The 143,493-nt window shown below is 47.3% G+C and overlaps 2 protein-coding genes and 1 long non-coding RNA gene across 4 annotated transcripts; 2 read left to right on the top strand and 1 right to left on the bottom strand.

Annotated features, from left to right (window-relative positions):
• Positions 1 to 43,528: 43,528 nt before the first annotated feature.
• On the bottom strand, positions 43,529 to 82,213 carry LOC125639128 (acyl-CoA 6-desaturase). The gene is made up of 12 exons (XM_048855669.2): positions 81,992 to 82,213; positions 69,666 to 69,776; positions 67,935 to 68,132; positions 67,407 to 67,508; positions 64,353 to 64,478; positions 58,352 to 58,412; positions 57,762 to 57,838; positions 57,471 to 57,568; positions 54,195 to 54,291; positions 51,725 to 51,804; positions 50,123 to 50,248; positions 43,529 to 48,725 (listed from the first exon to the last, which is right to left on the bottom strand). Exons 1-12 carry the CDS (start codon positions 82,196 to 82,198, stop codon positions 48,674 to 48,676), a joined length of 1,335 nt encoding a protein of 444 aa, XP_048711626.2. The 5' UTR covers positions 82,199 to 82,213; the 3' UTR covers positions 43,529 to 48,673.
• A 13,994-nt stretch (positions 82,214 to 96,207) lies between these two features.
• On the top strand, positions 96,208 to 102,804 carry LOC142072320 (uncharacterized). The gene is made up of 3 exons (XR_012668713.1): positions 96,208 to 96,333; positions 99,397 to 99,627; positions 102,473 to 102,804. It is a non-coding gene; the product is annotated as an uncharacterized LOC142072320 (long non-coding RNA).
• Positions 102,805 to 110,532: 7,728 nt separating this feature from the next.
• Positions 110,533 to 131,762, top strand: LOC125639127 (acyl-CoA (8-3)-desaturase). 2 transcript variants are annotated; one of them, XM_048855667.2, is made up of 12 exons: positions 110,536 to 110,811; positions 118,448 to 118,558; positions 119,145 to 119,342; positions 120,446 to 120,547; positions 120,760 to 120,888; positions 124,376 to 124,436; positions 125,138 to 125,214; positions 126,643 to 126,740; positions 127,087 to 127,183; positions 127,754 to 127,833; positions 128,474 to 128,599; positions 129,330 to 131,762. In XM_048855667.2, exons 1-12 carry the CDS (start codon positions 110,602 to 110,604, stop codon positions 129,379 to 129,381), a joined length of 1,341 nt encoding a protein of 446 aa, XP_048711624.1. In that variant the 5' UTR covers positions 110,536 to 110,601; the 3' UTR covers positions 129,382 to 131,762. The 2 variants fall into 2 exon arrangements, with proteins under 2 accessions (XP_048711625.1, XP_048711624.1); XM_048855668.2 differs by lacking the exon at positions 127,754 to 127,833 and having other exon boundaries at positions 110,533 to 110,811.
• Positions 131,763 to 143,493: the final 11,731 nt, after the last annotated feature.

Here is a 143,493-nt window from a genome sequence, read left to right as displayed (position 1 = left end):
ACTGGAACTGCAGAATTGCAGTAGGAACAGGGGATACCATGGTAGTGTTACATGAAGAGTGGAATGGCAGTGATTGTATAGCCAGTTTAGGAGAATGTGGGTCTTTGCCTCCCTCTAGCGGCATAGGATTCTTATGTGTCTGCTACCCTTCTGACCAGGAGAGTTAACTCTTTAGCTCAAGGAGTAGATGCTGGAGCTGAAGGTTGCTGCGTTCAAACCCCACTGTTGTAGATGGGGGTAGATTGGTTATAATCGTTTTACTGGTCAGGCAAATGCTGAGTTTTAAGGGGGTTTGCAGCACCACATCTTCACTTCTGCCATGTGGGACCTGGTGACTGGGAAAGAAACTCAGCAAATCAAAGGTGAACAAGGTGCAGGGTGAGATCAGAGCAGAAAAGTGTCCAGAAATGTGCTACATTAGAGTCTAAATCATTTGCTGCATCAGGTCACCCTCAGCCTTCAGTGGGCTCCAGCTGCAAGAGGTCACCTCAGATGAGTTTACACAGCAGCCAAATGCCATTCCCCATCGCTGCTGGGGTTGAAGATGCCCTGGAGGTCAGTTCTCACTTAAATATAAAAGAATCCTGGGAAGTTTTCAGCTCTACACGTGATTTGGCAATACATGTGTCCTAAGGCCGTGGTTTTATAGCAACTCATTCACTTCCAACAGACCTGGAGCATGCCCCTAAGACTCAACAGCCAAACTCCCACTGACTTCAGTAGGGGCAGGGGAGGCCAATACCAGGCAATTCCCATTCATTTCTGCACTGGAGCTTTGGCAGGCGTGGGACTGAGGTGTGGAACAGCACGGCCTCCACTGCTGGTTCGAGCAGGCACAGCTGAATGAGAGCTCATTCTCATGCAGAATTAGTGCGGCTAACAGGGGTGGCTGGGAGTCAGAGTCATTTGTGCGGATCTGGACAGCTAAGTCTCTCTGTGTATTCCACTGAATGAAGAGTCTCTCCTGCACTGTGATCTGGCCTGCTTCTCCTTGGTCTGGCAGGAACCAAGCAAGGGACACTACCTGGTGTTACAGCCTGACAGTGGATAGTGCTCTTCATTTTGTGGAGGCAGCATAACCACCAGGAATCCCTCTCCTATGGGACTGTCTATTTGTAGGATAGACACCTACTGTCTATTTGTAGGATCGCCACCTACAGGACTCCACAGGATGGACTGTCTGTCCCAGAAACCCACCTATTCAATGATCCTCTTTTCGTAATTACACCGTTTCCCCAGGACCAATACTCCTAGCATTCTACCTTCAGTAGGTGGGTGTGGGACCAGCATTGGGGCCCGGATATATCAGAGATTACCTTTGAAAATGGGGCCCCAGTGTTGGGGGGTGTGGGTTCCCCAGCATTTAGCCTCCTTTCTCCTGTGTCATTACAGCACATTAGACTCTCCTGCACTAAAACAGTGGGTGATCCCAGCCCATGACTTTGGGATCCAGTGGGATTCTAGGAAATCAATCTGGCAGGGCCTGACTCGACTTTTAGCAGCCCACTGGAAGGGGTAGATGTGACTGGTCTCTTGGGTGCATCATTATCTCCTTACCGGTATTGTCCTGTTTAAATAGCCTCTCTTCCTGAGAGCGGAGTGGCCTTTTTCGCCTCAGCACTGTTTTATTCCTCCGAAGCCTGTCTCCCCTCCAGCTGCAAAAGAAACATTACCTTTTCAAGGTGGAGCTTCCATGCTTTTGCCTTCCCCACGGGAGAGGGTTAGCCCTAATGCGGAGGCAATTTAGCTTCCTACAGGCCTTGGGGAAGTGCCAAGAGTGAACCGGCCTGCTGAGTGCATCTAGATCCCTGCTGGGGTCAGACTTACCCAGCAGCTGGGGCTTGATTTGATTAGGGAGGATAATTATCTGGAGAAAGAGACCACACACACTCACGCTGGGAACATAGGGGCAGACTCGACACCATGCCAGCACAGGAACAGAGGGAAATCATTCAGAGACTGTGGGCAATGGTTCAGTCCCCAGGCATGGTGCTCAGGCCTGCCTTAAACTGTGCCCCAGCATCTGGCTGCTGTGAGCCATTGCAGGGGCACAGTGGATCTGCCATGGGCTGTCCCTCCAGCCTGCCTGTGCTCTGCCTCACCATGCCCTCTGTGCCTGGTGCTCATGCGGAGGCAGGGTAGAGTGGCACAGCTGGAGTATGGGCCTTCCCTGCCAGGTTTATTCTTTGGGAGGGGAAGCAATCTCAGGGTGGTCCTATGGCCTTTTTTGCCAGCTGGGCTAGTGCAAAGGGGCCCTGAGCAAGGATGAATTAAGCCTTTATTCCACCAAGAGGGAACTGAGGCTAAGCTCTGAGGCGTTTCAGAAACAGAGGGGCTGTGCCTGCTCCTTCCATCCCAGAGTATCCCTCTGATTTCAAATGAAGCTTGTCTGAAAGATGCTTCTTTTCTCCCGAGCAGAAATGAAATCGGATGCAGCCCCCTTGGGCCACTTTCATGATGGTTCCTCCTAGAAGAGCGAGGAACGTCGGCTGGTGTATCTGTTGTCCTCCCCACAGAGCGCCTGCGTGTTACTGGAGAGAGTATGGCAGCTCCCTGCCAGCGGGTGTCGATCTCACACTGGGCACATTGCCTATTGTAATGCCAATAATGTACCGTGCGTGCCTCTGCAGAGCCTGGCTGGAAAAGCAGATGTAAGTCACAGCCAGCAGATGTGTTAGATTGTCAGTTCATGTCCCTGGGCCCAGCGCGTGGCTATTCCCTACAGCATATCACGTGGTGTTTGGGCCTCGTGTGAGACGTCCCAAGTGCTGAGTCTCCGTTCATTTCCCTCAGGGCTCTCACAGCTTAATCTGCTATCCCAAACTTGTACATCTTCGCAGGCCTTGAGTTTCACCTGGGCTCAGACTGGCACAAAACAACCACTCAGAAGGAAAATCCCACCTAAACTGGTTGCTCTTCAGCCTTTCCTTCCTCCTCCTCTGGCACTGTCCCACAGGGAAGGCTCAGGAGGGTTGTGCTTCCCTCCCTCCCTCCCCCCCAATCTTGCTTCACACCGTGCACAGTGTTTACATGGGAAAGTTAATGGTGTACCTTAGAATGCTTTTAATCAGTCAAAATACAGTTCACAGCCAGGAGCAGCACGAAGATTGAACTGTCAGGATTCCCCTTGGGGAAAGGAAATAAAAACAGGGATTTAAGTAAACACTGGCTTAGAAGGGTTTGGGTGTGAAGGCTTATACTGATCCTAAAGCAGGGTTGATAGAGGGTCCAATACCCACCTTGGGCTTAACTGTTCCCACAGTCACACCTACATCTATGGACTTGCATGGGGCGTAGGTCAGGGCAGAATTTGGTCCTGAGCCCGTAAAGGTCCAGTTCTACCCTCAAATACATGGGTGAAGCACCCTTGTAATCCCATTGATTCCTAGCTCCCTTGCTGTGTCTCTCTCCCTGTAGTCCCCTCTCGCCTGTCTGTGGCAGTTGTTATGTTCACAGCACACTTGAAGGGGAATCAAATGGCATCAAATTCATGAATTTCTTCCCCTATTCAAAATGGCCACCATTTCCCCTGCCTTTCCATAGGACTGAAGAAATAGCCTGCCTTGGGTCAAGCTGGCTGCCATTTCCCTCAAGCTGTTGGATGTGGAGGCTGGGCTACAGTAAAGATGGCTACCAGCCAGTGCCGGTGTCTTTCAGTCATTGTCCTTTTCCCTTGTGACCTGCCTGAGTTCCTCAGGCTTTATTCGTTCTTATTGCCACCAAGGTGACTAGTAGTTACTGAGTAAGAAGGGATGGTGCAGGGCAGCTGGGGAGTTACTCCAGCAGTTTGGGCTCTGGCAGAGCTCTGCTGTTAGACAACTCTGGGGCGAATTGGTGGGTGAACTCCCAGAGTGTACGACACCTGCTGGGTCTGTGCCACAGCACTCGGTCACCCTAGAGGTATGTGTGGGGCTAAAGGAAATCTGGCTTCCACTCTTGCACGGTTCTTTTGTCCAGGATGCTTTGGAAATTCTGTGATCAGGGCTGGTGCCAGTGTGGCTGCTGGGATTCCTGAGATGAGAGCTGGAGGGGATGGTTAGAGTTGGCAGCTCTCTAACTTCTGAGCTTGCTGGGGCTGCCCTGGGGGACAGTTGGTACTTTCAGACACAGCCAAGTCCTTCCCTCTCTGGAATATCTGGGAAGGAAATCAGAAGGAAAACTGCCTATGGCTGTGCAGGAGCAAACAGGCAGGAAGGCTGCCAGGGCCATTCTGATTCCTGTGACAACAGTAAGACAGCGAGGACCTGGTGCTGATCTCACATCAGCCTTACAGCTGTCTCTCTCTCGGTGGATTTATACCAGCATAAACGGGAGGAGAATCAGCCCTTGGGACTCTTCTGTGTCTGAAGGGGTCTAAAACGAGCTGCTGTACCTCCCTTGTTTCATTCCCTTGCCTGGGCACAGGCTATGAAGAAAGCACAGGGGCGAGGTTAAGCTAAGCCGCAAACTTATTTTCTGTATAGTGTCACAGTTGCAGTGAATAGGGAAATTGCTCCAACCCCAGCAGCTGCAGGAAGGTCTGCGTCTCCAGATCAGAGAACAGAAATGGTGTTAGAATGGATCGAACAGACTTTTTTTAGTCACAGAGAGCAGGAATGCCAGGGTGTCCTCACTACAGGCCTAACACCAAGCTCAGTGTACATCTGGAGTCACTCCACTGAAAGTCATGGAGTTACTCTAGATTTACACCTGTGTGGGTGAGATCAGAAATGGGCCCTTTGGCCTGTAATGTGTAGTTGAGAATCAGTCATTCATGCCTCCCAGCACAGAGGGCTGAGTCTAGAAATATCACCTTCCCCCCTAACTGATGTATCCACGCAGAGGCAGGCATTGGGACCGGTGTCCTCTTTGGTTTTGTTTTCCTCAGGGTGCTCTCCACATGGGGTCCATCATCCCTATGCTTTGTACTCACTCCTCAGATGAGCTGTGTGAGTGGCATTCTCCTTGCAGCCGGTCATAAGCAATTGAGTGATGTGTGGATCTCCTTCAGTGGGAACAGAGGCCACCACACTCCCAGAGCCTGCCAGCATGGGGCCTGGGCACCAGACCAGTACTTGGACATGCATCTGCTGCAGAGGTGGCAGCATTTCAGTGGTAAACCAACTGGCCGCCCCATTCGTAGAATGCTTGGAGATCCTTCAGGTGCTGTGTACGTGGAAAGTGATTTATTAGTCTGAGTTGTTTGTGATAGATCGTAACGTCTCCTGGGCAAGGACGGTCGCTCATGCTCTGTACAGCACCTAGCACAATGGGGCCTCTTAGTAAAATAGTAGTAATAATAGCTCTGTTATTTTCCATTCCCCCACTAGGTGGCACTATAGATGAGGCATACACTGCTACCACAAGCAGCTTGATTACAGGTTAGGGTGTGATACAGAATGATCCTATAAGCAGCTTGTTATAAATTTCAGGAAGTTGTAAATTAAGTCCCTTAACTCCATTTCTCTCTCTCTGAAAATGCAGTGTCCAATGTTAGGGAACTGTCTGGTTCAGGTCCTGGCTACCCAAGAAGCAGCCTCTCCTCCTGCTCCATCCTGATAACCCGCTTTACCCACTTATAGGGGTTTTTCACCCAGTTCTTTAGCACAGTACAGAGAATGGTTCCTGCTGCTGGCTCTCTGGATGCCTGACCTTGGAACATGGACAGTGGGGTCTGCACTCTGCTAGCATGGCTGCAGAGTAGGGACAAAGGCCCCTCTGGGCTGTAGCCAGACTGGTACTCAAAGAACACAGGATTTACAGGGAACAAAGTAGGCTCCTTCCGCATCAGGGACTGGGGAGAGGGACAGAGAGACAGTGAAGGGAGTTGGCCACTGACTCTATAGCAAAGGAAATTGGGTTGTAGACTTTATAGAGTATGGACAAACTTCCAGATATGGTCATTGGAATGTGCAAAATGCCATGAAATCTGGGTTGGGGCAGCCTGGATTTTAACCCTCCTAAAGGCAGGAGATTGCCACCGCAGCCTTAACTCTGACCCCCTCATGCATCTGCATTACAGCAAGGTCTTTTGTTCTATGGTCGCACAACGCACAGGCCTGAGTCTCTGCTCCCCAGCCCTGCGTCAGCCAGAGGTAACCACTGAAGTCCATGGTTTTACACCTGTGTGGTGCTGATGTAAATGAAAAACTAATCAGGCTCCCAGCATGGTCAGTGTCACAGGAGTGCTTTGTAAAAGAGGCAGTGGTTATTAACAGAGAAAGTGGCAGTAGATGGCACTCAGGAATGCACCACATAGTTCTTGGGCTTTGTAGGACCAATAAAACTACTTACTGGTGAGCGCAGGGCTGCTTTACATGCATCTCTAGTTAACAGTCCCTAGTTCTTGCCAGTTACCACACACTGGTACCGAAGACAGCATATTTTCCTAGGCCTAGAGTACAAAATAGCCTTGCTGTCTCAGACACGGTGCAATGGCCTGTATTGATAAATGTGGGCTGTCCCTAGCTAATCATGGTTTTCCAGGCACAAAGGGAATGCATGGAGAGTGACCAAACAAGAAAGGACACAGTGTGCGTGTGTGTGATCTGAAATTGTGCACTGAGCTGAATGCCACGTGGCTGCTAATCTCTGCAGATTTAGAAATGTAAAGGTCATCCCAGGTACACAGCTACAATATATGCACCTTATTTGCAATATGGTTGTTGGATGAACATTTTTGAGCAGTTGCCTTGCCTGGGGGCTTTCCTTATCCGACAGCCAGATGCTCCAGGTTTTACCTGTCGGGTCCTGTCTCTAGGCAGCCAGATCCACCCTGGGAATGAGGAGACTGTTGCAGGGGGACAAAGTGGTCCAGGAAGTGGCTGCTGGACAAGACGTCTGTGGGGAGTTGGCGGATGTGGGCGTTCTTGCACAGGATCCAGACGAGAGTTACCTTTGCCAGCTCTTCTCTCTGCTGGGAGGTGTAGCTAATGTGTAATGCCCAGCTATGTAATGCAGACATAAGCATCCCTTCCCTGTGATAAATCCTGGGTGGCCTGAGGAAACTGAGGAAGCTAATGCTGTGATCACCCAGTGCTGGAATTCAGAGCCGGCATTTGGGGACTGAATGACAAAGTGCTGCTTTGTCACAGGACTCCTCACCTGTCTCCATCAAACAGAGTCTAGAACGGCTTCCCTCGCAAGCAGGCCAGGAGCTCACTCACCTCTATTACACTAGGGATGGGTGGATGGCTGTGCCATTGCTCCTGCCCTGGGCCAGGATTAAAGGTTTGATTTTCAGAGGTGCTGAGCCACCTGCCACTGAAGTGAGACAGAGTTCTGGGAGCCCCGTGATTTCCAGGCAAAGGGCCATTCCCTGCCCCTGCCAGCTGCAGTTTGATCCTAGCATTAGTTTCTGTTTGCTGTATAGCTTTACCAAGGTTTCCCAAGGTCAGGGCTGCTCTTATATAAATCTACGTGTGCATTAACTTGGCTTAGTGTGTAGCAGTCTCAGCCCTTCTCTGAAAAGAGCAGGGTCTGCCGAGCAGCGAGGTATAAGAGAACAGCTGAGAAATACGTGGTGGCAACTATGATGCAACACTCACTGAAGTCTCAGCAAATCTGTCCCATGGCTTCAGTAGGAGTTGGGTGTGGTCCTGTGTGAGGGATGCCATGCCACGGGTTGGGCAGCTCCAAGCTGATGCCCTGACCGATGATCTTGCAGGTCTCCTGGTAGCAGCTCTCCTCACGCCCGGAGAGGCTGAGCTGGTGGACGCTGCAGTGACTCTCTTGTTCTTCCTCAGGAACACCCCCGCCAGGACCTGTATTCCTAAATGCTCATCAGATCTCGAGTGCCCTGGGGAGGGAAGAGGCCATTAAAGCAGGAACTCTAATATCACTTCAGTGAAATGCTCAGTGCTGAAAGCCAGCTCCTCCCATGTGCTGCTGACCTGACAGGAGCAGCTAGACCAAGACTGCACTCTGCAGGCCATTGCACAGATAGAATAAATCACCCATTTTGGGGGCAGAAACAAAACATGCTGTGGAGGGACACCTAGCCAGGGCTAGCTAGAGGAGATGGAACCCAGCAGAAAACCCAAACTGGAAAGGAGAAAGCAGGTCGGAGCATTGGCTCTTAGAGGACAGAAGGCAGCCCAAAAACAGGATAGAAAGTCTTCCATGGGGCACCCATGTTACAGACTCAGAATGTGCTCTGAGAGGTCCCTTAGAACCGCCATGGGGTGGAGCATGCAAAGCAGGCCATGTACGGGGCAGCCATTGTATTAGAGAGGCCATTTGAGAGTCATAGAATCATAGAATATCAGGGTTGGAAGGGACCTCAGGAGCTCATCTAGTCCAACCCCCTGCTCAAAGCAGGACCAATTTGCAACTAAATCAGCCCAGCCAGGGCTTTGTCAAGCCTGATCTTAAAAACTTCTAAGGAAGGAGATTCCACCACCCCCTAGTTAACACATTCCAGTGCTTCACCACCCTCCTAGTTGAAAAAGTTTTTCCTAATATCCAACCTAAACCTCCCCCACTGCAACTTGAGACCATTACTCCTCATTCTGTCATCTGCTACCACTGAGAATAGTCTAAATCCATCCTTTTTGGAATCCCTTCAGGTAGTTGAAAGCAGCTATCAAACCCTCATTCTTCTCTTCTGCAGACTAAACAATCCCAGTTCCCTCAGCCTCTCCTCATAAGTCATGTGTTCCAGTCCCCTAATCATTTTTGTTGCCGTCGACTGGATGCATTCCAATTTTTTCACACCTTCTTGTAGTGTGGGGCCCAAAACTGGACACAGTACTCCAGATGAGGTCTCACCAATGTCAAATAGAGGGTAACGATCACATCCCTCGATCTGCTGGCAATGCCCCTACTTATACAGCCCAAAATGCCATTGGCTTTCTTGGCAACAAGGGCACACTGTTGACTCATATCCAGCTTCTCATCCACTGTAACCCCTAGGTCCTTTTCTGCAGAACTGCTGCCGAGCCATTCGGTCCCTAGTCTGTAGCGGATGCATAGGATTCTTCCGTCCTAAGTGCAGGACTCTGCACTTGTCCTTGTTGAATCCCATCAGATTTCTTTTGGCCCGATCCTCTAATTTGTCTAGGTCCCTCTGTAGCCTATCCCTCCCCTCCAGCGTATCTACCTCTCCTCCCAGTTTAGTGTCACCTGCAAACTTGCTGAGGGTGCAATCCACGCCATCCTCCAGACCATTAATGAAGATATTGAACAAAACCAGCCCCAGGACCGACCCTTGGGACACTCCGCTTGATACCGGCTGCCAACTAGACATGGAGCCATTGATCACTACCCATTGAGCCCGACAATCTAGCCAGCTTTCTAGCCACCTTATAGACCATTCATCCAGCCCATACTTCTTAACTTGCTGGCAAGAATACTGTGGGAGACCGTGTCAAAAGCTTTGCTAAAGTCAAGGAATAACACGTCCACCACTTTCCCCTCATCCACAGAGCCAGTTATCGCATCATAGAAGGCAATTAGATTAGTGAGGCATGACTTGCCCTTGGGGAATCCATGCTGACTGTTCCTCATCATTTTCCTCTCGTCTAAGTCCCAATGAGAAGCACAAATGGAGCACGTGGGAGAGGGACATTGCTGGGAAGAGAAGGAGAAACTCCAGAATCAGGGAGAATTTGGGGAATTTTCATTCAGAAAGGGACTGTAGTTTTTTAAAGTGTGTGTTGGAACAACAGCTTAAATGGACATATACTGCTATCCTGCCATGCTGACCTGAGCGTCTCCTACCTGCTACAAAGCAGGAAACAGACATGCTAGTGGGAGGACAGAGGTTCCTAATCAAGATGCAGGAAATGGGGGATTTCTTCTCCGTGGAGGGCAGGAGGGGGGACTGCCCCCCATCAGAGCACTCCAGGTTCCCAGCCAGCAGCCCAGCTCGCGGGTGAAGTTGCAGAGTTTCTTGGCCAGTCGCGAGGCCGTGCTGCCATACGCCGTGCTGCCATCCACAAAGGAGGTGATGCTGTTCAGCTGCTCCTGAGGCTGCAGCTGTCCTAGGAGGAAGCTAGATCCACCAGCACTGCAGGCAGGTGAGGAGCAGATTAAGGGTGGGCACTCCATCCTGTCCCCACACGGATGGTGATCATCTGACGGGAAACATGGCAGTGAATACCCTATGGCTCAGAGACACAGTGACAGCAGTGGAGAGAGATCCGTGCCAGGGGTGTATTCCCTATGGTCATTCCAGGGGAGAGAGCAGAGACCCCTTTTCACAGAGTCACAAAACCTAGATGTGGCACTGGGCCCATTTGCATTATTACTACGGTTAACATACTGTTCTTCCTGTTGTTCCTGAGACCCAGACCTCCGGCTATTTGCCTGAGTACAGGGCCTGTACAGGTGAAGGTACAGTGTGCCTGGATAGGGAAGCACTGGCTAGAGTTGGTGGAGCCTTGGGAACAGTCTGTTCCATCCACAAAACAGGTGGTGCTGATGCTCTGAGGAGTCAGGTCCATGTCACGGTCAATCCACTGGCCCCACTCCACAAGCCTGTGAGTGTAGCTGCTGTCCAGAGAGACGTTCTCATTCGGCGTATGCAGGACACCATGGGAGACCCAGTGCCCCTGGAGGAGCAGAGAGATGGGTATATGTGTGTGTGTGTCAAGTTACTAATGGACAGCAAGGGGCTTGGCGATCAGATACCTGACTCCAAATTTGGAGCAATTTTAATTCCATCTGAAACAGGGTGGCTTGCAGTGGGCTGGAGAGCCTAGGGCTTCATTGGGTCTGATCGCAAGATGAGCACCACCTGAGAAGAATCCTGTGATTCCAATATAAAAGGCTGCAGGAAGCTGCAGGTAGGGGTGTGATTGAGAGAGTGCAGTGGAGAGCATTAGTGGTGGGAAGTCTGGCACTGAACTGGGGAGTTCAGGAGAGTGTGTGAAACTGAAGCTGGTGGAAACAGCGGCTGCTAGGAGCAAGTGTGGCCCCTGCAGAGCCCTAACTAGGTAAGGCCTGTGAGGGGAAGTTAAAGAAGGGAAGAGGAACTGAAAAGCTTTTGAGTTCTATTTGATAAGTTCTGTTGCCAGCCTGAGGAGAACTGGGGAAGAGTGAATGGAAGGATTTAAGCTAAGAAGGTCACTGGTGACTGTGTTCTTAAAGGGGCCTGGATGAAGGGAAAGTAGAGATGGGATGGCTACAGAGGCACTCAGGAATCAGTAAGCAGCCACTGTGCTACGTAACTCAACACAGCCGTCAGTAGTCCCCTGGCTTGGCTCGGCTCGCTTCAGTCAGATAAGACCACAGGAGGAGATGCAATCTAATGATGCTGTTCAGAATAGTACTGGCATTTAATCACGTTGATTACAGTAGTGCCTCAGGGCCACCCAAGAATGGGGCTCTGTTGTGCTAGGCATTCCCTAGAGCTGGGTGATACCTTCTCAGCCAGGCACTGATGTGACACATGTTGCCTCTTTTCCTGTGTGTCTTGTCTGTGAGCCACTTCAGATTGTCTTGGATGTATTTGTTATGTGAAATCACTCCCCAGATGATTTCAGACAGTCACCGGTAGGTCTCTGTGAGCCATTCATTGTGCGTATTCAACAATTTGAGATTCAAGTTATGCTCATTTGATTGGACAAGGGGGGTGGGGGTGTCACGTGTTATATTTCCATTTCCCTGACTGAATCAGTGTGATTGTAAGATTTGCTTTCGTGAGCTTTCTCCAGCGTTCAGTTAAAGCTCGCTAGGCCCAGCTTGATGCTGGAAAAGGCACAGGAAGCAAACACAAAGGCACAAAGATATCTGAAGCGGTCATTTAAATGTTCAAATGAGGCTTTTTTATGCTATTTGCCCAGCTCTAATAGAACTTCAGTGACCTGCCCAGACATGAACAAGCCTATTCACCCCCCCAACAGCCAGATGTACACACTGCTCCTCTCTATACCTGTATACACAACACAATATGCACTAACAATATACACAAACACACCCGCTGAGGTGCTTTTACATAGAAACACAACCACTCCCCACTGAAACATACAGAGTCTCACCCCATCATACATACTCCTACTTGTAGACAACGCTTTCTCATTCTTGCACATCCACCCATAACTTCATATAGTAGCTACACAGTCACGCACACCCATATAAACTCTAGTATGAATGAACCCCTTCCCCCATCTCTATACAATACAAAGCCTGTCTGTGTGGGGTAAATACAGAGGAGAGGTACTAAGGGGATGGGTCTCAGGAAGCATGTGGTTACATGACCAGTAAGTCTTCCTTGCCCTCACAGTTGGCTCTCTGTGAGATGCCTCTGCCCATTCCCACCCAGAGGTGTCTCTCTCCCCTCCCACTTTCATATACAATGGCAACCTGCTTCCACTAGTGTGTCTGGGTTTCATTCCAGCTTTAGGCACGTTTTCAGAGCCTGCAGGGAGCCAGCAGGCACAGGCGGTGTTTGCTGCACCCCAGAGAGGATTCTTCCTGCCAGGGGGGCCATAAGTAACCTTGGAATGTGAATGAACCGTAGTGACCAGTGTAAAGAAGCAGGTGTTTATGTGCAGAAGAGAAGAAAGCCTGTCTCCAGATGTGGCCCGGGCCTATGGATTAGTGCACTGGAATGGGCTGGAGACCCCAGTTCTAGTCTTGGCCACTGATCTGCTGTGCGACTTTGGGCTTGTCACGTCCCCTCTCTGTGCCTCCGTTCCTCTTTGTCTCTTTAGGGTGTATGCTCTTTGGGGCAGGGGCTGTCTCTTATGTGTACATTCGGTGCCTAACACAATGGGACCCCAGTGTTTGTGTCACAAGGTAGCTGGTCCCTTAGGGGAGATGGGCCCAGTCCCCTGTGACACAGCCTGTTTGCCTCCCCAAGTGGAGAGAGTGAATTAAGTCATTGGGGGCGATAGAAAAAGCGAGGCCTGGAGAGAGAGCTGGAGCAGAGAATAGATCTCTTGGGAAGGAGGGGCTGGGCCCAGCTGGAAACTGATGTGACAATGCAGTCAAGAGGGGCAGGGACCTGGAGAGGGCGGGGTTGGCCTGCTGGCTCGTGGGGCCAGAGAGAGTTGGACATGGCAGGCAGAGGCCTGCGGAGGGACTCGGCAGAGGCCTAGGAGGGGCTGCTCTTTATGCCGCAGGGTGCTGCTATTCTGCTGCTGCTCTGCAGTGTTTGGAGCTCCAGCGTATTGCCCGTTAGCAGATTCTGCAGCGTGTTGATTCAGCAGACCTCAATGCGAGTCATAAAGACTGCAGACTCGGTTTGGTGGCAAGGCCCCGGCCAGGTTTATTGTCAACAAAGCACAGTATTAGTGCCCCATAGGAGCTACAGGTACACTAACAAATTTATGCCTGCCTCGAGGTGCCAGTTCAATCAACATAGCAGGATGCTGTCCCCTAGGCCAGTACAAAGGTGCCCTTTCCTTCCATGCTCCTTTTATACATTGATACAAACAAATCACGTATTACACTTCCTATGTTTTTGGTTATTATCCTGTACCTTGTACCTGCTAGTTGGAACAAAACATCCTCCTCCATTAACCTGGTATCATTCCATCCTTATCTTACGAGAGGTCCGTGGTCCCTGGACCATCTCTTGCTATTTGTGTAGTTACTTGAGAACTCTGGGTGCTCTTGTTCCATCCTCAGGTCAGGACTGTGCTTACTTGGTTAGCGAATACCCAGTGTGTGACAATTCTGCTAAGGTCAGGCCTACTTTGGTTCACCCTGTCAGCTATGCCTAGGATTCCAGCACAGCCTACAGCAGCTCGAATTATTTGGGGACTTTGAGGACAGCATGAATTGTTTTGAACTTTATATTAACACATTAGATTCTAAGAAGGGTGGCTGCTGTTAGACTTGTGAAAGCCTTTTGAGTTACTGAGGAGTCTGAGAAGGGAAACTGAGGCAGGATGCTGCAGAGCCATCCCTGGCCGTGAGGGCGTGATTGGGAGCCAGCTGACCCTTTTACACTTTGTATCTAGGTGCTATTGCAGAACAGATGATCGTGATGTCTTCCCCAAACAGGACTAGGCTTCCCTGCCAGTGGGGACTAAAAATGGTCTTGAGGGAGTAATGTGGGAGGATTTTTGTGTCACTCCTTGCGTGTTACTAGTGTAAGTGGCCAGTTCTGTTTACTTGTTACATGTCCCATCTATGGATCTGCACTGGTCAGCCACGCAGGAGTCCAGAGCTGGGTGGCACAGTCAGGGACTTTCGTCAAGGTCGAGAGATCACAACTGCTCAGCACAGCTTGCAAAAGAAGAGCAGGCTGGGAGCCTCTGGAAACCAGCTAGAGCCCTTGGAAGAGACAACAGCTTTCGCTAGCTCTGTGCCAGCCGGTGCGGTGGGAAGGAGCTTCCCAGTACCAGCAGGGGGAGTGCTCATTTGGCTGGGATTTGAGGTGTGCTGACAGTGCAGTGGGAGACCGGAGAACGTGAAGAATGGGCATGTCTAAAAAGGAGGCCCTCCCCTCAGCCTGGGATTGGGGCTCACTGACAGCCCCGGAGGAGAGAGGCCTCCCAAGGACTGAAAGCGTGGACAGTGCAATGTCTCCTGGCTACTAGCGGGGCTGGGGCACTCATCCGGTTGGCATTGTGGGACTCTGAAAACACCCTTTGAGAGGAATTCCCAGTACCAAGACTAGAGAGTAAAATGGTCTCCCCATTACCAGCAAGGTGAGCTTTCCCCGTCTGGGTCTTGCTGTGCTGACAGCCCAGAAGAGTCTCCGGAACTTGCAGAGGAGAAAGGAAATCTCTCCCAGCAGGTACTAGGATGGCCATTGTTGCTGTACCCGAGACTGGGATGCACTGGCAGAGCAATGGGAGCGGAGCCCTGAATGCTGAGCCTGGGCGGGGGGTGGGAGTGGAAAGACCATGCTAGTGTCTCCAGGGGGTGGTCTTCTTGAGTTGAGGAGCTCTGAGGAGTCCTCAGAACTGTGCAGGGGAATGGAAATGTCCCCTAGCTACCACTGGGTGATGCTCTCACCATGATGGATTTTAATTGCCTAGCCAGAGTGAGTGGAAATGCAGATTTCTGTGCATTTTAACCCAGCAGGATCTGTGAACTGTTACATTCCACGAGCTGGAATACGTATTGCAACCCCTTAACTGCATTTTTACCCTGACTCAGCCCTATGGGTTTGCTGCAGACCCATGTTGCCGGCTCCGTACCAGAAAGTACAACTGCAGCTGGCAGACTGATTGCCAAGGGAAGGCTTCTTAATTACAGGTGACAGCTTGGTGAGTGACAGCAGGTTTGAAGAAGCAGAACATGCTGGTAAAACACTGCCTGAATACCTGGACTGAATCCAGATTAAAAGGGCAAAGGCCATTTGGCACAGGCCTTGTCCATCAAAGAGTGAGAAGATCAGGTGCTCATAACTGAAGCAGCATCAAGCCCATTGCTTGGCTGCATAAGACAAGAGTGTGGAGAAGGGAGATGTTCCTTCTGTGCCCTCTTCTCAGCGCCTGCAGGGGGCACTCTGCCTGGGTGAGGAGTCAGGTCCATTGTTGGAAGAGGAGTCCCAGGGCTGTGTGTGGAGAAAGAGATCATCGGGGGGTGTCAGGGTTCCTTCCCCACTCTGAACGCTAGGCTACAGATGTAGGGACCCACATGAAAGACCCCCTAAGCTTATTCTTACCAGCTTAGGTTAAAAACTTCCCCAAGGTACAAACTTTGCCTTGGTCTTGAACTGTATGCTGCCACCACCAAGTGTTTTAAACAAAGAACAGGGAAAGAGACCACTTGGAGACATCTTCCCCCAAAATATCTCCCCAAGCCCTACACCTCCTTTCCTGGGGAGGCTTGAGAATAATATCTTAACCAATTGGTTACAAAATCATCAAAGACCCAAACCCCTGGATCTTGGAACAATGGAAAAAGCAGTCAGGTTCTTCAAAGAAGGATTTTATTAAAAAAAAAAAAAAAAAAAAAAAGAAAGGTAAAAATCATCCCTGTGAAGTCAGGAAGGAAAATACTTTACAGGGTATTCAGATTCAAAACACAGAGGATCCCCCTCTGGGCAAAACCTTAAAGTTACAGAAAACAGGAATAAACCTCCCTCTTAACACAGGGAAAATTCACATAAAACAAAAGATAAACTAATCTATTTTGTCTGGCTTACCTATACTGGTTGCAATATTGGAGACTTGGATTAGGATGGGTTGGAGAAGATGGATTTCTGTCTGGCCTTTCTCAGTCCCAAGAGAGAACAACACATAAACAAAAAGTACAAAACAAAAGCCTTCCCCCCCCCCCCCCACAAGATTTGAAAGTATCTTGTCCCCTTATTGGTCCTTTGGGTCAGGTGCCAGCCAGGTTAGCTGAGCTTCTTAACCCTTTACGGGTAACAGGATGTTGCCTCTGGCCAGGAGGGATTTTATAGCACTGTATACAGAAAGGTGATTACCCTTCCCTTTATATTTATGACAGGAGGAAATCCCTGGGGCTGGATGTGGGGAGAATTGGCATGTCCCTCTGTGGCCTGCAAGGGGTGCTTGTTCAGGTTCATTCCCTCCCCCTGTCGTTCTGCTTCGTTCAGCATTCGCTTCATTCTATTTCTAATTGAGATGAACCAGGAAAAGCCACATTTCTATCTATCTCAGATACTTCTGTGGTTTCCATTGTCATCATATCTGAGCACCTCTCAGTCTTTAATGTATTTATCCTGCCAGCATGTGAGGTAGGGCAGTGCAGTTAGCCCCATTGTACAGATGGGGAACTGTGGCACAGAGAGGCTAACAGACTTGCTCAAAATCCCACAGGAACTCTGGCAGGGGAATGAACCCAGGTCTCTGGCGAGCTCCCTACCACTTGGCAGCTCTTCCTTATTTGTGTATTTTAGAGAATTGTAGGGCCTGAGCTCCTGTGATGCAGCTTTTGCTGGAACTCAGCACCAGTGTGCCAGAGTTCGTTGGGGGCGGGGCAGAGGTACCTTGCCCCCGCTGTTAACGAACCAGGCCCTGACCCACTGCTCCTGCTCACACTGGGAGAGTGTGTGCTCACCCCACCTCATTCTATTTACAGTTGCTGGTTCTGCTGATGCACGAGCATAGAGTTCTGCTGGCTCTGATCCATGGTGGCAGGCCCTATACAGAGGTGTAAGGGAGAGGGAAAGGTTCCCTGAATGCTCTCCTACACGTCAGTAGGGCCAGCCACAATTGGCCAACATTCTAGACCGCTCCATTCAACCAGTCTCTCTCCCTCCACCGTCCATCCAGCTCCTCTCCATCAGCCTTCCTCTCTGATTTTGATTCATGGATTGCTCTCTCCCTTTCCTCATAGTCTCCCACATTCATCCTCAGTGACTTCAGCTTCCATGTTGATGACCCATGTCATGTAACCCCTCAACTGCACATTTCCTCATCCTCACCTCTTTATTTGACCTGGTTCTACTCTTCCTGTCGTCAAAAGGGCTGTTCACTTGACTTGGTCTTCAGCTTCCCCATTCAGTGTGATATTTAGATTTAGCGGAATTCAGTTATTCTTTTGTTATAATTTTGATGGATAATATCAGTGTTTATTTTTAAGCAGATTTTTATCGATGTTTGTTTTCACAGTTGGGGGTGTGTGTCAGACAACAATTATTTAATGAGAATGGAGATTGAGATTAAAACAGTTAAAGCTTTATAAATAGTTTAAACACAAACTGTCAACATCACATGTTAAAATATACAGAGTAACTATTCTTAAATCAACAAATTAAACTGTTTTTTGCACTCATTTGTGTGCCCATTTGTAGCAACTCCGATTCAGAAGGCTGTATCACTGGATTCTGACTCGGGTAAGACCCCAAGCAGCATTTTTCATAATTTCCCAATCTGTAAATTTTGATTATTGATGGAAATGTATTGCCATTGCTTTGTGAGTGGACAGTGAAATTGACGTTTCCTGACATTTGGGAATAAAAATTGATTCCTTCCAAGCCTAGCTAGGCTAAAGCTGCCATGGGGGAACTGGTTACCTGCAACAGCACCCTCAATTCCAGCACTGTAGCCCTAATCCCAGCTGGTGCAGAGGAGAGGCCTGGGGAGGCCACAAGGGGCTGGAGAGCGAGCCTGTCCCACATTAACCCCACAGCAGTGGCTCCTGTCCTGTGGGTCTGGGCCTGGCTCCCTACTCTGGGCATTGCAGGCAACCTGGCATATGGGGTCACAGTCAGGTTTGACCCAAGTACTCCTTCCTCACTGTCCTCCTCCCTTGATTCTTTTGCCCCTCTTTCCAATCACAAGGTCCACCCTGCCAACCCCTAGCCCTAGCTCACCCTCAACATCCTCTTTCTGTACTCCTCCGCTCATGCTGCGGAGCATCTCTGCTGGAAGTAGTCCCATGATCACACTGACTTCCTCCACCAGACATTTATTCTCTACTCTTCTGCCATCATCCTAGCTAAAGAACTGTACTCTGAATCCCATGTCCTCGATTTCCAGCTGCCTTTTGGTCACCTTTGACTCACATCCCCCACAGGATCTTGCCAAGAGGAATTGGTGCTCCAGAACAGGGAGGTGGGGAGAACCTAGTGGTACTAGCTGGGCAGAGGTGGCATTAGTTGGGTTTGGTTTGTCCGGGGTTTTCTGCATTCTGTTGGAGGATGCCAGGCAAGCAGGAGTCTGGAAATACACTGCTCTGAGAGAAGAGTGGGATGCAGAGGTCTGAGCAGCAGAGGATGCTCTGTTTATTCATTAGTTTTATGGGACACTGTATGGGACAATGATACGCTGGAAGCCGTGAGACTTTAAAGTGTCCTGTCCAGCGGCCTAAGTCAAGAGAAGAAGTAGTCCACTGCTGGGCGGGAACAGCTGTTGGCAGGGGGTGCCAGATGAGAACCTGCTACACCATGCTGAGCTATATGAGGGCATGCTGGCTGGAGATTCACTCTTCAACATTTTCTCTCTGGCCTTGACAAATGTAATCTTGCCCTGCTCCTATCCATTCAGAATGGTCCTGCCAGGATAGCTTTCCTAGCCCATTGCTTTGAGCAAGTCATCCTGCTCTTGGAATCCTTCTATTGGTTCCCCCTTCTCTATAACCTCAAACGTAAGCTACTTGTCCTCACTTCCAAGCACTGTCCGGGATATCAAGATATCCGCTCCCACTTCTGATCAATCCAGGATGCCAGCCTCCATCGCCCACTTGTTGCATTTTCAAGCAAGCACTTTGGTGCTTCCCCTAATGCTATCCCTCGCACTTGGGAGACGCTCCCCATCAACATCCACAAAGCTGCCCCGTTATCCTCCTTCAAGTCTTCCTTAAAACTCGCCTTTGCTGGGATGCCTACAAAACCTTAACAAGACCTACGCTGTTGGTATGCAGAGAGCACTGTCTGTCACTCTGACCAACGTTGTCTCATTGTTCACTTCTACTCCTTCAGCTGTCTGTACCCTTCTGTTCTCTCTTGTCTTAGTGTATGTGTGAGCTCTTTGGGATGGGGCATGTGTGGTTGTGTTCAGTGTTTGTATAGCGCCCAGTGCAGTGGGGTCCCGATCCATGACTGGGCTCCTATGATAACACACATGTAACGTTTCTTCCCTTTCCCAGCATGAGTTAGAGGGGCCCTGTGGGCTGGGTTAGTCTTTAACAGACCAGATTCATTGACTGCAGTGGAGTTACACCAGGGAAGTATTTGCCTTTTCTTTGTGCCCTTCCACCCCCCCCCCCCCTCCCCGCACTGTCCTTTCCCTCTGCAGTCCATCAGGTGGCAAGGCAGCCTTCTGAGGTGGAGAAAGACAGTGGGTCAATGTACTCCTCATTCCTCCCAATCCACCTGGCTTGCATTGTGCCTGCCCCTTTGAAACTCTGGCCACGTTTCACAAGGCTAAGCACCTGCCCTTTGTGGATAAAAGCTTCCCAGCCATTTGTCCAAGATAGCTTGTTTGTTTGCATGCTTTGTGATAAAAAGTCTCGGAATGAGAGGGGGAAGGTGTCAATGTGTACAGTGTTTGGCTGCCTGCTGGTGTGGAAGGGGGAGGGTGTTGGTGTGGGTGCCTAGTTGCATATGGGGATGGATGAAGGCAAGATCCCCAGATGTAGCACAAGACTGGGAGGGGGCATTGTTGGATCATATTAAAGAAGTTCTGTATTAAAATCACAAATGAGTTTGATTCCCCATAGTGTAAATTCCAGGCTATTACTAATTAAGAGGTCTCTTGGTTTTTGGTACTGTTTCTCTCCCCCTCTGTGTGAAACTTGCAAGCTGCTAATTGTGTTAGTACCTCCTAAAACAGAGTCTGTTCTCAAAGCAATACTTTGTAACAACAGAAACAGCACACAGAGACTCCCCGCCCTTTTGTTGTATTTATCTCACTTTGTTAACAATTGTGATTAAAATAGAGATGGAGGATGTATGTGGATGGATGCTTGGTGTGGATAATAACTGAATTCTTAGGCTGGCACCTCCCTGATCATTCATTGTCCATCGGCTGAAGAAGGCGTCAAGTGGAAACAGCCAGAGGACCCCCGGAGGGCAGACTGGAATCCACCCAACAGCCTCAAGGATGGGAGAACCGAAGAACAACATGGAGCCGTTAGGAGTGTGCCATCTGCTGATTGATTCAGCAACAGTATGATGAAGCAATTCCCATAGACTGGCATAGGAATAAATTCCTATAAAAATGGACTCTAGAAACTGAGAACTTTGGGGTCTGATTCTGCAAACCAACTTCCAGGAGCGTCAGATGAGCATCTGACAAGGCCCTGCTCCCTCCTCATGTCCAGGTCACCTGGCCAGTGGCTTGGCATGAGCAACTCTAAGGCTGGTAACTATGAAAGCAACTTTGCAGAACCTGTCTGTGTGTGTGTGTGTGTGTGTGTGAATGAATGTGTGAATAAATATGAAATTGAATGGAATGTTATAGCTATAACTAACTGCTTACTGTGATTCTTTCTGTATTCACAATAAATGTGGCATTTTGCCTTTTCCCCTTTTAATAAGATCCTGCTGGTTTTTATTTTATTGGTATAACAGCATGATCCACAAAACTGGAATCTGCGGATACGTGTGGCTGAAGGCTGCTACTGGAGAGATTTAGGAACCGCTGTTGGGGCTGGAGAGCAGCAATGAGCCATGGGAATGTAGAGGGCCGCAGTTCAAAGCTGATTCCCTTTCCTGCCTCCCTGATTTTATTGCTGAATCTGGCCCCTCTGGCTCTTAGCTGGCCAGTGGCTGCTGCCCGCCCCTGAGTGCTGGCTGCAAATATGCACTTGGAGGATTCCCTAGATGTACACGTGTCTGGATGAATGAGTCCATCATTATGGGTGCAGATTCACGCGCACTAAAACGTGGCTCCTCCAGACTGCAGTTTGGCAGGATCTCTCATTACCTCATTCCAACAAATGTCTCTCCGAACCTCTTCTGTAACGGCCAGATGCACATGCGTGTGCATGCATATTCACCTGCGTGTGTGGTCATGGGCTGAGCTATGCACAGGCAGCCATGCACACTGCTTGGAGATGTTACTCAAAGCCTTTCGAGTATGTGCATGTGTATATGTCCAAGGGCTCGTGGCCATGCCTGTATACGCATATACATCTGGCCAAAGCACCACCACTGTAGAAATTCAAGAGCAGGCTAGGGAAGCCATTTGTAGGAATGAGGGACTGAGAAATCCTTCAGAATTACACGTGGGAGGACGCAAGTGGTCTGTTCTTGCCCAGCTCCCCATAATTCTGTGGCTTCGAAGATCATGACGTATTGAATCAAACCAACTTTCTCGTGTACCTGGCTGTTCTTAGCCTTGCTCTTGTTTATGGTGCTGAAACCTGCATCACATACAGTAGACACCTCAAAGTTCTTTAACGATACCCTCAGCGTAGCCTCCGCAAGATCTTCTGAATCAAGTGGGATGACTGATGCAGTGTTCTGTCCCAAGCCAAAATCTCCAGCATTGAAACTATGATCATCCACCCCCAACTCCATTAGGCTGCTCATGTTCTTTGAAAGCCAGAAAATTGACTCCCAAAGTAGGTCATGTTCTCACAACTGAGCCAGGGCCAATGGATGCAGGGCAGGCAAAAAAAGCACTTCAAAGAAACCCTGAAAGCCAACATGAAGAAGTGCAATATTGAAATAAGCTCACGGGGAAACCCAAGCCCTCAACTGACCAAAATGGAAAAGGACCTTGTGGCAAGGATCCCAGTATTCTGAGATCCAATGGAGACATGGGAAAAGAGGAAAGAATGCGCCGCAGCCTGATTCACCAATCCAGATCGGCCCTTTCCATTGGGAAATGTCCTGCCCCACTTGTGACAAGATCTGTGGGTTGGTCGCATTAGCCACCTGCGGAATCACCAGTGATAACTGTCTGGCTAGGATTTTATGGAAATCTTCCTCAAACTCCAAGGGATTGTCGGCAGTGATTCTGTGTGCATATTTTTAGGGCATGTTTGTGACCAGGTATGTTTGTGGGTGGCTCTGGGCCATGCATATTTTCATGTGTGCCTACTTGCATGTGCATGAATAATCTGGATTTGTTTACATAAACCTACCTCTCCAGGGCAGCCATTTCCCTCCCAATGCCCCATGGGCTCTCAGAGCCCTGCTGGCTTTATTAAAGTGATTAGGATGAGATCAGTGCCAACCATGTTCCCTGATGCTTGTGGGGGAACAAGTAGAGCACACTATTAATTCACCTGAATCCGCAGGCCACCTGTGATGCCCAATAACCCTAATCCCTCTGGAGAGAGGGGCTGCTGGATCCCAAGCCAGTCTGGGGCATGAGAGAACCATTAGGTCCCCAAAAGGGTTCTACCCATGAGAACATCAGACTTCATCTTCAGCAGAGGGGAGAGGTCAACTGAATGGCTTGGGGCAATGGAAAAACAAAAGAAGAAAGGCATTGGGTCAAAGGTTCAAACTAAGGGATCTGGAAGGGGACACCAAGAAGAAAAGCCCGGACAGCTCCCTTTGCTCTGAAATCAAGGGAGTTAGTGGGTGGCATCCAGAGGGATGGTGCCCAGATCCATGAATGCAGATGTGCCAGGAAATTGGGCCCATGATCACAAAGAACATCCTCAGCCAGCTTCCTCCTCCTCCTGACTGGTAGGTGGCCATTTTGGCCAGTCCCGGGGGGAGGCTGGTGATGAGATTCCTGGTCTTACTGGGGATGGGATGTGAATAAACAGAAGGATGTGAGGAAAAGTGCAGCCAGAACCCCAAGAAGATGTAGAGGAGACAGAAGAGGGGTGGTAGCCTGACTGCAGGTAGACATGCATCAGTATCTTCCTCTGAGAGGGGGCTGTTAGCAACTATAAATAAAGTCCCTTTTGGGAGCCAGCACCTGGTCACTTAGAAGACACAGGCACTGGACATAGTTAGAGTAGGAGGGAATAAGGTAGTCTGGGTTTGAAGAGTTAGAGGGAGTCATTTGCACCTGTAAGGAGTCTGATGAGCTAATGAGATAATTACCTTGCCAGCTAGAAGAAAACAAGCAGTATAAAAGGCTGGAGCAGGAAGGGGACCCCTTCTATCTGCTGCTAAATTGACTTGTAACTGGAGCATAAGGCAAAACAATAATAAAGATGCACTTGGTGACAATACGTGGTAGAGTGTGTGTGCTGTTTACACAGCAGGAGGGCTTACCAGCCAGGGTTTCCAGGGCTGAAAGGGGAATCCCTTTACACTTCCTCTCAGTGCAGAAAGGGCAGGTATCGGGTGTAGCAGTGAACCATGCCAGCAACACACCTGGGCTCGCGGCTCCATGAAGGAGCCACCAATTTATACCCTGGGTGGTTTGTTGTAATATAGGCCAGCCCACCTTACAGTCCAGGAAGCAGAAATCCTCTCTTCATCCACAGAACTGGCACAGCACAGATACTGACAAGTTTAGCCCCTCCAGTGCTCTGCCAACGTACCTCAGCCCTGACATGAAGGAGCCACTTAATACCAGTTGTGATGTGGATACTGGCCCTACTAGGAAATGGACGGAATCCCACCATCTTGCTCTGCTTAGGCCACTAAATGGCCCTCAGACGGTACCAACTTCAGTCATGAGGCTTGGATTGGATTTGAACTGTCATCCTAGCTAGTTTCAGAGTAGCAGCTGTGTTAGTCTGTATTTGCAAAAAGAAAAGGACACTCTTTGTATCCTCTTCCCAACCCCTGGAGCTCGCATTCCCTCCATAGCTTTAAATGGTAGGGTACCCTATAGATAGAGAGAACCCAAGTCTGCTCTGATTTACCTGGTTGACATGAATGGGAGTTTCACCCATGTACCTGAGGGCAGCACAGAATGTGGGGTGACTTTTGAATGGAGTCTGTGTGAGTATGTCTACACTGCTGTTGGTGTGGGGGGAGGGGAGGAAAGAGGGTGGTGATTCCCAGTCCAGGTAGGTAGGCTCTCACTAGCTCAGCTTGAGCTAACATGCTAAAAATAGCAGTGTGGACACTGCTGCTCAGGTGGTGGCTTGGGCTAGCCACCTGAGCTCGGGCCCAGGGGGTCAGGCAAGCTTGGACCTCCCAACTGCAGTACAGACATATCTTGCTGTGCTCTGGGCTATGAGCATTTCTTCCCTGTTCACACTCAACTACCCATTCGCAGATGGGTTGTATGAAAACGGGGGGCCCTTCTTGCTGGACTGTATAAAGTCTAATGAGCCCCTCAAGGATGTGAGTTCAAATATCTCTACTCCATAGATGTGTTTACCTTGTTCTAAAGCCAGCAGGCAAAATCAAGAGAACTGACTCCTTTGTTTTCCCCCTTCCCTCACTCACCAATCCTCTTTTCCTGCCATAAAGAACATTCTTATCAAGATTTTGTATTAAGTTTGGGGATATTGCTTCACAAATCAGGTTTTAGGCTACCCCCTCCGTCCCTGGGAGCCTTTTAAGCAGAAAAGCGCCCGCATGTGACTTTAACCTCTTCTTCCCAGGGCAATTCTTTCTTCCTGAACTCTTTGGCCCTGGTAGCCATTTGTATCACCCCACACTGGGGGAAAGACTGACCCATGGCTGAGGGGTGAGGAGTGGCTATGCACCCAGGTTTTCTCCTAGTGAGCTACTGGTGCTTTAGTGTGAGAGGTGACACTAGGGAGAACAGCAGTTCCGATCCCAGCTCAGCTGCTAATTTACTGCTGCGTGACCTTGAGCAGCCTTATGGTGTCTGCTGTCATAAAGAGTGTTAATACAGATATATGCACAACCACATAAGTGCCTCTATGCCCACGGCTTCATGCTGAGTCAGAACCAAGAGTGCGCATCATCTACCCAACCGCCAGCCCCTGTGTTTTCCGAAGAAGTCTGTAATGCAAGTAATAACTCCACCTAGCAGCACTGTCTGCAAGGTGAGTGATCTTGAGTGAAAAATGAGTGGTCCTGCAGTTGAGGCAGAGGGGACTAGGAATCAGTTAATCTGCATTTTACTTCCAGCCTACTACACACTTTCTTTTATGACCTTGGGCGAGTCCCTTACCTTTCTGTGCTTTGGTTTCCTTATCGGCAAAATGGAGACAGTAATACTTCCCGACCTCACGCCAGTGGGGTGAGATGCTCTGAGACTGTGACTACTGTACATTATATCAAATATGATCATTTCACTGTCCTCTGGGCCTCCCCGTGCTCTTGTTTCTTACCACCACCTGTTGTATCTCATCGTATTGTAAGGTCTTTGGGGCTGGGGCAATCTTATTAGACATGTACAATATCTAGCACAACGGGACCCTGATCTCTGACTGGGGCCTCTAGGCACTGTTGTGTTACACATAAATACTAGTACTAATAATTAATGCGCACCACAGAAATACCACTAAATCCTGTATAACTTGGCCACATTTGTAGCTGGTTGAATTACTCGTTATAATATTTATTCTGCATCTTCAAAGTGGTGGAATTAATGGTGCCATAAGGACATTAACTTCTGGCTTGCCTGACTCTCTTCATTTACATTTTCAATTTTCTGTTGCATTTGTGTATTTTATTTATTTATATTTACTTTGAAATTGAATCTGTTGGCTTGTTTTGAAACACTTGCTCCATTGCACATTGAAAGGAACCTGGAGAGCAGGGAACTAACTTTGGTCGCCAACATTATGGCGAAGCATTTTGCCCCAAGGTGGCCATCTTCTTCCTTCTCTCAGCAGGTGCCAATGCTCTGAAGCAATCCTCTCCTCTCCTCCCCCACACATGTTGCTTAATGCGCCGAGCTCACACTTGCAAGGTTGCCAGCTTTGAAAGACTTAGGTAACAGAGATCCAGGTAAGTTTCCTTAAAATAGCATTAGGATTCAAATGTGATTTTGCACACAAGTAAAATGAGTTTTGTTGTGGGGTTGGCTTATCCTAGCCTGGAAAGCTTTTGGTTCATATTAGCAATCTGTTACACAATTCATAGGGAGGTATCTGTCTAAAGAGCTCCAGGACTGGAATAAATAGGTGGTGTTGAGGCTCACATGTGAGAATGGTGAGGGATGCAGCTCAGAACTGAGATGCGTTGGCACAGCCGTGTGGGGAGCCCAGACCAGGAACATCAGGAAGGCTGTCGGTCAGGACTGAATTATTAACAGAGTTGTGTGGGAAGCCCAGAAATGGAATAACTATATTATAGTAATACTGAGTTCATTTCAACCCTAGATCTCAAAGTGCTTTACAAAGGAAGGCCGTATCATTAGCCGATTTTTACAGAAGGGGAAACTGAGGCACAGTGCAGTGACTTGCCCAAGGTCACAGAACAAGGCAGTGGTACAGCTGGGACTAGCACCCAAGTTTCCTGACCCCCAGTCTAGTGGACCTATATAGCTGGGGAGTAGGGGGACTTCAGGTTAAGACTGACGTGCACTGGCAGAGCTGGGAGGGAACTCAGGATTGGATTAGCAGGGGATGTTCACATAAGGACCGAATTTCACGGTCTCCAATGATGGAATTGCACACTCTCAAATTACCAGGTTGCTGAGGCTGCACTACATTCAAGTGCTTGAACGGGGTTCATGTACGTCTGTTAGTTTCTGTGGTGGACCCGCATGTGCACGTGTGTGTGAAATTTAACATCAGTTTTGAGTGACAGGAAGAGAGAAAGTGAGATTACAAGAGTAAAGATGCTAGCTGGCCAGTGACAGTAATTCCCCCAGGACTGTCCTTCCTGTCCATTCTCCCCCGCCCCCATCACCAAAGATTTGGACAGACTCTAAAACAGGCAGATTTAGAGACGCAGAGGAGAGATTTGTGTTACTGGGAATCAACAGATGCAAGTTTCAGTTTCAGCCACAGATAAAGAGAGGGTGAGAGGGGCAGAGCAAGAGTACAGGTAATGCTGAGTGTTTAAGAGGCAGGTACTTCACAAAGTTTCCAACATAACTGCGATGTATAAACCCCTGGAATGTGAGGAGATGACCCTCAATCTGGCTGAAATGCAGAAACAGCGGCAATCCCTGCAGAACATGGAGCAATGTATCATTATAGCATCAGGCAAAGCAGATAGCCTGGCACCAGACACTACCCACCAGGACCTGGCTCTGTTCCTTAAAAAGTCACTGTCAGGTTAGAAGTCATGGGCTAGGTTGTCTGCATTGGAAACTGGGGTTTTGGGGGGAGGGTAGGAGGGAGCACAAGGGAGTGAGAAAGGGTTCCCTCATCTGGGGGCTGGTTCTGTGTTGGTCCAATATTGATTAGAGCAGACAAGTAGGCTAGTCTGTGTTAGATCGTTATGCCTTCCCCTGCCCCCAGGGTAACTGGCTACTGCCTATGCGTCCTCTTCCCATCTTGGCTCCCCCCCAGAGTGTTGGGGGCTGCAGGGAATTATTGTCAGTTCTGCTCCCACATGGTGCATAGGATTTCCTGCATAGGAGCAATCTCGGTGGCACCATCACTCGCGCAGCTATCATCTGTTGGACAAGTGTTTCAGGGTTTGCGTGTTTCAAAGAGGGCTATTGGGCTATCAACCAGGCTGATAACAAGTTTAAACAGAGACTTCACCCCAGCTGTCAAGGCAGCCAAACTTTGTCCTGTATCACATCATAGTTGTCTGAATTATCTGGGGGTTAAAGTGAGCTGTAACATAAGTAAATGGACAATCACCCCACTGAAGTCACATAACGTCCTTGGTAGGTCAGGGCAACAGTTTGTAGCATAGATATCAAGATAACCTTCGGATCTCAGCAGTCAGTGGCGCCACATTGTTACGGGTCTGTTTGGGGAAAAAGGGAATCTGGGATCAGAAAGGGAGGGCAAGGAAGATCAGCCCATAGTTACAGATTTAGCATTGGGCTACTATTTGTGTTGCAGTACAGCCCAGTCAAGATTGGGACCTCATTTTGATGGGCATTCTATAAACACACAGGAGGACTTGGACCTTGCTCTGAAAAGTTTACAAGCCAGTAGTTAGAGGGTAATTATCTGTCAGTCACAAACAGCCTGGCACTTGACAGCAGGACAGAGGACTCATCTGCACTAGGAAATGTTTGCTAAAATCCCGGGCCACTGTTGCTACCTCTGATTTCTCTCCAGTCATGATAGTTATGGTGGAAGCCCTTGTGTAGACAACGTGCCATTGGCTTCTGGCATTTTAAGCACTGTGCCATGGAGACCTGCTCTGATCAGGCTTAGATGACACACACTAGATGCCTCAAATTGGGTCTACACTAGTGCTTCCCCTACTGGTAGTAGTGAGTAAACAAATTCCAGTATAGACACAGCCATGGAGATTGTCCCCGATTTAAGGCTAATTTTGCACTGGAACTGTGGCCTCAGCAATTTGGCCTCAATTGCAGCTAGTCTGGAACTGAGGGAGTGCAAAGGGGAAATCTTGGGAAGATTAGCTCTCAATCACAGATATCCAGAAGTGGAAAGGGTACACTCAAAAGAGAGTAGCCCTAGATCACCTAGAGAAGTGAAGGTGGCAGCTGAGTGGTGTAGCACTGGATACATTCACTTGCCTTCTCATGACCAAGGGCCTGATCTAATGCCTGATGAAGTATACGGAAAAATGCCCACTGACTATAATGAGTGTTGCATTCTGCCATCTCTACTCGTGCTGAGTAGTACCTTGTTCTGCAAGTAGTCCCAGTGATTTCATACATGGTTACAGCATGTAACATTTCATACATGGTTACAGCATGGAAAAAGACACAGAGATGAGTGGGAAAAGGAAATCAAGAGGATATTGAAGCAGGCCACACTGGCAAAGCAGACCGGGCCTGGTAAGTGATTGAGTGAGGTCACCCCATGATATGTGTAGAGGGCGAAGAGGAGGGGGACAAGAACAGTTCCCTGAGGGACTCTAACAGACCGATAGAGTAAAGTGGAGGAACTGCTAAAGGAAAGGCTGAAAGGGAAGGCAGAGAGGTCATCTATGGAGACGTACCTGATCTCTGGAGAGCTCATGAAGGTATCTACAGAGAACACTCAGTTCTTCATGAGCTCCAGAGAACACTCAGTTCTTCATGCAAAACTTCTGAGAGTTTCTGGGTATGTGCCTAATGGCTGCCAATATTTCTTGTTTGAATCTCCACTTCTTGACTAAAAAAGAAAAGGAGTACTAGTGTCACCTTAGAGACTAACCAATTTATTTGAGTCTCTAAGGTGCCACTAGTACTCCTTTTCTTTTTGCAAATACAAACTAACACGGCTGCTACTCTGAAACCTGTCACTTCTTGACTGTAAGCATTCTTCTAGCAGGAGAGACAGATGGTAATGTGATTCAGAGGCAGACTCCATCTGTCCTCAGCTCCCTTGGCTCAACGTGCTAATCTCACTATCTAATCATGTTAGGGAGTCAGTTGAGAATCCTTTCCAGTGGAAATGTCAGTCACTCTTTAGCCAAATCTGTTCTCATCCCACTGCAAAATCTGAGAAAACCCTCCAGTACCTCTAGTGACCTTCCAGGTCACCAGGCCAAGCAATTTATTAGTGCAGAAAGCCACCTGGCAAAGTGATAAGAATTAAGGTTGATCCAATTCCCAGAGCAGTCACTGACAATTCAGTGACAGTGACAGCTGATGTTGATTTTATTGAGAGTTGAATCAGATGATAAGTAACTCCAGTCTTTCACAGCAACCCTGCTAAGGGCGAATGTCAGGAGTGCTGCTAGACAGGTCTGAGGTGCATTGGCAGAGCTATGTGAGAAGCCTTACCTGTACTTTGCCTAAGCAGTCTACTTTACTTCCATGAACACTAACTGAGGGGACAATTAGTAACCTGAGGGTCAGATCTTACCTATATACACAGTTCCATTGAAATTAGTGGGAGTGACATGCATGTATCTTGAGGGCAGAATATGGTACTTGATTCTTAAACCCCTTGATTTGCCCCTCAGCTTCCTGATCTTTTGGTCAATGTATTCCTCATGTCTTGATCGCTGGCTTGGTTAGCCAAGGGGATTGATCTCGCCCAGTGCAACACATGCCAGTTACAGACTTTTATAATCCTCCTGGGTAGTCAATTCTATGAAAACTTGAGAAGTACCTAGACAATCCTGAATTGCCGACGGTCATAATTTCCTCAGGAGTAACTTGATGTTAGTTGACGCTTAAGCCAGTCTTACCCTGACTTGAGGAGCTCCATCCTTCTCAAAAACTACAGATATGCCTGGAGTAAGACCTCTCTGACTGGCTGCCTTACTCACTTCCCCACCTCCTTGGAAGGAGCAGCCAATCCGGGCTGCTGCCTGAGGCAGGCTGAGCTGTCTCCCCTCCCATAAGGAGCCAAGATTAGGTTTTGGTAGGGGAAAGGGAGCAGAGGAGGGGTTCTCACTAGCTGCGAGATGGCCTGTAGGAGGAGAGGGAGGAGAAGGTAGCTGAAAGAACCCAGTAGCTCAGGGCAACTCCCCTCCCGTGAATAATGGGTAAGTCTGCTCTGCTCCCTGGTCCTCCCCCTTCCCTCTCCATCCCTGCAACACCAGGGCTGGGAGGGGCAAGAGGGGGTCCCTGCTGCAGCTGCACCCCCTACTCCAGATCTTGAGGCTGCAGGACGAGCAGAGGTTAGGCTGGGTGGTGGGGGGCAAAACTGATGTGAGGTCAGAATTGATGTGGGGGCAAGGGGACAGGCAGATGTGATGATTGGAGGAAGAGAATTGATGTGGGGGCTGGGGGGTGGATAATTAATTGCTTGGCTGAGGAAGGGGCAGATGTGGGGCTGGGAGGGATACAGAATGCATGAATGGATTGGGAAGATGGCAGAAGCTGGAAGCTCTGCACTCTCACACAGTCAGTGAGTACTCCTGCAGTGGGGGCCAAAGTCACCTCACTCTATACATTTGGGGGAGCTGACAACACTGATTTGTTACACACACACACACACACAGAGGGTGGGCAGGGCGCTCAGAAGATAGACAATGAAACACAGTATAATTTAAAACAAAATCTCATGATTTTTGGGCCAGTCTTGTGATTTTCTTGGTGTCTGACACATGATTTCTGAGCTTTTGGTGTTGGCAATACTGTTAACACTCCTACAAGTGCCAGGTAAGTGTGCAGTTGGGGGTGTCAGTGTGAAAACACTTAGCACCAGGCTTCCTGTTTGCACAGGCTCATTTTACACACAGGTTTGTGCCCTTATGTGTTTTTAAGGAATTTGGACCCTAAGTCCACTGATGACATTTTGGAGTGAACATTACACCCATAGGGCCAGATTTTGCTTTCATTTACACCAGCATAAATCTGGAGTCATTTCACTGACATCACTGGAGTTACTCCAGATTGACATTGGTGTAAACTGAGAGATGGTACCACCCCAATCCCCCACTTTATCTTTACCCTCTGTTGGATGTGCAGTAGATTTTGCCCACCTACGTGTAACTGATTGAAAATGGAATTGGCCTCACATAGTCACAGCGACATATTTTGCATACCCAGTTTGAACAAACGAATTACAAAATGTCCTGATACTTTTGTCTATTCACTTCCTATTATAGCTGGTTACCAAGACACCTGTGGACAAAACCACCCCGAGGAGCTTTCTCCTTAATAAACATCCTCCTTCTCCCTATGTGATTCACTCACAGATGTCATCAGGAGAACTGTGCAATGTTCCCTGCTTTTGCTTTGTGAATACACCACCGTGCAAACAGAAATGTCAGCCAAATTCAAAATTTCAAAACATTGTTCTGACACCATGTCTTTCTCCCTGGCAAGCAAAGAACAACAGGAAAGAGTCTGGGCTTGTTATTCTTTATTTCTATTTCGTTAGTGCATAGGGGTGCCAACTGAACCTGGGGCCTCAATGTGTTAGGCACCCTACACGTAGACTGAGTCAGGATCTCCCACAAAGAGCTTACAGTCTAAATAAACAAGATAAAATGGGTAGAGAGGATACAGCATAGAAGCAGAAGATTGGGAATAGAGGCACACATAGATTAAGTGACTTGCCCAAGGTCACTGGGGGAGGCTGTAACACAGCCAGGAATTGAATCCACATCTCCTAAGCCCCCAGACCAGTGCCTTAACCACAAGACCATAGTTCTACCCTCTTTAGGCCTTATGGGGGCTGGTGGGGAGAATGCACCACAAACTAAACAGTGTGGCTCTACTGCAACATAACAACACTGAATTGCTGTATCACAGTCCCATCATAATATATACAGGAGAGTTTTTCCCCCATTCACACTGAATTAGAGATTTATTTGTGTTGGAAAATTGAGGGTTGCCTATAAGTTTCAGCAGGACTGAGAGACATGAATGAGAGCAAGGGATTGGAGTGCAAGGATGTCTACAAAGCAGCTACTTGTGTCAGACTAGCTTTGTTTGGGGGTGCTGGTCTAACCTCATAGCAAACATTCAGCTCCATAGAATCATTGAGAAGTAGGGCTGGGAGGGACCTTGAGAGGTCATCTGAGGCAGGACCAAGAATGGACTGTTCCTGCCAGGTGTTTGTCCAACCTGTTCTGATAAACCTCCAAAGATGTGGGAACATGTGGACCTTCATCTGGGAATATGAACGTAGACCTGGTGTTCACTACTCTGCAAAGGGTTAAGACTTGAATGCTGAATTTTGCACAGCTCTGACTGTGACATTTCTGAATGAGTCAAGCAGGAGGGGAAAGGAGGTGGTCATTGAGGAGAATACTCCTGCTGATACACAGTATACTTCTGCCTGTCTTGTAGCTTCACCAGACACATGAACTTTTTCAGAGCTCCCCAAGGATGTGGTCCCAGTGTTGCAAACCTCGATGAGAGACCACATCAAAGAATGAATCAGGGAAGAAGCATAGGATAATTCTCAGGTTTTTTTTTTCCCACGTGGATGTTCTCCCCTGGGTTGCCTTGGTGCCTACAGAATTTGCACTTTCACCTTCCAAGTTCAGGGAGACTGTTGTCAGATGTCAAATAAATTGGTTCAGCAGAGATCAAGAGAGAGAAGCCCAGGCACTGAGATCAATGGGTGCTCGCACTTTTTAAAATCAGGTCATGTTTTTTAGGCATTAACTTTAGAGTTCCATTTTTGAACTGTCTTTCCCTATATGTCTGCCTCAATCAATTTCAGTATCCTTTTATGACCAATTGAAAATTCATGTATCTTTGGTTATGTCTGAACATGCATCTGGAGTCATGCTTTGATGCCCCAGTTTCTGAAAAATGGGATTTGTACCTCTCTGAAACTCTCACATCTAGCTATGACTACAGATGGCTAAACCAATATAAACTCTCCCCCTAAAGAGGAGCATGTCTAAACATACACAGCTTTACTAACTTTTTGACGTTAATTCTTGTGGTAAAATTGTTAGAACAGATACACTGCCAAACAGAGTCTAGTGTTTCTCTTAGTACTACACAATTCCATCTTAAACACAAGTTTCCAATTGCTAATAACTGTCTCTGAAATGGTCCTTTATGTTAAAACTTCTCATGTTTTGCTTGAGCCCAAATGAACGTTTTTGGCAAGTTTTGAAGTAAAAACATCCAGATACTTTTGAGTGGCCCAGCATCAATAAATAGCAGTTTCTGCCAGCCAGAAAATTGTTCATTTGCTTTTTTATGTGCGGACTACTCAAAAAATGGTTTGGTTTAATTTGGTGGACTGGGTGACACAGGTGTATTCTCAGGTTCATAGATTTTAAAGCCAAAAAGGATTGTTATAATCATCCAGCCTGGCCTCTAATATAACCGAAGCTATAGATACGCACCCAGTAATTCATGCAGCAAGCCCAGTAATTTGTGATTGAACTATGTTGTCATATCCTTTAGAAAGACATCTATTCTTGATTTAAAGACATCCCTTGGCAATGGTTGATTGCTCTCACTTTTCAAAACGTGCATTTTATTTCTTGTTGGAATTTTTCTAGCATCAGCTTCCAGCCACTGGATCTCATTATGTCTTTGCCAGCTAGAATTAAGAGACCTCTGCTCTCAGAAATTTTCTCACTGTGTAAGTATAGACCAGGGTCAAGTCTCCTCTTAACTTTCTCTTTGATAACCTAAAAAGAGTGTTTCTCTCATTGTAAGTCATATTTTCCAGATTTTCAACCATTCTTGTAGCTCTTCTCTGAATCCTCTCCATTTTTTTTTTAAAAAATCCTCCTTAATAAAAACAACGAGGAGTCCTTGTGGCACCTTAGAGACTAACAAATTTATTTGGGCATAAGCTTTCGTAGGCTAAAACCCACTTCATCAGATGCATGGAGTGGAAAATACACAGTACATGAAAAGATGGGAATTGCCTTATCAAGTGGGGGGTGCTAATGAGATAATTCAATTAACAGTAGAATACTAAGGGAGGAAAAATCACTTTTGTAGTGGTAATGAGGGTGGCCCATTTCAAACAGTTGACAAGAAGGTGTGAGTAACAGTAGGGGGAAATTAGTATGGGGAAATTGGTTTTTGTAATGACGCATCCACTCCCAGTCTTTATTCAGGCCTAATTTGATGGTGTCCAGTTCTGCAGTTTCTTGTTAGTCTGTTTTTGAAGTTTTTTTGTTGAAGAATTGCCACTTTTAAGTCTGTTATTGAGTGACCAGGGAGATTGAAGTGTTCTCCGACTGGTTTTTGAATGTTAGAGGCTGTCCTGTTTGGCCAATGTACATGGCAGAGGGGCTTTGCTGGCACATGTTGGCATATATCACATTGGTAGATGTGCAGGTGAACAAGCTCCTGATGGTGTGGCTGATGTGGTTAGGTCCTATGATGGTGTCCCTTGAATAGATAAGTGGACAGAGTTGGCACCAGGATTTGTTGCAGGGTTTGATTCCTGAGTTAGTGTTTTTATTGTGTGGTATGTCGATGCTGGTGAGTATTTCCTTCAGGTTGGGGGGCTGCCCTCCTTAATGTGTCTACAACAGAACTGGACTGGGAAGAATTAGGTGAATTCAGTTTAAAAAAAAACAAACCAACCCAAGAATTTGCTCAAGTTTAAAAATAAATTGACTTCAGTCCAGTTCATGTTCATTTGTGATTACAAATGGATGAGCAAATACTTGCTGATTATAAGCTTACGTCCTTGATTATTCACAGATAGTGAAGTCATGCATGAGTTCTTCCACTGGAGATAAATATATTTGGTGTGGGGACGCTGTTTGGTACAGCAGGGTGACAGGATTCCTGAAGCCTCTAGCCTGAGTCCTGATGGAAAGGCAACTAAAAGATCTGAGTCCAGATAGGGTGACCAGATCGCAAGAGTGAAATATCAGGACACATTGGGTGAGCATGGGGGAAAGAGACAGACACAGGTGCACAGCCCTGACCGCAGCCAGAGGCACACTGGTCCGCCTGGCCCTGTGCTACCAGCGTGCCCCTTCCTGTTGGGGGTGGGCCCATGCTGCGCCACACAGCTCCCCTGCCCAGCGCCCCCTGGATCCACTATGCCCAGAGCCCCCCTACAACCCTTCCACCACAAATGCACAGTGCTGTGCACACACACACCCCGCCCAGCGCCCTGCCCCTGCCCACAGCCCCACCACAGCTCCCCAGCACCCCACACAGAATCTCCCCACTCCCTAGTTTCCCCCCATACACACAGATTTCCCCTCCCTCCCTTCCTCCCTCCCAGTGCCCTTCCCCACAGCCCCACCACCATAACTACACAATGCCCCACACAGACCCCCACTTCCCAGTGCCTGACACACACAGATCTCCCCCACTTCCCAGCACCCCCCAACAGGCCCCCACTGTCTAGCACCCCAAAACACACAAACCTCCCCCACTGCCCAGCACCCTCCACACCCTCACAGCCCAGCACCCCCCCCCCGCCCCCACACACCTCCCAGACACTCACCATCACATTCTGCCCCCTTCCCTGGCTGTACTCACCAGCCCTGTTGGGAGGTCTCTGGCTTCTAGGGTCAGAGCAGCGAGGGGGGTCTCCAGACTTTCCACGTGCTGCACCCGCCACAAGCTTGAACTCCGTGGCTCCCATTGGCTGGGAAAAGCACCAGTGGGAGCTGCCGGAGCCGCGGAGCAGGGCTTGCAGGCGCTGGCAGCACGCAGAGCGCCCCCCCACACCCTAAGAGCCAGAGGGACCTGCCAGGGGGTGAGGTGGGGAGTCCCAGCGGTGCTTACCTGGGGTGGCTCCCCATCCCTGGAAGCATCCGGCAGGCAGGTCCCTCTGGCTCCTAGGGTCGCGGGTTGGGGGGGGGGGGCGGCGCACCGGGAGCTGCCCCAGGAAGCGGTGAGCAGCGGCGCCGCGGCTGTGGTCTGGATGGTCCTGATATCGGGACAAAGGGCATCCCGACCGATGTAAGGTCGGGACGCGGGACAAGTCCCCTAAAATCGGGACTGTCCCGATAAAATCGGGACGTCTGATCACCCTAAGTCCAGATAAAGGGCGTGTTCCAATACCCATTGAAATCAATGAAAAGATTCTCACTAATTTCACTGGGCTTTGGGTTAGGCCCAAAGATTAGATGACACCCTTTGCAACTAGAACCATGCACATAGGTGTAATTACTTTGATAATGACAGAAAATTACAGGCTAGTAAATGAAATGCACTCGGTATGCTTTATATGGGATGATTGCTGCTTTATGTGGGATGGTCACGAAAGGGGAACAGGAATCGTGGACTCCTGACAAGAGCGCAGTGATCTGGTTCCATATTCCTTATGAAAATATGCATATGATATGAATATGACATAACTGAGATATACTTTATGCAAGATGGAAAGGTTATGATTTACTGAATGCGGTTATCCAATTTGTATGCCCATACCATTTCTGTATCTGAAGTTTGGAATATTGACTATGTATCTTTATTTCAGCTATGCTACTTTGGGTGACGCCCACTGCTAACACTTCAGGTACAACAATGGAAAAGCCAGACAGGGCGGATGGCCCATCAGCGAGGACAATAGACTGTGAAAAGCTTGGCCTTCCTGTGGATGCTCCAAACTGCCACTGACTCATGGACGCTGTGATCCTCCAGAGTCAGGTGATCTTCTCACCTGATACTAAAACATTACCTGGGACTTCTTGTAACTTTCCACTGTAAGGGAAGGGGGATCAAGTTTGGGAAACAAAGGATTCCCGCCTTCTGTAAATCCTATTTAAGGGTGGGGAAGAAGGCAAACAGGACTCCTTGTCTCCAGGGCCTGTCTGCCACAGGAGAAAAAGTGAAGGCAAGGGGGGAGTCCAGACTGAGACAGGGGTCTAGTCTGAAAAGGAATATAACTGGAACTCTGAACCACAGAAACTTTGCAAACTGTCTGCAACAATATCTACGGTGAGAACTACCATTTGTAACCAATTTCTTTAATGAAACTAGCTTAGTTTGCATGTTTGATTTCATTTGATTCGTAATCTGTTTTGTTATGTTTGTTACCCCTTTTATTACTTAAAATCTGTCTTTTATAGTTAATAAAACTTGTTTTGTTTATTATTAAACCTGGTTTCTGTAATTTCTAACTGGAGGGGCAAGAAGTGTGCACACCTCTGTCCATATTGAGGGAGAGGGCAAATTTCATAATATATCTTTGGGTCTGTACTCCAAGGGAGGTGGACATCTTAGTGCTGGAGCAAGTCCCTCAAGATGAATGTTTCCAGAGTTGATCGGCAGCTGGGTGTGGCCCTGCCTGTGTGTGTGTGTTAGAGGAGGTTTTAAGAGCCTGGCTCAGGAAGACGGGTTAAAGGGGGCCCATGTTGGCAGAACAGGTAGACATAGTGGTATTTCAGCACATCAGATGGCTTCCCAAGGGGTCCAACCCGTCACAGTTGCATCCTTTGAAACTAGGACTCCGCTCACATGCAATTACTCTAAGTGTAAGTGATTAGAGAAGATTAAGTGTTAACTCTGCGTCCAGCCAATAAATCTCACAGTGACCTACACTGTTCTGGGAAGGATGCCTCTGGCAAGGCTTGTGTGTCCCGGAAGAAAAAGGGTCAACATCCCCCAATCAAGCTTATCTGCTCCCTGCTGCCAAATGATCTGTCTCCCTGATAGACTGAAAGCCCCCATGACATCCTGAATATTTAAGGCCTTTTTTGTACTTCAGATTAAGCCAGCGGTTTTCAAACATCATTGCACTTCTGACAACAAAAATTGCTACATGACCCCCAGCAGCGGGGACTGAAGCCTGAGCCCGCCCAAGCCCTGCTGCCGCAGCCAGGGGGGCCAAAGCTCAAGCCCACCACCTGAGGTGGGGGGGCCAACTTGGGCTTCAGCCCCGGGGTGGGGAGCCTGTAACCTGAACTCTGCTGCCCAGGGCTGAAGCTGAAGCCTCAGGTCTGCTGCCCAAGATTGAAGCCCATGGGCTTCGACCCCAGGCAGTGAGACTTGGACTTTGGCCCTGGGCCCTAGTAAGTTGAATGCCAGCCCCGGTGACCCCATTAAAACGGGGTCACGACCCACTTTGGGGTCCCGACCCACAGTTTGAGAACTGCTGAATTAAGCCATTGGTGGCCAGCAATTGGCATAGCTGCATCAGAGCAAAACCCAAGCATAAACAAAGAAAGCCATGATATATATCGGTGGTGATACCAGTGCTTGAAATGAAGTAGTCTTTAGTGGTGCTGAGCAGCTTTCTTTGTGTACCATGGTTACTGGCCACGCTGTCTGAGTTAGGGATAATCCCAAGTATGGACAAACACTAAGAGCTATGTTCCTATCTCAGGCACAATACGACATGATTTATGTGGTTAATCACATATAACCAACACAGTTGCAATGATTAATCTTGAATAATGGATACTCTATAGCGAATTTATTTGTAGTAATAGGTGAAAAACCTCCCTGAAATTAATCAGCAAAATCTGAACAAATACATCTGAGGAAATTCTAATTGGTTCACAAGCACTTCTCAAGCAAAAAAAGAGGCTGGATTCTTTACCTACATTTTTGCTGTGGTTGTTTTTTCTCAGATCTACTCAAGGGATCTGGAATATGATGTTTCTGCTTCCTATTTAGGTCACCAATCTGAATTTAGCACAGACTGGTAGACATCCACATGTGATGGCTGTTAGGTGATCTAGTTAAAAGAAATTTTAGCCCAGGCCCTTTGGGCTAATCCAAAGCCCTTTGGAAAGTCCTGACTGACTTCACTGGGCTTTGGATCAGACTCCTAATGGACAAGTAACCACCCTCACAATTGATACCCTTCATGGTGATTCAAAAAGACCAAGGTGTAGTGTTTAGATGCTGCTTGTAATTATTAGAATTGGGAGCACTGGCTGTTGGGAATCTGAAAGGACAGGAAACAGGAAGGATGGGGGAAAGTTGAGGAGGCAGAGTGAGAGTTACTGAGGGTGCAGCATCAGCTTGGTAAAGAGGTTTCCACTTTAAAAATAAAGTCCTGTTGAAGTTTGTTAGTACCTTGCCTGGTTGCTACAACACAATGACTGAATGGGTTAAAGGTTGAAGCATGTTAGTGTTGTGGTTGGATCTTCCGTTATTGATGCCTATGCGGTACTTGTTCAATGAAAAATCAGAGTTCCAGACCCAGAGCCACTGGTTCAACACCAAAATAATTTGAAAAACAAACCCATTTTGTTTTAAATCATCAGATTTGGCGTGTATGATATGGAATGGAATCCCAGATATGTTGGTCTTTCTGCATTTTCTTTGCTGGCCCATTTGCTTATTTGTGTCTATTTTTGCCAGAATGCACTTATTCAATTGCTATTTTCCTTACAGCTATGCTTGATATGGGGCTTGCGTTCTCAGTTCCCATTTCCAGTAGTTATAGCTTTGGAAAACAGTTCAGGATTGAAATTTCTCATGCTTGTGCTTGGCATAGAGATGAATTCAAGTGCAAGAGTCCGGAGGAAAGTCTTTCATTTTTTTTCTGAGAACTTGGGCAATCAAATTAGCACAGATGCATTTTTGTTAACCAAAGTACTTAATTTTCAAAAATACACCCCCTCTCTCTCGCTTGTACGTAACTGACCATAGTGATTATCTATTTGTGTACAGTTGATTATTTTAGTTATCTTCTTTTTATATTAGATTTTGTATGTTACAATAACTGAATGACTTTTTTTTGTCAAACGTGATAGGGATAAACAAGATAAATGAACAGTTTTGACATTGTTTATTATTTATACCCTTGGTGATTTGTGGAGTTGTGAACAAGGCCATTTTTCTCTTCTTATAAATCTTTGAGAAATTTATAAGAACATTCCTCCCTTTTTCTCTAATCAAAATGATATATTTAATTATACATAAAGTATTTTATGAGCCAAATTCTCAGCTGGTGTAAATCAGTTTCTCTATTAACTTCAAAGGACTAAACCGAATTTATAGCCCCTGTGGAGCTGCCCATATATTTAAAAACAAAACAATATAAATTAGCAGTGCAGTTTCACTCAATACCAGTAGATTTCTCACCCTGCAGAATGCAACAAGATGGGGAATAACAGTGAATTTACCATGCAGAAATTCTCTGAGGCATTCCTTGCTGTCAACATTGGTAACATGATAACCATACTCATGATAAAAACAATGAGGAGTCCTTGTGGCACCTTAGAGACTAACAAATTTATTTGGGCATAAGCTTTCATAGTCTAGAGTCCACTTCATCAGATGCATGGAATGGAAAATACAGGAGCAGGTATAAATACACGCAAGGATGGGAGTTGCCTACCAAGTATTAAGTCAGTCTAATGAGACAATTCACTTAACAGCAGGATACCAAAGGAGGAAAAATAACTTTTGAAGTGGTAATGAGAGTGGCCCATTACAGACAGTTGACAGGAACATGTGAGTAACAGTAGGGGGAAATTAAGTTTAGGTTTTGTAATGACCCAACCACTCCCAGTCTTTATTCAGGCCTAATCTGATGGTGTTCAGTTTGCAAATTAATTCCAGTTCTGCAGTTTCACTTTGGAGTCTGTTTTTGAAGTCTTTTTGTTGAAGAATTGCCACTTTGAGGTCTGTTATTGAGTGACCAGAGAGGTTGAAGTGTTCTCCTACTGATTTTTGAATGTTATGATTCCTGATGTCAGATTTGTGTCCATTTATTCTTTTGCGTAGAGACTGTCCTGTTTGGCCAATGTACATGGCAGAGGGGCGTTGCTGGCACATGATGGCATATATCACATTGGTAGTTGTGCAGGTGAACGAGCCCCTAATGGTGTGGCTGATGTGGTTAGGTCCTATGATGGTGTCCCTTGAATAGATATGTGGACAGAGTTGGCACCAAGGTTTGTTGCAATCTACCAACCAATCATGTCTCTGGTGGATTTGTGCAAAGAGAAAATGTACAGTAAATGATGTGTGCAAACAGGAGCTTTCTCTTCAATAACCTCCTTCCTACCTGACCCGTTCATCATTGTCCTTATGGTCCCGATCCTGGTTGAGAATCTTCACTTCCCATTAATTTCAAGGGAGGGAAGCACCTCCCAGGATTGTGTCCTGTGGGAGCTGCACACAATCTCCAGTTTGCTTTGTGATGAAAGCAGAGATTTGAGCAAAAGGTTGCTTCTGTGACATCACCTCTTTGTCCACAGCCAGCCTAGAAACTATTCAAGCAAGTGCCTCAGATTGGGCCGCCTTCAGGAAGTTTACATGCAGGGACCACCTCCCCCAACCCAAAAGAAGCCCAAACATAGTGGAGCTGCATTCCAAAACAAGACTGCAGGAAGACTTCCTGAGGTTCCATGGTGAGAACTCTGAATCACCACATCATGCTGCTGTCTACAGGTGTGATCCTGCTCTTATTGAAGTGGGTGGCAAAAGTCCCATTGACTTCAGTGGTGCAGGATCAAGCTTTTGACACGGACAGAACTGTTTTCCTAGGGGGAGAGTTGACCCTGGGACCCTCTCTTTTGTAGCAAAATCTAGCAGGAGGCCAGAGCAGCCACTTGGGATGGAACAGGATCTGGTGGTGATAAAAGAGCAGGGGCTGGGCTTCCAGGAAGAGAGCCTTGCGACATGTTCAGTGGAGGAACAGAGCAAGAGGAAAAGGGGTATGAAAGGTCAAGCCTGAGGAGGGAAGACATTGGTTTAAGTTTATACTTTTGGTTTGAGGTTTATTGGGGGAGTTCAGGGAAGAGACCTTTGAGTCCTGGCCCTGAAAGAAGGGTGAACTTAGAGGGGCTGTAGGAGAGATCTGTTGGTAGGAAGAAGTCCAGGAAGGTGGCAGCAAGGAGTTTGGCAGTGAACCTTGATGGTCTGCCCTGGAACCCAGTGCAGTGGGAGGGCTGGGTTCCCCTACCAGCCACTGGTAATGCAGCATGAAGCCCCTGAGAAAGGATGACTGAGATCCCTGAGAGAAGGGTGTGAGAATTGTGGGGGCCAGAGTCAGGTCCAAAGACATTGTATAAGAACATTGGACTCAAAATGGTGGCAGTACAATGTGGCTCACCTGGAGGGCCGAATCACAGGAAGAAGAGACTGTTGCAGGGCTGGAGTGGCTGTCGACAGGGACTGTCATAGTTTCTTCTGTATTAGGAGCATAAGAATATTTTGTGGCTCCAAGTTCATTCACAGATGAAGGAACTCTCCTGCTCTTCAAGGTTTACACCCTCCAATACAAAGGCATGCTGAGATGTCTATTTTCAATGGCTTAAATAGTTGCCACACGAACCCATCCCCACAAAGTGAGAGGTTGGGGCAATCATAGAACACAGAGGGTTTCCCAGAGACATTCACAAAAGTCATGTCTGCTAAATATGGCTAGTTAGAAAGTGGTCATTTGTAATAAGCAGACAGGCCACAACTGGAACTTTAAATCCTAATCCCTCTGAGGCCCAGGCGGGTCTGGACCTCAGCTGTTCTTATGGCTTGGGGGTCTGGTGTGGGAATTCAAAATGGGAAAAAGCTTCTTCAGCTGTGTTTTGGAATTGGAAGCAGTCAACAAGAACAGCACTAACAAAACGGATCCTGAACCATATACCAGATTCAGCCTTAAATCATACAAGTCTATACAAGTTATGCTGAAAGAGCATTATGTAAAAGCACACTGGGGAAACTTTAATGTGCACCAGCAGGGTATATACAGATCAATTAACATGCAACACAGTGCTTTAGAAATCACACCCCATAGTGTGCATTACCCCCTGGGTAAACGAACCTTAAATCCCACCCCAAACCCAGCTAGTACTGGATTTAAACACACATCCTTGACCCAACTCCAGACATAAGGAATGGTGTGCTGCCCTGGTGTTCAGAAAATATAGCGATGGGTGTCCTAAAAATGCCCTAATTAGGTTAGATAGCTCCTCCTTGTTGCATGTCTTCAGTGTGTTTGTACATCTGCAGCTGCCCAAGAAGCATATACATCAACAGGTTTCGCTATGGACAGCAATGATGTTGAATGTGAGTGAATAAATCACGTTAAACGGTTTTATAGTCAACAGTTATGAATTTATTGAGAAGTAGATACACTAGAAAAAATAGTTCCTTTGATTTACTGAAATATTTACTGAAGAAGGATACAGTCAGGAGCTTTTCTATGAAGATTTTTGAATTGCTGCTTTTTTTTTTTTTAAAACTACCTCTAGACACACTCTAAATTTCAGGGCTCTGATAGGGTGGCTTTTAGAAAAGTATCTGTTGGAAGAGGCCATGACTGATGTATAGCAGCTTGTTACAGAAAGGAAGCATTTTGACATAGACTTCTATTGATGTGTGTGGATGGTGTTATGAGGCTGAGTCCCCTAATGCATGGTACACGAATCCTCAGCAGTAGGTCCCCTGACCCTTTTTTACCCCTCACCACAACTGACTATTACTGTCAGGATTTACTTGGAGGGCCAGATCCCCAGCGGGTGCAAACTGGAACAGATCTATTGACGGCAATGGAGTGAGACAGATTTACACCCCCTGAGGATCTAGCCCACAGCTTTTCAGAGATTTCCTAGCTGGCTCACCCAGCATGTCTCCCAGAGTGCTAGGGAAGCACACAGTTCAGAGAGAACTGGAACACCCCTTTAAAGGGTGCGGTGTGTGTTTTCTTTCCCTTCCCCCGCACTGGCCCTGTTCTGCTAACTAGGTGGGAGGAGGATGGGTCCAAAACCCAACTCTTTGGGTTGTCTAGTATTACTGCTTACATTACACGCGTCCAGTCTTTACTCAGGGAGATCAAGGATTGAGAGTGAGCCTTCTCCTTCCTTGTGAAAGGGAGCGCTCGTTGAGCTGGTGTCCTCCCTCCTCATGCACCCATGCAGGGCTAGCCACAATCCAGCCTTGAAGCCATTATCTGGTCAGGTAACAATGCCATGAGAGAGAAATGTGGGACAGTTGATCTCAGCCTTGTTCCTTTCTCTCCTCATCCTCTCTTTCCCCTGCTGATTCTTCTCCCTCATGCTCACATCTCTGACCCTGTTCCCCTCACATGTCCCCCAGCTCCCTACGACATGCCCCTACCCACCCATACTCCCCATCTCCCCGCCCAGGGCTCCTGCCCCCTTTCAGCAGGTCACTCCTTCCCCTTCCAACTGCCAATCCCAACTGCCAAGGAACCTTCTAACCTCAACATTCCACCCCCACCCCACTTGCGAACTGGAGGGACGCAAAGATTGTCCCCCCATGTCTACCCGTTCAATTGTCCTGTCTGAAACAAGCTGCTTATCTCCAACCCACAGCCTCTGGAAATGGCCTGTGTGCTGCCAAAAGCCAAGTCACCCGTGGTGTGGCTCAGGCTTGTTTCTTGAAAGCCCCAACAGGCTCCCTGCATGTCCGACAGTTTGTTGTGTGCTTGTATCTCATTCAAAAGCAATAAATAATCAAAAGAGAAAAAACGTTATAGATTTTTCCCTGCTCGCTCTGGGAGGGGAACTCGTTGATTGCTGTTCTCTGGGGATTTGGGCAAACTAGGTTTTAAGTTTCCACGTTTGCACCCCTGAATTTCACTTTGAGTGTCAAGTTCAAACCTACATACACAAAGTCGAATTCAGCTAAAATTGCTGAGTTTAGGCTTGTTTGGGACCAAAGCCATGCAAGGCCACTTCAGTGGTTCTTGGCTTTCATTCCAAAGCCTTCAATAAAGCCAGGATCTCTCTCTGCTGCCCTGGGTTGCAAACTGCTCTGCACCTTTCAGGCTAGCTGACTAGAATTTCAAATTTCATCATGAAAGTTTTTTCATCTCTCTGAATACAGTGAGCCTGATTCATCCCTTTACACCAGGGCTCAGTCTGACTTACTCCAATGTATGCACGGACACCTTGTCACTCTATCGAATTGCTGCATCTGGACACACCTTTGTCTGAATAAAAGACTCTCTGGAGTTGGAGGGAGGGAGAGAAGAGAGGCCTCAGTTCCAGTGAAGAGGGAAGTTTTGAGAAGAGCACTGCTCATTTGGGAAGTTGACTAAGTGGGATTGGCCCCAGAGGCAAAATACAGAGACAGCTGACATTGTTCCCAACACATACAGTTTTCATGAGAGAATTTGGTTTGCATGTTAGTGTAACACTGACAGACCCCAGTTGTCAGCATTTAACCTGGGACCTATGGAGTTAAATGCATGAACCTGTATTGCATGAGCTAAAAGCCACATGCCTCTTAGCCAATGCTGTAGCAGACTCATTAATCTCTAGGTGGTCTAGCTACCACTAGAGGGGGACAGAGCACCAGACTCAGCGGGCACGGGTTACATTACTACATAAAGTAAGATAAACACAACTGCAAGTTATGGTGGTGTCAGTGACTTGATCCTCTGTAGAGAGAGGACTTTCATCTTCCAGTAGACATAACAGTATGACACTCAAATTTCTCCCAATTATAAAATGGCATTGTTTTTATTTTGCAGGTCTTAGTGACTCAGAGTTTTCCATGAACAAGAATGTTTCTATAGTTTGATCTAAAGCACCCAGCTCGCCTGGGTGAGGGGGAAGAGCCAATATCAGGCTCTTGCCTGTCCCTACTTGTTCCCTTTATGATTTTGTTTGTGGTTGCTCAGGACAAATGAAACAATTGTTCTGCTTCAGGACTGGCCCTTCCTTCTGCATGGTGCCCTGCTCCATTGCTCTTCTAGAATGTTCTGAGGTTCTGTAGCTGTCAGTAGTGATAGCTGCCGTCTCCCAAGCATTGGCAATGCAGGGTGCCCTACCGGAATTGCATTATTCTTTTAATAAAACACAAGTCCCTCCTGTAAGATGATCAATGACAACTACAAAAGCACATGACTGGAATAAGGCTACTGGTTTGGGATGGGTCTGTTGGGCCACCCCTCTCCTGAGGTTCCTCTGGACGTTTACCATGCAAATGGACAACATTCCAACAAGACAGACAGCAAAGAGAAAGGGGCCAGAGCCCAGAGGAAGCAGCAGCCAAACTCAGAGTTTGTTTTGGAAACAAGAACTGGAGGAGCAAACAACCTGAACCTTCTCGAAAAGTGAGCTGCCTATTTGGAAGACTGCAAAGCAGGTGCTGCAGTAAGTTTGTGCTCATCCCTGCTGGAGCAGAGAATGTGAGATACATTCATTGAATCAGAAGGAGACTGAGATTAAGGCAGTTTCAATGGTGTTTTCCACAATCCCATGCTAACTCATTATTACCTTGTTCAAAAAGACTACAAAATACAGAAAGATACTATTAATTATGCTATTAGATATTGGAACCCTAGGGACTGCAATATAAAAGGTGTTCAAGGTCTGGTTGACACTGAAACACACCAGGACAATAAAACTTCATTCTAACCACCTGTGGTGATATTTAAGTATTGCAATCAACAGGGTGTGTAAAATCACCCAAATATTTAGAGTCCCCTACAAACTTCAGGCATCAGTGAATTGGTTAAATTACAATCTCCGCTATGAATTTTCTGGCTTTAGTGCAGTAAAATCTGATCTTCAGGGAGGCATTTTCTAAAGTGGGTTAAACTTTCTCAAGTGTCAAGCCCCAGTCCTGCAGTTGCCTCCAGGCAGGCAGAGCCCTGTTGATTTTAGTAGGGCACCATCTGGGTGATAGGATCTGCCTGGGGGGATGCAGTTGTGTGATTGGGACCTAATGATGTGCTTACAAACTCGCTGTTAGGTAACTGCATGACTAAATACCTATTTTGCACAAGGAAATGTGGGTTTTGAACAAGCAATGAGAGATGGGCAGAAGTTTAGAGGCCTTTTTTAGAAACCCTGGCCCTTAACGTTACTGGAATGTCACATCTATCTTGCTTTCAACTGTATTAAATTAAAGTCTCCGGGCCTAATGTAAAGCCAACTGCTGCCAATGGAAGACTTTCTATTGCTACCAATTGGCTTTGGATTGGGCCCTGTGCCATGGAACCAACTGAACCTTGCAAACTACCCTCCATTAGAGCCATTAATAGTTCTTGGGTAACTGTGTATCAGACAGAAAATAGGTCTAGACAATTTAAGACATTTCTCAGTGCTCTATGGAAAGTTTCACACCAAATGTGAAACCAGAGTAGCTTGGTTCTCTGCTGTATTTGTGTTAAGTAGCTGCAACCCCCCAAGGCAGTCTGTGAACTATAGAGGAGCACAATAAAGCATCTGCAATGGGCAGATCAATTTGTTATACATATCAATATTATCATTAGTTAGCAGACATCTTAGCAGTGTTAATGGGCCACATGGAAAGCAAACCTGATGAAGTGATTGTTAAATCCCTCTCGCTGTTTCAGCCCAGAGCTGAGTCGCAGACCCCTAAGAACAGGGGTGAGCAGTAAAAACACCCCCAGTCTGATCCAGCACAGAGGCCCATGCAGTTGGATACCTGCGCCTGTGTAGAGTCCCAGTGAAGCTAATGCGGGAGTTCAGCGTAGGACCGGTGCCATGGCCTTTACGAAAGCAGCGCTACGCTCAGAGAGAGAAAGAGGCTGAGAGAGAGACAAAGCCACAGCAGGGCTCTGAGCAAGGCAGGCAGACTAATAATGCAGCACCTGCTGCTCACAGCTGTGCCTCCCAATTCTCCAGGGAGGATGCAGCAGACAGCACAGCCAAGAGACTTTGCCGTTCCATGGGTGATCAAACAGGCTTTTGGGTTTTTTGTTTTTAAACACAATCCAATCCTGCGCTGTTGCTCCTCTGCACCGGCATCAGAAGGGGGAAAAGGGTGCAAGCTGATGGGGGTTTCTGGGATTGTAAATATTGGAACAGATGCAGAAGCTCTCTGACGCTGGCCTGATCATGTTTATGAATCTAGTGCCTGTGTGTGGGGGTTGAGGCGAGGGCTGCAGTGAATGGCTCAGGAAGAGGGAGGGGAGGGAAGAAATTGCTCTTCTGTTTATCCACCCCGCTCTCTCACCCTCCACCTCCAAAACAGAAAACCCCACTCAGCTTGGTCAATTTCCAGCCTGGTGGTATGAAATGGATCTTTTAACTCATCTTCTGAAGACTGGGCCAAACACTTTTAAAATCTCTCTGGTTTAAAAAGGTCTCTTGAACCTCCCACCCACCCCAGTAGCATTTCACAAATCAGGAAACTCCCCTCAAACTGTGCACACAGATATAGGCTGAAATCTGACAGAAAAAAAACAAAACCACACGGTCCCTCCCCCATCACTCGCACCTCCCCACTATGATCCAGTTTCATTTATGGAGGTAGGCATCCAACCAGAGATCTCCAGATTTCTTTAGGGACCTATGGAAAGAGAAGAGAGGCATTAGTGAAGCAGGACTCACAGGCCTGCCTGAACAGAGATTCTGCAAGGAGTTGCCCACTTCTGAATCCAACCATCATTCCTCAGGAGGTCAATATTCCTTCCTGAATGTTGGGTCTATAAAGCGAGATGAGCTGCCTATCTCATTCCATACACAACTTGACTTAAAACACAATGGGCACAATCTCAGGTAGTGTCCATCAGATTAACTCCACAGACTTCATGGGCATTACACTGAAAGTAGGTCAATATGTTCTGCAGCAGGAACTCCTTCTAGTTACAATTCAGGCAACACCCATGTTTCATCGTTTCAGAGAATTTGTATGTTATAGCCACGTGGCCACTGTCCTGAGAAACATCTGGCAGAATCCCCCTGTGCAGCAGAGCAGTACTTGATGCATCTGAGGGCAAGGGGGGGGAAGAGCAAAGGTGGTTTGTTGTCACTTTTCCATCCTTTTAAGGATTGCACTAACTTGTGCCAGCTTAGATTGGTTCCTTAGGGGCTGTTACTGAAGCCTGTTGTTTCCACATCTCCTCCGACCCCCAACAGGCCCCCTTTGGAGTAGGTGGTACAGAACCAGTTACGCTAACTCTTCACCAGCTGAGGATTCTGCAGTGATGGAGTAATCCACCACTGCTTCTTCAGCACATAAATCCTGAGCATATGTGTGCTTTTAAGTGCCCTCTCTACTGCTGGAGGGGCACAAACACGACTCGGTGTGGCTCAAGATCGGGGCCTTTTGTCTTAAAGTGACTTAAAGTCCACCTATTTCCCCTATCCTGAGGATGTGCCACTTCTTCGGGAATGTCAGCTGAGCAATAGGAAGTTGCTGTCTGCAATAGTCAGGTGCAAAATGGCTACTTTAGGCCTGTAGCTCCTTGCTTTAAAGGGCCAGCCACCTGAATAGCATGGTATGAAAGGTGCTAGAAAGGGGTGAACACCTCTTGGGGGAATTCAGTGGTGACTTGGTAATCATCGAGCAAGTCACTCCTGATTTCTCCTTGTTTGAGGGCCAGGGTGGAAGGAGTCTGTGGGTTAGAGAGTTGGAACCTGCTGTTTCTGAGACAGCTTTGTCCTTTTCTTCTCTATGACATTATGTCAACTGGGGATCCGGCTCAGAAATTGTTGTTGCTCCACTGAAGTCAATGGAGCGATATCATTGCTACAGTAAAAATCCAGACGCTTTTTAGATTGGTGCAAAAAGATTATCACTCCTACAGCAAACAAACAGTTTACAGGGCTGATGCCACTGCTCTCGGCACAGGTACCTATGAAGCAGAGGGTTTTTTTTCTATTAAAACGGACAAGAGGTTACTGGAAGGCAGGCACTGGCAATACAGGCTGCATCCCCCCGTGAGTAGTACTCAGGCCCCTTACCCAACGATGTCTATGAATGCCTTGCCGAGAGATTTCTCTTCATAGTGGACTCCGTACTTGGTGCACAATGACTTCACCAGTGGGGCAATCTTGCAGTAATTGTGTCGTGGCATCATGGGAAACAGGCTTGAATAAAGAAGTAGAGAGAGCCTGAGAAAAACCTAGCGACAGACCCCTGGAAACAGACACTTCTTTCTGCTTCCTCTTAGGGCTAATTACTGCCTCCTTCTCTCCAAGCAAAACAGGCAGACAGAAAAGAGCGAGAGGGAGAAATCCAGGCTTTAAAGAAATGCTCTTGAAAATTGAATGTATTGATTCCCATTCCTGCTGTCTTGCCCCAGAACAAAAACGTACTTAGAAAGAATGAAAGATCAGGTTAGAAAACAGGGAGTGTTAGAAAAATGAGGAGTGAGGAACCCTCAGTTGATCTACTGAGATTGCTGTCATAGAATCATAGAATATCAGGGTTGGAAGGGACCTCAGGAGGTCATCTAGTCCAACCCCCTGCTCAAAGCAGGATCAACACCAACTAAATCATCCCAGCCAAGGCTTTGTCAAGCCAGGCCTTAAAAACCTCTAGGGATGGCGATTCCACCATCTCCCTGGGGAACCCATTCCAGTGCTTCACCTCCCTCCTAGTGAAATAGTGTTTCCTAATATCCAACCTAGACCTCCCCCACTGCAACTTGAGTTGCATTCCCTTTGGACAACAACTAATCGTCTGTTGACAAGCTAAATTGTCTGGAAGCTCATAGACCAGACAAACAGATAAAGAATCTGTGGTCTTGTTATCCTCTAAAAGAAAAGGAGTACTTGTGGCACCTTAGAGACTAACCAATTTATTTGAGCATAAGCTTTCGTGAGCTACAGCTCACTTCATCGGATGCACTATCCGATGAAGTGAGCTGTAGCTCACGAAAGCTTATGCTCAAATAAATTGGTTAGTCTCTAAGGTGCCACAAGTACTCCTTTTCTTTTAGAGGATACAGACTAACACGGCTGTTACTCTGAAACTTGTTATCCTCTGCTGCTCTGTTGGGTTCTCTTTCATTCCCTAAGTCAACTTCCGGGTTCTTCAGTCTTACTCCATATGACCTCTCCCCTAGTTTTTGTATTGTCATAGACAGCATTTTGCATAATTGATCTTATCTTTTGACATCTTTGCTGAACTAGGGTACCTAGAACTGCAGATAGTCCTATGCAGTTGCACTAAAGCTACATAAATCAGAGGCTGGGAAGAGGCAGAGGGAATTACTGAAGTGAGTAGAAACACTCCAAACCAAATGAGCCCAAGGACCTGATTTAATGGCCATTTTAATCAATGAGTCCTGAATCAGACTCTAAATTAAGATTGTGAGGGTGAAAGGGGAATTTGCTGGTGGCAACAGGTGAAAGTTATTTGTGTTTAGTGGTGACATGAGACGATGACTGCAGTTGTTTCTTCTGATTTCATGCATGATGTTCCTGAGGTCTCGTTTCCTTCTCTGCTCACTGCCGCCCCATAATGCTTGCACCCCTTCCTAAGTCCTGCCCTGATTGGCCAGGTGGTGACCTGGTTGTGTCCATAAGATTCCTTCCCATCCCCCCTGGGCCCATACTCACTGGTGCTCGATTTGGAAGTTCAGGTGCCCTGTGAACCAGTCGTTGAAAAAGGACTGCTCGATATTACAGGTAGCTGCCAACTGCAAAGACAAGATGCCAACAGTGAATTTTAATGAAGCCTTGGCCTAAAAGCAATTGGTATAGGGCTCTTCTTCCTGCATATTACAGAAGGCAGAGGGGGTACTTCAGACCAAGCAGTCGTGTGCACCTTTACTGCACTACCAAGCTGTTGGATGAAATATTCTCTCATGCAGCTTCTCCTGCACTGGCTGTATTCCCTATACTTCTCTAGACCAGTGGTTCCCAAACTTGTTCCACCGCTTGTGCAGGGAAAGCCCCTGGTGGCCCAGGCCGGTTTGTTTACCTGCTGCGTCCGCAGGTTTGGCCGATTCCAGCAGCTCCCATTGGCCTGGAGCAGCGAACCGTGACCACTGGGACCCGGGATCGGCCGAACCTGCGGATGCGGCATGTAAACAAACCGGCCCGGCCCACCAGGGGCTTTCCCTGCACAAGCGGTGGAACAAGTTTGGGAACCACTGCTCTAGACCAATCCCATCTGGTCACTGCTGACCTACTGTATGTTCCCCTGATGCGCCCTGGGACTAGAGACCAGGAAGACCACCTCAGTAACTGGCAAAGAGGCTAATGGTGCCAGGCCAGTTAAACTACTAGGGTGTTCATAGTCTCAGCCTATCTTGGAAATGGCTCTTAGGTCCAAGGTGTGCAGAAAACCACATTGCAGGTTGTCCTGTGATCCCTCATGATAACAGGGCTGATGTCAGGGTGTTCCCACTTGTTTAGATCCCTATCTTTTAGTTATCATAATAGTCCCTCCCTATCTCCAATCGCAAGTTGCTCCTGAGACGTTCATCCCTTCTGAGCCAGAGGCAGATTGACAGAGAGGGCTGGGAGCACTAAAAGAAGAGTGACCAACTCCCCTGGGAATAACCACATCCTCTTGCATGGCTCCACTGGCCTAGGAAGGAGAGAAGGCTGCAAGGCATCAGACCCAGGTCTTTGTCACCAGAGAGGCTTGATCAGGGATTCTCTCAAGTTTCGGAAAGTGAACTGCACGTGTGAGGCAGCATAGGGGTTGCCATACTGCCTCAGGTTCATCTAGTCGGTATCCTGCCTTCAGCAGAGCCTATACCCAATGCTTCCGAGCCAGGCAAAACAAGAGGCCATTGTACATCTAGCCAGCTGTGTAATACTACGACTTTGTGGGAGGTGGGGGGTGGAAGGTTCCCTTCCCAGCTGCACACAGATCATCAGCTGAACCCTGAAGCATGAGGTTTGAACAAGCTGGGAACATTTGCTTAGCTGGCATAGCTACCATTGTTATTCATGAGCATACAATTACACAGTCTTTCTTAAAATCCTCTTACATTCTTTTCCTTGCTAAGCTGTGGCAGTGAATTCTGCATGACGACTGCATGAGCAATAGGTGTTTCCAAAGAACTCAGCTTAAAACCACATCAGTGTCAGATTTGCTCTTTCTCCAAATCCCCCCCCATCCAACAAAACAGGTAAGCATGTGCTTCACTTCATACACATGAGTAGTGGACTACAGTGGGATTATTTACATGCTTAAAGTTAAGCAAATGCTTAAGTGTTTACTGGATCAGGACCCAGTAGAGAGATGGTGACTGCCAGACTTTGAAAGCTATCCCTTGCGGGCCACAGTAGATACTGTAACCTGATGTAGGAGATGCATTCTGCACTCAACTCAGTTACTTCCTACTGATGTTATTGGAAGTATTTCTGATTTACACCAGTGTAATGGAGAGCAGACGCAGGCCACGTAAGAGCTGAATTAGTCTTAGAACACTGCAGGTAGGAGGCATGGTATGTATATATATATGGGTGTATATGTTTGGTGAGTCTGTGGAAGGCATTTTGAGCCATTGCAGCTGCTATGATTGGTTTTCACATGATGTGTTCAGAATTCGTTATTCCTGAACAGTAAAAGTTAGAAAGACATTGGGCCAGGTCCTCAGCTGGTCTTGTATATCTCCACTGAAGTCAAAGAAACTAAATTGACTTACACCTGAGGATCTGGCCCATTGACTTACATGGAGTTACTTCTGATTTGCACACCTGTGTGTCAACGCACTTTATGAAGGATGATTGTTGTGAAGCCCCTTGAGCCTTGCACTTCCCCAGACCTGAATGAGGAATGCTTTAATTAGCCCCTCAAAATGTATCAATTCAGGGGACAGATTCAGCACACAGATTTGGATTTCCATCTCCTCATAGTCAGCCTTACTCCCTATAGGAGAGAGTTGGGGGGGAGGAAGGGGGAAAGGGGGGAAAGGGTCCTAGACAGATACCCCAGGCTATTATGTTGTAAAACTGCTAAACTGGGCTCAAACTAAATGTTGGGGACAGGTAGTCAATGATAATCCAGCTGTTCTCTGAAGGGCAAGTGAATTTCTAACCTATTATGGGACATTAATATCCCAGCCATTACCTGAGAGCTGAGCCAGTCTCTGTGCTTCTCACAGTCAATTTCCATTGGAATATGGTTCATCTGTGTGACCCACACAAACCAGTGACTCTCCAGAAACCTTCAAAAGGAAGCATAAACATTCACAGCGCAGATCAGGCTATAATCTGTGCAGCTTGCCATCCTCATATAGGGTAGTGCAGGTAAGGCCAACAGTGATAACAAAGGGAGTGGGGAGAGGGGGTGTACAGGCAGCAGCCATGTTGTACACAGAGGAGGCATAGGATAATAGGGGAGTATTTCCCAAGATGAGGGAGCAGGCAGCTTTCTGATTCTGGACAATGGAAGGAATCAGTTCTGCAGTAGGTTTTTCTTGCTCTGTTGGGGCTCCATTTTAGGTCTAGGCGTTAACATGATTATTAGGATACCTAACTGTATTTCCCTTAGTGGCTATCTCCCTTGATCTCGCATTCTCACTGGGGGATTGCTCTTTCGCACTAACACTTTACAAGCTTTGATTCACCCCTTAGTTTGTGATACATACGGGGATACCAGTATGGATAAAATAAAAACTGACCTGGAAACACTCACTCAGAATGAACCTTTTTGATCTGTTCAATTTCCTGGTGGACACGTGTTCTCCTCACAACACCCTCCTCCCCCAATCATTGCTAGGTTTCTGGTTGTCAGTCTTAGCAAAGAGATCAAGAATGGAATAGACCAGTGGTCACCAACCATAGAATCATAGAAGATTAAGGTTGGAAGAGCCTCAGATCATCTAGTCCACCCCTCTGCTCAAAGCAGGACCAATCCCAACTAAATCATCCCAGCCAAGGCTTTATCAAGCCAGGCCTTAAAAACATCTAAGGATGTAGATTCCAACACTTCCCTAGGTAACCCATTCCAGTGCTTCAACACCACCCTAGTCAGATAGTGTTTCCTAATATCCAGCCTAGACCTTCTCCATTGCAACTTGAGACCATTGCTCCTTGTTCTGTCATCTGCCACCAGTAAAAACAGCCTAGCTCCATCCTCTTTGGAATCCCCCTTCAGGTAGTTGAAGGCAGCTATCAAATGCCCCCTCACTCTTCTCTTCTGCAGACTAAACAAGCCCAGTTCTGTCAGCCTCTCCTCGTAAGTCATGTGCCCCAGCCCCCTGATCATTTTCGTTGCCCTCCACTGGACTCTCTCCAATTTGTCCACATCCTTTCTGTAGTGGGGGACCCAAAACTGGATGCAATACTCCGGATGTGGCCTCACCAGTGCCGAATAGAGGGGAATAATCACTTCCCTCGATGTGCTGGCAATGCCCCTACTAATACAGCCCAGTATGCCATTAGCCTTCTTGGCAACAAGGGCACACTGCTGACTCATATCCAGCTTCTCATCCACTGTAATCCCCAAGTCCTTTTCTGCAGAACTGCTGCTTAGCCAGTCAGTCCTCAGCCTGTAGCAGTACATGGGATTCTTCCGTCCTAAATCCTAAACCAGTAGACTGCAATTGACTGGTTGATCCTGGAGCCTCTGCCAGTCGATCGTGATCTCCAGTTGCTAAAAGTCCAGCAGCACAGCAGAGCTAAGGCACGCTCCTTGCCTGCCCTGGCCCTGCGTTGCTCCTGGAAGCAGCCAACACACTCCTGGCCTGCAGCCCTTGGAGGTGGGGGTGGGCAGGGGTTTCCACGCGCTGCTTCTGCCTGCAAGCACCGCCCCCGCAGCTCCCATTGGCCGGGAACAGGGAACTGGCGCCAATGGGAGCTGTGGGGGTGGTGCCTACAGGGAGGGGCAGCACGTGGAGCTATGTCCCCCCCCCGTCCCCCCCCCGGCGTGGTGCATGTGAAGAAAGATCCAAGAATTTTTCTAAGGTTGTGATGTTGGCCTGGATGGGTTTTTATACACCATATTTGTTTCGCATGGTGTTTTAATCCAGCAACTGAAGGGTAATATGGGCCAAATAGCTTAATCAGAACAATCTGAATTTGCTGTCTTCCTCCTACTGGCTAGAAGTGCCTGGCCTCACATCAAAAGTAAATGCTTTTATCTGGCTTGCATCTGCAGCCTGAATAGAAGTGGTAACTCAGTATAAGAATTCTGGCTTCCCTGACCAATGAGAGAGCAGCTAGGGAGAGATTTCATAACGGATTAGAATGCTGGTTTGCGCTATAAAACTCCTTGGACTCTTTCCTTATTGTCTTAAATTTAAATAAGCAATTTTAAGGAAGCTTTGTGATGCTTCATTAACCACATTACTGGGAGGAAAGCTGGTCTTGTTGCATTTGTGATCCAACGGAAACAAAGTAGTACTGGAAATCTAACTACAATGTCTGTCACTGTGAGATTTTCAACTGGATTTGACACAAAAGAGGCTGGCTAAACCTTTAAACATATGGATGATTATCATGACTTCATGAAATCTTTTGAAGTTCATGCTTCTCTAAGGGCCTGAACCAAAGCCCACTGATATCAATGGGAATTTTTCCTAACTCATGATCAGAGCCATTAAAATAACATGGGAGGTGGAATTCCGATCCTACAGTTTAAAGATTTTCACACAGATTTGCAAAAATTCTTTTAAAACATTATTTTTCTAAGGACCCTAACAATGGATCTAAATGCAGGCCAGCCTTTGGGCATGAGCTAGCCATCACAGTCACTGCTTCCAGGGTGGAGATGTCAATACAATCCTATGGTCTGGAACATCAGTCCAGTCACTCATAGTACTGTCTCTGTACTGGGGTGTAAAAGTGAGTGCTTGGGTCAGGGGCCATCCAGCAAAGCATGCTACATACAGGGGATCCAAGTGGGGGACAGCATTTGACTTCTTGCTCCCTGAGCTGGCAGGAGCTGGGTATCATGTGAAGGCAGCACATTCAGTTCCTAGGGGAGGGAGCTCCCTGCCTCTTTCCTGAGTTACTTTCCAGCTGACTCGGGAGGGGCTCTGAAAGGAACCACATCCAAAATTCCTCAGGTGACTTAGACCCAGTTTGGGAGCTTTACATGGGTGGGAATGAGTGAGGAAGGAAGGAGGGAATGGTGCTTCCCATCTCCACATGCCATCACCACCACTAAGGATTTCCTGATGATGAGAGAGACTAAACACGAGAATCAAATCTTCTGGAGGAGATTGAGGCAAGAGAAGCCAGTCAAGGCAGTGGGATGTAGCACAGATTGGGGTAAATGAGTGGAGAGAATGTTGATTAATAAGGGAGAACGTCATGGCATAGATGAGTTAGCTTGACATCGCTCATCACGTGGGATGGGTGGGGCCCATGTCTGGAGGTAGAGGAGAGCAGTGTCTCCTACCTGACAAAGGTGAGGAGAAACAGGGATCCCAGAACTCCATAGAAAGGTATGTACATGATGAAATAGCGCATGTAATAACTGAAGGCCCAGGCCAGGTCCTAGGGAAAGAAAGAAGAGATTATGCATTACAAGCAACTTACCCTCCCCTCACCCCCAACAACACCCCTCCTTAAGCCAGGTCTCTTTACAGAGTGGACAGAAGCCTCGTCTCTCCCTCCCCAGATAAGGTTCTCTTCACCATCCACGTGAGACACAGTTTGACACTCAGAGCAGAGACAAGCTTTCACTTACCGCCCAGAACCTGTGTCTGATCATGGTCATGATGATTTGCATTTGGAAGTACACGGGGATGAGGAGAGGTGGGAAAACTGAAAGGCAAACAAAAGAGAGCAGATGAGGGAGACAGATGTGTAGCATGAGGTGAACAGACATGCTGGGGACCTGAAAATACGAGTTGAGGCAAGAGCTTGTGATGGGGAAACCAGAGCTCTGCTACTGTCTTTCAGCAAAGGGAGGAGGTATTTCCTCCATCTCCTGGTCACCTTCTGGTATGGAAGATTCTAGACTAACAATGAGCAAGCCCAGGACTTCTGCTGACATGTTTATCTACTGGGGGATGCCTCCTAGACTTAGTCACTTGTCTCACTTTATTTAGCCTCTTTGGTGGTGGTAAGGATCCATGGATCTCAATGATGATGTTATGGAGGAACTGAGGTGCAGGCTTCTATTGCAGTTAAGATGTGAAAGGGATAGCGGGTCCTGGATAGGGAGGGGTTAGTTAGGAAGAATCGCTCTGCTGAGGCAAAAGGGAGCCACAAGGTAAAGATGCATCCCCTCGATCTCACCATATAGGGAAGCATAGGGGGCCCGGGCATACTCACCTAGGAAGAAGTACTCATGCTGGTGGTTGTAAGGTAGGTATTTCAGCTTCTTCTTGCCATACTGGAGGGGGAGATAAATGACAGAGAACTGTCTCAGCTCGTTACACCCATGGATATGAGAAAACTCTCCACAGGAGGAGACTCTCAATGACACCTCTTTATATTTGGTTAATTCTCTTTAGTCAGAGCTGGGGATTTATGGCCTAATCCTACCCTACTGAAGGCAATGAGGGTTTTACCATTGCTTTACAGGGAGCAGGAGCAAGCCCTTAGAAAGCTGTCTTAGCATACAGTACTTCCTTCTCCAAGGCTATGTCTAGAGTAGGAGAATATGTCATGTTTTAAGATGTGTTAACTCATTGTTGTCAGGGTTGATCTTGCCCTGCTAATATGTTTAATCATGACTTCCCTGTCTACACTAGAGGCAAGTTCCCATTTAAAATCATTCAACTTGAGTACTTATTTAGCCCCTGTTACCGAAGTACCTGAGCACCTCTCAGTCTTTCATGTACCATGAGGTAGGAAATGCTATTATCCTCCTGTTACAAAGGGGGAACAGAGGGAGATATACTGAGGCCCAGAGTTTTAAAGGTGTTGCTCCACTCAGGGCTTGTCTACACTACAGCCGGGATCGATGCTGTGGCGATGACCGCCAATCGCTTGGATGTCGACTCCAGTACGCCACCAGATCGAGAAGAGGAAGGGGAGTCGATGGGAGAGCGTCTCCCGTTTATACAGCGTAGTGTGGACCCCGCAGTAAGTAGATCTAAGCTACGTCAATTTGAGTTACGCTATTCACGTAACTCAAATTGTGTAGCTTAGATCGACTTTACCCTTTAGGCCTCAGTGTTGCAATGCCTAACTGACTTAGGAGCCTAAGTTTTGTTTTCAAAAGCGACATAGGCACTTAGGAGCCTGAGTCTCATTGAAATGCAAGTTGTCTAAAAATGGCTGGGTTTTGGCTTCCAGTTTTCATGAAAGAGATGGAAAATTGTGGCCACACTGAAAAGGTACTGTGACATTTTTAGTCAAAAGCCACATTTCACCAAATAAAATATTTTGAGGAAAAAATATCAACCAGCTGTAATAAACATGCACGAGTCTCATAACCATCCTTCAGGCAAGAGAAAGGAAGGTCTAATGAGTAAGGCACTAGAGTGGGACTCAGGAGATCTCAGGCTAATTCTCAGCTCTACACAGCTTTCCTGAGTGACCTCGATCCAGTCATTTAATTTCCTTGTGCTTCAGTTCCTCATGTGAAAAACAGGGATGATAATTCTTCCTTTCTCCTCCTCCCCTTTGTCTGTCTTATCTATTTGGGTTGTATACACCTCAGGGTCGGGACAGGGCTTAGAACAATGCAGGGCTGATTTCAGTCTCTGCCTCTAGGCACTGCTCTCACATCAATGAGAGGCCAGGGTGCTGTAATTGCAACTAAAGTACTTTATCATATGTCTACACAGCAAAAAGATCCAGTGGCAGAGAGTCCCAGAGCTCAGTCAACTCACTTGGACTTGAGCAGCCTGTGCTGTGGGGCTAAATATAGCAGTGTAGATGTTTGGACTTGGGCTGAAGCCAAGACCCAGGTCTCGGAGCCTGGGCTCCAGCCCGAGCCCACGGCTCTAGCCTGAGCCTGAACATCTGCCCTACTATTTTTAGCCCCACAAGGCTGAATAGTTAACCCAAGCTCTGAGACTTGCTGTTGCAGGATTTTTCTTTTTTGTGTATCAATGTACCCTAAGGTACAATTCAAGCCATTAAAACTGCACCTCTGCAATGTTACATTTGAGATTTAAGTATACCGACATCAGGAAATTCATAATTGGTCTCCCCACAGCATCTATCACTCAGACAAACTGTGCAGAAGTAACAGCTTTTAATACTGTGTGCAGTCCTGGCTGATACGGCTTTTACTGCAGTTTTTTACTGTATCACACTGCAGGCCTGCAGCAATTAGTGGAGAAAGTTCCTCAGTGACATCAGTACAGTTATGGCAGTCCAGATCAATGACAATAATAGCCATAAAAACAGTGGGCATGCACAAGAGAGGGAGGAATCAGATCAGTGACTGTTTGGTAGTCTCCAGTATGTGAACTAAATCTAGGGTTTCCATCCAGTTTCCAGAGGACAGGTGTCCCCATCACAAAATACTGTCACCAATTGGTAGTGATGGTAGGTGGCAGTGGCAGCAGAGAGGCCAAAGATTGACTGGCCCTAAAAAGCCCTCTCCCCTCTGAGTGATCCCCCCATCTGGGTTAAGCCATAAGAATGGCCATATTGGGTCAGACCAATGGTCCATCTAGCCCAGTATCCTGCCTTCCGACAGTGGCCGATGCTATACTCTTCAGAGGGAATGAACAGAACAGAACTCAGGGAAATCACTGAGTGATCCATCCCGTCATCCACTCCCAGCATCTGGCAGTCAGAGGCTTAGGGATATCCACAGCATGGGACTGTGTCCCTGACCACCTTGACTAATAGCCATTGATGGACCTAAACTGGGAGGAGTCGTAGATATGCTGGAGGGTAGGGATAGGATACAGAGGGACCTAGACAAATTAGAGGATCAACAAAGACAAGTGGAGATGCACTTAGGACAGAAGAATTCTATGCACTTCTATAGACTAAGGACAAAGTGGCTAGGCAGCAGTTCTGCAGAAAAGGACCTAGGGGTTACAATGGACGAGAAGCTGGATAGGAGTCAAGAGTGTGCCCTTGTTGCCAAGAAGGCTAACAGCATTTTGGGTTGTATAAGTAGGCGCATTGCCAGCAGATCGAGGGACGTGATCATTCCCCTCTATTTGGCATTGGTGAGGCCTCATCTGGAGAACTGTGTCCAGTTTTGGGCCCCACACTACAAGAAGGATGTGGACAAATTGGAAAATGTCCAGCGGAGGGCAACAAAAATGATTAGGGGGCTGGAGCACGTGATTTATGAGGAGAGGCTGAAGGAACTGGGATTATTCAGTCTGCAGAAGAGAAGAATGAGGGGGGATTTGATAGCTGTTTTCAACTACCTGAAAGGGGGTTCCAAAGAGGATGGATCTAGACTGTTCTTATTGGTAGCAGGTGACAGAACAAGGATTAATGGTCTCAGGTTGTAGTGGGGGAGGTTTAGGTCGGATATTAGGAAAAACGTTTTCACGAGGAGGGTGGTGAAGCACTGGAATGCGTTACCTAGGGAGGTGGTGGAATCTCCTTCCTTAGAGTTTTTTAAGGTCAGGCTTGACAAAGCCCTGGCTGGGATGATTTAGTTGGGGATTGGTCCTGCTTTGAGCAGGGGGTTGGACTAGATGACGTCCTGAAGTCCCTTCCAACCCTGATATTCTATGATTCTATGAACTATACTCCATTAACTTATCTAATTCTTTTTTGAACCCAATTATAGTTTTGGCCTTCACAACTTCCCCAGCAATGAGTTCCACAGGTTGACTGTGCGTTGTGTGAGGAAATGCTTCTTCACACAATGATGGGGCAGTGTTGGGAAGCTTGGACTGCTGCTGACTGTTCTGTGGGTAGGGAAGAGTTTCCTGTGCTATCAATCCAATACTCATTGTCAGTTGTCTAGGGTTCTCAGCTCAGTGTCCCCATCTGGGGTTCCTTTGCTTTAAACCTTTGATCTGCACGCTCATTCCTGTTTCCTTCTTTTGTAGTCAACTGATTACTGGGGACCTCTGTCCCTTTCTTCATCTGAGGGGGTGTTCCTTTAGTTCTTCGTGGTCTCCACTCACCACTCCAGACTTGGAAATAGCCCAGTCCCTGTCAGCAGTTGTCTGGGGTTCTCCAGACAGTGTTCCCATACTTGTGTTTTCCTCTTACTTGTTTATCTCACTATTTCTCCCCACTCCCTTGTTCATTTCCATCTTGATTGACCTCTGTTCCATTTTGTTCCCTTCCCTCTGATTGAGGGGCATCTTCCAGGGACCAGGTCCATGTCTTCATCCGAGTTCAAACAGGCTAACACCTTTCACCTGTAATACAGTCACATGGCCGGCGGGGCATTGGTGATTTCAGGAATTGCAGATTTATGAGAAGGGAATTAAGTGCAGTCCAAGTTCTGCAAGGCTGCATCAGGGTAAGGTTTCAATATACAACAGTGAAAGCACATCCAAGCACTGATATACGTCAGACACTCATCTTGGAAGACAGAACCAATTCCTTCATTGCTATAAGCACCCCCATTCTGCTCAGCTATTTGTGAAGTGATGGGATCATCATCCTCAAAACCTAGCTATCAGGGGCCAGCTCTTCAAATGGTGTAAGTCAGCAAACTCCATTGACGTCAATGGAGTGGCACCAATTTACACCTGTTGAAGATCTGACTCCAGATATTTAGTTACCATAGCGTAATGGTTGGTTAGTGGTTTGTTATGGTCCATTCGGGGTGATTCATTTCAGTGACATATGGTTAGACCTTTCTGTCTTCATAGAACACTTTCAGTACCCATGCATGTAATTCACCTTTTAGGCTGCCTCTCCACCATGTATCTGGAATTAGCCTCTTTGTGGCATAGAAGTGGGTTGTGGTGGCATGAATGTGCCCCAGTATTTTCTTTTATGTCTCCCTATATTCTGTTTGTTGCAAATGCCTTTGCTGTGGTGTTTCAGATCCACACATTGGCTTTATAAGCTTTTTTTTACTGTATGTCCTTATGCTGATACGTCATATACCACTATTGATCTTTATTATACCCTTCCCTTGGGTTTTTCTGCAATACAGACAGTAAATATTGTGGCCCCAGAGAATTGGATTTAATTGCATTACCTTAATAGATACAGTTACTGTGTGCAGTATGGCTGGCTCATAGTTGCCTTGGGAACCATGGCTCTGAACCTGAGCTGTTGTAAATCAATATAGCCCCATTGACTTCATGGATTTACATAGTCAAGTATCTGGCCCCCTGTCTTTTGAATTTACAGATTTTTGCAGAACTAGGTTGTGTCCCAAGGACACCACCCATGGCTGAATTGCCCCAGGAAGGAATTACATCTCAGGGAGCTGCAATTCCCTCCACGTTCCCCGCTTGCTTCAGGGGTATAATTACCATTCACCCTGCTATGCTGGCTGAGCTCTGCTGAGTGGTGGATTGGGAAATGCAGCCAAAGCTTCACTGATTCCCTGCCCCACCCCTACTTGCTCCAGTGGGGAAGTAAGTAAGCATGCAGTATCTTTTACCCCTGCATGACCAGACCCAAAGCCTGGACTGCCCATAAAGAGCACACATGGGGGATTCCTCTCCCCTATGCCCCTATAAGGTCATGAAGTATAGCCAAGCCTTTGGTGTTTAACACATCAGCACTACAATTGCATTAGTGTAGGTCTTTTTCCCCCCCACCCCCCCGACAGAGTTTCCTCATGTTTTTCCCCAAGCAGAAGACACAAGAGGAAACCATTATTCTGATGTTACCATGCAATCTGCTCTAAAGAGAATTTGCCAAGGCTCCAATGAAGTGAGGATCCCTGTTTGTACACAAATATCGTAAGGCATTTCTTTCAATATTAGATAAACTTTTAAAATGAATTTGCTTTGACTGCTCACAAGAGGTGCCTGTCCTCACAGAAGTACTAAACCAAGGAGAAGTTGGAAATATCAGAAAGAAGCCCAGTTTGGGTTAAGTCAGCAAAGGAGTATTCTTCACCGTTTTTTCCACACTTGGATATCTCAGAACAACGGGATTAAAATTGACCCTATTTCTGCGTTCTCTTCACTCTCATTCCCTACCTCTCAAGCCACCTAAACATATGATCACCTTTGGGCTGGAAACAAGCATGAGAAATTATATCGGCCACTGAATTTTCTGGCCCTCATATCCTCTCAAATTTTGACCCAAACTCCTGTCAGAAAATATAGATGCAGGGAACTGGGGTGTGTCCCTTCAACTTTTCCTCAAAGACAAAGTCTTAACAGCAAAGGTCTGGTCCTCGAGACACTGATCAACCCCTGTCCTCACAGAAAAAGTTCTCTAAAGCCCACCAGCAACCACCACTTCCTTGTCTTACCTCAACGGGCTGAGAATCTCCCAGGACAAGAATATGCAGCATGTTCACATCTGGGTCCTTCTTGAAGATATTGGGCTTGGCATGATGCTGGAAGTGACGATGATTCCACCAGTTTGCTGAGGCACCCTGGGAAGAGGAAGGAAATGTTTAGTCCATGGGGAGGCATGGTTCCCGCTAATGGAGAGATGATCCCAGTAGCGTAGCTGCGGGGGGGAGTGGGGCAGCGGCTGCTCCCCCACCGAGCAGAAGTGGTGCCTTTTTAATTCTTTGGTGCCTTTTTAATTTTTACTCACCCGGCAGCACTCCGGGTCTTCGGCAGCAGATCAGGTGGTGCTCCGGGTCTTCAGCAGCACTTCATAGAATATCAGGGTTGGAAGGTACCTCAGGAAGTCATCTAGTCCAACCCCCTGCTCAAAGCAGGACCAATCCCCCAATTTTTTGCCCCAGATCCCTAAATAGCCCCCTCAAGGATTGAACTCACAACCCTGGGTTTAGCAGGCCAATGCTCAAACCACTGAGCTATCCCTCCCCCCTTAAACGTCGGGTCCTTCACACTCGCTCCGGTTTTCGGCAGCATTGCAGTGGCAGGGGTGGGGGGTGTCCTTCAGTGCCGCCGAAGACCGGAACGAGTGAAGGACCCAATGCCAAAGTGCTGCTGAAGATCTGGAGCGCCGCCTGACCCGCCGCTGAAGACCCGGAGCGCCGCCGGGTGAATACTAGCGGGTGGCACCATTTTCTTATCTCCGCTCCCCCTGTTTTCTCCACCTGGCTACGCCACTGGATGATCCCCCTGCTGTGATATTCATTCACTTGTATAATCTAAACCGCCCATGGCATATAGTTTATTTCCAAACTCTTAGCTACCTTTGAAATTGTTGTAAGTGTGAAGGGGCTAAATCCTCTGCTTTGACAGGCTGATTGGTACCAGCTGAGGATCTGGATCTGTCTGGATTATTATATTGTATTAAAATAATGCCACTCATGTTGAGAAAAAAGAAGTTAGCCTTGCTTACATGTAACTCCTAATATTTATATGCTGCAAAGACAGGCAGGCAGACATCCCACCAGAGGGGAAGCCCAAGATAAACAGCATCCTTTACCCAGAGCTCTGTTGTCATCGGTGCCATCACCCATTTCATTGATGATGTCAAGCATGACATAAGGCAGGCAAAGCCATGTTGGCTTATGCAGTGCAAGAAAGAATGTGAAAAGAATCCCTCTTTGCCCAATGGAAAAAACACAAAACTGGCCAGGAAAGAAATATTATTTTCCAGTGTCTAAGAAGGTTTTAATGGAGAGTATTAAAAAAAAAAAAAAAAAAAAGGACTGGACAGTGTCCCATAAGGGTCCTATATCCTCATTTTCCTCTGGCACTTGTGAAACACAGTGCCAAGCTATCCCACTGCCAAGGATGCTCAGGCAGAAGGCCAGCAAAGCACTTGCCTTGTGACTGGTGATAAGCATTGTGGGCAGCTGGCTGCTTCCAAGAATTCAGAGTGGACAGAGAGCCTCCATCTCACAAAGCTGCCTTTAGTTTAGTCATGTTAATGAGCATTCGGAGGTTACTTGCCCCTGCTTACACATGTTGGAAACCAGTTGTCCCAGGACTGGGCAATCTGAGAGCTCTGGTTGCTATGAATAACGGGGCATTGTTGGGAAGTTGGCAGTGAGGGAATAGCCAACCCCAACGTGGGAGCCCTCGTTTTTAGATTGCTGCAGTAAATTGCTTTGTGGTTTTTGGTGTTCCCTGTTCAGGACCTGCAAGTGATCATCTATAAAGTGAAGAAGGAGGAACACAGAGAATTGTGAGACGGGCAAAGGTTCAGGAATGCCCCTCCTCTCCCCCGGAAGGAAAGGAGATGTATCAGGTAGGCTATGCCAATCTAATCCTAAAAGATTATCCCCTATTCAGTGCTCTAGAGGAAGGGAAATCCTGTCTCTTCATCCCAGATCCCTGCTGATCTCTCTCTCTCTCTCTAAGCTATCATCTCTCTGCTCTGATATTTTGCCTGCCTCCTGTCTTGGTTTCTTCTATACTGCCAAATATGCCCTGAAGAAGAAAATTCATCTAGACCCCAAATTTGGCAATGTGCTTAACCTTGTTCATGCAAATGAGGCTCTCTCATATTTAATCCCTTTGCATACACCAAGAAGAATGGGCTTCTTCTGCTAGGACTCCCTATTTCCTCTCCTTGCATTAAAGCAGGTTGGGTAGCAATTGAGCATTATTTGTTCTGCTTGCAAATTGGGAAGTGCCTGGTCAGTACCACCCAAGCTCGGCCTCAAGAAAGAGGGGTAGAGGGACACCGTCACAAGGTGAGAACAGAGCTGTGGCCAAGGAGGTGACCTGTTGCTGTGGCTTTCAATAGATGAAGCCCCACCTTAGGTCTGGACACAGTTGTCTCACTGCTGCCTTTTTATACTTCTTATTGCTAGTGGGGTCATTCCAGGCCTGTGGTTAAAATGGCCAAGGCCAAACTAAATGTGCATCTAATAACGCCTACCATTCCATCCCTTCCTACAAGACTCCCCACTGTAGGTGGATCCTTTCGCCAGCTGGGTTGTATAGGACTCTTGTGTTGGACCCTGTCCTGGACTGAAGTTCTAAAATTGTCCCGAATGGGTGAGAGCTGGCAGGATGGTCATTTTAATCAATAAACATGTTACTCAGGCTTTAAGTAGGGAAAGGGGGGGGCGGGAAGGGGAGTAAAGGAGATTGTATAATGCTTCATTTTAACATTCTTATGGGCCAGATCCCCAGCTGGCATAAATCAGCATAGTTCCATTTGTGTTACTGGAGCTATGATGATTTACACCAGCTGAGGATCTGGCTCCCCTATCTGAGCCTCACAAGAACTCCAACTGGAATCTGTCACTAATTCTTCCTCCAGGCTGCTGCTCCCTCTGAAAGGGTGAGATCCGACTGGAGGGCTGGGGTGTATGGTTTTTACACCAACAGTCTGTGAAATGGGATGGAGTGTATCCCCAGTCTCCTTCGCTGCAATCATTTTCCTTCTGCACAGTGTGTGCTGGCATCCAGCACACGACCTTTACCTTCAGGTGCCCGATGACAAACTTGTGGACAATATGGTTCCATATAGACTTCTTAAAGACAGAGAGGTGTCCAAAGTCATGCTGTAGCCACCCAGCCTGGGCCTGTAGAGGAAAAAGGACCAGGGGTGACAGGGCTGCTTGAAATCAAAGGTAAGAAAAGGACACACAGAGTAGAAGGCAAGTATTGTGTGTCTGTATGAAATGTGCACAGTCCTATGCACAGAAAAAGCATGGAAGGGGGAGAGTTTTGTATTAATTTCATTGGTATTGGATCTACGGGAGGGGGACAAGAGACAGGCAGTGAGCTCAATGCATCTGAGTGTGAGGCAGTGAGTAGACTCACTATGAGCAAGAGCAAGGCAGTGAGGGGGTCTGGGGGGTGCATGAGGTTCATGAATGTTCTTCCAAAGTGAGTGTTGTGATAGTCCGGCGTGTTGTGATAATGAGGTACTCGGAACAACTGGATGCACTGACAGGTCACCTGTCATGGAAGCACAAGCACCCCTGTTACTCCGTGCTATTTCTCACCTGGGAGGTTGCAAGGATGCAGGAAAGGATAAAGGTTGTGATCCAGCCGGTGCCGTAGTATGAAACTAGTAACCAAGCCAAAGCTTCCATCATGATGATGTGACCCAGGTAAAGGGAGAAAAATAAGGGATCTGCTTTGAACAAGTTCATATCCTCTGCTGTCTTTCTCAGGGCCCGGAAATCATCCACCAGCTGGGGCTGCAAAATGGAAATGCAGGATTTAAGGTGCACCTTCTTTACATGTGTGAATGTGTCCATTCAAGCTTGGGCTTCCACACTACTAACCCCTGCCTGTTTTCCTCAGAATGGGAGAAGAATTAGTCTCTGTACTCATGCAGTCTTCAGAATTTCTACACTACCCCACTCAGGAACCTGATCCGAGTCCTTACCCTGATGGGTCTTACCCCACCTTCTGAATTACAATTAAAATCCAGATCTTCAGCTGGTGTAAGTCACCCGAGACCCACTGGAGTCAATAAAGCTATGGTGATTTACACCAGCTGGTCCAACACCTCTCCATTTATCCAGTCTCAGTGTTCCGTAATTCATTCCATATAGGCTATGAAGGAACATCTCCCCTCTCCTTCGGGAAGAGAGAATTCAGTCTCTTCACTTATGCATAACCCTGAACCTCTGCTGATGAGAGACTAGAGTGCCAAGACAGCTCCATTCTCTTTGGGATGTGTTCAGTTAGCGTGCAGTCACTCATGAAAGCAGGTCAAGAGGTAATGCAGGTTAATGTAGTCACTGCTATTGTGCATGAAACAGGCATGTCATGAACTCAGTCGGCTAAAGAACAATACGGAGGAGAAAGGGTTTCACTTTAGGAGTCAGTTGTGTAGTGCACAGGGTCTGAATAATGAATGAATGGAACATTTGGGACTTGCATAGAGCTGGACACATTGACATGGGGTGGATAAAGGGCCCTGCTGTGTTACAGCTTCATAAGCACAGTGCTCAGAGAGAGCAGTTTGTTTCATCTCACCCACTGGGGTTATTGCCACTCACTCCATAAACGTGGCCACTTTCACAGACTTCTCCATTGCTGAGAGCTAATCAGGATAAGCCCATATGAAGTTCAGAGCAGCGTTTGCTCGGGCTGCATGGTCAATGGTATGGAGCAGAGGATGGAAGAGGGTTCAAATCTGCTTTGGATGACAAGGAGTCTCATTCTGGTGGCCTCATGGCCTTTTGTCTGTAGCACAAATTGACATGCATTACAGAATGATGGGCAGACCCAGGTCATGAGAATTTGAGCAACAGGGTTGTTGACTAGAGATGAACTCCAGCCACGAAGACTGGATCCAGATCTTGATCCATATTTATCCAAAGTTTGCAAGTGTTCAAATTGGTGAGTTTGAACTGGGCTCTTCTTTAGTTGTCACAGATCAAGCGTGAACTGCACAGGCAGAGCTGCTGAAAACCTGCAGGAGGGGAATAGCAGGGGGTGCTGCAGGTCAGGAGAAGTTGACCTAAGTATTGCCTATCCCTGCACCAGTCAATAGTGGGATATACACATGGCCACACAGAGCTGTCTGACTGTGGGTGTCTTTCCCTGCCGTTTCCTGTACTTGCTAGAGCTGTCTATTGTGAAGAAGGCTTGTGAATTATATGTAGTGGCTTTGCACACAGGAACCTGGAGGGCAGCTTTGTAGATAAATTGTGGAATGACCAGATTGTAGACTCTTCTCCAGAAACAGAGCCCACAGAGAGGGGTTTGCAGATACTCACATTTTTGCCTCGGTCCTGGCTAGGTTCACCTGGGGCAAGCTCTCCAATCAGTAATGGCTTGAGAAACTTCTGCACAAAGCTGGGGTTGAGGTGAAAGGCCCGGAAAGCATCCTGGAGTGGAAACACAGGCAGACAGATGGGATTCAATAAAAGCGATTGCTCACTGCACACTGGCTCCTTCCTGTTTGTCCCCAGCAATGTCTTCTCCCCAGGGTTTCCCCCACATTACCCCAACAGTTTCCCCAGTTCTGGTGTCAGTTCACTGTCAGTACCCACAATACGCAACTCTTTCAGTGTAGGGCTCCTGGTTCTAGAAGATGCTGCGAGAAGTAGATGAATGAATATGCAGTTTGAAGACAAAGGGCCAGATTTTTAAAGGTATTTAGGTGCCTAAAGATGCAGATAGGTGCCTAGTGAAATTTTCAGAAGCTCCTAGGTGCCTAATTCCCATTGAATTCAATGGGAGTTAGGCACCTAGGCAAAAAGAAGTCCAATATATCTTTCACCCCAATTAGAAGCTGTGAATTTGTCTGCCTTATGTATCAGAAAAACATCTCTCAATATGCAGATGATCAGTCTCATTCTTTCAATATAATGTCTCTAGTAAGCCCTAAAGTATATGAAAAGAAAGATATTAAATATAATCAAAGAATGTATGGATGATGTCCACTACATTTAGAGGAATGATTAAAGACTTTTGGGGTTTTCTTTCTAAGTGTTTGCACTCTATTATTATTATTTTTATTTGCATTACCAACAATATAAAAATAATAAAGTGGGACCCCATTGCACTGGGCACGATACAAACACCAGAACAAAAGGACACCAGAAGGAAAAAGACTATTGAACGGTATCTGCCCCTGACCTGTGTATAGCTCTAAAATATTCAGTGAAAATGCAACTCCAGGCTTGAAAGCTTGAATGCCCAAGCCTGAGCACCAGCCCAAGTTGTAACATCAAAGCACTGTCTACACAGCAACTTTTAATGCACTAGTTTAAGTCCTGCTAACACAAGTGTGTGGATCTGGCCTGGGAGACTCGCTCCCAGTGTAGACATACCCTAAAACATCCATAGTACTGAAACAGCAGTATGCCAAAGCACACTATGGAACTTTTAATGCACCGTAGCAGGTCCACCTAGCCAGTTAGTGCGTGGCAAGCTAGCATGCTATAGATTTACACTCTGGCTTGCCGCAGACTAATTCTCTGTGTAGACAAGCCCTATGCAGCCTGCTCTGAGAAATACTGTGCAAGGTAAAAGTTGACCTCATAAAAACCTTGTGTTAAAATTAGTAAGCAAACACTTCCTGGACTCAGTAAAAAGGAGTTATCCAAATTAAATTCTGTTCAGATACTGGCTATAATATTTATCCAATTGGCAAATCCGATGGTTAGATTTCAGCTTTAAAATCTGACTGGAACCTCAGCAAATTCATAAAATTGACCCCCACTGATGCACCCAGAACATGCCAGCTCCCACACAGTGGAGGGGAGACAATAAATCCATTTATCAGAGAGGTTTTCTTCAGAGTTTTCAAGGTGTTGGATAGTTCACTCCTTACAATGTGCAAGGTTCTGGCTCTGCAACCCTGAGACCCTGGATGGGATGCAGAGGCCAAGTTGCTGAGTCAGCCAGAATTCTGCATGGGGCTCCCCCATCAGTGCACATTGCATGTGTGTAACAAATGCTCCTCTCCGTGCTTTGCCAGTTCCATTGATGGCAAAACCTTGACTTTTCCTCCATCCAACCCTTTCCTGCTCAGTTTTAGGTATCTAGCTCCCACAGGTGCTGGCAGGGAAAAGGGACTATATTTCTGATGGGATTCTGACCGGCACTTTAGTTTTACACACCCCTCCCTCCGCAGGATCTGGCCAGAATCTGGACCAAATTGGCAGTGGAGTGGGGAGTTTCTCAAAGGCAAGGATCCCTCCTTCCAGCTGAGTCATTTCTGTTACTGCAAAATTCTGGAATTCAATCCAGAATCTTCACAGAACTTCCATCCAGTGAATTTCAACAGGTCCACATGGTACTGAAATCTACTGTCACAAGATCTACTGTCACCAGAAACCTGCTTACTTGTTTAAATTGCCAAATTCCTTATTTATGATAGGTTTCAGAGTAACAGCCGTGTTAGTCTCTATTTGCAAAAAGAAAAGGAGTACTTGTGGCACCTTAGAGACTAACCAATTTATTTGAGCATAAGCTTTTGTGAACTACAGCTCACTTCATCGGATGCATAATGCAGTAAGATCTTCTGCAAGATTGTAGCTCTGGCAGTTTTGCAGCTCTTGAAATCCACTCAGTTGAACAGCAGATTTGTTAATAGTAAGGATTCAGTGTGCTCCATTGAGAAGAGTCCCACTGAATCCTTACTGCTAACAAATCTGCTGTTCAACTGAGTGGATTTCAAGAGCTGCAAAACTGCCAGAGCTACAATCTTGCAGAAGATCTTACTGCATTATGCATCCGATGAAGTGAGCTGTAGCTCACGAAAGCTTATGCTCAAATAAATTGGTTAGTCTCTAAGGTGCCACAAGTACTCCTTTTCTTATTTATGATGTTTCTCTTTGCTTGAGAGATCACAAGGGGACTCAGGCTTTGTTTTCTTTTGCCCCAGACACTGTCCATTAGCGAGTGATCTAGCCCATTGCCAGCATGTGGATTTTCACTATTCACACAATGAGACTGGCTAATGTGGTCACTGTGTCACCCAAGGAAATAAGGCTAAGATTTTCAAAGGACACAAGGTACTGGCCAACGTCTCCGAGCCTGGAATAGAACCCAGGAGTGTTAAGTCCCATCTATTGAGAAGGGCCTAGCAAACAGAGTACAGAAAACTTGGGAGTCTGTAGGAGAGAGTTCAGGGGATTTTCATCCTTTCTGCTTTAAGGCAAGGGACTAGAAAGAAAAGACAATGATGGCTATGGAGGTGGCGCTAGAGGCTAGCTTGTCTTGTGGACACTAAGCCCTGGTCTACACTAGGACTTTAGGTCGAATTTAGCAGCGTTAAATCGATGTAAACCTGCACTCGTCCACACGATGAAGCCCTTTATTTCGACTTAAAGGGCTCTTAAAATCGATTTCCTTACTCCACCCCTGACAAGTGGATTAGCACTTAAATCGGCCTTGCTGGCTCGAATTTGGGGTACTGTGGACACAATTCGACAGTATTGGCCTCCGGGAGCTATCCCAGAGTGCTCCATTGTGACCGCTCTGGACAGCACTCTCAACTCAGATGCACTGGCCAGGTAGACAGGAAAAGAACCGTGAACTTTTGAATCTCATTTCCTGTTTGGCCAGCGTGGCAAGCTGCAGGTGACCATGCAGAGCTCATCAGCAGAGGTGACCATGATGGAGTCCCAGAATCGCAAAAGAGCTCCAGCATGGACCGAACGGGAGGTACGGGATCTGATTGCTGTTTGGGGAGAGGAATCCGTGCTATCAGAACTCCGTTCCAGTTTTCGAAATGCCAAAACCTTTGTCAAAATCTCCCAGGGCATGAAGGACAGAGGCCATAACAGGGACCCAAAGCAGTGCTGCGTGAAACTTAAGGAGCTGAGGCAAGCCTACCAGAAAACCAGAGAGGCGAACGCCTGCTCCGGGTCAGAGCCCCAAACATGCTGCTTCTATGATGAGCTGCATGCCATTTTAGGGGGTTCAGCCACCACTACCCCAGCCGTGTTGTTTGACTCCTTCAATGGAGATGGAGGCAACACGGAAGCAGGTTTTGGGGACGAAGAAGATGATGATGATGAGGTTGTAGATAGCTCACAGCAAGCAAGCGGAGAAACCGGTTTTCCCGACAGCCAGGAACTGTTTCTCACCCTGGACCTGGAGCCAGTATCCCGTGAACCCACCCAAGGCTGCTTCCTGGACCCAGCAGGCAGAGAAGGGACCTCCGGTGAGTGTACCTTTTAAAATACTATACATGGTTTAAAAGCAAGCATGTGAAAGGATTACTTTGCTCTGGCATTCGTGGCTCTCCTGGATGTACTCCCAAAGCCTTTGCAAAAGGTTTCTGGGGAGGGCAGCCTTATTGCGTCCTTCATGGTAGGACACTTTACCACTCCAGGCCAGTAACACGTACTCGGGAATCATTGTACAACAAAGCATTGCAGTGTATGTTTGCTGGCGTTCAAACAACATCCGTTCTTTATCTCTCTGTGTTATCCTCAGGAGAGTGAGATATAATTCATGGTCACCTGGTTGAAATAGGGTGCTTTTCTTCAGGGGACACTCAGAGGAGCCCGTTCCTGCTGGGCTGTTTGCCTGTGGCTAAACAGAAATGTTCCCCGCTGTTAGCCACGGGGAGGGGGGAGGGTTGAGGGGGTAGCCATGTGGTGGGGGGAGGCAAAATGTGACCTTGTAACGAAAGCACATGTGCTATGTATGTAATGTTAACAGCAAGGTTTATCCTGAAAGAGTGTAGCCACTGTTTTATAAAATGTGTCTTTTTAAATACCGCTGTCCCTTTTTTTTTCTCAAACACACCAGCTGCATGTGTTTCAATGATCACAGGATCTTCTCCTTCCCAGAGGCTAGTGAAGATTAGAAAGAAAAAAAACGCACTCGAGATGAAATGTTCTCCGAGCTCATGCTGTCCTCCCGCACTGACAGAGCACAGACGAATGCATGGAGGCAAATAATGTCAGAGTGCAGGAAAGCACAAAATGACTGGGAGGAGAGGTGGCGGGCTGAAGAGAGTAAGTGGCGGGCTGAAGACAGGGCTGAAGCTCAAATGTGGCGGCAGCGTGATGAGAGGAGGCAGGATTCAATGCTGAGGCTGCTGGAGGACCAAACCAGTATGCTCCAGTGTATGGTTGAGCTGCAGCAAAGGCAGCTGGAGCACAGACTGCCACTACAGCCCCTGTGTAACCAACCGCCCTCCTCCCCAAGTTCCATAGCCTCCACACCCAGACTCCCAAGAACGTGGTGGGGGGGCCACCGGCCAACCAGCCACTCCGCCACAGGGGATTGCCCAAAAAAAAGAAGGCTGGCATTCAATAAATTTTAAAGTTGTAAACTTTTAAAGTGCTGTGTGGCATTTTCCTTCCCTCCTCCACCACCCCTCCTGGGCTACCTTGGTAGTCATCCCCCTATTTGTGTGATGAATGAATAAAGAATGCATGAGTGTGAAGCAACAATGACTTTATTGCCTCTGCAAGCGGTGATCGAAGGGAGGAGGGGAGGGTGGTTAGCTTATAGGGAAGTAGAGTGAACCAAGGGGCGGGGGGTTTCATCAAGGAGAAACAAACAGAACTTTCACACCGTAGCCTGGCCAGTCATGAAACTGGTTTTCAAAGCTTCTCTGATGCGTACCGCGCCCTCCTGTGCTCTTCTAACCGCCCTGGTGTCTGGCTGCGCGTAACCAGCAGCCAGGAGACTTGCCTCAACCTCCCACCCCACCATAAACGTCTCCCCCTTACTCTCACAGATATTGTGGAGCACACAGCAAGCAGTAATAACAGTGGGAATATTGGTTTCGCTGAGGTCTAAGCGAGTCAGTAAACTGCGCCAGCGAGCCTTTAAACGTCCAAATGCACATTCTACCACCATTCTGCACTTGCTCAGCCTGTAGTTGAACAGCTCCTGACTACTGTCCAGGCTGCCTGTGTACGGCTTCATGAGCCATGGCATTAAGGGTAGGCTGGGTCCCCAAGGATACATATAGGCATTTCAACATCCCCAACAGTTATTTTCTGGTCTGGGAATAAAGTCCCTTCCTGCAGCTTTTGAAACAGACCAGAGTTCCTGAAGATGCGAGTGTCATGTACCTTTTCCGGCCATCCCACGTTGATGTTGGTGAAACGTCCCTTGTGATCCACCAGAGCTTGCAGCACTATTGAAAAGTACCCCTTGCGGTTTATGTACTCGGCGGCTTGGTGCTCCGGTGCCAAGATAGGGATATGGGTTCCGTCTATGGCCCCACCACAGTTAGGGAATCCCACTGCAGCAAAGCCATCCACTATGACCTGCACATTTCCCAGGGTCACTACCCTTGATATCAGCAGATCTTTGATTGCATGGGCTACTTGCATCACAGCAGCCCCAACAGTAGATTTGCCCACTCCAAATTGATTCCCAACTAACCGGTAGCTGTCTGGCGTTGCAAGCTTCCACAGGGCTATCGCCACTCACTTCTCAACTGTGAGGGCTGCTCTCATCTTGGTATTCATGCGCTTCAGGGCAGGGGAAAGCAAGTCACAAAGTTCCATGAAAGTGCCCTTACGCATGCGAAAGTTTCGCAGCCACTGGGAATCGTCCCAGACCTGCAACACTATGCGGTCCCACCAGTCTGTGCTTGTTTCCCGAGCCCAGAATCGGCGTTCCACAGCATGAACCTGCCCCATTAGCACCATGATGCATGCATTGGCAGGGCCCATGCTTTCAGAGAAATCTGTGTCCATGTCCTGATCACTCACGTGACCGCGCTGACGTCGCCTCCTCGCCCGGTATTGCTTTGCCAGGTTTTGGTGCTGCATATACTGCTGGATAATGTGTGTGGTGTTTAATGTGCTCCTAATTGCCAAAGTGAGCTGAGGGGCCTCCATGCTTGCCTTGGTATGGCGTCCACACAGAAAAAGGCGCGGAACGATTGTCTGCCATTGCTCTGATGGAGGGAGGGGCGACTGACGACATGGCTTATAGGGTTGGCTTCAGGGAGCTAAAATCAACAAAGGGGGTGGCTTTACATCAAGGAGTATTTCAGGCAGGACTTCATGGAGCGTTCCAATAAGAAATGGTGCACCTAAGTTATTGTTCTTATTGGAACAAGGAGGTTAGTCTGGCCTCTGATTGATACATGGCTAGATTTACCTCGCTGCACCTTCCCTGTGAGTGACTGCAGTGTGACCTAGAGGAATGAGTCCCCTAGACGGGGGAGGAGGCAAATGAGTACAAAACAAATCTGGTCTATTTCTTGTTTTGATCCACTCCATCTATCTTTTACATCTTTGGCTGGCAGCAGACAGTGCAGAAGGACTGCATGCCATCCACATCTCATGGTTGCTCGGCAGAAGATGGTGCAATAGGACTGCTAGCAATCCGTATCGCCTGCCTGCTCACCATAAGACGGTTCAATAGGACTGACTGCAGGACTAAAGAGAATGACCTGGTCAAGTCACTCCAAATTTAGTCCCTGCGCCCATGTCTGCCCAGGCGCTCGTGGCCGACGTGGCCAGGAGCACCTCGGACATGACAATGACGGCTACCAGTCGTACTGCACCGTCTGCTGCCACAAGGCAAGGGGTTGCTGCTACTGTGTAGCAATGCTGTACCGCGTCTGCCAGCACCCAGGAGACATACGGTGACAGTGAGCTGAGCGGGCTCCATGCTTGCCGTGGTATGGCGTCTGCACAGGTAACTCAGGAAAAAAGGCACGAAACGATTGTCTGCCCTTGCTTTCACGGAGGGAGGGAGGGAACGGGGGCCTGACGACATGTACCCAGAACCACCCGCGACAATGTTTTAGCCCCATCAGGCATTGGGATCTCAACCCAGAATTCCAATGGGCAGCGGAGACTGCGGGAACTGTGGGATAGCCACCCACAGTGCAACGCTCCGGAAGTCGACTCTAGCCTCGGTACTGTGGAAGCACTCCGCCGAGTTAATGCACTTAATGCACTTAGAGCATTTTCTGTGGGGACACACACACTTGAATATGTAAAACCGATTTCTAAAAAACCGACTTCTATAAATTTGACCTTATTCCGTAGTGTAGACATACCCTAAGGGTTAGCACCGATACAGCTACATCAATGGCTGAAAATGGGATAAATCCCCAGCATCAACAAGGCCTTCAGCATAAGCTTCCATTGGGTACAGTTTGGAACTCTTTCTGTTTGGTCCTCTGACCCAGCCCAAGCATCTTTGTCCTGAGTCACTAGTTCTATCTATATACCCTATATACGTATATAGCCTCCATTGCTGTAGTATCTGAGCACCTCACAATCTCTACTGTATTTATGCTCACAACATCCCTGTGAAGTAGGAAAGTGCTATTATTCCTATTTTATAGATGGGAGATTGCGATACAGGGAGCCAAGTGACCTGCCCAAGGTCACACAGGAAGTCTGTGGCAGAACAGGGACTTAAAACCAGCTCTTCCAAGCCCTGGGCTAGTGCCCTAACCACTGGCCCATCCTTCCTCTGATCTGACAACAAGCCTCCCTGGGTATTCCCTCAAAAAGTTAATCCAGGTCACTAGACTCTTTCCTCCTCACTCCCTTTGTGGGACTGACGTCACCTTCAGAACATGATCCAAAAGGAAAGTAAGAGAGGATGGTGGTAACCAGAATTAATGTTTGGGGGTGAATATCCAAGGACTCTTGCTGCCAGGTCATGGAGAATCAGGCACTCAGAGCAAAGGTTCTGAGAAAAAAGAAGGAGCGCTTGAATCACAAATGAAATTATAGAGAATATCTGATTAGCATCATTTAGTTCATGGAAAAAATGAATCTTCTAGGGCAGTGGTTCCCAAACTGGGGTTCATGAAATGTTACAGGGGGTTCTCGGGAAAAAATTCCCTAATGGCGGACAGAGCTGTCCATAGGGACCCCGGGCAGCACGGGACCAGCAGCCCGGAGCCTTGGGGACTTCCGAGAGCTAATCAAATCAAAGCAGGCATATCTATCACACTGAGGACATTTAAACGTCACGACTCCTTATACAAAATAGAAAGGGAGGTGGATATTTTTTTGCTGTGGGAGTATGTTGAAACATTCCCCTCTCTGCATAAGTCCGTGACATACTTAATGAATCTCAGTCATGCTCACATGCAGGGAATCTATGACCTCACCGCCCTTGGGATCTCCCTTGAGAATGGGAGTAAGGTGTGAGAGCAACAGGGGACTCACAGGCAACCCTAGCATTTTTTGTGTGTGCAGGTTTCTGTCTTTTCCTATGTGAGACTATTAAGGCCCCTAAAAATAAATGGATTGAAGGAAGGATCCAGGGCAGACTCTCTCCCTGGAAGAATTATGAAATGCATGTCATGTATTTGGGGAACACATTCAAAGAAAGTGGAGGGGATATTGGTAGGGTAACTCCTGGAGGGGACATCTGAGTAGCAGGCAGAAGATGCTTCTTTGAGCTGCCCTCCAGTAACACCACATGAATCAGAGGCGCCTGTACGGGGGGTGGGGGGGGGTGAGGGTCACGTACTGCCCCTGTGTCAGCACGACACCCCCCCCCCCGTAGGTCCCTCCCCTTTTTTTTCCAGAGGCCTTTTCTGGCCCCCCCACTTTTCCAGCGGTGCGCCCCAGACCCCAGGGTGCACACAAGCTTTGCCCCCGCACCTCTTTTTTCTACTGGCACCTCTGAGAGGAGCCTTGTCTTATAACAGGCTGAATCAAAACTGATACAAGCTACAAAAGTGAGATCTTGGAAGAGTGTTGCCATTTCATAATGTAATAAAAAAGCTGTAATGATAAATAATAATTAATAAATAGTGTGTAATAAGCATGCCATAAAAACACATTTTATATTTTCAAGATCACTGCTTTTATAATTTATGCTGAGGTAAGGGTGAAAATCCCTGGAAATATTCATTTTTAGAAGGTGCTTTATGAGACTTGACATTTTAGTGAAAGGGGTTTGCGGGTTGTTAAAGTTTTGGAATCACTTTCTCCCTTACCTCAGCAAAGCCTGTGTGCTCTCACACCTTACTCCCATTCTCAAGGGAGATCCCAGGGGCGGCGAGATCATAGATTCCCTCCATGTGAACATGACTGAGATTCATTAAGTATGTCACGGACTTATGCAGAGAGGGGAATGTTTCAACATACTCCCATAGCAGTCTAGAGAACACCAGCTCCTGAATATTTAATACTGAGTTCATCTCTCACCACCAGAAAAAAGAGAGCGACAATGACAGCAAGTTCTTGTGTCAGCAGATACACCTCTTGTATTGTATCTGCAATTTCTCCTAGGCCGGCAGGTCATGGGTTCAAGTCCCACATAGGGATTTGGGCTAACCTTCAGTGCTATAGTGGGGGATGGAATGGGAGATGTACTATGAAATAATTGGATATGTTACATTCAGATCTCTTCTGCCTGTCCCCAGTTGGACATTGTCCAGATGAGTTGAAAATTCCTTGGTGTTGCTAACATGTCAGTGGCAGAGGTTGTCCTGGCTTCTCCCAGTAAAACAGTTTTTGACCTCCAGAGATGTGTGAGTTGTAGCTGTGCACCAAAATGGGTGCCCTATTTGCCATCCCAATCACAGCATTATAGTATCCAGGCTCTTGCTTTGTGAAGCCCTTGGGATTCTCAACAGTTTAAAAGGCACCATGGAACACAGTGCAAATCTAGTCTGTCTTCTCAAGGTCTAAGACAGTATGACTGTCCATGAGATGAGGCATAAACAGAATGCCACAGGCACCAACTGTGAGAACGTAGTGAGGTGTGGCCGGTGTAGGACAAACTCTGAGCACGGGCAGCCCGTGACATAACCAGGCTGGCATGGGCACTCTTGGTACAAACATCTTTAGAGGTAGGCCCATGCTGAATGAATGGGTTGTCATGGGAACCGTCAATGTCAGCAGTTTTAGGGACATCCTGTGATGAATGAACACATGCGATCTTACACCATCAGCGTGGGTGTCCATAGGTGGCCCAGGAGAAAGGGCCAGTGTGGTAGCAATGATATGAGCTGCCTTAGTGGGTGGTGTGAGTGACACGAACAGGAGCTCCTGGTGTCAATGCCCTTCCTTGGGAGTTGGTTCATGACAACTGAACACGCTGGTGTGGGTCCTTAGGTGTAACAGTGTAGGCACTGTCGGTGTATGTTGCCATGGGGCAGCCTGGGATGGATGGTCAGGCGCTGATGGTGTGTTGCTATTGGGCAGTCTGGGATGGATCCTCAGGCGCTGATGGTGTGAGCATCCTTAAGGCTGGGGACCTTATAAGACTCAAGAATGTGAATTACCTTGCAGAGTTGTGTTTTTGTCACTACTGCCTTCCCCTGAGCACTCAGGTCATAATTTCCTGAAGCCCTCAGTTAACTATGTCAGTTTAGTCCTGATATCCTTTTACAGCTGTATGGGAGGGGCATTTTGTGGCTGATGATTGTAGGTACATAGAAAAGTTGTGAGCCTGATGCAGGCAGAGTCCCTTTCCCTGACAGGGTTTTGCGGAGGGTGCTTGAAACTGGACCTACCTTGAGATCGTTCTGCCTCCTACTCGACAGTGTTGCACTGAGGACTGTGGAGTGGGATGTAGTTGGGGAAGCTACACAACAGCGATAGAACCACAAACCCGTGGGACAATCCTGGCAAAGACAAGCTGAACCCCAGAGCAAGACCAAATGCCCTTTGAGTGACAAACTGGAGACACCCGAGCCAAAGCGGTCTCTCATTTGTATTGCTGCTGCAAACCCTCCTGGTTGCAGTGGGTTTGTGCTAATGCAACTGAAAGGCGAATGTGGCCCATTTGCAAAGCCCATTCATTCAGAGGCTTTGCTGCAAGGGTACAGAGGCAGCCAAGGAAACCATTGTACTTTAAGGAGGAAATAACCTCCCAGCCAGTGACCCGCAGCAAACGCACACCTGGGGGAAGCCAGCTGCCGTGCACCGATGTCAGACCCACCTCTCCCGTCCGCTGACGGCAGCCCAGTCCCGCGGCTCGTTCTCTCCGGCCCCCTGACGCCGGTCTAGGGGGCACACCCAGCGTGGAGAGCTACGAGGCAGCGAGCGGCGGGCGGAGGCGCTGACTCCGGAGCACAGGCTCGGTGGCTGCGCGCCTGGGGCAGGGGCTTTGGGAACCGGCCGCCAGCGAGCGCGCCACGGGCCGATCCTGCCGCTGCTCCGCTCCGCTCCGCTCGCTTTGGGCTGGAAGCCGTGGAAACGGGAGGCAGAGCTCAGTGCAGCCGCTGCCGCCGCCTGGGAGAAACGGATCCGGCTCTTTCCTTACCAAGCGGTGGCAGAGCCCCCTAGAGACCTGCCTCCTGCGGGAGAGAGAGCGAAGCGGCTCCCTGCGCTGCCCCCTCAGACCCCCCACCCCTGTCCTGCGAGAGCCGCTTCGGAGCCTGCGCTGCCCCCCCACCCCGCTTGCCCCTGTCTTGGGGGCGGGCTGGGGGGGCTCCCCAACCTGCCAGGCAGGGAGAGAACTGGGCATCGCTTGATCCCGGACTCGAAGGGCCGCGGCCGCACCAGACCAAAGGCAAACACCGGGGGGAGGGCGGGACGCCTAGCGACTCCCCACCCACCAACCCGCTCCTCGGCTGGGGCGCCCGGCCGACTGGAGCGGCGCTCCCCCGCGGCCAGCCCGGCTGACTCGCGGAGCCGCGGGCAGCTGCCCGAGCCCGCCGGGGGCGGCCGAGCCTTACCGTGGCATCTTCGCCGGCGTAGTGGCTGATCACCCGGGGGCCGCCCGGGTGCCTGGCTGCCCACGTGGTGATGTTGTAAACCTTCCGCTCGATCACCAGCCACTTGTCCGTCCGCAGGTTGTGCCGCTGGACCTCCTCCCAGCTGTAGAGCCGGCTGGGCGCCTGGCGCTCCCCTGCCCCCTCGCCTTTCTCCCCGCCTTTCCCCATGGGCGCCCCTCGCTCCCCCCGGCCCCAACCGCCCGCTGCCCCGCGGCCTGCCTGCGCCTCCCGGAGGGTGGCCGGAAGGAAAGAGCCTTTCCCCCCTTGGGTGAATTCAGCTGATCCCCTGTTCGCCCCCCTGCCCGCCTCTCATGTTCGCCCTGGCTCCTCTTTGTCTTCCCTTCCCTCTCCGCTGCCAGCCCCTTTGCAGTCACCCCGCCCCGCTGCCTGCTCTGAAGTGCCCCCTAGGCTGCTCTTCCCTGCGGGGATAGGCTTCCCCCTCTCCGATAATAACCCCCTTCTGCGGGAACCTCAGCCCGCTGCCCCCCTCTTCCCAGCCGCACCCCCCTCCATTCATCACTTGGGCGGGGCGGGGGGTTTCCACAGTGATCAGCAGAGCTCCTGCACCAATCCCAGCTCGCCCCCCAGCGGAGCCGGGGCCTGCCATTGGCTGGGGTTGATCTTGCGAAGGGGAAAGCTGGCTGAATTCCAACCTAAACCCGAAGAAGCCTCGACACTGTATCCCACTGGGATTGGGGCCCGCTCCCTCCAGAGAGGCAGCAAGAAGGGGGTACTTAGCAAAGGGATGGGGGGGGGGAGGTGTAATTTCTAATGAGCCTCTAATTTTTGTTTGTTTGTATTTGCATTTCGGCTTGGATTTTAGAAAGCTGGTTCAGGGCGGTCATCTCACTGGGACTGTAATTAGTGGAAGGAGACTTTTGGACTGTGACTGAAATTAGCATAATTTGGTCGCTTTGATCACGCTGAATTATGGCCAGGATCGCTAGCAGGCACTGCAGTTTCTCCCACTGCTGAGGAGGTTCATCGCTCTGCAGGACAGTTCTCTGCTTGGGGCAGTGCTTTTGGGTCAATTTCATTAGTGGGTAGGAGAATTCCCTTCTTCTTTAGCCCCCAGGGCACTTCATGATCACATGATCCCCATTCTTAGTTGCCAGGGCTTTGCAGCTCAAAGGCAAAAAGAATGGCTCAGCAGTTACACTGCCTTCCTTCAGGTGTGGGAGGACATTTATGACAACTCTCCAGGGCAATCCAATCCTGACCTGTGGCATCCCCTTCTTTTCCTGACCTGCATGTCTCTGCCAATACCCCTCATGCTTCACCTGCAACAGGCCTATCATGGCACTCTCATAAATCCCCTCTTACCCCAGATTTGTCAATTCACCTTAAGGGTGATCTGCAACATTCAAGTTATTTTAAACCTGGGCCCCTCTCACACAGCGCCAAGTGCACCTGTTACACCTCAGCTATTCCATTCCCCCATAGTGCTGCTCTAGATCTCAATCCTGAACTGCAGCGGCATGACCCAAGGATCTCAAGGTATTTGGCTTCACAAAGAGGAGGTCAAGGAGTGGCTTGTTTACAGTCTATAAGTACCTACAGGGGGAACTAATATTTGGTAATAGCCTCTTCAGTATAGCAGACAAAGGTATAACAAAATCCAGTGACTGAAAGTTGAAGCTTGACACACTGAGACTGGAAATAAGGTGTAAAATTTTAACAGCGAGGGTAATTAACCATTGGAACAATTTACCAGGGTTGTGGTAGATTCTCTGTCATTGACAATTTTAAAATCAAGATTGGATTTTTTTAAAAGATATGCTCTAGTTCAAAAAAATTACTTTGGGGGAAGTTCTATAGTATGTGTTAAATAGGCGGTCGGTCAGACTAGATCAGTGGTCTCCAAAGTGGGGTGCGCACCCCCCGGGGGTGCACCAGAGGATCCCAGGGGGTGTGCGGCAGGAGGAGCACCGCCGGACAGCACCTTGCCATTTTTTTCCTTTGGCGGCAGCTTTGCACGCCTGCAGCAGGTCTTCCCCTCCGGTGACATGCCTGGGGCAGGTCTTCCCTCCTTCTTTCTTCGGCGGCACGCTGGCGGCAGGTCTTTCCGTCTTCTTTCTTTGGCGGCACGCCTGCGGTAAGTCTTCCCCTCTCCTTTCTTCGGCTGCACCGTGGGGGTGCGTGATCCAAAAACTTTGGAGACCACTTGACTAGATGATCATAATTATCCGCTCTGTCCTTGGAATCTCTGAATCGTCTCCTATTCTGTTTCTGCCCCCCAAATAACTATTTCAAAGTATCTCACTACCAGCTGCCAGTGCAGCCCCTTCATATGCCATCCCCGGGTGCCTGCACTGCTCTGCCAGCATAGCTCGATCCTGTCCTGCAGCCCCCGGGCTTATTCCAGTCCTGGGCCCCGTACCCCCACAGCTGTGCCAATGAACATCAATTCTGTCCTGTAACACCTCTTGCTATCCCACCCATGCGTCCTCTGCACAGCTCTGCCAATACGCCCAATCTTCCCCTTTTGGGATAAACAGGATACTCTGAGAAAAGCTGATCAGTTTCCTGGCACAGGCAAGGCTGGCGAGACCTATACCTTGTGCTCTTTGTTGTATTTCCCATGCTGCTTTGCCTAGTGTATGTTTGTTATGGCATATCTGCCCCGAGTACATGTGGAATAACTTGATGGATTGTGCCTCCCAGGGCCAGTGCTAGACTTTTTCACACTTTAGGCAGCCCCTCTTGCCCTGGAAAGCTGTCCTGGCTGGTGAAAGGCTGCAGATGGGACAGAGCCCCATTAGTCTGGACCCAGTTCCTGGTGGAGGGAGGGATGCCCTTAAAAAAGCAGACCTTTCTCCCAAAAGTTGTCTAACCTGGTGGGTAGTGGCCAGGCCAAAGCTACATCAGTGGGGTTGCTTACAGTCCTGGACAGACTCCCAGCTGCCACCAAGGCTCTTCCCAAGCTTAGGGGCTGGGGGAACAGTTAGGCCAAAGTTACACTGGCAAAACAGCTCCCTTCCACTTCTGCTGGTGTTGGGTAGACACACTTAAAGGAGCAGACCCACCCCCCTTTGAAAACTGTCCTGGCAGGAGTGGTGACTAGGCAGGAACTGTGTGGCCATGGTGGCTGCTAGCCCTGCTGCGCTGCATTGCTGTGTAGGAGTGACAACCCATGAAAATTCAGTGCCGTAGGTAGCTGCCTATATGATCTCTACCCCCTAACATCAGCCCTGATGCCATCCAAGAATGAGCGTGGTTCCAATACTCTGCTATGCTTTTAGTGTGTAACAATCCACTCAGACTTACTTGTGCCACTTTGTTCAGCTGCCTCTTTAATACTGGTCATTTTCCGTCTGCTTATAGGTATATTTCAGAATGACATGTACTCGCATGCCATTCCCTACACCTGCTACCAGCCAATGCAATTCTTGACTGAGCATCATGCTCTAGGATATCTCTTCCTGGGCACTAAAGAATGTGGATCTTGTATTTCTGCAAGTGGAGAATCAAGTTCTGTCATCTAAGTGGTGATGCGAAGAATGGTTTCTCAATAATTGAATCAAGTGGTTTATAGTCTCATTCAAGTGTAGCATAACAATACTGATAAAAGTGCCTGCAGCCAAATGCAATTGGCTTTAGTTCCTTTTCTGTCTGGGCATAATATTCCTTGCTTGGCATGGATAATTTTGATGTGTCCAACAGCAGTCAACATTCCTGGAGGAAAACTGCAGCAGGTCCATTGTCAGATGCATCTGCTTTCTATGAGCTGTTGGACTGAGATTCACTTACTAAGAAGATGGAGCTAACAAATCTTTATTAAGGCAAAACACTCAGCAAGTGGTGATCAGTTCTTACAAGTGGGACACTCATCAGGACCATCTCACCACAATCACCTCCAGCACTGGACAATACAGCTTCAACTTCCCTTTGTCACACAAACTTATCTGTAACTTTTTGTTATCTTTTCTACATGTATGTACTAGTCTCTCATTTCCACGATAACTCTCCCCCAGTCAGTGTAGGTTCAGTGTTGGTTCAAACTGATCTTTTTTCTTTTCTTTTCTTTTCTTTTCTTTTCTTTTCTTTTCTTTTCTTTTCTTTTCTTTCACAAACATGATTACTCTGCAGTTTCTTACACATGTGTGGTTCTACTTATGCTTACACTGTTAAATGTTATCAGAACAGACTTTTAAAATTCACAGCAGGCTTCTATCAGGCCCAAATATGTCTTTGGCTCCCAACATGAGCCCAATCCTGCTCTCACTGGAGTTGATGGCAAAATTCCATGTAACTTCAATGGGAGGAAGGTTGGACACCACTTGGATCAAAAAGGCAAACAATGGACTCTGTTTTTTGTGATAAGGAATTTCATGTTTTGGAAAGCAATGGCATGTGGCTTATCCTGAATTAATTCAATATCCCCCTGAAGCAGCCACTACAATGCTGCATTGATTTTAAACACATCCAGCTGATTCGTCTTGGTGTAACTCCACTGATTTATACACAAATGCAAGAAGCCTGGGAAAGAAGCAGGGAGAACTGGAAGTCCTGGCACAGTCAAGGAATTATGATATGATTGGAATAACAGAGACTTGGTGGGATAACTCACATGACTGGAGTACTGTCATGGATGGATATAAACTGTTCAGGAAGGACAGGCAGGGTAGAAAAGGATGGGGAGTTGCATTGTATGTAAGGGAGCAGTATGACTGCTCAGAGCTCCGGTATGAAACTGCAGAAAAACCTGAGTGTCTCTGGATTAAGTTTAGAAGCGTGAGCAACAAGGGTGATGTCGTGGTGGGAGTCTGCTATAGACCACTGGACCAGGGGGATGAGGTGGACGAGGCTTTCTTCCGGCAACTCACGGAAGTTACTAGATCGCAGGCCCTGGTTCTCATGGGAGACTTCTATCACCCTGACATCTGCTGTGCACAGACAATCCAGGAAGTTTTTGGAAAGTATAGGGGACAATTTCCTGGTGCAAGTGCTGGAGGAACTAACTAGGGGAGAGCTCTTCTTGACCTGCTGCTCACAAACCAGGAAGAATTAGTAGGGGAAGCAAAAGTGGATGGAAACCTGGGAGGCAGTGACCATGAGATGGTCAAGTTCAGGATCCTGACACAGGGAAGAAAGGAGAGCAGCACAATACGGACCCTGGACTTCAGAAAAGCAGACTTTGACTCCCTCAGGGAACTGATGGGCAGGATCCCCTGTGAAAATAACATGAGGGGGGAAGCAGTCCAGGAGAGCTGGCTGTATTTTCAAGAATCCTTATTGAGGTTACAGGGACAAACCATCCCGATGTGTAGAAGGAATAGTAAATATGGCAGGTGACCAGCTTGGCTTCACAGTGAAATCCTTGCTGATCTTCAACAGAAAAAAGAAGCTTACAAGAAGTGGAAGATTGGACAAATGACCAGGGAAGAGTATTGCGTGGGCATGCAGGAGTGAAATCAAGAAGTCCAAATCACACTTGGAGTTGCAGCTAGCAAGAGATGTTAAGAGTAACAAGAAGGGTTTCTTCAGGTATGTTAGCAACAAGAAGAAGGTCAAGGTAAGTGTGGGCCCCTTACTGAATGAGGAAGGCAACCTAGTGACAGAGGATGTGGAAAAAGCTAATGTATTCAATGCTTTTTTTACCTCTGTCTTCACGAACAAGGTCAGCTCCCAGACTACTGCACTGGGCAGCACAGCATGGGGAGGAGGTGACCAGTCCTCTGTGGAGAAAGAAGTGGTTCGGGACTATTTAGAAAAGCTGGACGAGCACAAGTCCATGGGGCCGGATGCGCTGCATCTGAGAGTGCTAAAGGAGTTGGCGGATGTGATTGCAGAGCCATTGGCCGTTATCTTTGAAAACTCATGGCGATCGGGGGAGGTCCCAGACGACTGGAAAAAGGCTAATGTAGTGTCCATCTTTAAAAAAGGGAAGAAGGAGGATCCTGGGAACTACAGGCCAGTCAGCCTCACCTCAGTCCCTGGAAAAATCATGGAGCAGGTCCTCAAGGAATCAATTCTGAAGCACTTAGAGGAGAGGAAAGTGATCAGGAACAGTCAGCATGGATTCACCAAGGGCAAGTCATGCCTGACTTATCTAATTGCCTTCTATGACGAGATAACTGGCTCTGTGGATGAGGGGAAAGCAGTGGACGTGTTGTTCCTTGACTTTAGTAAAGCTTTTGACACGGTCTCCCACAGTATTCTTGGGAGCAAGTTAAAGAAGTATGGGCTGGATGAATGGACGATAAGGTGGCAACAGTGTGCCCTTGTTGCCAAGAAGGCCAATGGCATTTTGGGATGTATAAGTAGGGGCATTGCCAGCAGATCGAGGGACGTGATCATTCCCCTCTATTTGACATTGGTGAGGCCTCATCTGGAGTACTGTGTCCAGTTTTGGGCCCCACGCTACAAGAAGGATGTGGAAAAATTGGAAAGAGTCCAGTGGAGGGCAACAAAAATGATTAGGGGACTGGAACACATGACTTATGAGGAGAGGCTGAGGGAACTGGGATTGTTTAGTCTGCGGAAGAGAAGAATGAGGGGGGATTTGATAGCTGCTTTCAACTATCTGAAAGGAGGTTCCAAAGAGGATAGATCTAGACTGTTCTCAGTGGTAGCGGATGACAGAGCAAGGAGTAATGGTCTCAAGTTGCAGTGGGGGAGGTTTAGGTTGGATATTAGGAAAAACTTTTTCACTAGGAGGGTGGTGAAACACTGTAATGTGTTACTTAGGGAGGTGGTGGAATCTCCTTCCATAGAAGTTTTTAAGGTCAGGCTTGACAAAGCCCTGGCTGGGATGATTTAGTTGGGGATTGGTCCTGCTTTGAGCAGGGGGTTGGACTAGATGACCTTCTGGGGTCCCTTCCAACCCTGATATTCTATGATTCTATGATTCTATGACTTTCTGGCGGCATTCCTGATTTACACCAGCCTGTTCTATTTAGCTCAGTGTGAAAGAAAAGTATAATAGTATTCTCTGACAAAAACTCGATTAAGATGGAGTTAAGTTTGAGCATATAGGTCAGTAACATAAGGATAAAAAACACTAGAGAGATGTTGTAATTATCCCCAAACCAAACGTTACAAATCCAGGGAATTCAGACTTAAGGTTACACTTAAAAGAAATCCAAATATGTTAAGGTAAGAAATGCACATTTACAGCACCCAAACAACCTTTACTCTGGTCTATATTGGTGTCATTCAGTAAACATTAACTCCTTCATTTATTTCATGTCAGTGCTTCTCCAGCTTTTGCGTTCTGTGGGTGTGTGCGTTCTTAAGGATGAAGGGGACTCTCCAGGTGGAATAAAGCTAGCATAGTCAACTGCACACCACCCAACTGGTCCAACCAAGGAGGGGACATGGGTAGGGTGTATTGTGCTGTGGCGATCCTGGACTAGTGAAATGGCCCCTGGCTGCCTCCAGGATTGCACGATGCAGAAAGGTGGTAAAAACTTACTTATGTTCCTCCCCACTACTCCAGTGCATCTGAGGATCTGACTTGCTGCTTCTAATGTAATTTGCATGATGTCTGTGGGCTGATGTGAACTACACCTGTCTTATGTTTTCCCGAGCAGTCCGTAACAACCTCCGGAAAGGACCGACATGCATGGTGTCCATCATTTTGCTGAAGTATTCGGGCCAGATCCTCAGCATCTGTAAACCAGCGGAGCTCCATTGGCACCATTCAATGTGCTGCCAGTTCAGGCCAGCTGAAGACCTGGCCTTTTGTGGCAGCACTGAGAGGGCCTGGCTACCAACGGATGTCAGTTGATACAATCGGGAAGCAAAGACCACATCAGTGGTGGGGGCATTTTAAGAACTGAGACATGCCGACTATGTACTGTACTGTTGTCAGAAGCACTCCCCATTTTGGAGTCCAGAATGGATGGATCAAATCTGTTGTATCATCAGCGTCAATAGGGGGCATTAGAGTCTCAGTGTATATTCCCACATCGCCACAGCTTTTGCAGACAGAGAGGCCTTTTTTGGATGACCTCCTGCTTTAGGGATAGGATAAGCTAGTCCAGCAGGATGCTGAGCAGAATAGCATGAAGCTTTCTGTGTCTCTGACAGGGCCTAATCCTTGCTGGCAGTCTGCCAGTGATGTTGGGGGCCACGTAACCACGAGATAGACGCACATAGCATGTCTGTGCCTAGCATATTGTTGGGGGCTGAAACAGTAATGAATAAAGTATTAGTTAATCCGTGTCTGTGGGCTGGTGCTAACTACTACTGTGCCTGCCATTCTGAGAAGCTGTTTGCTATGAGGCCCTGATCCAGGATATAATGGGTTTTCTAAACCCACTGGTTTTCTAAAACAGCTATATTCTGCAAGGCTGAAGAGAAGGGGCTGGTTGTGCATGACATAACCAGTGTGGATCTGTGCAACCTGTTAGTCAATAGCGTGCATAGCTCTGTGGACGTCAGATCCCTGTCCCTTGGTAAAGTGAGTTCCCTTTATTGCATTTTCCATTGTGACAACATTTTTGCAGGGCAAATTTCAATTCTTGGGTGTTTTTCTGCACAGCACAAAAACCCTTTCTGTGGCTTTGGCTGCTGCTTTCCTGTGCCCACCTCTGTGTGCCCCACTGTTTTCTTTTCCCTGCTGGATACATATGCATGTGATCAGTTTGCATGTTATCAACCACTATTACCAGCTGCTGTAGAGCTAGTGTATGGATCCTGGCTATATTGTCTTATTTCTCTAAGGAAAGCACAGCTCCCTGATTGAGCATGTTGTCTCTAATCTATGGAGTGTTTTTATGAAAAGCTACAGGCCTCATCCTCCTTTAACACAAGTCTGATGCTGGTGTCACTCCACTGACTTTAATGGAGTTATTCTTGGATACTATGCAGTATGAGGGCCTGATCCCATTGACTTCAGTGGGTTTAGAATATTAGGCCATAATCAAGAGGTGAAGTAGGTCCGGTGACGTTGCACCCCATAAGGCTTTATGGAAATATGCTTATGAATGTATATATGACATAACTAGAATATGTTTTATGCTACTGTCAGGGTTCCCTCCCCACTCTGAACTCTGGGGTACAGATGTGGGGACCTGCATGAAAGACCCCCTAAGCTTATTTCTACCAGCTTAAGTTAAAAACTTCCCCAAGGCACAAATGCTTCCTTGTCCTTGGATGGGTACTGCTGCCACCACCAAGTGAGTTAGACAAAGATTCAGGAAAAGGACCACTTGGAGTTCCTGTTTCCCCAAAATATCCCCCCAAGTCCCTTCACCCCCTTTGCTGGGGAGGCTTGAGAATAATCTACCAACCAAATAGGTAAACCAGGTAAGCACAGACCAGACGCTTGGGTTTTTAGGACACTTAAAAAATAGAACTTTATTATAAAGAAAGAAAAGTAAAGAAATACCTCTGTAAAATCAGGATGGAAGGTAACTTTACAGGGTAATCAGATTCAAAACACAGAGGATTCCCCTCTAGGCAAAACTTTAAAGTTACAAAAAACAGGGATAAACCTCCCTCTTAGCACAGGGAAAATTCACAAGCTAAAACAAAAGATAACCTAACACGCCTTGCCTTGTTTACTTACACGTTTTGTAATATCAGAGACTCGTTTCAGGATTGTTTGGAGAAGATGGATTTCCCTGACCTGGTGTCTCTCTGCCTCTCGAGAGAACACAAAGAAACACAAAACAAAAACCTTCCCCCACAGATTTGAAAGTATCTTCTCCCCTTATTGGTCCTTTTGGTCAGGTGCCAACCAGGTTATCTGAGCTTCTTAACCCTTTACAGGTAAAGGAGGGATTTTATGCTACTCTTAGCTGTATGTTTATGACAGCAACATATGCCATGTAACATATCTCTGTAAAGGTTATGATCTACTGAATCTATTCCTCCTATTGTATGCATGTATCATTTTTGTACTTGAAGTTATGAATATTGGCTGTATACTTGTTTGATTTTAAGTAGGTTTTAGTAAGGCATTTGGTCAGCTTCCTGAGAAAGGAATATGCAAGTTAAGTGCCCAGTCAAGAAACACTTAATGGACAATGAATCTTGGAAGGCTCCAATCCACATAAGAAGTCTACTTGAGGATGTTCAAGGTAGCATGTGAATCATGGCTGCTACCTGTAAGTTCTGAGTCATGCATGGACATGTGACTTGCCCATGTGATTCCAAAACTCCATCTTGTAGCTGGGATTCTACACAGCGGGAGGGAGGGTTGTCCACCCACACGAGAAAGTCTATTTAACCCCCTGGGAGACCCCTCCATTTTGTCTTCAGCTGGCTCAAGAGGTAGCCTCTCCACCCCCAAGGATACCTGAAAGAAACTGGAACAAAGGATAGTGACCACAGGGTGTGTGAGTGATTGCTGGACCCATACTAGAAGGAGACTAGTCTGTAAAAGGAAGCTTACTGGAACATCTCTGAGGGTGAGGTTTTATCTGTATTCAGTTTTCTTACTGTACTAGGCTTAGACTTGCGTGTTTTATTTTATTTTGCTTGGTAATTCACTTTGTTCTGTCCGCTATTACTTGGGACCACTTAAATCCTACTTTCTGTATTTAATAAAATCACTTTTTACTTATTATTTAACCCACAGTTATGTATTAATACCTTGGGGGGGGGGGTGCAAACAGCTGTGCATATCTCTCTATCAGTGTTATAGAGGGCGAACAATTTATGAGTTTACCCTGTATAAGCTTTATACAGGGTAAAACGGATTTATTTGGGGTTTGGACCCCATTGGGAGTTGGGCAACTTAGTGTTAAAGACAGGAACACTTCTTAAGCTGCTTTCAATTAAGCCTACAGCTGTTGGGGGACATAGTTCAGACCTGAGTCTGGGTTTGCAGCAGGCTAGTGGGTCTGGCTCAAACCAGGCAGGGCACTGAAGTCCCAAGCTGCCAGGGCAGGAAAGCAGGGGCAAAAGTAGTCTTGGCACATCAGCCAACCCTTCACAGGTCCTATATATCTCCAAGATGGCCGGTTGAAGAGCATGGCTGAGTATCTGCAGAGGAAGCCTCTTTGGTGGGGTGGTGGAGCCACCTCATCGCAGACAACCAGGCATAAACTATAAACAAGATATTCTGGCTTTGCCAGCTAAAACTTACATATCAATTCTATGCAAATAGAGATTCAAACACAAGGGAAATATATATGCATTTGTATAGCCTCCTTGTCATTGGTAAATTTATTCAGATGCATCTTAATAGCTTACCTGTTGCAAAAAAATTTGCTCAGGTTGGATTTTTGAGCGTGTTGCAGTTGAGAAGCCTGGGGGGTCAGGGCAGTGTTGGGCCTCTAGAATATCCCAGGTTATCATAATGAATGACAATAAAAATGTTGGAAAGGATATTAAACTTTGTACTTCAGGGTTAAGACAATCTCTAACTATTTGAGATCAGGAAGAGACCTATGTGGAGGGCAGATTATCCCACATCTGCCTACTGTTGCATTCTCACACTATTCTCTGCAGCATCTGGTTCTGGCCATTGTTGGAGACAGGATATTAGACTAGATGCATCTTGGTTCTGATCCAGTAGGGCAATCCCTGTGTTCCTGTAGCTTACAGAGCTGAATCCATGATCTCTCTTCCTACCTTTCTGGTTTGCAGTATTTCAGTTTTTGTATTTCCTTTTCTCTGATGATGTTTTGGAGGACTTGTATGGACACTGTCAGATATCTCATTCAAGGCTATTTAGAGCTGGATCACCTCCTCAGCTTCTGTTAGTATTGAGAACCCAGATCCAGTGCCTCTCTCCCAAGGTGCATGGGAGTGAGGGAGCTGTGCTCTGCACCACCTTCCCACAATGCCACAGAAGTCTCTCAGTTCTAATATATGCAGATCAAGTTCTCTCTTTCTCTCTGTAGGGACAGGCTAAGCAGGAAGGGATGGCCAATCCCACAACTTTGTCCCCCTCTAGTGGGTGATCTGCTTAAATAGTTTGAGTGTTATTTCTTCCAGCTAGTGGATTTGGTCTGGGGGGATCACCTTTCTAGTGGTGAAAGTCCATAGTTCAGACCTGCTGACAGCCCAAGCAGGACTGGTTACATATTTAAACTCTGAGCCTCAGGCCTCTTCTGCATGAGCAGATCCCCTTTCAAGTAAACACACTGATGAGAAAGCAGATGGGTTTGGAAAGCCATTGGCCATTTCCTGCAGGTATAGTAGCTGGAGCACCTGTGCACATACCTGTCCATTTGTCATGCTGGATGGTTTACAGTGTTTACCACTGTATTAGCTGTTTAATTTAATCAGAAGTGACTGAAAGGTGCCTAGTTGCTTGGTGGTAATTGCCAAAGGAACAGCATTATCACCGTTATACAACTCAGCCCTCTGGCACTGTCAGGAACTATTTGCATCCCTCTCCACCATCAAGGCTGGGACATGAATTGGTTTGGTTCAACCAGCATAAAGCGGTCAGTGGAGAGGTGGAAATGAACTATTTATTCTGACAACGGTTTCAGCAGCTAACTAGGTGAAAGGCTGCTCCTATTGTTGCTGAAGCTTGGGAGCTGGGCACAGAGTAGCTTTAATTACACAAAAGATCCTGTGTAATGGAGGGCAGGAGAAAGACATAGAGATGGGGGAGGAGGGAAGACATAAGCAGGAAGGAGGGAGAGAGAAAAAAAGAAGAAAGAGGAGGATAGGTGAAAGAGGCAGGGTAGAGTAGGAGAAAGAGACAGCTGAAGAGGCTATGCGATGGATAGACAAAGCAGGTCTGTGTGACAGAGAGAGAGATCCCGATGGAAAAGTCCTGTCAAATTTAATAGAAAACTATCACCTTCCTATAGGTTTTTTTTTTTATCCCTTCTATGGAATTTTATATTCCTGCTTTAGCATTTGCTAGGATTGTTTTAAAAAATAACAGGAAGGATTTCACTCTCTATTAAGATCTGTAGGGTAATTTCTGCAGAATCCTATTAAATGGCAATAAAATCCTATTGATGTTATTCCTATGAAATTTGATAAAACTTTTTCAGATATGTGAAAATGAGCATGAGGAAGATTCAGAGTTGATTCTATGGAGTTCAAGCTTACACCTTCTATAATTCCTCATTCAGCATGTCAGATTCTTAGATTCACTCATACTCATCAGTAAGCAGGTGTCACTTATGCAACCTTACACATCACCTGTGAATATGGCTCAATGAGTCTAGAGAAGTCTAAATTGGTGTATTACACATGCCGAGGGGTCAGAAGAGTGTGGCAAAAACACAACTGACAGGAGGAAGTAAGCAGGTGTAAATTAAACTAGGGAATGTCAAGGAAGTGCATCAAACATAGTCCTAATGTCCTGGAGTGCAATATTCCTAATGCTCCTCCTGCTGCCCTGGAGAATGTAAAGTGTGCTGTGCCCAAGCAGCATGGCTAGGGGTCACCAGGTGTGTGGCATGAGCTATAATTGGACCAACTGGTGTTTCCTACAGTGCTGTGAAATAAACTGCAGAGCTCCAGAAAAACTGGACTAGGGGAGAAACCATGCACATAGCCTATGAGTGTATCCATGGTTACTGGCTTTGTTAAATCACATTCCTCACAGTCCGTTACACCAAGGTGAAATCCCACACAGTATGTGAGTAGCTGGTATGAGCGTGTGAAGGCGTGAGACGTCCCCGCCCTCCAGCTGCTCAAACAGGTGGCAGCATGTTCTGGGTGATGCCCCGTTAGCTGAGGATGGGGCAGAAGGTTGGGGCCAGATGATTCCGTGGCTATTGGGCTTGGCAGCTGGAGTGGGGAACAGGCAGAGGGTTGTGGGGGGAATAAGGAGCTGGGGAATGCGTGTGTGGGGGCCAAGGCCAGGGATGTGAGTGGGGAGAAAGATTGAGAGAACCAGATGTGAAAGTAAGCCGGTCCGGTCCGGCATACCGGCAAGAGCTGGTACGCCGTGCCGGACCGGACCGGCTTCCCCAGGCTGGCGATTTAAAGAGCCCGGGGCTCCTGCAGCGGCTGGAGCCCCGGGCCCTTTAAAGCGCCGCCCAAGCCCCACTGCCAGAGCCTCGGGGTAGCGGTGGCAGGGCTCTGGTGGTGATTTAAAGGGCTAGGGGCTTCCAGCCGTTGCTACTGCAGTGGAGCCCCAGGTCCTTTAAATCTCGGCTGGAGCCTTGGGGTAGCCTCTGTTGGCGATTTAAAGGGCCCGGAGCTCCAATGCGGTAGTGACGGCTGGAGCCCCGAGCCCTTTAAATCACCCCTGAGCCCCGGGGCTCCCAGCCACCTCTGCAGCTGGTAGCTCCGGGGGTGATTTAAAGGGCCCGGGGCTCCCAGCTGTGGCACCCTAGGGACTTTAAATCTTGATTTAAAGGGCCCGGGTATTAAAGGCCCTGCCTCTTCCGGTTGAGGCCACGCCCCCTGCTCAGGACTCCAGCGTGCCGGTAAGTCCTTTAAGTTACTTTCATCCCTGGAGAGAACCCACCAGTCCCAGGAAGAAAAACAGATTGAGGGCTAGATTTTTAAAGGTGTTTAGGAGCCTACAGATGCAGAGAGGCACCTAGTGGGATTTTCAAAAGTGCTGAGGCACCTACTGGCATCTTCAGGTACCCAAACACCTTTAAAAATCTAGCCCTGAGAAACCTACCTGAGAAAGAAGTGATGCTGGATTATTGCCTCTCTCCCTGCATTGGAGGGGAGGGGCTTTGAAGGGCTGATGGCCCTGGGACTAAGAGGGTCATCATTAAGTGCCATGATATTCCCTTCATCTCCGAGCAACTCCTGAAGGGAGCAGAATCTTCTGTTCCTGAATAGGAGGGATGAATAGGATCATGCGCTCCATATGCGTCTCAGACTGTCTGGGAAGCTTACAGGCTTGAGTTGTTCATCCTTTCTCGGGCTAGGTGTGGTGGTGATTTTGATGTAGTTGCCTGGATTTGTAAACATGTCCAGGCTTTGGAGAATCCAGGGTCCAAAGGAAGAAACTAAGAATTGACTTTCCATGCCCTTTGGCAGTCTGAGGATTTGATCTGAAAAATGGGAGGTGTCTTCCAGTCTCCACCCTCCCAATCTTTCAGCTCATCAGCTACACTAGTATTTTCTTGTACCTTTAAGGCAAGGGTGTTGCTCAAATCTTACCTGACTCAGGGCCACATTTGCAACCTGTCAGAGTCCAGAGGTGCATATTTAATTTGCATAAAATAGAGCAGATTCTAGTTGTTATTATCTTTGTTTCACTGAGGTTAAAGGAGTTCAGACTCTTCTGAGACTGCAAACAATAGGCCCAATTAATGACATCTGTGGGGGTTGTTTTTGTGATGCGGACATGAATGTCCATGGGGAGTTGGACTGAGATTCACAATTCATTTCACACATGCAACAACACAGCTGTCAGGTGGTGAGGATTTTTGGTCACTATCAAGTTTTCTAGCTGGAGGCCTCTCTCCATTGGGAAAGGTTTGGCTGGAACAGGAGTACTATGGGCTAGCTGCAAAATCTCTCTAAGAGTCAAAATGCCAAGAAACATTTAAGTGACAAACTGAAAAGACAGTTAAAGCATTGCTAAAAATTAGGGCTGTCAAGCGATTAAAAAAATTAATCATGAGATTAAAAAAATTAATCATGATTAATCGTGCTGTTAAATAATAATAGAATACTATTTATATAAATATTTGTGGATGTTTTCCACATTTTCAAATACATTGATTTCAATTACAACACAGAATACAAAGTGTACAGTGTTCACTTTATATTTATTTTTTATTATAAATATTTGCACTGTAAAAATAAAAGAAACAGTATTTTTCAATTTACTTAATACAAGTACTGTAGTGCAATCTCTTTATCATGAAAGTTGAACTTACAAATTTAGAATTATGTACAAAAAAATAACTGCATTCAAAAATAAAACCACGCAAAACTTTAGAGCCTACAAGTCAACTCAGTCCTACTTCTTGTTCAGCCAATCGCTAAGACAAACAAGTTTGTTTACATTTGCAGGAGTTAAAGCTGCCCACTTCTTGTTCACAATGTCACCTGAAAATGAGAACCGGCATTCGCATGGCACTGTTGTAGCTTGCATTGGAGATATTTATATGACAGATGCACTAAAGATTCATATGTCCCTTCATGCTTCAACCACCATTCCAGAGGACATGTGTCCATGTTGATGATGAGTTCTGCTCGCTAATGATCCAAAGCAGTGCAGATCAACGCATGTTCATTTTCATGATCTCAGTCAGATGCCACCAGTAGAAGGCTGATTTTATTTTTTGGTGGTTTGGGTTCTGTAGTTTCTGCAACAGAATGTTGCTCTTTTAAGACTTCTGAACGCATGCTCCACACCTTGTCCCAATCAGATTTCAGAAGGCACCGCAGATTTTTGAATCTTGGGTCAAGTGCTGTAGTTCTCTTTAGAAATCTCACATTGGTATCTTCTTTGTGTTTTGTCAAATCTGCAGTGAAAGTGTCCTTAAAATGAACAACTTGCTGGGTCATCATCTGAGACTGCTATAACATGAAATATATGGCAGAATGTGGGTAAAACACAGAGCAGGAGACATACAATTCTCCCACAAGGAGATCAGTCACAAATATAATTAACACATTATTTTTTTAATGAGCGTCATCAGCATGGAAGCATGTCCTCTGGAATGGTGGCCAAAGCATGAAGGGGAATATGAATGTTTAGCAGATCGGGCATGTAAATACCTTGTAATGCTGGCTACAAAAGTGTCATGCGAACATCTGTTCTCACTTTCAGGTGACACTGTAAATAAGAAGTGGGCAGCATTATCTCCTGTAAATGTAAACAAACTTGTTTCTCTTAGTGATTGGCTGAACGAGAAGTAGGACTGAGTGGACTTGTAGGCTCTAAAGTTGTACATTGTTTTGTTTTTGAGTGCAGTTATATAACAAAAAAATGTACATTTGTAAGTTGCACTTTCACAATAAAGAGATTGCACTATGGTACTTGTATGAGGTGAACTGAAAAATACTATTTATTTTGTTTATCATTTTTACAGTGCAAATATTTGTAATAAAAATAATAATATAAAGTGAGCAGTGTACACTTTGTATTCTGTGTTATAATTGGAATTGATACATTTTAAAATGTATAAAGCCATCCAAAATATTTAATGAATTTCAATTGGTATTCTATTGTTTAACAGTGCGATTTAAACTGCAATTAATCACATTAATTTTTTTGAGTTAATCGCGTGAGTTAACTTCGATTAATTGACAGCCCTACTAAAAACATACACTCCAAATGGGCCATGTAGAAGTAATGTGGAAACACAGGAACCTCAACCCTTAGTTTATAAACTTATGTTAGGATTTCCTATGCCAGGGTCAGTAACTCTGGATACATGATTTGGACTGTTTGGACTTATCAGCATGTCACAGTGATATGACTTGAGTCTTGTATTCCCAGCATTACTTACATCAGGCCAGATGACTGTTTCGGTGTGCATCTATTTGTCTTTTGCTTTCTCCAAAAAACTTAGATCAGACAGAGAAGGAGAAAAAAGAGTGGAACTAAAAGAAAGATAAATACAGAAGAAATGAGGCGAGAGCAAGAGAACTAAAGGAAAAGACTGACAGAGACCAGAAAGGAAAAGGCAGCCAGTGAGAGAGAGAGATCAAGATGCTATTTTTGATTTGTGAAGGGAAGCTTCTTCCATCACGGGTGAAACCACACATTCATAAATTTGGCAGAGATGACTTGTCTATGGGAGGTAGGTCACAGAGATTCATGTTGCTGAGATGAAATGTACTTGCTGTGTCATGTGTTAATGGGGAGTTTGAAATATATGAGTGAGAAATTAAAAACATTGAAGGTATAGATTAGTCCATATTTGGAGGGAAAGGTTTGAAGCATGTAGATATCTTTGAAGTTAGTAGGTAAATAGACTGAACTTTTAAAAAGGATTGGGTCTAAAAACATTAGAGAGCAAGAGATTGTGGGACTGAGACCTAGACAGAGCAAATGGACATGGAAGAGAGAACAGAGATGAAGAGCTATTTTTCCACTTAATTGTGTGTTCTGTTTAACTCAGTCAAGGAATGCCATAGAATCATAGAATATCAGGGTTGGAAGGGACCTCACGAGGTCATCTAGTCCAACCCCCTGCTCAAAGAAGGACCAATCCCCAACTAAATCATCCCAGCCAGGGCTTTGTCAAGCCTGACATTAAAAACCTCGAAGGAAGGAGATTCCACCACTTCCCTAGGTAACGCATTCCAGTGTTTCACCACCCTCCAAGTGAAAAAGTTTTTCCTAATATCCAACCTAAATCTCCCCCACTGCAACTTGAGACCATTACTCCTCGTTCTGTCATCCGCTACCACTGAGAACAGTCTGGATCCATCCTCTTTGGAACCCCCTTTCAGGTAGTTGAAAGCGGCTATCAAATCCCCCCTCATTCTTCTCTTCTGCAGACTAAATAATCCCAGTTCCCTCAGCCTCACCTCATTAGTCATGTACTCAAGGCCGCTAATAATTTTTGTTGCCCTCCGCTGGACTCTTTCCAATTTTTCCACATCCTTCTTGTAGTGTGGGGCCCAAAACCAGACACAGTATTCCAGATGAGGCCTCACCAATGCTGAATAGAGGGGAATGATCACGTCCCTCGATCTGCTGGCAATGCTCCTACTTATACAGCCCAAAATGCCGTTAGCCTTCTTGGCAATAAGGGCACGCTGTTGACTCATATCCAGCTTCTCGGCCACTGTAAACCCTAGGTCCTTTTCTGCAGAACTGCTGCCTAGCCACTCGGTCCCTAGTCTGTAGCAGTGCATGGGATTCTTCCTTCCGAAGTGCAGGACTCTGCATTTGTCCTTGTTGAACCTCATCAGATTTCTTATGGCCCAATCCTCCAATTTGTCTAGGTCCTTCTGTATCCTATCCCTACCCTCCAGAGTATCTACCTCTACTCCCAGTGTAGTGTCATCTGCAAACTTGCTGAGGGTGCAATCCACACCATCCTCCAGATCATTAATGAAGATATTGAACAAAACTGGCCCCAGGACTGACTCTTGGGGCACTCTGCTTGATACTGGCTGCCAACTAGACATGGAGCCATTGATCACTACCCATTGAGCCCGATGATCTAACCAGCTTTCTATCCACCTTATAGTCCATTTCAGTGAAAAGCAGCAGAAGTATCTTATTTAAACATACCAATTTGTAACAAGGACTTACATGTCACAGGAGCAAATGCCTCAGTTGCCCTCCATCTCCTCATTCCAACATATCATTACAGCCTCTCTTTCCAGTGCCCAGGAACTGAGTCTAGTCTGGATACTTAGCACACACTCTGAATAGTATCTCTGGCATGACAGGGCAACTTCTATCAGATCAGACCAATGGTCCATCCAGTCCAGTACCCTGTCTCTGACAGTTGTAAGTTTCAGATTCTTCATAAGAAACTTTAATCCCTTCGTACTAGGCAATTATGCAATAACATTTCAAGGAGGAAGATTCTTCCTAGCCACAGGGATTTAATGGATGGGATTTAATGGCTAGACACATGAAGGTTTTCTATCGAATGTTCACCCCAGCTAGAGGCTCAGACTGGGCAGTGGTAGTGCTTGTAAATGATACTGACTGATCACATTCACAGCCTTCAGCCTGGATACCAGCTCTGACTGGATACCTAGCGCTTACCCAGGTACCAGGTCTGGCTCATTATTGGTCTCTGGGCTGAAGTATTTTTATATTTTTTGTTGTTTGATCTGAGGACAAAACTAAATCCAATTTATGTGTGATGCCACCTAGTGACGTGTTCCAGCCCTTTGAAGAAATTTATAGCTGTTGAGTTGGCATTGCTTTCCGCAGCCATGGGACATTGGGCTGGAACTGACTAGCTATACAAGCCCAACAAACAGAAAACAGAAATTCCCATTGTGTTTCCACTGCTGGACTGAGTTTTACATTCCAGAGTGGGCACTGGATGAGCCATGTGGATTACAGGATCAAAGTGCAGGCTGGCTTGAATGCCAACAGACTACAGTTTAGTCCCCTATTCTCCACACATCTACTTTATGTTTCTTTGTGAAGTATCCTTCCCTTCTTTGACCCTTAGATGAGATGCTGGGAATGGATTAATTTTGTTTTCTTTTCTTTTCATGGATTCTTAATTGAATATCTAGAAGACTGGAACTAATGGATGCATCAAAAAATATTTCACTGTAGAACTGTTACTGAAAATGAGAGAAAATGTTTGTCTTACAAACCCAAAACACAGATATTTTATCAAGCTGGGACACCATGTAACCCAGTTTAGTCTTGTGTAGGCAAGATCAACCTTTGTTATAACCTTGATACTGAAACATTTTAAATCCCTATAAAGACTGGAGACCTTTGATTGGAAATAGTCAACACAGCAACAGCTCAGGAATCTTAAAAGGTGGATGGGGTAAGAACATCTATAAAATCCCCTCATGTACGGGTCTCTAATATGAACTCCTGCTCCCTGATTTGTCTCAGATGAATGCTAAGTACTGAAGAGTGCTGGGAAATTTTTGCATGGTATAAGACAAGTGCTACAAAATGGTAAAACTCTGATATTAATTTTTCAGATGCCAGGGAAGTAATACTTACTATTTGAGGAACCATGGACACCGGTGCAGTCACTAAAGGAGGACATTGTCCCCCGAACACTTTACTATCCTGGGGACTTCTCCCTCAGTTTAGCTGCATGACTAATACATTCTCACTCCTGGTCTCTCCAACTTTTTCTATGTATCACTAGTATGTATCACTAGTCAGGGGACTGTCCACTCTCTGTGAGGCCTGGAGAATGTACTCTTCCTGTTAAAAAAATTCTGACATTTAGACTACTTGGATTATTTTCCTTAACTATGGAATTATGGACTATGTCATGATGATTTCTGTGAAGAAAAGCCCCAGTTACTGGCAATTGCATCAGATAAAGGTCAATACTGATGTAAATATTAACTAACTTATTAATAAGAACTTCATCTTCCTTATGTTCTGTGAGCACCAACAGCTGGAACAGGTTCCCCTCCCACCCTTCAAACTTTGCTTTGATATCTGAAAAATTTAGCAAATTGACTCGTGGCTGCTCACCTTGGCAAAGTGTTAATGCTGCACTTCAAGTTAACCCTCAGAACCCAGAGGACATGAACCACAGTGAAGTATGATATCCATCCTCAGAACTCGGTCTCCCCCCAGACATGTAGTGTGGCTGCCTCCTGGCGGATGATCCACTCCTCTTCTTCTCCTCAAAAGACCTGACTCCCTCCAAACTCATTAACTTTCTCACAATACCCCATTCTCTAAGCGATTCCTTCTCTCTCCCTTTCAGCTGTCCACCTGATGTCAGCTCAGATGATTGCCTTATAAAGCCTTGCTGACATGTTCGTGAATGAGGCCAGGAACTGCCATGAGACAGGTAGATTATGTCAAGCTGCCCTACAGGGGCTCATAGGCATGAGTACCAGCTTCAAGGCTGACTGTCAAGAATCAGGGTACAAGCCCCAGATTGGTTGTGAGTTCTAAACTTAGATGTTCACCAACCAATTATCAAGTGTAAACTCTCAGGCACTATTACAGCCTTACTGTGAGTCACATACAGTCCCTTGGGTAGGCCAATCTGTCTTGCCACCCAGGTAAGCCTACCTTTGTGAAAGATGGTCCCTTACACCAAGGATCACAGCAATATTCAGGTTACTTCCAGTCCCACAGGTCAAGTGCACTTTAGATCTCACACCAAAGATAATCCTTCCAGTCAATCGTACAATAAACTATCTAAAGATATAGAGGAAAAGGAAACAAGAAAGTTATTTACAAGATTAAAGCCGGTAAATACATATACACACAAATGAGTTTCAATTTTAAGTTTCAAAAAGTAATAGAAGCTTCTATAATAAGCAAACTCTATATGTCCTTTAGGACTAACCCAGGTTAAGCACTGAGGATCTTTTGCTTATGCCTAGCAATCCTTCCCCGTAATGTCCAAGCAGCATAAAGTTACAGTTCCTTCTTGTTCAATAATTAACAATGATCTAGACATCTGGGGCTCAATTTGCCCATCTCTGTATAAGAGTGTCTCCCCTCCCTGAAATTACTACCACAGGAGAATAAGACTTCATACCTTTAAAAAACACTGTCATCATCTGGAAAGAAGATAGGAAAAAGCATAACAAGCCAGTGTAGGTGGTTATACATTCCTGCACAGAAGACTCACACTGGCAGATATCAGGTCCAAAGCACACATTGATGATTGTGTCATTCATGTGATCATTGAGCTTCAGAAATCCACAGTTTGGCAGATCAAGTGGCTTTCCAACTCCTTTGCACTGCCAGAGTGATGAAAAAGGGCTGGACCATGGGAAATGATATGGCACTTTTGGTTTGGTCCTGCTTTCAGTAAAGTCAACAGCAAAACTGCCACTGATTTCAATGGGAGCAGGATTGTACCTTTAACATATTGTATGAAATCTGGAGTCTTTGAGGTCTACACACATGTCACTTGCTGCACACCATGACCATTTAGAACTTAATTGAGGTAGTGGGAGTAAAACTGCAATTCTTCTGCTCCAAAATCGTAAGTCCCTAATGCTCGAGTTGAAGGAGGCTCTCCATTAGATAGCTATTAGCAGTACAGGCCCTGTGAAACTCTTGAGCCATTCTGATTCCATCCTAGAACAGAAACTAGCAGTATATAGTGTACTACGGTGAAGGGAGGGACCCATTTGGGGGTACATTATTAACTTTACTTTAGCCATGGAGGAAACAGAGTTATTTTTGTATTGATTTGCATGTTGGGGGTGGAAAATACAACTTAAACAGGAATTTCAATAAAAAGTGTAAGGGAGTCATACTGAAATGATTTAATTATCTAGTGATTTTGCGAAAAGGCTTTCAGGAAACAATTAATACCATCCTGATAACATATATAGTATGGGCTAGCACAATTTTTTGATGCTTGAGGGTATGATCAGACCTCGACAGCTTCTCACCAAACACAGAGCCAGGAATCACAATGTGCAACTAGGAACTGAGGGGTACAAAGCCTATTGGAAGCCCAAGAAGGCTGGACTTGGTAACCAGCATAACTGAAGAAAAATGGAATCTGAGAGACATTTTCACATCTACAGCCCAAAATATAAAGACAGAACTAGAAATTCCTCAGCCTCTCAGGAATAGTAAACAACTTCCCATTAAAGGGTAGGAAGGGAAACTGTACAATTTTGGGACAAAGGAAAGAGACGGCAGCAACTGCTTTACAGTATGTGAACTCCTGCCACTGAATCAGAAAAAAAACGGTAATGCCAAATGGATATTGTGTATAATATCTGTCATCCAGTTCTCACTGGGAAAACTTGCCTATGAACACATACTAATGCTGGCTACATTTTATAGAATCATAGAATCATAGAATATAAGGGTTGGAAGGGACCCCAGAAGGTCATCTAGTCCAACCCCCTGCTCGAAGCAGGACCAATTCCCAGTTAAATCATCCCAGCCAGGGCTTTGTCAAGCCTGACCTTAAAAACCTCCAAGGAAGGAGATTCTACCACCTCCCTAGGTAACGCATTCCAGTGTTTCACCACCCTCTTAGTGAAAAAGTTTTTCCTAATATCCAATCTAAACCTCCCCCACTGCAACTTGAGACCATTACTCCTCGTTCTGTCATCTGCTACCATTGAGAACAGTCTAGAGCCATCCTCTTTGGAACCCCCTTTCAGGTAATTGAAAGCAGCTATCAAATCCCCCCTCATTCTTCTCTTCTGCAGGCTAAACAATCCCAGCTCCCTCAGCCTCTCCTCATAAGTCATGTGTTCCAGACCCCTAATCATTTTTGTTGCCCTTCGCTGGACTCTCTCCAATTTATCCACATCCTTCTTGAAGTGTGGGGCCCAAAACTGGACACAGTACTCCAGATGAGGCCTCACCAATGTCGAATAGAGGGGAACGATCACGTCCCTCGATCTGCTCGCTATGCCCCTACTTATACATCCCAAAATGCCATTGGCCTTCTTGGCAACAAGGGCACACTGCTGACTCATATCCAGCTTCTCGTCCACTGTCACCCCTAGGTCCTTTTCCGCAGAACTGCTGCCTAGCCGTTCGGTCCCTAGTCTGTAGCTGTGCATTGGGTTCTTCCGTCCTAAGTGCAGGACCCTGCACTTATCCTTATTGAACCTCATCAGATTTCTTTTGGCCCAATCCTCCAATTTGTCTAGGTCCTTCTGTATTCTATCCCTCCCCTCCAGCGTATCTACCACTCCTCCCAGTTTAGTTTATATACTTTGTTAGGCCAAGAAAGTCATAAAAATGGACATTTGAGAGAAGAGGGGGAAGGACAACTGGACAGAGACAGGGAGAGTTAAAAATGTTGCTGGAAAAGTAGAGGCTGTTGAGCGACCTGCTCTCCTATCGTATTTCCCTGCTAACTGCCTTTCACCAGAGATGAACTCTCTGCTAATGCAGATGGTCACAGCTGGATGTAGGATGCTAGTGAGTGTGTAATGGCACTGGCAACTGGTTTTTCTCATGCAGCCTCCATCACAAAGGTCTCATTCTTGCCTGTGTGAGGCCCTTTGAGACGCTGCGTATGGCAAGTGCAGGAAGATCTACCGCTCTTGACATACTGTAGTTTGTTATGAAGTCTGCAATCTGTAGCTGGCCACCAAACATTTCCCTGCTCAGAGCTGGATGAATTGTGTAGTCTCCATGAAATGCCTCTCTTTTTGAGCGGCTCTTGTAATCCAAAGTAGCCGTAGATGACAAGCATTTTATACTTCGTGAAAGGGATTTTTAACAACATAGAAACCTACACAACGCTCCCTCCAGTCCTCGGGGGGGAGGGCATTGGGAGTGTCTGTATTTCACTGGGCCTCAGCCTTCACAGACCCACATGTGGGACCACAGAAAAGTGGAGAGATTCATATCCAGTGGGGTTCATTTCTTGAACATCCATAAATTCCCATGATTCAGCTTTTCAAAGGTTTAGTCTACTAAAGAGAAGAGATAGAGGGGTTTTTGTTGAAACACGGATTTAAGACCATGAAAGCTGGTCATTCCCCCATAATGTTTAGCCCATAATGTGATAGGGCCACTCCATGAAATGTAATGTCACCTAAATTTACAATAAATGCTCCTTCACACTGTGGGTGATCAGCCTATGGAATTTCACTGTTGCAGGAGATCACCAGTTTAAATACTGTGGCTGGATTTAGAAAGGAGCTGGTAAATTTTATTAACAACTATTTGTTAACAGAGGTGGTCAAATCAAAAGCTATGAGGCAACATTTGATTGGCACAGAGGTCAGGAAAGAAGCTTTTCCTTCATGCATGGCACTGCATGTACATTATGATGGAGTTGTCTTTTGGTCCGAATCATTAGATATGGTTACTGCCAGAGGCAGAATACAGAAGCCCAAAGGGTGTAGAATTCCAGGCTAGATAGATTTGAGTCAGGGCCGGATTAACTCTCCTGTGGACCCAAGACTTTTAGATTTTGTGGGGCCACTGTATGCAAGTCTTTTTCCTGGGAGGGAGTTTGTGATAGGAGGGGGCTGGGGCAGGGGATTGGGGTGCAGTATGGGGTGCGGGGTCTGGGAGGGAGTTTGGTGCAGGAGGGGGTTCTGACCTGGGGCAGGGGATTGGGGTGCAGTATGGGGTGCGGGGTCTGGGAGGGAGGTTGGTGCAGGAGGGGGTTCTGACCTGGGGCAGGGGATTGGGGTGCAGTATGGGGTGCGGGGTCTGGGAGGGAGTTTGGTGCAGGAGGGGGTTCTGACCTGGGGCAGGGGATTGGGGTGCAGGAGGGGGTGCGGGGTCTGGGAGGGAGTTTGGTGCAGGAGGGGGTTCTGACCTGGGGCAGGGGATTGGCATGCAGAAGGGGGTACGGGGTGCAGGCTCCGGTTGGGAGGTACTTACCACAGGTGACTCCCAGCTGGTCTCGCAGCAGGGCTCAGGCAGGCTGCCTGCCTGCCATAGACCCATGCTGCTCCCGGAAGCGGTGGGCTGCTGGCACATCTCTGCGCAGCCCTGCGGGGAGGGGGACAGCATGTCTCCATGCGCTGCCCGTGCCCGTCAGCACTGCCCCCGCAGCTGCAGGGACTGGGCACCGCCTCCCCCCCCACACACACCAGGGGCTGCAAAGATGTACCAGCAGTCAGCTGCATCTGGGAGCTGCATGGGGCCAGGGAAGGCAGCCTGAGCACCCTGGAGATCACTGCCTGTTATTTATTTTTGCGGGCCCCCCTTGAGCTGGGGCCCCGGGTTGCAGCCCCTAAAGCCCCTGCCTTAATCCGTCCCTGACCTCAGTTGGTAGGAGTCTAAGATACAGTACTAAAAGGACCAAACGATCTACTCCAGTGACCCCAGCTTCCTATGGTTAATTAAACACTAAGGCCCAGATCCTCACATATATTTAGAAACCTAATTCCAATTGATTTCAGTGGGAGTTAGGCATCTAAATATCTCTGAGGAGAGAATCTGGGTCCATGTTCTGAGCAGAGCTCAGAGCTGAAAGTATGAAGGAAGGGGAATTTGGAAATCAGCAATGAGGGTTCATACAGAGGACTAGTCTCTGCTGGTGCTGAAGAAGTTAACATCCCTCACAACTAAGGTGACCAGACAGAAAGTGTGACAAATCGGGACAGGGGTGGGGGGTAATAGGTGCCAATATCAGACAAAGCCCCAAATATCGGTACTGTCCCTATAAAATCGGGACATCTGGTCACCCTACTCACAACTGCCACAGTCCCCTCCCAAAGCAGAAGAGGGATGTAGGTTTGCTATTTAAGTACAGTATTAATTTAGATAAGAGGCAGTGGCAACAGCTCAGGTGGTCTTAGTTACTTTGCAGCCCCATGAATAGAAAAAGAGAAGCCATCAACAGAAAACTGAGAGAGAGAGAGAGAGAGAGGGAGAGAGAGAGAGAGGATGTGTGTGTGTGTGTGTGGGAGGGAGCGGGGGGCGGCTGAGGAGGGTGTTACCTGCCTAGCCACCTCAAATTTGAGTAGTGTTGCAACCTGGTGCATGGGGTCGCAACACCACTCAAATTTGGCCCAGCCACCGCTCTGTCATTCTAGTAGGGAAGAACTCCACAGTTATGACAGCTCTGGTCAAGTGCCAAAGTGGGCCTGGGTCTTCCTCCCTTGTTGCTCCCCTGTTGACAGCCTGGCTCCCCAGCTTTCCTTCCTCCTCCCATACTTATCCTGGGTGTCTTCAGTTTCTAGGCTGCTGCCTCATCTGATGGCGTGGCCCTTCACTTCTTCTCCCTTTCCCAGTTGGTTGACCAGTGATCTAGGGTCATCTTCCTCGGTGCCTCTCTCCACCTCATCATGCCACCCACTGTTCATCTCTGATCGCTAGTAGCTGATGTCCCATCTCTGTTCACCATTTTATCTTCTTTAACATTGTTCACTATCCCCTGCTGTCCTCCTCCCCATACCCTGTGCTCACAACCTGGGTATCATGTTCACTCACTTGCTCTCCTCTGCTTTCCCCACACCGCCTGACTGTTACCAAACCCAGCTGGATCTTCCGTCACATCTCTGTAAACCCTGCAGAAGTAGCTATGTGCTTTTGTCCTGAAATGCAGCATGGGAAGCAACTGGCTGAATGAAGCCCAAAGAAGGATGTAGACAAGGAGCAGGGGAGTTGGGGAATCATCCATTTCTTCTGCCATTTGGCGGCCTTTAGAGGCAAGCAGAAGTGACACTCCAGTTCCCATTCTCAGCCCCCCCAGGGGGGAGGGAGAGGTTGACAGGGTGGCACCTGGGTGAGAGCTATCCCCTTTCTCTGGCTTCGATGCTCAAACAGGCGCAGAACACTGGATTGATGCCCATCCAAAGGACTCGGCTGGTCAGGATGTTGGGTGTCAGAAGCTTCTGTGGCAGTGGGCGAGGGAAGGTCAGTTGTACCCTGACTCTAGTGAGCTCGAAATCCAAACCTTACGATGGGACCAATGCCGGGCTGATGTTGCTAAATCCCCTGGTTTTTAAGAGGGGGCAGGAAGGAGGAGTGGGAAGAATTAAAAAGAGGAATCCAGAGCTATTGGGGCTGGATTGCTTAAGAACTGCGTCCCGTGAAGAATCATAGAATCTCAGGGTTGGAAGGGACCTCAGGAGGTCATCTAGTCCAACCCCCTGCTCAAAGCAGGGCCAATCCCCAATTTCTGCCCCAGATCCCCAATGGCCCCCTCAAGGGCTGAACTCACAACCCTGGGTTTAGCAGGCCAGTGCTCAAACCCCTGAGCTATCCCTGGGGCAGGACACGCCCCCTTTCTCCCCCCCGCCCCCGCTGGCAGCCTCAGGGGACGAGTAACATTAAAACCCAGGGGGCTCCCTTCACAGCAGAGACGTGGAGAGCATGGGAGTGGGTGTCTGGGATGATTGACAAGAAAATAAGCCAATAAAATGGCAAAGATCACCCAAGTGTGGGCCGGAGTGACTCAAGAACCAATGACATTGCCGCCCTTTGCACGATCGGCTCCAATGTGCCGGAATGCAGCCAATGAGCTCTCGGCGGGGCGGTGGTGGGGGCGGGGTTAGGGAAGAGATGACCCAATGCGCTCTCTAATGGGCGGGGCTGGAGGAGCGAGCTAGCCAATGAGCTCCGAGGGGGCGTGTCCCGGGGGCTGGGCTGCGCCGCTCGCGCTCCGGCGGAGAACTGGGGGGCGGCTGAAGTGGCAGAGCCGGGCTGAGCTCGGCGGCAGCAGCAGGCGGGGATGGAGGAGCCGGAGCCGGAGCCGGAGCCGGCGGGCTCCTCCCCGCGGCGCTTCACCTGGGAGGAGATCGGGCTCCGCGCGGGCCGGGGGCACCCGCAGCAGGAGCGGTGGCTGGTGATCGACAGGAAGGTCTATGACATCAGCCAGTTCTACCGGCGGCACCCGGGGGGCGCCCGAGTCATCAGTCACTACGCCGGGCAAGACGCCACGGTGAGGGCCGGGGCTGGCGGGTCCCCTTTCTTCCCCGGGCCGCGCTGAGCCCCGCCCTGAGGCTGGGGCAGGCGGGTCATCGCGGACGCTGATTGGGGGTCGCACTGAGGCTGTGCCCTGCTTTGCGGAGTCTGCGCGCCCTGGGGAGGAGTGTGTGGCACAGGTTGGGGAGAGCAGCAGGGGCAGCGGGGATGGGAGGTGGCAGAGCCTGGGGGGCGAGCTAACGGGAGGGGTGGTACTAGGCACCAGCTAAATGTTATGTGAGGGGGAGAGGGCAAGAAAGGATTCAACTGCAGGGATTTTATTCCCTGTAGTGGGGGTGGAGGGCTGTATGTTGGAAAAATCAAAGGGCTGTATCCAGAGGCAGTGCCAGGAAATGAGAGGAACGGAGGGAGCAACCCAGGGGAGGAAGGCGCAGCATGGCGTGTGTATGGGGCACAGATGGCGGAACACCTGAGTTAGGCCAGTCCCCAAGGGCCACCTGCCCTCTGAAGCCCTGTGCAGGTGATGTGATACCTCCACCGTTCTGTGAGCAGCACTAGTCCCCACACAGAGATCCCGGTAAAGGCCAGCAGGATGACTATGTGGTCCAAGTTCTCCTATGTACCTGACTGAGAGTCTGGGGAAGGGGCTCTCTGGAGCAGCTGTATGGCGATGGGGATCCGGAAAGTCTGTAGTAAGACGAAGAAGAAAGGGCAGGTTGTGTAGAACGTGTGCCCCACTGGTGGCAAGGGGATGCCCTAATGGGGAGAGGGAGATAAGTAGTGGGATCTGCTTACCTCTGTTGAAGTGGTAGCTTGACTTATTGTGTAATTCTGATTATGAATCAGAGATTTTGAAGCTGCGGTCTGAGGTAAAAAGCAGATCACAGCATGTTTAGCATTGGACTTGTAAGTTTACCATATATCATCTAGCTGGAGGTTGATATGAAAGGTGAAGGGAAGGCCCCACCCAGAAAAGTCCTGGTCAAGAGTCCTGGTAGCATGTTGCTGAACATGTAGATTCAGCAGGGAAGAAATAATTGGGAGAGATGGGGTTTTCTTGTTTAGCCTTACAAGGGTATTGCTGTCAGTATTCTCCTCAGCTCCCTCACTTAGGCCCCAATCTAGTAAAGCACTTAAGCATATGCTTATCTTTAAGCATGAAATCAATGGGTTTGCTCACACACTTAAAATTTAAGCACTTGCTTAACCGCTTTGGTGTACTGGGTCTCTAAAGTGCATCTGCTTTCCTGGATTTTAATTCTGATTTATTTTTTATATAGCAGTGTAGATGTACTTGGTATTTAGGTAACTTATGCTAGACAGAGACCAAAATCCCTGCGCTGCTGAGCTTTCACTTTAAACATGCACAAGCTGACTTATGCCCATTATGCTTCATGAGATCACTTGTCTGTCCACTCCACATATGGTTTCTGGGGTTTACTGGCCAGCACATAAATGGCTACTTTGTTAAAGCATGGTACGTATTTTTGCATGTACGCCCTGGCTGTGTGCACCCCAACTGTCAGCTGTCCCAAGACATCTCAATCGGGGCAGCTGACAGCAGAGGGTAGGGACTTGGGCTGGGTGAAAGTGGTAAAAAGATTTTCACGCGTAAGATTTTTCACTAGTTCACTTTGTGTGGTTTTTGTAGACCCACAAACTGTGAAGTTTGTAAAGATTTCAGAAGACCGTTTTTTTGCTGTGAGATATGAGAAAACTCAAAGCAATTTTAATTGCCTGCTCCATTCCTGATCCAGTAGACTACAACATGCCCAGCCCAAATAATTCAATTTAACTCTCTGGACCTGAGAAGTGGCAATGAGAACTTCTGCCAGAGAGAACAACCCAAAAAAATACTGAATTTAAAATCTGCACAGCCACATGTGGATATTACATTTTACATGTTTGGAAACTCAGGCTTAGAAAGGTTAAGGCCAACATTTTTGACTGAGGGTGCCTACTGGTATCCATCTGTTTAAGTTGTCTTCAAATTAGGCATACAAAATTAGTGAACACTTTTGAAAATGATGACTCTGAACCTGTAAACACTTCTGCGCATTTAATTTTATTCAGCTGAGTAGTCCCATTGAGGTAAGTGCTTGCATGGTCAGGGCCTTGGGTCTTAACCTCTCTAAGGGCCTTGGGTCAGGGCTTGGGTCTTAACCTTTCTCAGCTGCAGTTTCCTCATCTATAAAAAGGAGATAATGAAAAATACCTAGTACTTCATAACTACAGACATAGTGTAAGAGCACATCACTTGTCAATTGTTTTAGGTAAGATCAGTATTTTCAGTGTTATTAGGTACAGTAGAAGCTCAGAGTTATGAACACCAGAGTTACGAACTGACCAGTCGACCACACGCCTTATTTGGAACCAGAAGTACACAATAAGGCAGCAGCGGAGACAAAAAACAAACAAACAAACAGCAAATACATTAAAGTACTGTGTTAAATGTAAACTACTGAAAAAACAAGGGGAAAGCAGCATTTTTCTTCTGCATAGTAAAGTTTCAAAGCTGTGTTAAATCAATGTTCAGTTGTAAACTTTTGGAAGAACCATAACATTTTATTGAGAGTTATGAACATTTCAGAGTTACGAACAACCTCCATTGCTGAGCTGTTCGTAACTCTGAGGTTCTACTGTATTGTCTGTACTAAGCACCAGATATTGTGGTGGGTATAAACAGCTGTTCACAGGAGGTAAAACTATCTAAGGCAACACTGGAAGATTTTCAAATGCAATCTCCATAATGTGCCCAATTTTCAAGGTTAGGTGTGCACTCTTGCACATGTGCATTCATACACGGACAGTCAGGCCACATCTGCATATACTGCATATACAAATACTTGACTTGTGCATATAAGGTACACATCAAGTATTTACCTGAGTAAATTAAACGTGCAAATGTGTGTGCACCATTATATTCCTCTACCTTTGAAAATCTAGCCCAGTGTTTGCAAAGAGCTATATAATTGCAGAATATTATTAAAGGATACTGTCAACCTAAAAATCACTCTGCTGTCCGAAAATGTTTTCTTTGCTACTTTTACAAGAAACAATAACTAAGATTACTAGGACTGGAAAAATGTACTTATTTGGTAGCACCTACCTGGGTAGTCAGATCACGTTTACTCTTTCCCTGTGTAGTCAGTTTCTCTCTGTTGGCTGCCTGAGTCTTTTACACATGGGGAGAGAGAAACTTTTTAAAAAATTAGGATGTTGTGGTTGTAAACCACAAAGTTTGGCACATGGACTCAGGGGCAGACATAGTACCTGAAACTACTCTTAACTTATTGTGATTGACGACATTTCAATTTCATTACGTCCCTTTTAATCCCAGACACTGACCGGGGTAGGAATAGAATTTGGGACCCAGTGTCTTCTAGGGCTGCACAATATGGGCATAACCAGCAGCCTAAGGCAGTGTGCAGACCTTCACAACCTCCACAAGATCATGACAATTCCATCCATTTTAAGCACTGTTCCAGTGAAGGAGTGTCTGAGAAATGGGTCAGTCATAAGGGTCATAGGCACCTAGTGTTGGATTTATGTGCTATCTGGTATTAACAGACCCGGGGAACAAACTGTGACAGATATGATAATATCCTGCAATAGCCTTCACAAACCTTATTGAACTGAGTTAAATCTTATGTTATTGAATTGTGTTTAATATCTTTGGAGTCCATTGTATTAAATGAGTGGTATATATATCATTGTGTATTATATGTATTTTCCCAGGAAGAGTAAATACAGCTCCTCCAGGAACTGAGAAAAGCAGGGAGGGATGATTAGTCAAAGGTGTTCAGGTTATAACATCTCCAGAGAAGCACCCCTCCCTGATGAGGTTCGCATAAACTGGATTCTCCAGAGCTCAACAAACAAAGAAAGGACTTATGGTTAAATAGCCTGAGTTAAAACTGACTTGGAGCTTCTTTCTGATCCAGCAAATGGCCAGGCCCTCTTATCCAAGGGGGTTCCCAATCCTTAGGAGAGGGTTGGGAGGTCTTTGGTCCACTGAGGCCCTAAAACTTGGGTTCTTGTTCTGAGGAAAGGGTGTTATAAACCTGAAACCATTGGCCAACTGCTGGGAGGGGTCTGAAGGACTGTTAACCTCCCAGAGCCCATGTTGGAATTGGGGTGATCTCTGGCAAGCATATTATCCTGCTTGTAGGTTCTTCTATTGTTTTAAAATATGTTCTCTCTGTAATGCTTTGCCCTTAAGAATTAAAGTGCTTGCTTAGAAAGAGCTGTGTGGTAACTCATAACTGTTGGCAATTGCCCTGTTATTAGTCTCTGAAGAGAAAACAAAGCACAGACCCTGGCCTGTTGAGGCAGTCCGCCTTGCTGGGGAATAACACAGTGTAGGTAGGGAACTGTTCAGCCTGGAAATACCTGTTCAGAAGGGAGAGAGAAGCAGGTTTCCACTCAAGAGAGGCAAGGCTGAGGAGCCAGAAGCCTAGAGTGGGATGCCCTTGCTGAACCATATGGAGGGAATATGGGAGCAGTTGTCCCAAACTGTGACACACAACAAGTGTTACGCTTTCTGATCTTCAGAGAGTATCTACAACGGGGTGAAACAGAATTGCTCACCTCTGAAGTAGCTGAGCTGGAGTTTGAGTAGCAGCCGTATTAGTCTGTATCTGCAAAAAGAACAGGAGTACTTGTGGCACCTTAGAGACTAACCTGCAAGATCTCTATCAAGCATTCTGAAAACTACAATACCCACCTGCTGAAGTGAAAAAACAGAAGTCACCTACTACAGGACAGGCCTAACAAAGAAAATAACAGAACGCCACTAGCTGTCACCTTCAGCCCCCAAATAAAACCTCTCTAGCGCATCATCAAAGATTTACAACCTATCTTGAAAAATGATCCCTCACTCTCACAGATCTTGGGAGACAGACCAGTCCTGGCTTAGAGACAGCCCCCCAACCTGAAGCAAATACTCACCAGCAACTACACACCACAAAACAAAAACACTAACCCAGGAACCTTTCCTTGCAACAAAGCCCGGTGCGAACCCTGTCCACATATTTATTCAAGTGACACCATCATAGGACCTAATCACATCAGCCACACCATCAGGGGCTCGTTCACCTGCACATCTACCAATGTGATATATGCCATCATGTGCCAGCAATGCCCCTCTGCCATGTACGTTGGCCAAACCGGACAGTCTCTATGCAAAAGAATAAATGGACACAAATCTGACATCAGGAATCATAACATTCAAAAACCAGTAGGAGAACACTTCTACCTCTCTGGCCACTCAGTAAAAGATTTAAGGGTGGCAATTTTGCAACAGAAAAGCTTCAAAAACAGACTCCAAGGAGAAACTGCTGAGCTTGAATTAATATGCAAACTAGTTACCATTAACTTGGGTTTAAATAAAGACTGGGAGTGGCTGGGTCATTACACATATTGAATCTATTTCCTTAAGTTAAGTATCCTCACACCTTCTTGTCAACTGTCTAAATGGGCCATCTTGATGATCACTACAGAAGTTTTTTTTTCTCCTGCTGATAATAGCTCATCTTAACTAATTAGCCTCTCACAGTTTTTTATGGTAACTTCCAACTTATCTGTATGTGTATCTATCTATCTTACTATATGTTCCATTCTATGCATCCGATGAAGTGAGCTGTAGCCCACGAAAGCTCATGCTCTAATAAATGTGTTAGTTTCTAAGGTGCCACAAGTCCTCCTGTTCTTTTTGCTGAGCTGGAGTGAATTCCAGCTTTTTTGGATATTTCTATACTGGAAATCCAAAATCAGACTCCTAGAAAAAACAAAAGCAAAGGCAAAGCACTTCCCCTTTAAATGTGTGGCTTGCTGCCTCTTTACCATGATTCTCAGAAGGTGCATTAAAGCCCCATCACAATCCCCTACCCCCTCTCCCTTGAGACTTTACTGCCAGGTTGTACAACCACCATTGTAGTGATTGGTCTGAACTTGCGGTACCACCGGCGCCTGGCCTGCCCATGCACCACCCCCTTATTCTCCCTCTTCCAATAGGAGAACAGAGATGGAAATACCTCTCTCCCTCTCCCCTGTTGAGGTAAGCCTGGGCTGAGCGGATGCCCTCTCCCCTTCCTGATTAAATACAACAAGGCTGAGCTGGAAATGGCTGCATCAGCCACATTTGAAAACTGTTTGTTCCTGGCTAGGTGCCATTTAAAGGGCCAGCACTTTGCAAAAGAACACAATGCCATGTGGGCACGTGCAGTGCTGAGCAATGTACTGGAAACAAAGAAAACCAGGAGTGGGGGCAGGGATTCCCTTGAAAAGAGAAAGCAAACTTAGTCCTGGGAAGACTGTAACTTCAGTGCTTGGACAGACACGGGGAGAGGAAATGTAACATCAAACAAAGCGGGAGACTTTTAATGGGGGTGAGGCACCAAACTAACATGTGCGCCCCCTCCAGTGGGTTTGGAATCTAAAGCAAGTTGGACTGTTACTATAGTGATACGGGTATATAAACCCTGACTTGCTTGGTTGGGGCCACGCTTTCCCAGAGAGGGCAGAGGGAACATAGATCTGCTAAGTGATTGACGATTTTCCCAAGTGACAAGAAGTCACTGATTTCCCTTGCAGGGCTCTCCCAAGCAGCAGTGCAAAGGTGTTGGAGGAGTCAGGAGCTTATTACACAGACTGCTCAGTAATGGTGGGGGAGGCATCTGAGGAAACCAAAGGCAGCGGGAGTGGGAGCAGTAGTAAACAGGGAAGCTGTGAGATGTTCCTGTGGGAGATTGTCAGTGGGGAAGAGCCTGGGGGTTTTGTTTGCAGTGAGTGGCAGAACCTGGGGTAAAATTGGGGGAACCTCCCCAACCCTCCTCCTTTAACTGATTAACCTTTTCAATTCAGCCAGCCCATCCTGTCCCTACCCTCCAGTTGCCCCAGTCCCCAGCCTGTTTCTCCTCTAGCTCTTGTGCACCCATTCTGCAGGTCAACGAGGCAGTACTCTGCCTCCAGCCCTTTGCGGTGGATGGACCATGCTGATTAGTCCAGTAGGGAGAGTGCAGAGCATCGAAACTAGCAATGCCCATTGGAGATGTCGCAGCAGTTCCTGTGATCAGGGGGAGCGACTGCAGCATAAGCTTTGCTGCCTGCCCTTAGCCCAGCTGGAAGTGTGGGAAATGGAGGGAATGGGAATAAACCATTGCTTGGAATGGTTAGAGGCAAAGGAGAGAGGGAAATGGGGTGTTAGAGAACCAGGTGGAGTGCAGAAGAGGGCATATAAGTTTATATTTTGAAAGTGGAGGGGTTGGAGCCAGGAGAGGGAATGGCTAGCGTTGCACAAAAGGAGAGAAATGAGAGGAAACAGGAGGTAGAAGAGAATGGAGTCAAGGAGGCATGTTATGGGTTGGACAGGAAAGGAAAGATTTCTGATTCAGAGGTAGGGAGGAAGAGGGCCCAGATACCATGATGACATGCATTAGAAATATCTAGCTAGAAAGTGGCAGAGAGCTCCTACTGCAAGCTGTCTGTTCTGGCTTTGAAGAGATCGCTGTTGGGCAGGGAAAGAAGAAGGGTCCAGTAGCTCCACCACTGGATTACTTTCTGCTAGACTGGGGATGTTCACGAAGCATCTTGTCTGCTCCCCTGCCCCAGTGTGTGATTTATCTCACCCGATCCTCTTGTCTGTATTTCAGGATCCCTTCAGGGCATTCCACCTTGACAAGGCTCTGGTGAGAAAGTACATGAACTCGCTGTTGATTGGGGAACTGGCACCGGAGCAACCCAGCTTTGAGCCCAGCAAAAACGTGAGTGTCGTAAAAGACGGATGTTGGGATGGATTGCGGCAGCAGTGGGGATGTGCTGATATCGCTCATTTACTGGCAACCAGGACTTCCAGTAAATGGTAAATCACATGGCCATCTTAGAATCATGCCTGTTTGAGGCTTCCGCTTGGTGTCCGGCAATACCAGCTAGAAAAACAGGGCCTGTTGGTCACAGGTTCCCTCCTGTGTTACTGCAACACTCATCAGGCGGGGAGCAGAACATGTTAGCTGCAGGCTCCCCTCAGTGATACAGGGACGCAGACGGGAGAGGGCAGCTCTTACGGACCAGGGGATTCCTTTGGTGTCCTAGTGACCCTCACCTGAGGGTGGGAATGAGAAGGGCAGATCCAGTCAGCCACAGGCTCTCCCCGGTGTCACAGAGACCCTTCACCTGCCCAAGCGTCATAGCATGTGAGCTGTATACTTTCCCTGATGTCACAGCTACTGCCTCGGAGGGAACTCCAGCTTTCCACTCCTGCTGCAGTGACCCCTCTGGAGTTCCCAGGGCTCCCGAGGCTGCTGTCCTGCACACCCATGGGAGAGTGCTGAATGTTGGGTCTCCCTGCAGAAATTGCTGGTAGAGGACTTCCGGGAGCTGCGCACCACCGTCGAGAGGATGGGACTCCTCAACCCCAACCACCTCTTCTTCTTCCTGCTTCTCCTGCACATTCTGCTGCTGGATGCTGCCGCCTGGCTCACCATCTGGTACTTTGGGTCATCCTTGCTGCCTTTCCTTTTCTCTGCATTGCTGCTAGGCACCGTCCAGGTATACTGCTTAGGGATCATCCTGTACTTCCACAAACTCGGGACCAATGACATCATATCCCTGGGTGCTTCTGTCAGTACCTCTGATGCTCTTTTACTTAGTGAGCCAAGGAAAGATAAACTTGAAAATGCTTCAGGAATGCTGGGGGTGGGGAGCTGAATGCGACTCCATTTCTGGTCTCTCCCAGCAGGAGATACTGTGAAGAGTTCCGGACGTGGAGAGCTCACAGCTTCTCCATTCCTTGCGTGTCTTAACAGAAGGAGCTGGAAGGGAGGAGCAATGGTTGTGGGAAGCTCCCAGCTATTTTAGACTCAGCCTCTCTTAGGAGGAGGAGCTGTTGGAAATACAGCAGAAGCTCTGGATGTGGCAGGCTCACGAGAATTCCAGCCCCCTCCTTCCCAGGGTCTGGGGGGCGGGAGGGGGGAACGCAGCCCCTTGATGCGTGCTTTTTGAGTGAGCGGAGTTAGAACTGGTATCCTACGTATCTCCTCCCCATAGTCTGCTAGAGCGCGTCATTGGTCCCGGACTTCTTGCTACAGTGGAAACAAGGCTGTACTCTGCTCTGTTTTGTATGAACTTTGAGAGACACTAGGCAGTAGCCATGCCCTCCTTGTGCTCCCATGGGAACACACAATGCACTGGAGCTGAGGACATAGCAGCTCTGAAAGCCCCAGCTGTTCCTCCTCTGCCCAGGTGGTCCCTCTGGAATTGCAAACACTGGGAGGAGGCAGGCTTCTCATCAAAGGCTACTTTGTTACGGTGCTCCGACCAGTTTGAAGAGAATAAATGCCCTGATTCTTAGTTCCGTAGCCTTTTCTTCCTGGCCCCTCCTTCTCCACATAAACAACTCTCCAGCGCTCTGTAACCTCACCCGGTCTGGGCTGGAGTCTAGTGGCAGTATAGTGAGGGAGTGATGTTTGGGACTGTGTGTAGAGAATGGAAATATCTCCTTGTGACCAGTACAGGGGGCTCTCCCCTGCTTGAGGTCAACAGTCAGGAGAGCAGGAGTGTTGTTCCTATGACTGTATGTGTGGAGAATGAACACTGTTGCAGAAGCTCACTAAACTCTGGCTTTTTTCTCAGTGATTCCTTTTGTTTTCCAGGCCCAGGCTGGGTGGCTCCAGCATGATTTCGGGCATCTCTCGGTGTTCAGCAAATCCAAATGGAACCACTTGGTTCACAAGTTTGTGATTGGCCATCTGAAAGTAAGTGTTCAGTGCTGAGATCAATCGCCAGAGTTTCAACAGGACTCATGAGCAAGGGAGCCCCATGGGTTCAAGAAGGATCTTGTTCCCTAATCTTGACAGGGAGGGGAATGTGGTGCAGCTCTGGGGAATGGGTGAATAAGTGATGGAGGAGTTGACTTATTTTTGACAGCATTGATGTTTGAATCCTCTGGTCACATTTGTTCCTGCAGGGTGCACCGGCCAGCTGGTGGAATCATCTGCACTTCCAGCACCATGCCAAACCCAACTGTTTCCGCAAGGACCCTGATGTTAACATGCACCCCTTATTTTTTGCTTTGGGAAAGACACTGTCTGTGGAGGTGAGTCTGAGGGATGTCTGGGGGCAGGTTGGGTCACTGGAACGATGCAACATTAAAAAGATCCAAAGTCAGGAAGCAGCATAAAGTTGGGGAGAACACTATGATACAGAGCTGCAGAACAGCTGGGCTGCCTCTGTATTTCAGGCATTCTGGGAAGGAGTTGGGAGGGACGGACCTCTTGCTTAAAATCCAGTTTCCTGAGAGAGAGGACGAGGAAGTGAGAGATCATGGAGTGGCAGTAACCTCCCTGTAGCTGTGGTTGCAACCAGTTTCCATTATTTTTTTGTCCTGGTATAACTTTGACTTGGAAAATTGGTTTAGCCTGAAAATGTCCAGCTTTAGTCAGGTTTCAGAGTAACAAAGAGAAAGTTCATTAAACTGCTTTTGAATCAGTATAAAAATTACCCAGATTTGAAATGTTGTCTTATATTTAACATTACTTTGTCTTCCCCAGCTCCAAACAGCTTGTTACAACTTCTTTAAACTTTCCATACAGTTAAACTTCATTAAAAGTTGCTTTTTTGGCTATGTTTTAGAATGTGTTAAAGATTGATTTGTGATTAGTGATTCATTTTGGGATGTATTACCAGGAGTGTCATATGGAAGACTTGTGAAGTAAGTCTTTCACTCTGCTCGGCACCGGTGAGGCCTCAAGTGGAGTATTGTGTCCTGATCTAGGCACCACACTTTGAGAAAGATGTAGACAAATTGGAGAGAGTCCAGAGCAGAGCAACAAAAATTATATGAGGTTTAGAAAAACTGACAAAAGGTTAAAAAAAACCCTGGGCATGTGGAGTCTAAAGAAGAGAAGGCTAAGGGGGAACATAAGTCTTCAAATGTTTTAAGGGCTGTTATAAAGAGGACAGCGATTAATTGTTCGCCATGTCCTCCAAGGCTAGGACAAGAAGTAATCAGCTTAGTTTGCAGCAAGGGAGATTTAAGTTAGATATTAGGAAAAACTTTATAGTTAAGCACTGGAACAGATTACCCAAGAAGGTTGTGGAATCTCCATCATTGGAGGTTTTTAAGAACAGGTTAGGCAAACACCTGTTGGGGATGGTCTAGGTACACTTGATCCTGCATTAGTGTGAGGGGCTGGACTAGATGACCTGTCCAAGTTACTTCCAGCCTTACGTTTCTATGATTCTGTGATTGTGCTTATGACAGGGGTGGGCAAACTACGGCCCGAGGGCCGCATCCGGCCCTGCAGATGTTTTAATCTGGCCCTCGAGCTCCCGCCAGGGAGCGGGATTGGGGTTTGCCCCACTCCGCCTGGCTCCTGGAAACAGCGGCATGTCCTCCCTCTGGCTCCTACGCGTAGGGGCAGCCAGGGGGATCTGCATGCTGCCCCCACCCCAAGTGTGGCCCCCGCAGCTCCCATTGCCCGGGAACCACGGCTGATGGGAGCTGCTGAGGCAGTGCCTGCGGACAGGGCAGCATGCAGAGCTGCCTGGCCGCGCCTCCGCGTAGGAGCTGGAGGGGGGATATGCTGCTGCTTCTGGGAGCTGCTTGAGGTAAATGCCCCCTGGAGCCTGCAGCCCTGACCCCCTCCCACACCCCAACCTCCTGCTCAAGCCCTAATTCCCTTCCCGCCCTCCGAACCCCTCGGTCCCAGCCCGGAGCACCCTCCTGCATTCCCAACCACTCAGCCCCACCCCAGAACTTGCACCCCCAGCTGGAGTCCTCATTTCCTCCCGCACCCCAACCCCCAATTTTGTGAGCATTCATGGCCTGCCATACAATTTCCATACCCAGTTGTGGCCCTCGGGCCAAAAAGTTTGCCCACCCCTGGCTTATGGGGAGCTAGTGGAGTTGTTTGACGATGGCGGTGATATGGTCTCACTTATCTGTACATAGGGCACTGAAAATCAGGTGTCTCCAAGATAGGAAAATCTATTCATCCTTGTTTCCATGGAGATGAGCTACAGTCTAGGTGGTTATCTGTCTCTGCTTTGGAGGCTGATATGGGTGGGTGTTCTAAACACTGCCACGTATATTAATAGCATTGTGTTTTATTTTGGTTTCTGTATTTTTGCATAGCATGTGAATTATGCTTTGTACCACATGCATTTTTCCAGTTCTAGGAACTGTATTAAGCAACTGTTCTAGAAGGCAGCCTGCCTAGATATTGCCAGCTTCTGCAACCAATAGCAAGTTACAGTGGGGAGTAAGGCCGCAGTCCGGCATGTGCTTAATTTTATGCACATGAGTAGTCCCATTGGCTTCAACAGGACTACTCACGTGAGTATTGTTGGAGGTGAAGATGAATCCATCCCAGATCCAGGACCCTGCTGCTCTCTTGTTCATTCCAGAGCATTACTGAAGGCAAAATTCAGTTACTGTTCAGTCTGTTGGCTTATCTGTATTAACCAGGTGATAAGCACTCTCTTGTGACCATGTGATGGGACCTTTTGTGCATGCCAGAGTGAAGGGAGCTTTCTGGATTAGTATCATCCACATGGAGCCATTTTGCTGATTTTCATTCTTTCAGTGGAGGCAGGGTAGAGCAGAGTAGGACCGTCCATCCCTTCTCTACAAAGGTGACAGCTCTAATCAGGGCCTGCTACAGATCTGTCTTACTAACTGAGAGAGACAAGGTGGGTAAGGTAATATCTTTTATTGGACCAACTTCTGTTGTTGAAAGAGAGAAGCTTTTGAGCTACACCAGAGCTCTTCTTCAGGTCCCTTTGTAGCTCAAAAGCGTATCTCTTTCATCAACAGAAGCTGGTCCACTAAAAGATATTATCTCGCCCATCTTGTCTCTCTAATATCCTGGGACCCACATGGCTGCAACAACACTGCACACATTAACAACTTAGCGTACCCATCAGAGCATTCCTGTTTTCTGAGCCCCACTGTCTCTGAATTGAAGGATATGGATTGGGTGATGGTCAGGATCTTGGAGAGGTTTGGGTGTGGGTTGTTTCCCAACTTCGCTTTCTTCTCCTCTTGGTTAACAGGCTGGTGTGAGTTAACCCTGAGAGCACAGAGAAACCTGAGCATATGGCCTGCTGTTGGGTGTATTATTCAGTAGAGTACCACTATTGGTCTGTGTGGCTCTTATCAGCTCAATGGTCTCTTGAGAGGACTTGTGATGAGACAAAACCTTGGTCGTGGTCATAGTAATAAATGGAGTCACATTTGTGAAGTGGTTCCAGCTCCCCCTACTGGGGAACAGCTTGTTGTGCAGGTCAGAATTCACATTTCAAGGGCCTAGCCTGGGCAGTTGTGCATCAGAGGCAGTGGGGAGGGGTCCCTTTAGAAGATATAAAATAGGGTGAAGTAGTGCTGTGGGGGACCCAGGTATGAAGAGACGGCTGGCGGGTTCCTGTTAATGCCTGTCTCTGGAAGGTATTTATGCAGACATTTCTCCTGATGGAGTTGGTAGGGGATTTTTGAGCCTCCCTCTGAGGGAGGGTGATCGAAGTACTTGTATAAGTGTCTCTGTAGCCCAGGTAACCTGCCGTGATCCCTTTTCCTTTCACAGCTCGGGATGAAGAAGAAGAAGTTCATGCCTTACAACCATCAGCATAAGTACTTCTTCATAAGTGAGTATCTCTACTCCCATGCAGTACCAGCAATCATTAGTAGGAGCATTGCCAGCAGATCGAGGGAAGTGATTATTCCCCTCTATTCGGCACTGGTGAGGCCACATCTGGAGTATTGCATCCAGTTTTGGGACCCCCCCACTACAGAAAGGATGTGGACAAATTGGAGAGAGTCCAGCAGAGGGCAACGAAAATGATTAGGAGGCTGGGGCGCATGACTTACGAGAAGAGGCTGAGGGAACTGGGCTTATTTAGTCTGCAGAAGAGAAGAGTGAGGGGGGATTTGATAGCAGCCTTCAACTACCTGAAGGGGGGTTCCAAAGAGGATGGAGCTTGACAGTTCTCAGTGGTGGAAGATGACAGAACAAGGAGCAATTGTCTCCAGTTGCAGTGGGGGAGGTCTAGGTTGGATATTAGGAAAAACTTTTTCACTAGGAGAGTGGTGAAGCCCTGAAATGGGTTACTTAGGGAGGTGGTGGAATCTCCATCCTTAGAGGTTATTAAGGCCCAGCTTGACAAAGCCCTGGCTGGGATGATTTAGTTGGTGTTTGTCCTGCTTTGAGCAGGGGGTTGGACTAGATGACCTCCTGAGATCCCTTCCAACCCTAATATTCTATGAATCACCAGAACCCTCCGAATTAATTCCTTTGGAATATGATTACCTGCTTCATGTCTCTGCATTCTTCTTTTCTCTTCTCTAGTTGGACCCCCAGCCCTGGTGCCCCTCTACTTCCAGTGGTACATATTCTACTTTGCAGTGCAGCGCAGACAGTGGGTGGTGAGTATGTCCAATTTTGCCAGATCCTGCGGTGCCTCCCCCTAGTTTTCTGAGTAAGGTTCAGTGTGAGGAGCTGGGACTGAAAAGTCAGAGGGAGGAGTCCTGAGTGTGGAGTGGCTGGTCACCATGTCTCACTGTGACACAGTGGATGGGTGTATGACTGGTGCCTCATCCTTTGACAGAAGAGGAGAGCGGGTGTCTTCCCCCTAATGCATGTGCTTCTCAGTCTGTGAGAACTGTGGTAACAAAGGGAGTTATCTGGGCTCTGCTGCTGTGCACCGATGGTGGTCAGTCAGCAAGGGTTTCTGGGGCCTTCCCCTCATGTTGTGGGGTTGGTGCAGCTCTATGGAGCCTGACCATCAAATGTCACATCAAACCAGTGGCTGGTTTGGGGCAGGAAGGGAGACAGTGCTTACCCTTCTGTGGCTGCCTGAGGGGGAAAACCATTGAAAGCTGAGGGGAGCGGGAAGGAAAGCAATAGAAATGAGAGGGGCTGAGAATGAAATTCAGTGCCTCATCTGCCTGGGACACATACATTTAAAAAAAAATAGATTTTTCTCTTTTGGGGGGAAGGCCCCTTTCTCCTAATTCCCCCACCCAGTTTCAGTGGTGGGGCCCCCAGGCTCCTGCTCTACAGCCCAGCATGAGAGAGCACCCAGAGCAGCGCTAGGTTCCTGTAGCAGAGATCCGGCCTCATCAGCCACTTCTCCCTGCCCCCAGAAGCTCTCTTTTTATCCCCCCTTTACACTGTTCGGGTTTCCCAAATGGCCTATAACCCAGTCCTCCAGCAGCACAGAGTGGACCGGGCAAAGGAGAATATGGGTGTGTGTGTGTTTCAGGAGCATGGTAGGGGGGTATGCTGGGACGAGGAGGGATAATGGGGGTTGGGAGGCAAATGCAGAAAAGGAAGAGCTCTCACCTGAGATTTAGGTGCAAGGGGGTCTTGACTGGGGAGAGAAGCAACTGAGAGAGGATTATTGCAGGAAAGAGAATAAGTACCAGAGAAAAGCCCGCAGAAAAGTGCAGAGGAACAAGGAATGGTGGGAGGGAAATGAGGCAGAACAAAGCTGTCTATAGCTGCTGCTGCTTTCCCCTTCCACTTCCCGAGTCTCTCCTTTCTGCCCTCGCTGCCCATCCTAGCATCGGAGGTGAGCGAGAGATGGCCCTTCAGGGTGCGCCTTCTTTTGGCACATGGCCCAGGTCAGGCTGATTACGTGCCAGGGAGCGAAGTGGAGCTAAAGCATATGGGCAGTAAGGAGGGGTGGATGTCTTCAGGGCTGCATTTCAGATGGCGCATGCTAGGGGAGGGGAGGGAGATAAAGACTGTGAATTATAGTGGTGGTTTCGGGGGCTGCCAGTGCAGGGCAGTGGGCAAGGGCTGTAATCTACAGCCTCGATGCAGGTTTCTCTCTGTCTCCTCTCTGACAGGACCTGGCCTGGATGCTGACCTTCTACATCCGATTCTTCCTCACCTACTTGCCATTACTGGGGGTGAAAGGGCTCCTGGGGCTCTTTCTTCTGGTCAGGTATCACTCACCCTACTACCCCCTATGGTTGCTTCAGCTCATAACTGTTTCTTATCAATCCCTCTGCTCTGCCCTTCTCTAGTCCTCTAGCCAACCTGCCCATCTCTTCTTTTCCTAACTGCCCCCTAATCTTCTGCCCATTGTGACTTTCTGTGACCTGACAGGGGAGATTATTTTCCCTGTGGTGTCATCACCTGTGTGGGCCTTTTGCTGTCCGGTTGGTTGGAATCCATGGGAGAAGTTTCATCAAGCAGTAACTGCTTTGGCCCAGGAAGAGTTCCTTGGCTCTCATAGGCTTAGGTGGGCATGTGGTGAGTGACTGCTTTGTGTGTGTTTGTCTCCACAGGCTCATAGAGAGTAACTGGTTTGTCTGGGTGACGCAAATGAACCACATCCCCATGCACATCGATTACGATAAGAATGTGGACTGGTTCTCTACTCAGGTATGACCGTCTCCGTCCCCGGGAGCTGTGGGTGTAAATTCCAGACCAGATGGCACTTTGCTATAGATGCTAGGCGTCAGCAGGGAGCCCGTAGAGGGTTACAGGGTTCAGTAGGGAAAGGCATTGTGAGCACTCTGAAATTCGTGGTAATAGGGTTGGAGTCTGCACTCATTGGGGGTGACATGGTGACTGCAGGTGATCTGGGGTTTTGCATGGAGCTCTCCCAGTGCAAGACGCTCCTATGTCCTTCCTTCTTCTTGTATCTTGACCCTGTGCCCATTTCTGTAAGGGTGAGGAGGCCTCCACAGAGGAGAGTCAGGGCAGATTTGGCCTAATCCTGCTGGTGAGACCAGCTCCGTATTGGTTAGGACTCTGATCCCATATCCCAGAATGCCCAGGCCTGGTCTCACTGTCCTCAGGAATAAGAGCTGTCATCCCCGTCCTCAGATTAGTCTGTTCAGTCTAGAGGAGAGTGAGGATGAGAGGGTGGCACCAGGTTATCCTGCTGTCCAGGCAAATGAGAGATGAGCATTCATGGAACAACACTCACTGCTCCCCTTCCTCCCCCAGCTCCAGGCAACGTGTAATGTTCATCAGTCTCTGTTCAATGACTGGTTTAGTGGGCACCTGAACTTCCAGATTGAACACCAGTGAGTATGGGTGCAGGGATGAGAGAAGGAATCCTAAGGAACACCAGTCACTATGGGCACCAGGGGAGGGCAAGGGAGCCTGTGCGGCATCAGAGAAAACAGGCACAAAGGAAAGGGCAGGAAATCTATGGGGCACAAGACATGGAGGAGGAGTGGAAACTGTATTGGGCACCAGATGGAAAGGCAGGAACTCTCTGGGGCATCAGTGACTACACCCATTGAGGGAGATAGAATGGGAACCGCATGGGGTATCAGTGAGTACAGGCACTGAATATAGTGAGAAGGGAACACTATAGGGCACTAATTGATTCCAGATTCAAAGTGAGAATAAGCTACCTGTGAGGTTGGCTCCTTGAGGGGAGGCAGGAAGCCTGTGAAGCACTAAATGAGAGACCAGCTCTCTGGCAGGTTTCAACTAGTGTAAATGGTGGATTCTCTGTAATCTGAAGTCTTTAAATTATGATTTGAAGACTTCAGTAACTCAGCCAGAGGTTATGGGTCTATTACAGTAGTGAGGTGGGGTGGGGTGAGGTTCTGTGGCCTGCGTTGCGCAGGAGGTCAGACTAGATGATCCTGATGGTCCCTTCTGGCCTTAAAGTCTATGCGATCTCATGGAATCAGCCCCCTTCTCTCTCCACAGCCTTTTCCCCACAATGCCTCGACACAACTACTGGAAGGTGGCCCCCCTGGTGAAGTCCCTGTGTGCCAAGCACGGCATCGAGTACCAGAGCAAGCCCCTACTCACTGCCTTTGGCGACATTGTGCAGTAGGTGTCAGTCAATGTAAAAATGTTGTGCAATAGCCGTTGACAAGATGGGGACGCTGGGCCTTGTGGGAAGACAGTGCCCGTTGTGGGAGGGCAGGTCCACTAGGGACGTGGGGTGGGAGGGCCGCAGCTGGAACAGAAGAGATGCAATAGAAATAGGATTGGATGGTTCATGGGACTGAAAGTGGGATATGGATATGGATCCTTTTAGATCTAGCCACTGGTTTCAGTCAGTTGCAGATAGCTAGTGTGGACGCTCTGATGGAAAACACTCCGCCAGCAGCCTCTTCTCCCATCTCAGGTGCCTCCATTGCTGTCACTGTAGAATTATGTCGGGGTGGGGTCTCCTAGTCAGGTCTGTCCCAAGCCTCATTCATTCCTTCTTTGTATTTTTTATAGCCTTGAAACCTTACCTAACCATGTCTTCTCCTTTGCTTGCTTCCTTCCTTTTTGTCTCCTGTTGGGTTGTTTGCTTTAACCCTCGGATCATACAGCCGTCTCTCGTGACTCCATAGGGACTTGTCCTGTGTCTTTCCCAGGATCGGTAGCCTGAATCACTGTGTCTTTGAGTATCTCCCTGATGTGTTCCATACAAGGGATTTGAATATTACACTAGATTTCATCAGCCCCCCCTTCTCAAATTTGCTTTATTGATCTTTACTCTCACTGTGCTGCCACATTTCATCATTTGTTTCTAAACTAATCCGCCTCCCTCTCTCTATCCCTGCAGCTCTCTGAAGGATTCGGGGGAGCTCTGGCTCGATGCCTATCTACATAAATAAGCAGCAGCAGCTCCAAACAGAGGTATTCCCCCACCCTCGCTGCCTCCCACGATGGTCACCATGAAGACACTGGACAGAGAGCTGGCTGAGCCAGGGGTGTGGAGCTGGGCAAGCTTAATTCCAGTAATGAGTGTGGGGGCTTTCTAAGATGTTTGTTCTTAGTCCTTCTCATGCTTCTCCTACTCCTCCTTTTTTGGTACTGAATAATAGAGAGGATCAGAATGGAGGAGACCACTTGCCGGGAAGGAGGAGCAGCTTGTAGGTCTGGGAATTAACGCCCTTCTGTCTGGTGGCATTTCACTTGCTGTGTCTGTAGGAGAGAAACCTTTTATCTAACATAAATATTTCTGAGATGCCTGGCAGCTTGGTATCTAACCCCTACTCTGCTCCTTCCCCATGTGAAAGAATCAAGGAAGCTGGGACAGGCTGAGATCACTGAAGGTAGAAGTTGAGGTGGTGGGAAGAGGGAGAAATAAGGAGAAATGTAAGTGTGGGAAAGAGAAGAACCTGTGTAGGGGCTACGTTGTTAAACATCCTTGTGAATTTAAGAATGGTAAACCAAGTGTCCAGACCTTGGGGGCGTGGGGTAGAGAAGAAAGGCCAAACCACCAGGCAAGGGCTTAGACTACTTCGTAGGGATGAGTGTGAGAAGAGAGAGACCAAACCACAGAGCAGGCACAGGTGGGATGCAAGAGCTGTTTCCTAGATGTGGGGGGCTTGGCATGCTGTGTCCAATGAGAGTGCTGCTACATATATGCCTTGAGTGTTTTGGTTTTTTTTTTAGAGGTAGGACGGTGAGCCCCTGGATCTCTGGGTTAATTATCATATTGCAACTTCTGCTGGAGATGGCCTGAATAGCTTCCACAGTGCCATACTCTAAAAGTGAAAAAGTTGATGGACCAGTTACTGATACGCTAAAAAGATAGACGTTAATGCAAGTGGAACCTCTAGTCCCCCCAGATTGGCTGCCATGGTGCCCCCAGCAGTTTAGATGAGGAAGAAGAAGACTGTATAACCAATCCATGGCTCCTTGGGAGTGTACACTTATTATACTGCACCCTTTGGCTACTGAGGACTTTGTAAATAGGGAGAGAACTCAGGATTTTTTGCATCAAAAGCACAGGATGCTCCCATGTGAGCTACAGGCAAATCTTCTTCCACTGTGGAGGCATCAGGGTTCAGGACTCCACTTGAACATGTCTAACATTCCAGCCAGCAGAGGGCAGTGGGGGACATGCATTGTGGGCGCACAAACACAGGCCGGCATGTTGTGCCTCTGGTTCTCTATGGGTCTGTATGTCTACACTGCAGTAAAAAACCCACAGCACTGAGTCAGCTGACTTGGGTGCGGGGGGGCTTGGGCTGTGGGGCTAAAAATAGCAGTATAGGGGTTCGGGCTCAGGCGAGAGCCCAGGCTCCAAGACCCTCCCTGCAAGACCCATGCCGTGGGTCTCTGATTGCAGTGTAGACGTACCCTATTAGGTAATGTGCCTCCAAGACATGCTCTGAAGGGGTATGCGCTTCACTGTAACTCTGCCAGAGTATTAATTAGCCTTACGGCCTTTGCCGACGCTACCTACAAGGCCAAACAGCCCAACTGCCAAAGCAGATGTAGCATCTCGCGTGACCTTTCTAAAGGTTGCAGTTTGATCGCTCGCACCCTGCCTGCCCCCATCATTTCTTTGTGTTTGAGCCTCCCCTCTCCAAGTTTTGGGTCCAGCCTCTTTCCTTCTCTCTCTGGAGTTCTTAAATGGACAAGTGTGACGCAAGGACTCTCCCCATCTTCCCTGCCCTCCCCTCGCTCCCGTGGTAGCTCCTGCAGCCAGACAACATTGTGACAACTTTTCCCAACTATGGTAATAGCTGATTCAGGCCATGAATACAGCACAGACTTCTGCTGGCACAGCTGTGTCAGGGGCGAGAAGCGGGGTGACCTCTGACCAGCACAACTGTGCCGGCAAAGCCCCTAGTGCAGACACAGCTATACCAACAAAACTGCTCTTCCGTAGATAGCTGGTTTTGCCTGCGGGAGGAGGGTGGGACTGGAATAAGCTATGCCATTACAAAGCACAGTTTTGTTGGTATAGCTGTATCCACACATGGCAAGCTTTGCCAGGAGAGTATACTGCTGTGTGTCATTATGCCAGCAAAGCACTCCTAGTGTAGACATGGCCATAGTATCTAAAGGGGACTGGGAAAGAAATGTAACTTCCCCTCTCTGGCCACCATCCAAAAGATTGGAGGGCCTGTGAAGTGGGCGGTGTCACCTCACCCTCGACAATGGCTGGGATGAGAATTCATTTTTGTTTAATGGAAATAGTTAAATTGCCATTAAATCATAGGTCCGGAGTGTTGAATAAAGAGTGTAAATTTAAAAGAAATCCTCTGGGCTCCTGTGGTTGTTTTCTCCTATTTTGTCCCTTTTCTTTCCCATCACTTTCCCCCATGTGGGGGATTAGTAAGGAAACCCCCTACCTTCCGCAATCCCTTCCATCATAAGAGTAAATCTCATCTATGCAGGAAACATGGCTTTCTGAGGGCTGGTCTGCAACTGTGGAATAACCTCCTGCAGGAGCTAAGGACCATCACAAACCTTGCCACCTTCTGCTCCAAGTTCAAGGTGCACTTCTTCAACCTGGCCATCACTAGCATAAACACAGAGCAGCAGGTACATTTTACACAAACCAACGCACCCTACCAGAACAAAACTCTACACACCATTCTCCCCCTGGGGTGAGGATGAGGGGGAAAACAGATCACACCTGACAGAATTTAGTCACATTGCTGAATGCGTGCCTGGTAGGTGCTGAGATAATCTGGAGGTGGGGGCAGAATATGAACCTATAAAGACTAAAATAGAATCCATCAAGTCAAAGGAATCTTTAGGGGAACAACTATTTGTCCATGGTGCAGCAGCAGTGTCTGTGGCTGCTCTACCCTGATCATCTACTCTCTGTCCAGGTTCTCAGGATCTGGAAGAATCCTCACACATCTGTGAAGGGAGTTCTCTCGTCCATTGGGCAGTATACCCAGGGGAGGCTCTCTTCCCACCTTAAATCACTTCAGGACAGAATTACATTTCACCTTGTGATGGGTTGCTCCCCTTCAAGATGCCACCTGATGTGCTGAGATATCACTGAGCCTGCCTGTTCTGCCAGAATGGGCCCCCTATAACCTGTCTTGCTGAGCCAGGCTCTTAAGCCTCCTCTAGCACACACACAGGCAGGGTCTCACCCAGCTGCAGAAAGACACAGACACTGAGATCAGTTCTGGGAAGACTGAGTTTAAGAGACTTGTCCCAGCACTCAGTTGCCCACCTTCCTTGGAGTACAGACCAAAGGTATATTGTCTTGTGCTGTATAGAAGAATCTGCACAGTGCAAGCTCATAAAAATTCGCCCTCTTCCTCAATGTGAAGAAAGATATGCACAGCTTCTCTCTCCCCCCTCCCCTGCCCCCCAGATATGAATTGCACAAACTGGATAATGTTACAAACAAAACAAATTTATTAACTCTAAAAGGCAGATTTTTAAGTGGTTAAAGGGATAGCCAACAGAACAAAGCAGATTACTAAGCAAATAAAACAAAACACACAAATGAAGCTTGATTCATTAAAGAAACAGGTTACAGAATGTAATTTCTCACCCTAAATGTTGAATTAGGCAGGATGGAGAGTTTCTGTAGCTCAGAGTTCTAGTTATTTCTTCTTACAGACTGGACCCCTGTCTCAGTCTGGACTGTCCCCTGGCTTTCCTTTCAGGTTGGTTCCTTTGTCCCTTCAGGTACTTTCAGCAGTCCTTCTTCTTGGGTAGGCCATGGAGGAGTGTCCCATTTGCCTTTCTCCCCACCCTTAAATAAGATTTACATGAGACAAGAATCCTTTGTTTGATTCCCATCTCCCTACAGAGGAAAAATGCCAGCAGTGTCCAAGGTGGTACTTTGTATCAGGTGATGGGACCACCTGACCTGGTAGCGTCAGAGCTATGTCCCAGGACGCCTCCCAGAAAGGAGAGAGATTAGTATCTTCACAGTCTTGTTGTTTTTTCCTAATGGCTCGTCAAATCTGATGGCCTGTTGTCTTGTGGGTGTCTTCCCAATACACACCCAGTTGTAATTGTTACCTAGTCCATATGCCTAACTTTAGGTACAGAAATGGTGCATGCATACAAATTGGATAGTCACATTCAGTAAATCACAACCTTTCCAATGATAAGTTACATGAGCCATCTTGCAGAAAGTATATCTCAGTTATGCCATATTCATATCATAAGCATATTTCCATAAAGAATATGCAGTGTAATATCACACACCTGTGAACATCTTCCAGGCTGGGTGCTGTCCAGAACTTTTCTCAGAACTCTGCATTTTCTCTCTCTGTCACACTGAAAAAGAAGTACCCACAGTGCAGTGACCCCGTCTTCCAGCTCACCTGGAAATACAGCATGCACTGAAATAGCAAACAGAGGTGAAACAACTGAGGGGAAGCCTTAAAGTGCAAAACCAAAGGGGAGCCTGAGTCAAGGCCGGAAATGCTGCATGTGCTGACTCTGCTCCAAGTCACCCAGCTATAGGATGATCTTAGAGCAGAAACAAATTCTAATAATCTTACCTTTCTATAGCAGCTTTTGTCATTCTGGGCTGTTCCGATTCCACAAAAGTAGGTAATGTTGAGACTTTCAGTATCACTGTTCAGACAGAGCCTCAGTTTCTAAAGAGCTCATCTAAAACTTAAAATGTGAACAATATTTTTCCTCTGTGAAAATCCACTGGCTCTTTCATGTTCTTTAAAGATGCCCAGGGATGTGTTATCCTGGAGTGCCACACATTGCAGAAGAGTCCTGGAGATTTCTGGTAGCACGGACATCCCAGAATTATTGCAGTGTTGTAGCTGTGTAGGTCCCAGGATATAAGATACAAGGTGGGTGAGGTCATATCTTTTACTGGGCCAACTTAGGCAAACTGTCAAGACACACTGAGCTTTTTTTCAGGTCAGCTCAGCCTCAAGCATATCTCTGTGTAGCTTGAAAGCGTCTCTCTTTCACCCGCAGAAGTTGGTCCAATAAAAGATATTACCTCACCTTGTCTGTCCCAGAATAATGCATCCTGGGACTTTTCTAGTGACTGAAAGTTCAGAATGGGTTTGAATAGAGACTGGGAGTGGCTGGGTCATTACACATATTGAATCTATTTCCCCATGTTAAGTATCCTCACACCTTCTTGTCAACTGTCTAAATGGGCCATCTTGATGATCACTACAAACCTTTTTTTCTCCTGCTGATAATAGCTCATCTTAACTAATTAGCCTCTCACAGTTGGTAACTTCCAACTTCTCTGTATGTGTATCTATCTATCTTATTGTATTGTTTCATATTCTCTGTGTGTATATAAAGTCTGCTGCAGTTTCCACGGTATACATCTGATGAAGTGAGCTGTGGCTCACGAAAGCTCATGCTCAAATAAATTGGTTAGTCTCTAAGGTGCCACAAGTACTCCTTTTCTTTTTGCGAATACAGACTAACACGGCTGTTCCTCTGAAACCTATCTTACTATATGTTCCATTCTATGCATCGGATGAAGTGGGCTGTAGCCCACAAAAGCTTATGCTCTAATAAATTTGTTAGTCTCTAAAGTGCCACAACTACTCCTGTTCTTTTTTTGAAAGTCCAGTGGCTCTTCTGGAGAGGCTGAAATTTCCACTCACACTGAACTGCCACAAGGTTTTTTTTATACATACTAGAGATGGTTCAAAAGGTGAGTGAAAATTTATTCAGTTGATTGCCCCGATAGTGTAGTTTAAATAACCATATAGTACTCATTTCCCTTTCATCTGTGTAGGTCAACTTTAACATAATTAATGCAGCCTTAAATGAATGACATGAAATGACCACACAGTGGTAAGAGAAAGGAGAGGAATTTGGAAGGCTAACAAGCGTTACAGGATATTTAAGAAACACTGATGAATGTTTAAAGGGTCAGAACTTTGTTCAAAAAAGCAGCAATCCACAGTTCAAAGCATGTTTTTGCTAATGTGGGAGAAGACTTCCTAAAACGTGCTGACCATTATTAAGTGGGAGATATCAGAACATGTATGAATGTATTAAAACAACCCTTTACTGGAAGAGTGAATAGTTTAGGGGCCTTTCACATTTACATTACCATGGCCAATTCAGTTCAGATCAACAGTGAATGAAAGTTGTTACAAAGGACATATTTTGTACCCAATGCGTATTTGATGTGCATACAAAGCCATTCATTCTAAAGGTATCTAAGTCCTGGACTACACTGCAAATGTATGTTGGTATAATTTCATCACTTGGGGGTGGAAAATCCATACCCCATGATGCAGTTATACTGACCTAACTCCTGGTGTAGGCAGCACTATGTTGACAAGAGGGCTTCTCCCATTGACACAGTGGCTGCCTCTCAGGGAGGCGGGGGACCTACACTATGGGAGAAGCTCTCCTGTCGGCATAGGTAGTGTCTTCACTAAGCGCTACAATTTAAGTGCAGCAATTTAAGTGTAGGTAATCTCCAAGATTGCTCCACTAGTGACAAGAGATTAAGTAATGTTCCCCTGTCACATCAACTGAGTGCACTCATTGGATTGGTCAATCAGGCAGCCAGTGAGAACATCACTCAGAATCTATGTACAGGTGCTCCGAGGCCATGGTAATGACAATGGTGTAATCCAGAGTATGGCCTGTATTTTGAATTTGCATGGAACAAAGTGAGTGATTTGTATCTGATTGGGCTACATTCTCCTTTAACTTTTGCCCATGTGCATTTTTATAAAATTAAAAATTAAAACTATTTGCTTCGTTTCTCAGTCTGTGACCCTCACGTTGCCAAAGCGGAACAACTGGCAAATCTGAAATCTCTTGTGGCCGCTCAAAATTTGGAGATTCCATCTCAGCCTTGAGAGAGCACATTGAAGTCAGGCACGCAGGTGCTTATATAATTCTCTTCAAAAGCCTTAATAAGAAGCACTGTGTATGCTGGATTTGTATCAAACCTCAGACTACACCCTAGAGGAGTGTTAAGCTCTGGCATGGTCATAGATGGTAGCTATGAAGGGCTGGTTAAAACCATATTACCCCCAGAAGCAATGCTGATGGTTGATAACTATCAACCCATTCGGGATTGCAAAGGTTTTGGTATTTTGTCTGACTGATGCAGTTGTTTGTAACCTCCGCATCAGATGCCCTTCAGCAGATTTTTTTTGCCCAGAGTATGATCCCTGGTGTATATTATTTATGTGAGCAAGTTTGCCTTCAGTTAATGATGATGCAAACGGCTATTCGTTTGTTGCCCAGAGCATCACAACGCAGTGTTCAGTGGCAGTAATGTGTAAAGTGGACATTTTGAACACACTCTGAGTCTTTGCATTCATGATGTTTAACATAACCTCTGCATCCTGCCTGGTCGCTGTCAACTGGAAGCTGGTTGGCCATTTTAAGACTTCTTCTCCATCATCTATCCACTCAGTTTGTGACTGGACCTTGTTAAGATCTAGCTCTTTTAGGGTCTCATAGTCAAGAAATCTGGTCAAAAAAGAGAAAAAATTTGTGGGAAGTTTTAAAATTTTGAAGGCCTTTCCATTCTATACTTTTTCAAAATAAACTGATATCTCTCTTTTTGAAAATTTCCATGGAGTTATTTTATCAAAAAAGATTTTTTGTTTCAAAACCGGTGCTACTTTAACATGAACATTCATGTTTTAAAAGAAAGACCCGTCACATGATTCATCAAAATTGGGATCTCAGAAAACAAACACTGACTTCTGTAAGTCAGTGTTGACAAACAAACAGCTGTCACTACAGGGATTTGGAAAATGCCCCAGTCTTCCTTCAAGTGTGTCGTCATTCACTGACTTGTTTCCACTGTCAGACCCCACCCACTGATTGGGGCTGCTGGCTAGAGCCCTGTAAGTGGGACTGTGCTAAACAATCAGAGGAGAGAGATTTGGCTTGCAAACACTATTGCTCTGAATTGTTTCATGTTCATCCTCGCTGCTCAACAGGGGTTTTGGGGCACTGTCAATCTATATCTGAAAAAGCTCCTCCCTTCGTGTGTCCTCCACCGGAATTGCTAGGCTGCATTGCAGCTGTGATGCACTCAGATGCTTTAGCAGATGGCCACATGGGTTTTTCCTTTATTATTATTTCATTTTATACTTTGAGCCCTGGGAAGGAGGGACATTGCAGAGGGAAAGAAGGAGCAATGGGATGAGGACAGAAGGCCTAGAGGAGGGAGGGAAGACTGGAGAGGATCATGGAACATAGAGTGCACAAGGGGGGTGGGGTGGGAGATACTGCAAAGGTGGATGTGAAGCAAATGATTTTTTATTCACTTTCTCCTTTCAGAAGGTTAATGCAGGTGCCTCCTCCCTCTCTCCCAGTCTTTAAATTAACACTGAATTTCACGCTAAGTGCTATAGCAGCAGCTGCTATGGAGTGGCAGGCCGTGCCTAGAGGAATTCAAAAACACCTGCAGTTTCACTGGTGTTCCTGTCTGCTTGCTGTATGTTGTGGACAGAAGCCCAAGAACTGGAGATGAATCTGAAGCAATTCATGGAAATAGTATCTGCAGTTAAATATTGTCTTGTCGCTGGTTTCTTTCCTTGCCCCACTCTCCCTAAATCATGGTCCGTAGCTCTCGAGCTCCCGCATGCTGGCACATCTGGTATGTGGGATTCATTGGCTCAGCCACAGGCTTCCGGGCCATTTTCAATAGATAAACATCAGGAATGTGATGGAACTGAGGGGGCGGGGGGTTGGGCAGGGTGGTATCGCTTTCTTCTTGGAGCCTGTGGTCTGAGGACACTTGGATGACAGCCCTCTCCCTAGTAACACTTGGGCTGGCAGCCTGAGGAAATATGAGCTCCAACACCCTGTCATCTGCACCCTGCTTCAATGGAGGGGCCTCTGGGAAGGAGAAATACTTGCACAGTCCATGGGTACCCAAGGGCTGGAGGTGGGTAATATTGTGATATCACAGGTATAGAGCTAGACATGTCTGGATGGCTGCCCTCTAGAGGTACTGAGGTGGAATGAACGTTACCTCCTCACAACTCATTCTCCACTCTGGGAATTCAGGTCCAGTAAAAGCAATCCAAGATCCTTTTGTGGCTCTTTGCTCTGCTGCCTCATTAGTGTGATTGCTAAATGGTGCATTGGAATCTACATCCAAAACTCTCAGCCAGGGCTGAATTTTACTCATTTGGGGCCTCCCTGTGGCTCTCCTCCCCTTGGGAGGAGCAGGGGTGGCAGCAAGGGGTCATGGTAATGGAGACTGTCTTTAAAGGCTGAGCTTCCCAGACAGAGATCCAGGGTGGGGTGCTGCAAAGCTCTTGTTATGCATAGCAACCCTGGTGGATCCAGCTACAGAATAACTCCAATCTCTTCCAAGCACTGAGTGAACACAAAACATCAGATGGTACGAGGTACAGAAAGAAAAGCTAGGGTTCCTCGAGTGAAAGAAGGGTGTGGTTAAAATCCCTAACACTGCTGAAACTTCCTAGAAGTGTGGAAAACTGGAGAAAATTTAAACAGCACTTCACAGGGCCCACAGCACTAAATACCTATCTCCATCCACTCTTAACTCATTGGGCTTTGGAACCTATGTCCACTGCCTAGCGAGTAGCATTCAGTTGAGGGTGAGTCCCTCCATCGGGGTATGGCAGGTACAGTTCTGCTGCCCTCAGTTCACACAACAAGGATAACAACGCTTTATTACTCCCACCCCAATAACAAAGAGACTGGGGATCCAACACCAGTCATAGAATCATAGAATATCAGGGTTGGAAGGGACCCCAGAAGGCCATCTAGTCCAACCCCCTGCTCGAAGCAGGACCAATTCCCAGTTAAATCATCCCAGCCAGGGCTTTGTCAAGCCTGACCTTAAAAACCTCTAAGGAAGGAGATTCTACCACCTCCCTAGGTAACGCATTCCAGTGTTTCACCACCCTCTTAGTGAAAAAGTTTTTCCTAATATCCAATCTAAACCTCCCCCACTGCAACTTGAGACCATTACTCCTCGTTCTGTCATCTGCTACCACTGAGAACAGTCTAGAGCCATCCTCTTTGGAACCCCCTTTCAGGTAGTTGAAAGCAGCTATCAAATCCCCCCTCATTCTTCTCTTCTGCAGGCTAAACAATCCCAGCTCCCTCAGCCTCTCCTCATAAGTCATGTGTTCCAGACCCCTAATCATTTTTGTTGCCCTTCGCTGGACTCTCTCCAATTTATCCACATCCTTCTTGAAGTGTGGGGCCCAAAACTGGACACAGTACTCCAGATGAGGCCTCACCAATGTCGAATAGAGGGGAACGATCACGTCCCTCGATCTGCTCGCTATGCCCACAGTCACATGTGATCATTTAGGCAAGCAATCCCATCATGCTGAGCACCTAGAGTGGGTGTGTTCATGCAAATGAGATCAGCTCCTGAAGTCTTTTCCATAACTCACCACTAGATGTCAGGGGAGAGCTCATTCAGACTCTGCTTACACCAAATTAATGCCAGGTTACTGCCCTCCTTTTACTAAAAGCTTCTTTTCTACACTCAGACACTGTGTTTGCGAGAGGGGAAATATTGTCTCTTAGAGGCACCCAGGTAGTGATATGTAAGTGTCCCAGGTTATTGGGTGGGGGCTTGACCCAGTTTTGTGTTGTATTGTTGAAAAGGAACCCCTAGGTATTGAACCCGGCCCTTGTTGCTGCCGACTACAACTGGCAGAAGGGTTACATCAGCAAAGAGTCAGGAACAGGAAAGGTCTAGGAGCCTTTATAATAACTGAGACGCATTGTTCTGCAAATCACTTACAGTTCATTAAGGCAACAGTTTTCTGTTAATAATACTAGGTACTTGCTGTGCTACTTATTCTTTTGCCCTGCTGCTATCACTGCCTTCCTTGCTGTGTTATGTATTCTGAAAAGTTAGATATATATTTACTATAAGATAGAGCTACCATTTGTGCCATCAGTGATTTTTTGGGGTGTCTTCCTTCTAATACGTTTGTGTCTGGGTGCTTTGGAGGTGGTTTCTCTAATCCTGCAAGAACAATCACTACCAGAGAGACATGGATGTAAATGCTGCAGAACTGGAGACAGGGTTTTCTTGATTGCTTCTGGAACTTGATTCTTCTATTTGTCTGTTGACATCAAGTCTACTGACTTTCATGGAGTGTAGTGTTTAAGAAGCAGTTAATGAATAACATTGTATTTCCGTAAGGTCCTTTAGACATGGGACTATCATTTGAACCATAATGACCATCTGTCTCTATAATCTAGGTTTTAATACCTCACCCATTACCATGGTATCAGGATTTATTCTTCCATTATACAAGTGCCACAATTTGTAAATATTGTTCATGAACAAGCAGGCTCAAGCAGTCAAGGAATTGTTGCCAAGCTGTTTTAAGTTTGCCTCTGTGGTCTCTAGGGGCCGCTGTTCACTTGCATTTCCTCTGCTGCCCACTCCACTCTAAGTGCCAATGACAGAATGCTTAAGACACAAATAGAACAAATGTTCGAGGTGTTTGTGGCCATGTTTTCCTGTGTTAAGAATGGGGCCTCTTATCATGAGCTATATTCATATACTTAATTATTATATAAATAATTACTTGGGGCACAGGAGTGGTGGGGACACGAATATAAAACCAGATATTTGGGCAGCTAGGGCAAGGGTGATTATGCATCATGTAAATTTAACAGCAGAATTTAACTAAAATGACTATGTCTCCTAATTTTGGTTCTCTCTTCTCTTTCCTCTCCTTTTTCAAGCCTTCAGATTTTTCTCTAACTTCATTTATCTTCTCTCTTTGCAGTTCTCTCTCTTCTGCAATTCTTTTTCATTGATACACATTTTATCTCTAATTTGTCTTTCCTTCTTCTGCTTCTAGCCTCCCCATTGCTTCCCCCACTACGACTACCTATGTTATAACCACTTGACTGGTGTCCCATTTCTTTTTCTCCTGTTATTAGGTGGCATCCACCCATCTACGCTCTCTCTATGGAACATCTCTTCTGCCCTTCCATCCCCAGTTTCCATTATGTCCTACTACTTGGCTCTTACTGTATGTGATCCTCCAATATCCTGCTTGCTGTCCACGTGCCCTCATGTCCAGTTTGTCTTCTTCCTACTTCCCATGCAAAGTCATCCTGTCAGCCCCTTTCAATTACTGTGGCCCATTCTGAGCTCCTGCTGCCTCATCTCTAACGATGGAGGTTGCACCTACCCAGGCCCTCCTCCACGCCTCATAGCAAGACTCAACAGCACTTCCACTGCTGGTAGCAGGGCTGCTCTGCATACCAAACAGGTACTACTTTTCTCCTTGCACTGGTGAGCAGATCTAGTCCCATTCTGTGGCTAACAGAATGAGCGAGGTGGAAACCCTTTAAAGGGTCTATTCCAGGAAGGGGACTTGTTCGCGAGGGATCCAGCAAAAGAAGAAGACAGTCTGTGAGAACAGATCCTTGCAGGGGAGTAGGCTGTTCCCGGCACATATTGCAGCGTAATACTGGTCTAAACAGCAGAGCTGAACAAACAAGGGCCTAAAGGGGCTCTCAGGAGCACCGAGACAATCACCCACCCCCAAACTCCCTCGCAGGCACTTAGAAGGGCAATAACTATAACTGGACACAAATTGTGGCCGCCAAAGTGCCCAGATATGGGGAAGGGGTCAGTTTGATACGACTGCATTAGGTCCACAGTGGAGAACCTGTTGTTCTCATAAGGCAGATGTAGTATGTACTGGATGGGGACTGTCGGGAAGGGCTTGCAGTCTAATTGTTGCCCATAGTCAGAATAGCCTGCTAGCAGGAGCTGTGTGGGAACCACTATGTTAATACCAGCACAATGTGCCAGGGAGTCCCAAGGAAAGAATATATCAGAGAACTCTATCTTGGCCAGTAGGAACTGCAGGCTGATACCTAATTGTCTCTAACAGTGGAACAGACGAAAAGGGGCATTCTAGCTAATAATAGGAGCTGTAAGGCTATGTTAGACTGTCGCCTATGGGCCAAGATAGGAAGTGTTATGCATATTTGTTGGTGTTACTGATGAAGCAGCTGGACCCAAGTTATGGGGGTCCTTTTTTTAGGCATCACTAGAAATGCAGGAATAGGGTGGGATGCTGGAGTCTCCTGGGGTGGTATGAGGAGAGTAAGGGGTTTGCTGCAGTTTCTCATAGAGGAGGGTGAACCAAACTGAGGAGAGCTGGAATGTGCCAAAGACAAGGCAGGGGAAACAAGAGCCTGTTAGAGATGGGGTCTGTTAGAGGCTAGTTATGGCAAAATGGGGATGGTTGCAGTTTGATGGGTTGGGGCAGTAGGTGCAGAGGGGCTAGAGGAAATGTAGAAGGGAGAAGAGAAGCAGGATTGGGGAAGCTGGAGAGTACTCAGGGCAGGGTGCACAGAGTGAAGGGATGTCCTCTCAAAGGTAAGAGAAAGAAGTAGAGGCTCCTTGTTAGAAGGAAGACAAGGAAACTCCTTCCGCACTCCCATTTTTACATGTGCATTTCCTGTTTGTTTGAGGTTGAATTTTCATCCTGAGACAGGCATACAATTAGGAGTCAGTAAGATTTCAAACAAGAGGTCAAAAATCAGGGACTGGAAACAAAAAACATGTAAATAAATCTCATGATTTTATGTATAGGTGTGTGCATGTGCTTGTGAGAGAGAAGTGCTTCTCAATTCTCTGAACTGGCAATATTGTCATGTTGGGAAACTGCAAAGGAGTCTTACCAAATCCACACTTTGAGAACAAAAAAAAAGGAGTACTTGTGGCACCTTAGAGACTAACCAATTTATTTGAGCATAAGCTTTCGTGAGCTACAGCTCAAGTGAACTCTAGCTCACGAAAGCTTATGCTCAAATAAATTGGTTAGTCTCTAAGGTGCCACAAGTACTCCTTTTCTTTTTGCGAATACAGACTAACACGGCTGTTACTCTGAAACTTTGAGAACAGTACATTCTTCAGAAATATCTGATATGTGTGCGGGTATAACCTGGTATAGTTGGTCCTGCCTCAGCACAGGGGTCTTGACTACATAAAGTGTCAAGATCCCTTGGAGCCCTACATTGCTATGGTTCTGTAACTAACAACAAAGCGATGC

The sequence above is a fragment of the Caretta caretta genome, chromosome 6, assembly GCF_965140235.1.
Source record: "Caretta caretta isolate rCarCar2 chromosome 6, rCarCar1.hap1, whole genome shotgun sequence".
In the NCBI taxonomy this organism is placed as follows: Eukaryota; Metazoa; Chordata; order Testudines; family Cheloniidae; genus Caretta; species Caretta caretta.
This window is presented reverse-complemented; position numbering and strand designations above follow the sequence as displayed.

Excerpts from the sequence above, each read along its gene's own strand:
- LOC125639128 (XM_048855669.2), bottom strand. The coding sequence starts at position 82,198 with ATGGGGAAAGGCGGGGAGAAAGGCGAGGGGGCAGGGGAGCGCCAGGCG. Across the intron at positions 68,133-69,665 it reads GCCAGGACCGAGGCAAAAAT|CCCCAGCTGGTGGATGATTT; the intron begins GTGAGTATCTGC and ends TCCATTTTGCAG. Across the intron at positions 64,479-67,406 it reads TTGTCATCGGGCACCTGAAG|GGTGCCTCAGCAAACTGGTG; the intron begins GTAAAGGTCGTG and ends TCCTCTTCCCAG.
- LOC125639127 (XM_048855667.2), top strand. The coding sequence starts at position 110,602 with ATGGAGGAGCCGGAGCCGGAGCCGGAGCCGGCGGGCTCCTCCCCGCGG. Across the intron at positions 120,889-124,375 it reads GAAAGACACTGTCTGTGGAG|CTCGGGATGAAGAAGAAGAA; the intron begins GTGAGTCTGAGG and ends TTCCTTTCACAG. Across the intron at positions 127,834-128,473 it reads AACTTCCAGATTGAACACCA|CCTTTTCCCCACAATGCCTC; the intron begins GTGAGTATGGGT and ends CTCTCTCCACAG.